The sequence below is a fragment of the Erithacus rubecula genome (genome assembly GCF_903797595.1).
Source record: "Erithacus rubecula genome assembly, chromosome: 1".
NCBI classification, from domain to species: domain Eukaryota; kingdom Metazoa; phylum Chordata; class Aves; order Passeriformes; family Muscicapidae; genus Erithacus; species Erithacus rubecula.
In genome coordinates, this window is record NC_136658.1 from 72,622,977 (window position 1) to 72,755,565 (window position 132,589).

Genomic DNA, 132,589 nt, shown 5'->3' on the forward strand with positions numbered 1-132,589 from the left:
ACATTTCTGTCTCAAAGCAGTTCAAAACCTATCTCCCAGGCTCCTTTTAGTCAGTAAACACTGCATCTGTTTCTAGGAAGTTATAAACACAGTATTTTGCAAAACAACTGTGCAAAATCTCAGGGAAAAAAATGCATAAAGCTTCTGCGCTTAGGCAATACCAATGTGGACTTTAAGTCATTTCTCATAAAATACATGAAAGGGCAAAAGAGCATAAACACTGCAGCTGCTGATCTGCTCAACACATCTAATGCAATATGCAGTCTTTTCCAGAAATGGAAATCAATTATGCCTAGAATTATTAATGCAGAGGCAATATGTAAATATGCAGAACTGCCAGCCCTGAAATGAACAGAATACATGCTTCTCATTGGATTACAGCTGAGACATTTTTACAGCATTGGTTCCTATGGAAGTTTGAGTAAATGTGTTTACATAGTCATTTCAAAATGCAAAAACTATTTTAAGTTACTGCCATAACCAAGATCAATGGTCCAACTTTTAGCAAAGTGTCACACGACCAAAAACATTGCAGTATGTTAGAGGTGGAGCCTGGCACTACTTTGAAAATCCAAACCTTCAATGAGGTTCTAGACAGCCACATCTCTGCTCTTGGTACCTTATAACACATCAATTCCTGCAATACTAATAAGCTTTTCCCTAAATAATGCCAAAGAAATATTGCTATGATTTACAACAGCCCATTGCTATATAAGCAGCGCAATCAGTTAAATTAGAGATGAGTGACTTAGCTTATCATCTTCTGACTGCACTTCAAAATGAGAACAAGCTGCTCAGTGAACCTTGGAGAAGCATTACCAGTGATTCTGACAGTTTTTAAGCGCTTAAATAATTCAGGAGTGTAAGTCTATAAAATTGCAGAAGTCCTACAGTTAGTGATTCAGGCACTCCTGAAAGCTTTCTCCAGGTCCTGGGTCAATCAACTGAAACCTGTCACATCCAACATCAAATTCAGCTTTAACCTATGATTGTTTCTAATAAAATTACAGGATACCATGAATTGGGTTGGTTTCATTTAATCTTCTGGGTTACAAAGATCAAAGCTACCAAATAGCTTCTCTGTTCATCATGATAGCAAGTGGCATAAAGGATCAAATGGGCATGAAAAAAGTTTTGAAAACTGCTGTGGCAACATTTTTGTCATCAGTTATGACCAAGATGACTGTAACAGAATGAAGGCTGCAGGTGACAGATCAAACATGACATTGACAGATCAAAACGTGTGCAGCATTTCAAAATATATGAATTGTGTTGGCACACAGATGACCAATTTCAAACCTGTCAGAGGCTGTGTGCACAGGTATATACAAAGCAACCAAAAGCAAAAAAAAAAAAACCCTCTACACACCATATCTACACATGGTATGGAATTTTACCATTAAATTTTCTACTTCTTTGAACTTCTGAGGATCAAGCCACCAAACTGGAGAAGGCACTGGATTCAAATCAAATAAATCAAATAAAGTTGGTTGAAGAAGAAATTGCCTTCTGCTTTCTGAAGACTCAGCTTATCCTTTTTAAAAATTATTTTAAATTCTCCTGGCTGTGATAAGCATTTGGTTTTGATGAAACCAAAATACTACTGGCACATATGATTTACAGTTATGAGAACTACATACTCCTGGCATGTATAGCAGCAAAGCACCATATCTGTGATTCCAAGCTACAGCAACACAACTGTTGTATCAGCCTGGGCTCTGCAGAATATCTCCAAATCTGTATTATGCATCACAAGTTCAACACTGTGAAGATTGCTTACTGTTGAGGATTAAGTTGCCCCTGGACTGCTTCTCAGTGACAGAAGCTCCTAATTTTGTCCAGGTCCCAGAAAGAAGCAACCAAAACTCTCAGCATTTTCTCAGTCCTCGCAATCCCATGTTTGGGTCAGGCACAGCTCCTCACCATTTTTTCCCAATGTGTACATATATATTTATGTATGTATAGATATACATAAAAACCCCAAACTCACACAGAACATACTAAAAGGAAGACACTCTCTTGCACAGTAGCTCAGGAGACTACTCCATGCTTTTTCAGAATGTTGTTCATCATCTTTCACTGTCATTTTATGTCATTTTAATTAACATTTAGCTGTTCAGCACAGCTGTTGAACACAGGGACAAAACAGCCCCTCTACACTTAAGTTTGTCCATTCCATCTGTGCATTCTATGGGATGACAGAAAACTCTAGGTTCTACCTCTCTTCTGGAAGCCCCCAGCCCAGCAGAGTGCTTAATTCACAGCCACAGTAGATGTTCCAGGTTCATTCCCATGACTTCTAGACACCTCCAAGGGAGGAGGTTCCACCATATTTCTGCTTAAGACCAGTCTCATAATGAAGTATTTTTCATCAAGTGTAGACAGAGTTTCCTTTGCTGCTGTTGCAGCTGCTGCATCCCAGCCTCAACTATGTGTTCAGAGAGCCCCCATGCTTGCTTTCTAACAACCTTCTTTAAACAGTTGAAAGCAACTTTCCTTAGCCATCCTTTCCCAGGCTAAATAAACCTTGCTTCCTCAGTCGTGGGCAAAACAGTCTTGAGTTGGGGAAAATGAACTTAATTTATTGCCAATTAAAATAAATATTTAACTACTGATTTGATTAGTGGGAAAGAGAGGCAAACTTTGAAGCAGCTTTGTTCCCAAGGCTGGCCTCCCTCCAGGCTGCAGTGCACTGGGATGCAGCCAGTCTGCAATGGCTCTGTGTCAGTGACACTCCACCTCCCCCACTTCCCTCTGCTCTGGTGTGGGACTTTTTCTCAGGGCTGCAGAGGAATCCTCTGTCTCCAGCCTTGATCTTCCCTCAGATTTCCTTCTGTCAGGTATTCTCCTCCTTTCTCAAATACACTTTCCCTGAGGAACAATATGCTGGCTGCAGGGCTCAGATGTGCCCTGCCATGCGTGGGTCAGAGGTAACAGGAACCATCTGTGTCCTGCATGGGGCAGCCCCCCACTGCCAGCACCTCACCACAGACACCCAGCAGAGCCATGTAATTAGATGTTCCCTAACTCAATCCTCTTCCACTGCAGATGGAAGGCATCAGCATGATGCTGCCAGGAAAGATTAGGAGAAAGGCACCATTGCACGCCTCAGGCTTTGTTGTGTCCTTCACCGCTATGTTGTCTGCTCCATCAGAGTTTTGACTTCATAAACTATTTATCCTCCTTTACCTTAAATATTTGCTTCTGGTACACTTGGAAAAAAGGAGAGTTAAGAAGTCCAAGCCATGTCTGACCAAGCAACACTGAGGACAGCATTACTAAAAACAAAGTATGGATCAAAATCCATGCTATTACCTCTAAAATTTAAAGAGATGCTGGAAGAGCTTGAAGTCATTATAGACACTGATTTTAGATAAAAACCAGAAGGTGATATTTAATACTAGCATATTAATTACAGTTAGTATACATTAGCAGTGCTTTTCCACATGGAAAACATCTGGCCAAATCTTAATCTACCCAAGCCTAACTGATGGCTTGGGGAGCTTGCCAGGAGGCAGAAAGATTGCCTCTGATTTGTATACACCGGGAAAAAAAAATGGTGAATCAGCTTTCATTACAGGCAGGCTTCAGCTAGAGCCATATCTCCAGCTGTGTGATGCTGCCAGCAGCTACTCTCAGCACTCATTAGGAAATTACTTTCCTGGGGACTGTGGACTTTACAGACCTGCAGTTTACACCTACTGCCTTCACAAGACCATGATAAGAGCTGCATCTGTCCATCCATTCATCCATCCATCCCCCAATGATCATGTTTTCAGAGAATGTTCAGTAACTGGGGAGGACTGCTGCAAACACACGAGAGCTAGAAGCAATTTATTACCATAAAAAGAACCCCAAACAAACCCAAGCACAGAAAACTCAGTCCACTTTACTTATAAGAGGAAAAACCATAGGGTAACTTAATTGCTGTAGTTAAATTTTCACTTGAGAAGAAAATGCAGTCAGTGAAGGGCTCTTTAGCTTAGCTGGTGAAAGGAAAACTGAAGGACTTGAAATTAGAGTCGGATATATAGAAGTTAAAAATAGAAGGGTTCTGGTATCAACAGGGATTTAGCAGCACCCAAACATGGTTAAAGGCATTAGAAAATCTGATAATTGCTTTTGACCTTAAAAAATCAATGCATCTATACAGACAACATCAGCTAAGGCCCCTGTACACTTTGACTCAATATTGAGCAAAAAAAACTCCATCACTTTTTGTTGCCAAAGCCTGAGCTGCAACAAGCCTTCTAATTAACCATCGCCCACAACTATCCTAACACACCACTTATTTCAAATTATACACATAGGTTTCTTCTACAGCTGAAGCTCAATTTGAGACTGTTCATACACAGTAGCCTAAAAGGTTCACTGGTGAAACAAATGAAAAGCAGTCTGCTCAGCAGGATCCTACAAAGCTTTTATTAAAGACAGAACAAATACAAGTGAGACAATGAATTAAGCTAAAGAGTAATCATGTTCTCTGAACAAGAAGCCATGATCCTGTTCAGCCCCTGCACAATGGGATCAGTCACAATAAGACTACCTACTCATTTCAGTCCAAGTGTTTACTGATGAGCAGTGGAGGCTTCATGTGCTTCCTTGGCTTTCTACAGTGGCAATAGATCTTTCCTTAGGAAAAAATAGGAGCCAAACTCTTTATCAAAAGATGGAGGGTTCTAGGCAGAAATTATCATCCCTAAATGCAGAGTATGGCAAAAATACTGTAAAATATGTTCCTATCCTAAAGTCTGATCATGAAATGCAGGCCCCATTTGATGACTGTGTGAGATCCCATGAAGATTTCACTAGTTGAAGATAGGGGCAATCAATAAGGTTAGAGAACAAAAATCTAGTGGTAGCCTTTAATCTCTACCCATTTATAGATCAAGGCCAGACAGATTCATTACATTCAATACTGCAATGAGCTTTTTTCTTTTAATGTTACATTGAATCTTATACCATCACACTTATTGTCACTGTTGAATTTTTAGTTCCTTTAAGATAAGTAACCACAAAGAAATCCCCACGATCTCCTTGAATATCCTTAGAACAATCACTCCTGTCACACCATACCAAGAAAACCAGCAAATGTTCTATTTTTTTTCCCAGACACTTACCAACCAACCTTGTGGAAGATTTTCCCATCCCAAAGCATCCACAAGTTTCTCCAGATGGAGGACACAGCACATTTTGATTAATGTTGTGTTGTGCTAGATACAATTCAGTCCAGTATTGATATAATATTGACAGCATAGTCTTTACAATACTTTGATTAATGAATACAAGTTTTGTAAGTATTGGGTTTCTATACCTGTTTTTGTATTTGTTTCTTTAGCTTTAAAAAAAATTGCTTCTCTCTTTACAATACAGCTATGAAAGGTTGTGGAGGTTTCATCTGAAAATACAATAAAGGATTTTTTTTCCCCAGTTAAGTGCAGTCAGCATTTGCTTTAACACAAGTGGGAGTTACAGAGATCAGCAGTTCCCATATAGTAACCAGAGAATGATATTCAACAGCAGAACCCACTCGCACATCACTAACTTACTGCCCAGCTCAGTGATCTGGGAACATGAGCAGTGGTTATGCTATAAGTGTCATGATGGCCTGAAGTTCATGCACTAAAACAAGAAGACATTTACAGAAAGTTTTGTGAGGCAAAATCTGGCAAACTGCAGCAGAGCTTTCTGCACTGATTACTTGGAGAAAAAATAGAGCCATCAGAGCCTGTTTAGTCCCTGTTGGGCTTGTCTTTCTACCAAGTGATACAGGACAAGTATCCAGCAAAAGATTAAAAGCCAACTTCATGTTTAAGACTGGATGCAGGGAGATAATTTTAAAACTGGGTGTGCTCTGTTCAACACTAGTGTGTCAGCCCTGCCCCATGGGATATTCATTACTTGCTGGCTCTGGGCCAAGAGCCCTGCACAGTGTTATCCTGATGGCAAAGGAGCCTCTGCAGGGCCACATCATCCTTCCACTTCATTTGAAAGTTGTGAACAGTCACCAAATAAGAAAAGAGAGAGAGGAAGGAGTGCAATGTCCAGCTAGCAGTGCACAGGCATATGTGGAACATTGCATTTGTTCACAGGTGATCAAGTGCCTGCTGAAAACATGCCTGTATGATGTGAACACACTCTGTTCTCTCTTTCATTCAGAGACAACACCACCTCCTGAAAGCTGCTACTGTTAGCCAGAAGAAAACATTTGTTTGCCTCTAGCCAACATCCATGGAGTGCCTCAGGCAGCCCACCCCTCTGTGCATGACATGTAGTTCAGCAACTGTCTTAAGATAAATCTGTAAAATACCTGCAAAAGCTCAAAGAGAGTAAGTCACAGCTCAGCAACATAACTACATGGAGAAAACATTTCCCTTTGACTTTAAAAGCTTCACTGACAAGTTTTTTATTGAACTGTTAGACACCACAGCAGCACTCAGATGACTACCCTGGGTAGAAGTTTTCCACTGACTCTAATAGTGCAGCTTCTGCCTCCAATTTAACAGGTTTAGAGATGAGAGAAAATACATTTTAGAAATAGCTGTAGAAAAAGACAAGTATAAATTTGAATGAGTGAGCAGATTGTAAAAGTAAAACAATTCAATTTGGGACAGGACAAGGACAAAATTAAAAATTGACAAATACCTGAACTGGGCAACAATTGTCATACATAAAAATTCCTCATATAATTAGGTTAACTTGAAAAAAAAATCAGCACTCAAATTTTCAATGAGCAAGAGAAACACACTCAAACTTAAATTACAGTTAATTTCCCCTCTCTTTCCTGCATAAACCACACAAGATCTGTAATATTAGAAGTGCTTCATCTGCCCAACCTGCATTATATGGAGGTATACTCCTACATCAGACTTGCTTCCAAGGAACACTTATGTCATCAATATTAGCCATCATATTTTTATCCTCTCCAAATTAAGCTTTCAGTCAACATCAGTTAGTCTGATTTTCTAGCCAGGGAGATTAAAAAAACCAATAAAAGTCTTACAGAAAATGTTTGACAGACTGGTGCAAAGCGTCAAGTTTCACATACAAGACTAGAGAGGTTCTGAAAAGATTATTTATTTTCTTTAAGTATCCCTGGATCACCAGATGTGAGAACTAGGCAGCACAGCTGACAACCTTACATTACACCTTTGCTAAATCCTGGTTATATTCAATGAAAAATTGATTGAACAAAGCTGTGTTGTTGCAGTGATCGTGCATGTTGCTGGTCTACATGTAAATCATACAAAAAAGAGGCCAAATACCTTGTTTGGCTGTGAGCCTTTTGGGGAAGGCTGAGGTTGGCTTTCCCCTCAAGCCCCAGACAAAGGATGCTGGTGCCCTCTTCTGGTCCTGTCCTTCGGAGACCATGAGGATACAGCATCTTCCTGGCTTAACAAAACAAAAGGCTCAAGGTCTTTTCCTGAGCCAGCTGAGCCCAACTGTGCCTCTTCAGAGGTGACAGAACACCACGCACTGGGACAGGTGTGCTGTTTGAAAGCATGTGCTCTGCAAATGTGCTCCAGAGTGAACCTGCTTCTGTCACCTCAATGCCTCACTCCACTGCCACATGGAGGAGGAACAGCACTGCTGTTGCTGCTCATCTGCACTCTGTTTTGACATCCATTTTGGTAATGCTCAGATATTTCTGTTCTCTTTATGAGGGGAAAAAGTACCCAAATGGATTATTCTGTTTGGAGACGCATGTCACTTCAGTATCTGCCTAAACAGGGATGGAGTTTACATTGTTCTTCTGTAAGGAGCTCACGTCATCTGTTGAATGCTGTGGGGTCTAGCGCCCTCTCTTACTTTTTCAAGTTATTTACACATCAAAACACAAACAACAGTAAACAAGCAGAAAAGGCAGCTTGGCTGCAGATGGTGGAGGGAGGAGACTACTTCTTGCCAGAACTCAATGCCTCATCATGAGCCTGGTTTTTCAGCACTTGGCTCCAGTAAGGCTCTTCTGTGTTCAAATAAAGAAGATCTGAAAAACAAGGACCAAGGACTCCCTTATGGTTTAACTAGGTATTTACTGGAATTAATGGCAGGGACACTTGTTCATTCTAGACACATTGCTGATACAAAAGAGGGGCAGACTGCAAACACGAGCTCTGAGCACAGACACCGGCACAGCTTGTTAACTCACACTGAGTATTTTGTCCTGCTCCAAAAGCTCTCTCCAAGACAAATGTACTTAAAAAACTAGCCAGCCCTAAACATCATGGAAACAAGCCAAATGGAGACAGACATTTGGCCAGAAACCAGTCCTTGCTCAGTTCACAATTATTTTCAGCAGCACAGCCTAACTAGGCAAGCACTGTACAAAACTCCAAGACAGAGCCATAATTTTAGTATCTTTAGGGGGATTAGGGCTAGGACTGCCTGCTCTTTCTTGGCCAAGACACAAGTTAATTTGATGCAGGTAGGCATATACTTTAGGATTAACTCTATTATGTGGTCAGTATCCATCTGTAGGCTGTCCTATAAGTTTGTCTGTGCTAATTCTCTTCAATGTTTGCAGGGCTGCCATCTACAGTGACAAGCCAAGGAGTGCACAGAAGAGCTGTGACTGGCTAGATTAGACACTTGTCACACAGGATGCATAAACCACTGCTCCTGTAGATCTCTGCAGTGCACATTCTCAATAAACTTGTTGTCAGGGATGTTCATTATGGGCATCTCATCATGCAAAGCTTTGTCTTTTTTTGCTATTAAGTAGATGAAATATAAACGAGCATCCAAGAGGAAGTCAGAGCTTACCATACAAGAAAATTATGAAACAAATAACAGCTAAAAATAAGTATTAATTTCTTGTCTTATGCAATCAGAAAATATATACATCCACTATAAACACTAGAGGACCCAAGAAACTTCATAACAGTCAGCTTGACAGGGCTCTAGAATATCTGAGTAGTAAGGGATAGGTCTGTACTGCCTCCAGTTCACATCTGCCTAGCACAGTCTGCACAGCTCTTCAGCACAGAAAGATGATCTTGCTCTGGGGAAGCAGGTGCTGAGGAAAATTGCAAGATAAAAAGCTTAAACCCAGGAAGCAATCACTGATGTTGCTGGCTTGTTGTTCATGCTTAAGAGCAGCCACACAAGTGCTTCAAGGTCACCAGCTAAAATAAGTACCCACCTCAGCAATCAGGGTCAATTTGAGTAATTTGCAGAGCTGATGACAAGCAGGTATGCACACAGACTAATCACACAGCCAGATTTCCCAGCAAGGCAGACAACCTTCTGTTGCTTAGTTGTCTGAACACAGTTAAAGTATCCTCTCTAAATACCTAATTACCTCTCAGACATCCTGAATTCACCCAGGGAAGAGGAAAACAAAGGCAGACCATAGATTTTAAACCAGTACCTTCCCATAATGCATCAAGTTGCATTTATCCCTTTTAATCTTACAGGAACAATGGATCCACAACACACCTCCAGCTTTAAGAATAACTTTCTCAAGACACCAGAGATGGCTAAAATATTGATACAAATTATTGGTTCCTTGAAAGTCACAGCATGTTAATATGGAAATTACTAGATTAAGATTAGGGATATTTGTGTTTGTTCTAATACCAATGTTAAAGATCTCTTGAACTGAACATCATGGGTCAAAGATAAAATCCTCAACAACTCTCAGTTTCAACTTACTCCACTAGAACTGAGTGATCCCTCAAAGCTCCCTGGAGTGCTCAGCCTGCTGTTTCACCAGTAGGTTTTGTCCCAGTAACGTCTAGCTGGGGGAAGCTACTGTGACCTGCATGGAAGGCAATATTCAGCCTTTGAAACACACATACTGGCATTCAACAGACTGATTGCCACAGCAGAGATAACTGAGCATGATCAGCCTTGACATTTCCAAAATTGCCACTGTTGAAGTATTCCCTGAACAAAAAAAAAACAAAACCAAAACCCAAAACCACCCAAACAAATGACAACAAAAAAAAGGTTTTATTTGTGGCCATGGTCTAAAAGTCACTAAAGATGATGGTCAAGAATTAAGACTGTCTCAGTTTAGGCTTTAATGCTGATTACCTATTATTTATTTTCCAGGGTGTGGCTGTCTTCAAAGGTCTGGTTCTGTTTCAAGCATCACACAAGGATGTGAGCTTTATGCCTTTTAGTTTTTCCATATAGCATAGGCACTACATCAATGTAAAACTTAAAGCTTCCTCTTGGGTTACTTTCATCTCCCTCTTTATAAATCCATCTTCCTGTATATCTGATTTCTAGTATAACCTTCAGTACTCCTACATGTATTTGCATCTGTGTTCAAGCACTTCATCTATTAAATCAGCATTATTTCACTTTCATTACCACTTTATGCCAAACTGGAGCATCTTTTATGCCTTGATCTCAGGTATCATCTGCAGAGAACAGCCTACAAGGGATAGGCCAGATTTAAGTGTGATGATTCATACTGAAGGAGAGAGGAGATTGCACTCAGCTTTCACCTTGGAAGAGTCAAGGCCCACTCCTATAACAGCAGTAAGTCTTTTTTCCTTGCTCTGAATAAGACAAATTCAACAAAAGGAAGTGAGACTAGAGCAGGAACACTCAAAATGACATTATTACAGATTTCAGATGAGACCACTTCGAGATGAGTTTCTTGTGTCTCACAAATTAAAATTTAATCCATCTTTCCCAAACTCATCATTAGCATTCATACTGCAACATTATGCGATTCTTTGCCTTAACCATTTATTTTCTTTTATATTTCTAGCCTTGGACTCAAATAATATCCAAGTCAAAAACTGATTTAAAAAATAATTACAAAATAAGAAAGCAGATGAAACACAGCCATCACATATTATAGCTTGAAAAAGCCAAAAAGCCCCAGGTACATTTGTACACCAAAGAGCTGAATCTCTGAGAATGTGAAGTGAAACTGCTGCAATTGTCACCCACTTATAAGTTAACTCTAATAAAGTAAAACAGAACAAAAGTGTGACTTTTAGAAAGACTCCAGACATTAAAACTGTTGGTAAATTCAGACTCCTACTTTGTTAGATGCACCAAACCTATTGGCCCAGGAAGATGAGGCATGACTGTGGTTATAGCCTGTAAGAACAAAACTCATCTCTTCCCCATTACTACTGCAGCATGAGCACACTAATCTCCTGTAACACCCAGAAAACATTCCTGCACTTGAGACATCCTTTTCTGCTTTGAAAATACCCAACACTGCAGTTAGCTGCAGTTAAGTGAACACCATTATTTACAAGCAAAGTGTTATTAACATGGGTTTTCAGAATCTTATGTTCAGCCTGAAACACCAAACAAGCTGGTACTCATAAACTGGGTAGACCTAGCAGCACTTGCTCAGGGCACTCACCACTTCCTTGTGAAACCAAGAGCTGCCTGTTGTAGGGAGGTACCATTGGCACAGCTTTGCCCTGGGACACTCTCTTTAAAGAGGCTAACTGCAGGCAGGAGTGAAATTCATAGGATATATGCCCATGAGCCACGAAATTCAGTGGATTGACAAAATCCATGGATTGAGGCCCCCACTACAAAATGAATGCCACAGACATGAATGTGGGATATCTGGTCACTTTTATCATTATCAGTATGTATCAAGACAAATTCACTTATCTGATTAGAAAGTGTTTGAAAAGCAAGAGACCAAAAGCTAGACTGAAACTACAACACAAGGCTGTACAAGACTGAAATGGAATACTCCCCTCCTTTAAAGGATGTTACTTTGAGACAAATGAAGCAGTCATGACTACTATCTCCACTTTGGGGAAATACAAGAATTTTACTAGAAAGAGTCATCAGGCTGCACAGGGAGGAATTAAGGGAAAGGAAGTCTTACATACAGTGAGACAATACCCAAAGCTAAGAGCCTCATTACAGACTTACTGGCACAATCAGGTTTTAAAATTAAAATAAGAGGCTTGTTAGCTGATACTTAATATGTCTGCTGAATTGCATACTGGTGTCAAGTGTTAAACCTATTCTTGCTTGGAAACACATAATGCACGGTACAGATCACTCTCTTAAGAAGCAGTAAGCCCTGGAAATTTTAAACTCTTTCAGTACAAGCACACCTCAGACTTACCATTTAGATGACTGGATTATAGCTCCCTACATGTTAACCAATATGACCAGCTACTTTGGACAGGGGCTGTGTTTGAGAGTACAAGGTTTGTTTGGATGTGTGTTTTTTTCTCAAAGCATTACCTAACAAATAACTGACAGTAGGACACAAGACCAAGCAGCAGCTCAGGCTAAGACAGCTAATAGTTAATTCTGTCCCATCACCCTCCCTTCACACATGATCACCAGTGCTCTAGTGACATGAGAGGTCACTCAGACAGGTTTGTTATAACACCACCATAACAAAACAACAAACAAACCAACAAAAAAAAAAAAAAACCCTGCAAAATTAATTCCACTCACTGTTACTGCAGGTATTAACTGGAGTCAGAAGATTCACAGAAGTAGAGTGTAATAAGACATTTATTAAAAGTGCTGTCAGTTACGTTAAGAGCTATAGTCTAATACCTATTTTTAAAAAAGCATCTCATTAAACAATATTAGCTTAAAAACCATTCTGAACACTATGGTTACAGACACATGACCCACAGTGCTCTATGAAATGTTAGCCCAGCTTTGTTGATTGGGACACAGTTATCTTCAAGTCCAGGATCCACAGTGTCTAGCGTAGAGGAAGAACTGCTGGCAGCTCCAAAAGAGACACCTGCAGGTACCTGGAATAGAAATGCAGGGACTACAGATATTGGCTTCAGATTTGTCAGCTGAACTATCACCTGATTGTGCAACACATTTGAGAAGTTTCATCCTTCAACATTGCAGACAAAGTTGTTATCCAATGCATCTCCATACTCATGTATTAATCACTTTTCTGGTCAGAAAAGTTTTCCCCTCAAGGTGCTGATAGAGGCTTCTGTTTCAGAACTAGAAGCTGACAGCTATGAGAGAGCTACAGCAGTCACAGCCCAAGCTGGAAAACCAGAGTCATCCTGTGCTTACAGCCATCCAAGACACTGGCATACAGGTTTACTTACTTGGGGTGCTTATACTTCTGCTTAATAGCTTGCAGCTGGCAATGGGGAGCATCAAGGCATGCTTTGTGCAGGTCAGTCAGGCAAGGCACTATCTCTCTTAATGAATATCCAGTAAATGCAGCAAGTGTTTCTGGCTGGTCAGATGAGAAAAAACAGTGTTACTCTATTGTAGTCAGCAGTCATCTAGAAGATGGGTTTCATACAGAAGTAGAAACTCTTTTCATTATATCAGAGCTCACTCAGGTTCTTTAAGTATGAAAAATATTCTGTTGTATTGTACCATCAGTTTCACTCTAGGTTTTCCTTAGTGCCAGAAGATCTGACAAGCTCCTCTGCTCTAAGCATGTGCATCCATTGCATCTCTTCTGGATCTTACTCTGTACTAAAGCTATTCCTCCAAAACACAGCTGTAAGGTCTACTAAGGCTTGTGGTAAAGCAGCCACACAGTGAAATCACTCAAGTAGTCACATTCAGTTCCCTCCTTTCTCCCAGAAATACCCTGAATTGTATCTGCGGGTGTAATTTTGGAGATTTGTGAGGCCTTTGGTACAGCCTTGATGTGAGCAAGACAGTAAAACCCCTTCCATTTCAGAGGAGGCATGATATTTCATGTTTACTTAACAGTCATTTACCAGGAAGTCTTATTTACTCAAGAACAGCTACTCATCCTAGGATTCCAGCCTTTAGAACAACAGACTTTGAAGCTACTCCTCCTCCTTCCCAGCTCAGTTCTAACAATAACAAAATGCTTGAGCTATTCATTAACACACTGTTGTTGCTCTTACCCAGAAAGATCTGTTGACTGTATAGTTTGCTAAACAGTAGGCTGCTGCAGCAATTTGTGAAGGAAGGTACTTCAGAAGAGGATCAGCTTGAAGGAGACTCAGCTCTGCAAGATACTGAACAAGAAAACTCAAGTTTTTCAAAAAGAATCAACCTAGCTGGTACAATCAGTCCAACACAGCAAGTATTAAGGCTCAGCAATGGTTTCAGTATGATGCACAAAAGCATAAACTGCATATCTAGTGAGGAGAAATTAGCATTCTAATCCTTACAGATCTTACAAAAGATCCTTTATAATGTTTAAGAAGAGACAGAAAGACCACATTTTGCTAAAGTCTAACCCATCTACTCTAATCTGAAGTTCTGGTTCCATTATCAGATCTGACTCTATTTTATAGGTAGAGACACAGAAAAGACAATTTTCATAAAAATTACAGACACTTCCCATCTCCTAAGGCTCTTGTTTATATAGGTAGACCCCACTTGAACATCAGGGATAAATGGACAGCTCTGAAAAGCACAGTATGGGCTCTGTTGGAGTAGAGTCATTGTACAATCCCACACCCTTTGAGAGAAGCAGGTGATCAGATGTTTTACAGCAATTTTGCTGTTTCTAAGCATGGTTGCCTACTTCAGGCAACTCCCATGCAGCTATGCAGATATATTCTGTGTCATTGTGAAGAAATATGCAGTAGCACCAAACCCAGGACAGATTTGCTACACAGGCACTGTTGAAAAAACCACCAGATTTTTACCACCTAATTGCCTAGTCAGTGAATTATCCCTGACCAAACAAGACAGACTAAACCCAGGATTTCCATGAGCCATCCATCCAGAACTCTCAGCACACAAGCCACTGCTGAACATGCAGTTTTAGGCCTGTTGCAGACAGTTTCATGAAATGCATGTAGTTTTCCTTTAAGGATCACTTCTTCCTCCTCAGTCCCAGAAGGCAGAGTCCATACCCTTGCAAAGTTCTCTGTCCTCATACAGATTCCATGCCTCTGAATATACTGAAGGAGGAACTGGTTGATGGTTGGGGCTGTTAGGTCAAAACCCAGCACTTTGAGAAGCAAGTGTTCCATTCTTAGCAGCTGCTTCTTTGTGTACGTATCATCTGTTATATAGACAAATTCATCCACATCTGGTGGGTAGATCTCTTCGTACTTCCTGAAAAAGAGATATAGAAGCCACATTTGTCAGTTTTGAGGTTATAGTAAAAGAAATCTTTGTGCTGGACCCACACCAGGATGAGAACATGACATTACTAAAAGTTGTGGAAAGCTCTAATTTTACTTGTTCCTCCAGGCTAGCTAGCAATTTAGTTTCAAATTTAGGCAAATATGCTTAGAGGAACTCCGAGTCATCAGTCTAGACAAATAAGACACTCACATTGCTAGCTCTTAACAGCAAGCTTTTAGTGGGGAAGTCTCAGTAACACAGCATACTCCAGACAAACACACATGCACTCCTAAGATGTACAGCTTACCTTGTTCTAGTTAGGCCAGGTTAAAGGCTAACTGTAGATTGCAACTGAGTCTATTATAGCCTTACAGGCTGGCAGTTAAATGCTGTACTTCTTCTGCTATTGTGTTTATGGTTACAAGTATTCCCCACTACAGTTCTTCACATTCAACATTAAATGTTTAACGCCAATAGTACCAAAGGAGGCCAGGTTGCTAATCTTGAGACATCATGAAAAACAACTTACTTATGCAACCTTCCTTCAAATTACACTACATGACTAAGCCCAGAAATCGGCTTCAGATCACCAAGACTTCAGAAGACGAAACACTTACGACGCCAGAAGAATCGCCGCTGTTCCTACAAGCTGTAACTTCCCTCTGAGAACTGACATGCAGGAAAGAAACCTGTCAAGGAAGTTCACTGCCAAGTACAAAGTCTCTGTCCGAAGTTTATACTCTTCCCCTACTTCCACCAGCCAGTCTACCAGAATGGCACGCATTCCTGTTGTGATATCAGGCTGCTTCTTCATGTAGTAGGGCTTGGGCCTAAATCTTACCTGTTTGGAAAGAGTTGAAGGATCAGGATGATCACTTTGAAGAGAACCATGGATGGCTGAGCTGATGAATATTCTTTATACTTACACTAAAAGGAGCAGGGGTTGTCCCACTCTTATTAACTGTAAGTATCAATTACAATTATTGTGCTAGTGGTAATTATTCCCAACTAGTGGCATCTCTAGAGAGTCATATTTCTACACTGAAGAGACAGATTGATGCCACAGTATTGGCAGGAGACTAGTGGAACACTTCCTGGACTCTGGACAACCTTTGCCACCAAATAACTGAGCCATTCAGAAGGACCTGAAAATGACCCAATCAGTATCCCCACTTCTTCCTATCTGGAGACTGTACTTCACTGCTCTGACCTCTGACACAAGGTAGGTAAAACTACTGCTATAGCCAGAGAGATATCAGTGAGATCACATCGAACTGCTTTAGCATTTTTTCAGCATTCTTCTCCTATTTGCAAGAATTCTTCATACCAAACAGTCAAGAGATGCTCTCATCATAGGAAATAACAGGGATGCATTAATCCTGAAAGAATTTACCACTGACTATATGCCTTAAGAAATTTTTTTACTATTTACTTTCTCTTCTTTCTAGTTCAGTGGCAGCCTTGGATCTCTGCAATATTACAGCCTACCACAGATACCTATAAGCTTCTCACAGCAACTTACTTCAGCCTCTCGGAGGTACTGATGAATGTCTTCTGCATACTCTCCCACAGCCAGAGTTACAACATCTTCCATGTGATCCTCTGGCTGGGATTGGAAGGATGTGTCCACTACCATAGGAGAGCCTAACAGGTAATAGGAAGCAGCAAGACATTTGTAGAATTAATCTCTTGACTTTCTCTTGCTAATTTTAGCTCAGAAGTGTTGCCCCTCTTGTAGACACAATCCAAGTTAGCTTGTAGTGTTATTTATTGTAACATAAGCTACTCACTAGCTTACAATTCACAACTCATAACCACCCTACGTGTGGTTGTCCTATGGACACCATCTGAGTAGTAACAGGAGTTACCTGAACTCAGATCCAGCAGCCGGTGAATACTGGATGTCATTGCACTGGTATCCAGTTCACAGTGGCTTAATTCCAGCTCTTCAGACACTTGGCAGCTGTAGTTTTCTTTATCTTCTGGGTCATCTATGTAGATAGCAAAACCTTGCTTTGATGCAGCACTGATCGTGAAATTGGGTACTTCATCTTTTCTAAATGAAGGGATGGTGTTTTCAAAGCCAGAGAAGCGCTTGATAACAGCTGCACCCTGAAGCAGAGCACACAGTAACGCTGTGGGAGAGCAACTCAAGAGGAAAACAGTGTCAGTTGTTTACAAAGAGAAAATTACTTTCCTTGTGTAACAGACACCAGTAACAAAAATTCATAGGAAAAGCCACCAACTACATTTGGTGCACCAACTTGTTGCCACTTGTTGCTATCTTACTGTGACAGACTCCTCACAGAATGAATGAAGAGTAGTAAAAGTCAGGAAACCGGTGGAACAGCATCATATTCAGTGCCTCCCAGCAAGGAGAACGAGGGTGCTGCTCAATTCCAATGGGGCTGGGAAGCGTAGTCTGCTCCACAACCAGTTCTGGCAAGGAGCAGTTGCAAGTGCAGCAAGTTAACAAAAGTGCTCAAGCACTGCAACAGATTTAGGAAGGATTGCACCACCAAAAAAAAACTTCAAGCAGAGTTTAAAAATGAAGTTTGAATTTTCGAGCTTAAGCATTGCAACCCATAGGACTAGATGGGACGAGGCTACAATCCTTCACACCATCTACTGCCAGTAAGCCATAACCTGAGTTAGGGGCTTTACACAGCCAAAACCAAGAAGAGTTTGTGTACACATACCAGCTGCTGTTTAAGGTCAGGACAGTAATATTGTCCCTGCCCCACTAGCAGACTCAGGAGGGCTCAAGGGACAGAAAGGCAGAAAAAAGACATGCCATTAACATGAACTTCTTGACGCTCTGGCACGCCGAACTGGGCATGGCTAGCCACGTAGCAATGAGAGTGGACAACGGACAGCCCTTCCTTAAAGCACCCCTTACCCCGTGGGGAATACGCAGTCGAGTAGTGTCCCTTCCTTCCACCATGAATTATTTACACAGGGTGCTTCCACGGGGAAACACCCATGGGCTAGGACTGAGCGGTTACCAGCAGGGTTTCTCGGGAAACTCACGCTTAAGCGCTGGAGCCCGAGTCACCTTCTGGCCCCGCCGGCAGCCGCGAGGCAGGTGCGCGCACCGTGCAGCCGGCGGGCAGCCCCGCCCGGCCGGGAGCTGAGCCGGGCAGCTCATCCCGGGCAGCCCCGCCCGGCCGGGAGCTGAGCCGGGCAGCTCATCCCGGGCAGCCCCGCCCGGCCGGGAGCTGAGCCGGGCAGCTCATCCCGGGCAGCCCCGCCCGGCCGGGAGCTGAGCCGGGCAGCTCATCCCGGGCAGCCCCGCCCGGCCGGGAGCTGAGCCGGGCAACTCATCCCGGGCAGCCCCGCCCGGCCGGGAGCTGAGCCGGGCAGCTCATCCCGGGCAGCCCCGCCCGGCCGGGAGCTGAGCCCGAGCAGCTCAGCCCGGACTCTGCGGGCAGGGCGGCTGTGCCGCGGGCAGCGGGCTCACCTGGCCGCCGTGCCGCGGCTGCTGCCCGTTCTCCGTCAGCACCCCCAGCACGGCCCGGCCGCTGCTGCTGCGGAGGACAGCGGGGCAGGACTCCCGCCGCCCCGCACGGCTGGTCTCTCCGCTGCGATGCATCGCCCCGACGTCCGTACCTTTCGGAGGAGCGAAAAAACCCACAGAAATAAAACGAAGTCGTGGGTAGGAGGGTGGGGGGGAGGGTTAATTATAATTAAAAAAAAAAAAAAAAAAAATTCCTCCGAACGATCACAGGTGCGCCCCGGGCAACGCGTCCCACCCGCCCGCCCCGCAGGATGAAGAGTGGCCCACCGCGCCCGGCTCCGCTCGCCACCAGCCCACGGAAGGGTCCGAGCACCGCGCACCGCCCGGGCCGCCCGCCGCCCCTATGTAGGCGCGGCCGCTGGAGGCGGCGGCTGTTGGCCGCGGCCGGTTGGGAGCCCGGCGGCTCAACCCCCGGCGCGCCGCCCCGCCGGCCCCGCCAGCCCCGCCGGCCGCGGGTCGCCATGGTGACCCCGGCTGGGCCCGGCCGCGCCGCCTCGGCCCGCCCCGCGCGGCCGGGCCCGTGCGCCAACCCGGCCCGCAGCCAGCGCGGAGAGCGCAGCGGTTCGTTCACTCGAGCCGCCTGTGTGCATAGTGCCACCGGCAGCACGAGTGCCCCGTTTGTGGGAACGCTGTGGCCGCCCTGGGGAACACGATTAGGTTTTTGAAACGATCTTGGCAAACTGGAGAAATATTGGGGAAAATCAGGATGCTCCTGAAGCACTAGTGCAAGACTAGAGCCGGTGGAACAGCCAGGTAGGTTGCAGCTCTGTGAAGAAGAATCAGGAGGTTGCAGTGAACCTCAGCCTGAGCGTGATTCCCCAGGGTCATCCATGGCTGTCCGAGCAGGATCCAGCGGGGGTACAGCCTATGTGGCACATGAGCCCTCTGAAAGTTCATAGTGAAGACAAGAGAGCAAGAACTACAGCAGCCAAAACCACAACATGAGATTTAGCTTAGATACCGGAATTGTGATGACCCAAAAGAGACAGCGTGGGAATTTCAGAATTTCCCTTGTTGCAGATTTTTAAGACCAAATTAAAGAGAATTTTGTCACAACTCTCTGTGCTTTGACAGTGATGATACTTTTTGAGATGCTCTCCAGGGATTGAAATGTAGAAGCTAGGACCCAAAATTTGGATATATCAAGCAGGACCTTATGCCAGAATTGTTTTTTGCCGTTCTTGTGATCCGATCTGCATTATTAGACTGTATTTTTTCTTCACGCTTTTCTCGCATTTATTTTTTTACTGACTCACTCTGAACCCCCAAAAAGCAATTTACCATTAGGAGCAAGTGGTATATCTGAAGGTGAAAATGTTACCATTGGTCATGACACACTATTTTTCCTTTTGGATGGGAGGGGCTCCATGTCCCTGCAGCAACAAGGTTGTAAGCAGGTAGTTGCTACAGTGTCACAACTACACGTGTGGGCAAAGGCAAGTCAGGGGAACAGAAGATTAGCCTGTACATCCATGTTCTCTTTCTTTAATTTCTAACCCCCAGGTCTGCACAAGGAACACTTCACTTGGAGCTAGTTAAAGTTATAAAGTTATATCTAGTTATTTTCATGCCAAGTTTTAATTTCTGAGAAAAACCAGTCTAGTTGCCAGCCTTTGAAATAAAATATTAATCTAAGTGGAACTTTAAACACTCCTTAGCCTTTTGTTATGATGGGATTACCAAATTCATCCTCAGTCAGTGAACATTCTTTATACCCAAGTACCCATCACATCTTTATTGCATTTAGACATACCTTAGGAACCTCAGCTAACAGATGACTTATTAATATTTTTATGTATGAGCAGCATATGGCTATCCTCACTAGTCATATCATGCATTAATGTAACTGAAATGCCTCTCAAGTGCTTTTCATGAGGTTATCTAAGCTCCACTTTCTCAGGAACTCTTTGAAGCAGCCCAGTATGGATTAATACCGGAGGGAGGCCAGTGAGCTTTGCCAGCCACTACTTAATTGTAGCAGCAAATCAAATAAAGCTTTGGGCCATTAGTCATTTACTTCTGAGCTTCCCTGTGTGCTTGAGAGGAAGCTGAAGCCTTCCTGAGTGGACTCTTAGGGCTTCTTGCAGTAATCACTGTCCTACTCATGATTTCTAGGAAGACAGAGAAGCCAGAACAATTCCTGACTTGGCGAGGACTCTTCCTTCCTCTGACTCTGGAAAAGACAGAGTTAAAGCACTCTGTCTCTTCTCTTGTCAGTTTTTCCTAGTTCCTTAGTTATTTCACCTTTTTGCAATCTTTGCTTCAAATGTTGTACAGCTTTGGTTCTTTTTTCAGGTAGAGGGTCTTAGTCTGTGCTGTGGGAACAGGCAATGATTCCTTCTTTTTCTCTGAGAATCATTGTTAATGCCCAGTTTTTATGCAGCAAACTCTGTACAAGCCTCAGTTCACAATCTGGGGGCATGGATCCCTCTGCCCAGAAATCAAACCACTATCAGTTGTCTCCTTCTCTCTTCACCCTTTGAAGTATTTTTGGGTCCCTGGTGTGTCCTCTAATCCCTAGGCTTTCAGCTCGGCCTAAATAGTTATTTGGCCTTCAGTCTGGGAGTAGCATCTTCAATGACAATAAAACAGCCACAGTCTTACAATTAAGTGCAAGTATAAGATGAGAAGCAGTTCATGGAAGACTGCTGCAACTTCCCAGCCTTGCTCCTCTAAGTCTCACTTTGTATTACAACATGATACTCATATAGGAAAACCCATTCAGGCTGGTTAGACACAGTTACAATGACTTTGGCCAGGTTACATTCAATATTTGGTGAGTCTTTCCAGACCAATGCATTGAGCAATCACAGAGCAGGTCCATGTGTGCCACAGATATTCTGAAGTCAGCTTTATGGCAGAGCAACAATGGAAATCCTGCTGAGTAGCAAACTTGATGCACACCCTGGAAAATGTGCTGTGGGAGCAGTCTTAGAGTCAGAAAGTTTCTAAAAAGAATTATGAAGTCTCCTTGACATTGAGTGGTGCCTGGACTCAGTGACTGCAAGGTCCCATCAGGACTTTGTTGTATGGTCTTAAAGTAGCTAAGCAGTGGAGAACATGACTTCTTTCACATGGCTATAATTCTTTGGGTTGTGAATAGTCTCCTGGCTGCAGTGTGTTATAACTATCTTACAAGTAAGAATACTTAAGAATCACTTAAGAATATATAGACTTTATCTTGAGTTTTGTTTTTTTTCTGAACCACCAAAATCAGAAAAATGGTCAAAAAGTAAGGCGTAAGTGCAGGGCTCTGCATACAGACAAGACCAAGACATACTCTTGGTTGAGCCACCAACTCTCCACATACAGGGTGATAGATCACTTTGGACTGTCTGTAGTGGCCATGTAGCACAGGCTCAAACCAGCACTGAAGTCCAAACTTACCTTGTATTCTTCTGCATGAAAGCCCACGGTGAGCACTGAGTTTGGGCAATTCTGCAGCCCAAAAGTTCTGTGCTCCCCAGCACTTAACAGACAGGATCACATATCACTGATAGTCACAGTCACAGACACAATCTGTGTTTCATGGCTTGTGAGAATGCAATAAAGAGGGCCAGAGAATGTACTCTGCCATGCAGTTCAGTCATCTGTCCTGTACAGTTGTTGGTGCAACTCTGACATAGTGCCTGCTCTGCAGCAGGTTGTACTTTTCTACAGTTTATAGGCATAATACAATAATCCAAAGGTTAATATGGCCATTTTTCCTGAGCCTGAATTCTTCAGTGTAGAAGAAATGGTCTGAGAGTAAGAATTGTGTCTGTTCCAGAAGCTCAAAAAAGGCCATAACTGAAAAATATTGTCAAGATTCAATCAAATTAGTAATCTGCCATCTGGTGTCCCCTACTCTCACGTTTCTCCTTTTCCTGTTCTTTAACTTTTCCAAATGTCCATAGCTTTTGTGAAGTCACACTTGCCTTAATGAAAAAGTAGAAGAAAACAGGAGCTATAGTTTATTCTGTTACCTTCACAGGCAAAATGAGGGCACAGATAAAAAGGAAGAAAACTGTGTTTAAATCAGCTTCAAAACACTAAATTGCTTTTCTTAAATATTTTAAGAAAATTTTAGAAAAATAACTGAGTCCTAGAAAATATATTGGGATGTTAATAAATTTTTTTTATTGAACCCTTAATCTAAACTTAACAGTGCAGGTTGAAGTGATTATCTAGTGTTAATTAGTATAGTTTAAATAGGGCTACATGTATGCTTGTCAGCTGAGGTTATGTGTAATATTTACCTTTAATTTACAAGGTGTAAAAGGAAGTAACTTCTTCCAATGGATGTATTTCTTTAAACTATTGCTTATGCACACCTGATATACTTTAACATCTATGTTTTCCCTCTGTGATGCATCTGTGTATAACGTCTACATAAGTTTAATTATAATGCATCAGTATTCTTTACATTTCTTTAGAAAAATACTTTATATTTGCCTTTCAAAATCATTCAGTGATCAAATTTGCTCTTATAAATGCACTAGTGTTTTCTATTAAGCAAGTTACACTAAGTTTCATGCACTAAACTTCTCATTTATGAAAAAAAAACTAATTAAACCACTAAACATACACAAATAATTTTATACTGGGCAAAGTTATTATTTCCCTGTGCATATTGGGCTGTGCTGTCATACAAGTTTTGTATTTTAAATATCCCAACTTCATAAAATGAATTAACTCCAAGATTTAGAGTTAAAGCTATCTTCCTAAACAGTCCTAAATTAATAACCTCTACTCATTATGTGTGTGATGGCATTGTTATCAAATCTGAGAGCTGGAAAGTGAATGGAGTGATATTCCTGATGACAAATCATCAACCAGTGGAAAAGGTTCATATTGCTTGGCTTGCAGGATCAATCAAACTACCTATTTTGTTATATAGAGTGCTCTGAGACAATCCCTGATTCTGGCTAGCCTGCATACCATTATAACACATACATTAAATGTAAGGTGGGCATGAGCGAAGACAATAAATGTAGGATCTTGTTAAGTAGAATATTGAAAATCCGTTCTGCAGAAGAGCCCAGAGACAACCATATGAAGCTGATACAAGAAGAGCTGTGATGATCCCAGAGCTGCTCTCAAAAGCAGATTCCTGTTCCCCAGATGTTGAATGTCTTCAGAGTCACAGTACACAGTCTGTGTTCTTGGCAAATGCAGTGCAAGGTAAGAAGTGAGATTTGCTTGTATTGCACAGTACTTATCCTGCATTGCTGTAGGAAACAGAAATAATCTGTTAAAGTTGCAGGGTGTCTGTGTAAGGAAGGGAAGCAGCAACATATCCCATGTCCCAGACAGAGCCATAAGAATCTTGTTCCCTCTACATCAGGACTCTTCTGTCTTCTGTGCTTGCAGATGTGTTGTACATGGCGCGCTTGATGCTGTGAGAAGTCTGCTGCACTCTGCACCTTTATTATCCCAGTAGGTTGCCTAAGCTAGGAGCACAGCCTGCCTGCAAATCCCATTGCCCTCATGCAAGATAATACAGTGACCCTTCAGAAACAATCCTTTGCTACTCTGTCTCGTGTGATAATAGGCAGACCTCACTTCAGGGAGCAGTGGAACCTACCAGTGTGTCACAGAGCACCAGCTGATGCTCACAGCAGGGAAGCAAAGCCTAAAGCCTTGAACAGCTGCAAGATTTTCTTCTTTGGGGCTGTAACAATCCTAACAACACTATTGTGCATCAGAGAGTTAGTGATCCACAAGGAGTGTCAGCCTGAGCAGGCTGTGCTGCCCTGTGCTGCATGCACAGCTTGTCCTTCAGGATAAACTCAGCATGGTGATGGTAACAGAGAAGCCTACAGGTAGCTCCCACTCTGTGTTTCCAGTTACACCACCTGTGTGGCCTTGGCATTAACTCAAAGAAGAGCAGCAAGTTCTCCTGTAAACATACTGTTGTTTGACAACAGATATGATGGATACATAATTTTTTTGTCTAAGGACATTTTATAAGAGGTCTCATATCCAAAATTTTAGGGAACCTTTCTACAGGATGGGACCAATACCATATGTTCTGAGTAGAGGTCTGTGAGATGCTGCATGGTTCAGGGCTCCCAGCATCTGAAGGAATGTAAAATTACACATATTTTTTTCTGTTTCTTATGTTAGCTCCAGCAAATGGTATTTTTAGCAATAGCTTATGGAGTCTGAGTGCCTTTCTTAGTGGATCATAAGGTACAATGAGGTAGTCTCAGTGCCTTGTACTACAGGTTAGCAGCAGAATAGCCTAAAGTTAGCCCCAAAGATGTTTCTGAATCAAGTGGTGTAAAAGGTGACAAATAAAGCTCCAAAGAGTTCCAGCTTTGGGGTTGCTTCTCCACAGCAGTCTGCTCCTGCTAGCTTTGTGACTATGTAGGTTGCCCAGCACCACTGCAGTTACTCCCATTTCACCTAAAAGTACAAGTAAATTATCTTTTTCAGTATCAAAATAATAAATAGAACATAAACTGTACCCTTTAGTACTGCATGTGAAAACATCAAACTTTAAATGAAACATTTCTGCTAACTGCATTTTATTCATTTACAAGCTTCTCTGTAAAGCAGCTGATAGCAAGCTTTAGCACTGTGCATGTTTTAAATTCATGTCCTTCACAGAACATTAATATCTCAACTCTGTTTTTCATTTCAGAACTACACAGGCAAACACCCATAACTTTGACAGAACCTTGAAACAGTACTGCATAATTCAGAAACAGCCATTTCTGAGTTCTTCAAATCACACTTTTTAATAGCCATCTAGCTCCACTGCCAGGTTCTTCTACCAGGTTTTGCTGAAGTGAATGCTGAAATGCCCTTGTTGTATAATGGTCTTTTCTCAGTCAAGCCCCTAATTTATGGTCCCTGTAATTATGGCATCTGTTACTCAGCTGTTATTGACAGGTACTGCTCATTTCTACTTAGAAGCTGACAGTTGAAACATTTCAAAAGAAATTCATGTTCTGACTTGGTGATCCTGTGAAAGCTGACTCTTGAGGACTGTTTCTCAGGTTACAAATCACAAACAAGTTCTCAGAGTGCAGCATCTGGACAGAGAGCCAACCCTATCCTGGGCTGCATTCAAATTAGGGTGGCCAATAGGGTGAAGGAGGAACTCTGCTCCTCTGCTCTGCTCTGCTCAGACCCCACCTGCAGTGGTGCATGCAGCCCTGGGGTCACCAGCACAGGAAGGACATGGTTTTGTTGGAGTGAGTCAGAAGAGGCCACCAAGTTGATCAGAGGGATGAAACACCTCTCCTGTGAAGAAGGGCTGAGAGAATTGAAATTGTTCAGGCTGGAAAATAGAAGAGGTGATCTAATTGTGACCTTCCAGTACCTGAAGGGAACTTACAGGAAAGATGGAGAGACATTATTTACAAGAGCATGTAGTGACAGGAGAAAGGGGAATGGATTCAAACTGAAAGAGAGTAGGTTTAGACTATGTTTTAGAAAAAAAATTGTTTACTATGAGGGTGGAGAGAGATGGACACAAGTTTCTCAAAGAAGTTGTGAATGCCCCATCACCAGAGGTGTTCAAGGCTAGGTTGGATTGGGCAGCCTGGTCTGGTGGAAGTATCCCTGCCCATGTCAGGGAGATTGGAACTGGATGATTGTCAAGATCCCCTTTCAATCCAAATGGCTCTAAGATTAAAAGAACAATTAATTTGTTGCTATCAGTTCTACTTGTTTGTGTTAGTAATTCAAAGTGGTGTGTATATATAAAGCATATGAGTTTTGTGTGCAGACTAGTTGAAGATAACTAACTGCAAGAAAAATTTTTAGCAATAAAATTTATAATAACAGCATAATCTTGGAAAATAGTTTTTTATATTTGTTGTTTGGAAAAGTAGATGCAATGATCAACTTCTATAGTATTGTGAAAGCAAAGGCTATTCCTAAAGACTTCATCTCGGTACAACAAAATCTTGGAACAAAAACAATGCATGTTTTGGTTTTGGAGGAAACAACTACATTACAACTACATTACAACTACATTAGAATGACTCATGACTAATAACTGTTGCTTTGCATGCAAGACTTGGCATTTATGGAATCTGGCACTGTTTTAACTAAGGTGGTGGAGTGGTTGTCCTCTGAACTCTATGCCTCATGTACATGCCACCATGCATGAGTGAAAGGAGAGATAAAACAGAGGATGGCTTAACAAAGTCATTGCCAGGTGGATTCATGTCCCTGGCACTCTTTCCCCTGCTTCCCCTAGAAGTCAGTGTTTAGACTTATTAAAACTGTTGGAGGGGCTCCAACATGAGACAGCAGACCATCCATGTGGATTCAATAACACATGTGATGTAAATAGGCTGTGCTGTGCTGATCATACTTGGAGAATTGCAGTCTTGCTGTTTTCAAACTAAAGAAAAAGAACAGTGCACTTTGTCACAAACTATATACCAACATTATTAGCCCTATGGCCAGGACAGTGTGTTGAAAGAGGAAACAGAAATAGCCAAACTCTTCCAATACTTGGAAAGATCCCCTGTCTTTTTTCTTTGGTTTAATTGTAATACCTTGTGGTTTCTCTACAGTGTAGTGGAGAAATTTTAGTTGGCTCTTGATTATTGAGTAAATTAGTTAATGATGCTTGCTCACTGCCATTGCAATTATCTGAATTTTGCTGTTTCAAGTTCACCTATTATGTTTCTGTGTTCATAATTACAGCATGCTGTTTGTAGTAGATTTATGGCACAGCCCTGCTTATGTACAAACACAGCAGCTACTGTTTAATGTAGCTGAGCTCCCATTTCTTAGCAGGCTTGCTGCTTGCTTTGCTAGTGATAAATGATAGCCATTTTTCTCTACCACAGTAAGGACAGAGATTAAAACTCTAGACACCAATCTGATCTCACAGGTCACAACTTGTCTGTGTAACCTGTTTCATCTTATAACTGATGGCAGCAAAAGGTCTTTCATCAGCCTTGTTTATTTATGTTTGTGATTCACAGTGATGATGACTTTAAGAACACCTGTAATTTGCAAGTGTATGCCTCTCATAAAAATGCAGTGCAGAGCTGCAAAAAATTCTTGTAGGAGGGAGAGATACTAAAAGTCTAGCATGAATAAAGAAATCCAAACAATAGGATAATCCAACTGCTAAATATAGAGCAAACCTGTATAGAAACAGTGGAGATGGGTAATTAGTAGGGAAAAATAGAGGACTGGAAAATTCAGCCTATCTATTTTACATTGTTTAAAATTTTAAAAGCCTATTCAGGTTTTTGCTCTTTGGCTTGTAACTTTAATCTTGGCTACATCTTGAAAAACTAAGAGGCTCTGAGATCACAGAGTTTGAGTTTCCAAATTCAATCCAGTGGAGAATAACTCCATAATGTAGGAAACACAGTGATTTTAATAGGGAAAAACCACTGCCTGCATGTTAAAAAGGGGTTAAAAATGTAGCAAGGCAGGCAGAACAGGATAAATGCTAGGAAAAAAAAAATGGAGGTTTATGTATAAAAACTCTTAAAGGGCCTTATAGGAAGAGATTTAAATATCTTAACGTCTTACTAAGCAGAAGACAGAAAGATGACAGGATTGCATTAGGATTCCCCTGGGAAGAAGATACCCAGCCTGCAAAGCCCATTTATTCTTGCAGACACTGAGATAATAAGATTCAGTGACAGGTACCTGAAAACAGTCAGATTCCAATTAGACATAAAGCAAATGTTTGTAACGTGACCTATTACAGCAATCCCCCAGGAGAAAGCAGGATGTCTTTCAAGGTTTGCAGTAGGCCTTTAGTTAGGATGTACATTATCCAAAAACATTCCTGGTACCTGACTGTATACTGGAATAACTGGGGAAAAAAAGATTTTGGTGTGCTAATAGGAAGCTCAATGAGATGATCTAACACCTTTGGCCTTCAAGATCAAGACAAGTCTTCTCTGAAAATTAGTTCCTGCAGAGCTGTGTTTGGGCTGTAGTATCACTGACTGACCCCATAAGATTTCACCTGCATGTTTTTCTTTACCTAATTCCTTATGCTGGAAGCAGCTCTTTACTCAGAAAGCATAGTAACAAAGTCTTTCCTTCCTTCTTACTCTGGACAGTCAAGAGTTTGGTGTCTGTTCTGTCCTCCAGTTGCTGCCTTCTCCTTGTTTTCATCCTTCCCTACTTTCTACTCCAGAAGCCAACCCATGTCCTGTTCTCAGGTAGTTAATAGGCATCTATTGGTTGTCTCTATAAAGCCTGGGAAAACTTTACCTCTGATACCCTCCTGAAAAGAGATAGACATTTGAGAGGTGAAAAAACTGTAGCCATTTTAGAATCCTGTAAGGATTCATTTGCTAGCCAGAAAAAAAATAATTTCAGTTTATCTCTAGCTCACAGACTACCACTGGGGTACTGATAAGATAGTGAGAAATAAATGCCTTTCTTGAAAAAGAATATACTATCAGAGACAGTACTTACAAAGCTTTCTTTCATGTCCTGAATTTAGGTTTCCTTTTAGTGTCTAGTATTCAGATTGGGTTTTTAACATTTTTATATGTGCTTAGTGCCAAGACAGTAGAGAGCTTTTATTTTTTAACCAACTTTTCAGGGTTTCAGATCTTATTTTCTGACAGCAATGCATGGTGGCCTCTTTCAGCATTTGGTGCACTGCAGAGAGCTTTATACCTGATTCTTGCAATAATCTCAGCACCAAGGTGAAGGAGACATGGAGTCCCACTGTTTTAGGGTGAATAAGGAAGCCTTGGAGCTAGATACCCCAAAGCAAGACATGAATGTCACTGTTTTCCTCCTCTCCTGTAAGTAGTGTCTCCTTCTTGTTCATGTAATGTCAGTATTCCATTTGGAGCATGGTAATTGTGAAGGGTGCAGTGCCTATCATGGCAGGTCAGCCCCAGCAGCAGGGACAGCTCCTCTGCACAGCTGTGACATTCAAGCACCATGTGGACGTGCCCCTTCAGGGTTCCTCCCCAGCATCTGGTGCCAGTATGGATATTTGGCTGTCCCTGAATATGTTCTTCCCCTAGAGACCCTCTGGACACAGTCCTGGATGCCTTTTTCCTCTAGAATCGTGAAGATGAGTTACTACTTTGTGGTTGTACAGAATACCTTTCCTGGATTCTCTTTGCACTGAAGTTGACCAACTTGAGATACACTATTTATAAAGCTATTTCAGTCAGTAAAAATGTATTAACTCCTTTACTGATTCTAAAAATTAAGTGTTCAATCTATCTTGTAGAACTATTATTTCTTATCTCTTATGAAACATTTAAAAATAATAAATAAAAATGCATAAAAAGAAATAGGAAGGAGTTTTGAAGTTTTCTGAAATGAAAATATTTCAAAATTAAATACGTAGAGAACTGTGTATAAGAATTTTAATTGAAATAATGTGATTTTGTGAGGGAAAAAAGACCCCAACAAATGTGTTTGTGCTAGTTTTAACTAAACTTCTGGAAACTTTATATAAAGACTGAGCAAACAGCTTTCAGCTTGCATTTGCAGGGAACTGTGGCTACAATAAGCTGTTAGCAATGCCAGCATTTTAAAGGGTCATGAATCACAAAGTCACAAAATCACTTAGGTTGGGAGGGAGCTCTTGAGCTTGTCTAGTTCATCCCCCTTGGGTCAAGCACAATCAGCTGCAGTAGGTTGCCTGCCTTCTGCCTGGCTGGGTTTGAATTATCACTGCTGATGGAGACTGCAATTTCTCTTTGCAACGTCTTGCAATGTTTGACCACTTTCACAATATAAAAAAAAAAAAAAAGATCCTTTCTTCTGATTGGGTGGAATTTCCTGTGTTTCAGTTTATGCCTTCTGCCTCTAGTCCTATTATCGGGTAGCATGGAGAAGAGCCTGGTTGCCTCTTCTTTATTCTCTCCCATCACATTTTTATACTCAGGTGAGATTTCCCCAAAGTTTCTCTTCCCAAGGCTGAGCAGCTTGCTCAGCCTTTCTTCATCTGTCAGATGCTCCAGTCTCTTAATCATCTTTGTAGCCCTGTGCTTGACTCACTCCAGAAACCTGTACCTTGCACTGAGGATCCCAGAACTGGTCCAAGTGTGGCATCACCAAAGCAGAGTGAAGAGGACACATCACCTCCCTTAACCTGCTGGCAATGTTCTATCTAATGCAGCCCAAGCAGACAGTGGCCACCCTGGCAGCAAGAGCACATGGCTGCCTTGGGTAATCTTGCTGTCTATCAGGACCCCAAGACTGCTCCCTGTCAGACTGCTTCCCAGTTAGTGAGATCCCAGCATATGCCCATTTCTCCCCACGTGCAGGATTTGGCATTTCCCTGTAGTGAACTTTATGAGGTTTTTGTCAACCCATTTCTTCATCCTGCTAAGGTCCTTCTGAAGGGCAGCACACCAATTCTCTGTATCAGTCACTCCTCCCTATTATGTATTTTGCAAGTGCTATGGGTACACTTTTCCCACCATCTAGGGTTTAAATAAGGATGTTAAAACGGGGTTGGCCTTAGTACTGACTTCTGGTAGTGATTTGCCTCCATCTGGTCTTTGTGACAGTGACTGCAGTCCTTTCGGCCTGCCATTTGAGCCAGTTTTCAACCCACCTCCTTGTCACTTTATACAGCACACACTTTGCATGTGATAGAGTTGCCATTTCTTATATTTCCATGATCCTGAAGGCTGCATGGATATGACACATGAGAACACCCTCTCCCAGGCTCACATTTTAAAATATACCGGTGATTGCTGTCCTAAGGCATTGTAGCAAACTTACTTATTTAGTTTTTGGGTACTAAAGTGATTCTCAGAACCAGCTGGATGTCTTCAAATCAAACTATAAAAAATATTACAGTACAAAGTTCTAAAGGGTTTGTAAGCATTGAGTAGGATACTTCATAGTAGGGAATAGGACGATTCTTGAGAGCCAATAAATATATTTTTCATTCAGTGTCTGCATAAATATAGCTTTTCATCAGAAAGTCAGGTCAAGGTACTATCAAGTGTACTATAAAGCTCTTGCAAGAATATGAAAACAGGTAGGAATAAGATGATATTAATAAGTACATGGCAGTCTTCCTAGCAGATCAGTGGTTCATCTAGTTAAACAGCCTACCTCAGCAAGGACTAATACCTCAGAAAAACAAAAAGTTTCTTTCAAGAGCCTATTGCATGACTACAGAAATTGCTGCATCCTCATTATATTCCTGATATCTGGTCATGATAGTGATCAGTGGCATATAAATCAGAGAAAATGAAAAGTATAGTATGTCTTACTTGAAAAACTATCTTCTCTAAATGACAGGAGAAATTTATGTTCTCTTGCAAGTGAAGGGAAGATCTGATTTTGAACTCGGAGCCTAAAGATTGAAAACCTGAGTCACCCTCAGGAGGTGCCTTTCTCCCTCCTTTGGCTATAGTCTCTCAACAGGTTATGTGAGCTGAATACAGTCTCTTGTGATTATTTTGTATCTAGAAGCATATGAGTATCTAATTTTTTCAAAGTCTAAAACGAAACTCTCAGACTGTGATATCTGATGGCAATAAGTAATATGTATTCAATATTTAGAAATTATGCTGTTATTATTTTGCCATGTGGGAATGATATTTCTGCTTATATTGACATGTCTAGTTTTGTCATTGGCTTCAGCTGGAGTCCATGCAAGCTTTTCAAGCTCTTCATACTTTTTAACAGGTCAAAGACGATTGCTGCTTTCTTCTAAAACAGAAAAAGGACACTAAGAGCTTGCCCTGTGTACCCAGAAAGTCCGGTGTCCCTGGATTTAACACTGTGAAAGATTTGACAGTGTTTGGGCAAACTTCTCCCCCTAACATGTTAATGGAGCCAGGTTGATTGTTACAAATACCACACTGACTTCTTTTAGACATTCACATGTAGCAATCCAAGACTATTGCAACACTCCAAGAAATGTCAGAGTCATGCTGGGGTGCAATTAACTCTTCCTTTTTTTATTATTGCCACTGAAAAGTTGTGCTCAACACGTGCTCCGACAGAAGGGAAAAAACACCCTCTCAAAGCATTAATTGCAGATTTTATTAAAAGCATACAAAAGACTTGAAGTGTAACCAAGCAAACAATCACTGTTCTCTCATCATAGGAAAAGAGAGGAGAAAGAATTCCAGTGGCAAGGAGCTTAGTTGCTTTTGACAAGAAGGGAAACACAGGCCTACTAATTAACAGTGCAGTTAAAGAAGGGTGAGCAGGTTGTTGCCAAATGTAACCCCAGGGAAAACTGTAACTGCTGTAATCAAGGGAGTTATTTACCCAGTCAATAAAAACAGGCTGCAACAAATGACATGATGCCCAGAATAACTGTGGTCTGCGAACAGGGGGTTAACCAAGGAACCTGGTTCTCCCTCAGTCCTGAGGAGCTTGGGGTGATGCAGGTACTAGATTGAGGGTGTGCTGTGCTGCTCAGTGTTGGGCACTGAGCTTGGATCTCATCCCTGTGTGATAAGAGAAACACCAAACTGAATATGTTTACACACTATGAATATCCAAAGGGAAACATGGACCTAAAAAACTCCTGAGGTATTGATCCAAGTCAGTTTTCATGCTACCAGGTGTTGAACTGGGCTGCACCATTTTGGATTTTGCAATGAATCTCAGGAGATTTGTGTCTTCATCTAACCATACCTGGAGAAAAATAAAAACAGGGTTTTCCAGTTATTTTATTTATTTATTTATATTTGACTTATTGAGTTATTTATTGAGTTAGGACTTCAGTAAAAACCTAGTGGGCCTTTTTCACAACATCATTAGCATCTTTCAGAGTGCTGCAAAAAAAGGAAAGAAAATCACTTTCACAAATCTCAATCCAAAAGTGATTTGGCATGCCTTAAAAAGGTACAACTTTACTATCTATGGCTGATATTTAGAAGGATACTGGAAAATACATAAGATTTAGGGCTTGCCTGGCTTACTCTGGGCCACTCAGTGTTGGGTAACTCAATGTCGAGTCCAGTCCTATGTGCACTGTACCGTGAGAGACATTGATAATGGTCAGCTAAATATGGGTTTGCTCTTTGATTCCCCATCCACATTAGATTACCCAGACCATCTGCCATAGCCTCACATTACCATTGGAATGTAGGCTCGTTCCTACGTTCTTGATGTCCTGGTGTCTTGGTATCAGATGGATCAGTGACAAAAGGTGTTTAAAATAAAGCAGTGACTAAATATTTAAAAAATACTGAATACTGTTGGTTGGGGCACCAATTAAAATCTTAGTGCTTATACCAATTTCTTTCTTAGCTTCAGAAACATTATTGTGTTGAACCTTAGAGCCAGCTCCAGGTAATTTTAGATTTTAGATTCTTTGGTACTCCTTCAGATAAAGAGGAGTCTAATAATGAGGAGGTGGTTGTGTGAGTAAGATTACCAGGATCAACAAGGAATTTAAGGACTTGGAGTGACATACCGTAGCATTCCTCTAAAACTGCATTTACATTAGCTTTGATATAGTCTTCTCAAACTGCTATCAAGAAATCCAGCCAGTACTTTTTGTGTGATGGTAACCAAAGTAACAAGTAACATAAAAGTGAATCTAGAATTGAATTTATTTCCTGCTTTTGGTTGTCTGAGTACCTGTGTCCATGCTCAAGTCTTTGTGGACGCACAAGATCAGTTTTCAAGCAGATTCCCCACCATGAAAGACACTTCTGAGATTACATGTGCACACCCACCAGGTGTGAGTCATTGTGTTGAGAGCTACTCTCCCTCTCTTTAGAGGTGAAGCAACTATGTGGTTACACCAATGCAAATGAGTAGAGGATGACACCCAGCAGATGTAACTGACCTAATTTTCTCATCCACACAAATGGAAAGCAACTAGATTTATAGTTGTGGAAAAAAAGCATTGAAGGCAAATGAAAGATCTGACCTAGCTGGAAAATCTGCCTGTAAATCTATCAGCAAACTCTTTGGGGGTTTTGTTTCCCTAGAAAATAACTAGAAGCAAGGTTCCTAGGTACCAGGGGCAATGATAGAGCAATTAAAATGCCAGAAATTTTAACACTGTATAGTGCTTGCCATAAAGGCTGTCCCTGTGAGGCCCAGCTGCTAATAGGTGTTTGGTTATAAGGGATCCACAGTCTCCAGACAGGGCAGTAGCCTTATCATACACCTTTGGCTACTGCCTCATAATAAGATTCACCTCCACATGCCACAGGCACTGCTGCAGCATGGAGAAGACATAGAGATCATAGGGAAATTTGGCAAACATCCAGCATAACACCACAGGATTTATAGCAGCAGCCACAGACAGTTCCAGCTGAGCTGAGTGTTCAGTTACTGTTATTTAGGCTTTCTGTGAAGCAAATACTGGGTAAGAGACACTTTAACATCATATAATCCACACAGTTTTTAATTGGAGCATGGTAGCAATGGCACCTGCTCACAGCACACATCAATCTCATCTATAAGTACTTTCATCATTGCAGAACAGTTACAGCTGTCTCCTAAAAGTATATTGTTTTGTTGAGTGATGAATGGCATTGTGAAATATTACCTATAATCAGCACCCATTATGGCAAAACTCACTGCATTTTTGACAAATCTAGCATTGACAGCACTTTAATTTTGTTTTATTGCCTTCTTTTATCTACACAATTTCTATCTCTGGTTTGCAGTTAATAATGAAAACCACCAGAACTGCACTGTGCTTGAGAATCAGAAAAGTAAGTATTCATCTTTTTTAAAGTCCCTGAATTTAGCCATAGGAACAGTGGGTACTAAGCAATGCACTCATTGAAAAGATGATTAAAATTTAATAAAACTGTCAAGTGAAATAAACCAATCTTCTTGCAAAAAATTCTGTTTGCCAGGTGCCTGGACTTCAGCTGTTAAAAAATTCTCTTTCCACAGTCTGTTTAAATGTGTAGCAGACTAATGTTGTGACTGCCAAGACACAATTCAGTTTTTTTGCATGATCTGTTGAGGCCTGCTAATAAAGACTGCTAAAGCAACATATTCAGAAGCACCTATAACAAGTACTATGTATGATAAATGCATTTTTAATTAATTAATTGCTAAAAACATTCCTATCTCTCACTGTCCAAATTAGATGTTGGAGCCTGGTCTTTCACCCCTGGCTTCATATAAGATGTGATTCTGCCCCCATCCTGTCATCTGCAAATGTCCAAACTATGTTGCTATCTGTCTGACTTGATGGAACTTTGCATCAGTTTTTCCACAGGCATATGATTATACAAAATCCAAGGCAGTAAGAAATCAAACACATACATATGGATATAAAATCTATAGTCCCTAAAATCTGTAGTCCCCACAACCATCTGAAACAACTTCATATCACAAGACTCTATTAAACTTTAGAAATTGTTGATGTTATTAGTGGATTACTAATTAATTGATTTGCTATTCAGTATATGGTGAGGTTTTTTACAAGTTGCATTCTCTGCAGATCTGTGTGTGAGTCAATAGAGAATGATTCATCAATGACATATTCCCGTGATTCTGCCCAATGTGTCAGTGCGTGTGCCGTACATCAGACCTTTCCTCCAGTGGCCCCTCTGATGAAAACAGCTCAAACAACAAACTGAGTTTCTTGAAGGTCAGGATGTTCCTGAGGGATTCACAGTTATGAGAACATCACCGTGGTCTTTAATGAGAACATCACCTTGCCTCTCACAAGGTTTTGCCATGCATCAGCTCCCTGACTCGGGGGCAATGCTGACTGACAGGAGCAAGAGACCTCAAATAATGAGCTAACAGTAACACCCTGGTACTGCCCTGAGTTAGAAAGGCAACCTGGCTCTCAGGAACACAAGCTTTTATAGGGGTAATCTGGAAATAAAATGTGGCCTTGATAGGGGAGAAATGTCCCACTTAACAAATAGGTCTATGGACCTCCCAGCAGAGCAGGCTTTTCTCTGATTTTAGAGGCAGTCAGAAATACCCACCCAGCCGAATGCTCACTATATAGGAAATTAAAAGAAGGACTTCCAACTAAATCTACAGTGACTTCTGTATCTTGGTGCTATCTGAGATATTCTGTCCTCTCTCCACATTCTTCCCAATGATTATTCCTTTTGCTTGCAGCTCACTTTAATTTGTACTGGAAGGTTTTTGGGAAGAAGGTGGATGTCTCTTTGTGTCTTTGTATTAGCTCTTTGTATTTGTATGTCTCTTTGTATTAGCTCAGCTTCACATGTGAATTTTGTGTTCCACAAGCAGGTACTGCTACTAAGGCTAAAACATAGACATATAAAAGAGCTCTCTTAATGGGACAGCATTAACTTCCCCTGCAAAAGTTCAAAACATAGATAGTAAAACATGCAAAATTAAAACACTGTATGAATGTCTTGAATTTTTAATTTCCTCATACTTTCTTTGTGCTTATTACAAGATGGGTGAATTTGCACAAAGCTTTAATTAGAACTAGATGATGAGAACTGGAAACACACCCATTTGCAATTTTATCTGAAGACTCCTAAAGATAATAAGATAAATTTCATGTTTTTTTTCCATTGTGCTTGGCTTTTCAATAATACTACCAACATATATTGTACCATGTACAGCATTATCTGTACGAACCCACCACAAAGTAAGAACATAAGAAGAATAAGATACGCTACGTTTAAGAAAAAATAATTTTGTTCCTTTATGCTTTTGACAATGGTTTAGAAAAGAGTTTGCATAGCTTCTTAGTAAAGAACATGCATGACTTTTTCAGCATACAGAAATCAGGCTTTGTAGCAAGATCCTTATTAACTAATAATGCCTGGCATACCACTGAATGCATTGCCAAAGCATCACAGCTTTGCTAACTGGAGCAGGGCTACAAGTGAGATTAATTCCTCCACTCATACTGATAAACACCCAAGGTTTGCATCTACTGCCTGGTAGTTTAGATCAAGATTGTAGAGTTATCCTTTCTTCTTTTCTGGCTTAACCAAAGAAATCCACCAAAAAGACAAGAAGGGATACTAAGACCAAAAAGACAAAACACGTATTTCCAGGGGGTTTCATTTATTTTGTTGTGTACCAAAGGAATACTTTTTTTTTTTCTGAGGACTTGTTTTAAGACCATTAAGAAGTATGGGAAACAAGAGCTTAGGTGCATAAAATTGTTAGTGCTGGTGGTGACAATGCTGAAGTGATAAGCAGGAGAAGGAACTTAAGTTTATGACTGGGCTACCAAGGGCTCTATGCTCATTTCAATTTCTCTATAGAGAAAGGAGTGGTCACCCTTTAATTCTAGATCTGCACTGTCTCAATGGCCTAGAACAGTCCTCAGGCCCCCATGGAGTCGACAGTGCTAAGGAGATTATTTGAATTCTCCGTGGTGGGAAAAAGCATGTCCTGCTAAGACTGCCATTGCTAACTTGCCCAGTGTGATCTCACCCTGCAAAATGAAGTGCTAGAATGCTGGAAGAGGTGTTACGTACAAATTGGCCCCAAAGCTTACAAAATATTCTGATATGCAGCTTGCAGGGTTGGGATCTTTTGGCTACCCATGTTTTTGAACAATTTGTTACTGCTTTTCTTCCCCCTAGGAGATAGGTGTTTTGGATAGGCATGTATAGAATTGTTGTAGACAATATTTTTCTCCTGCAAATCTTTCACTGATGGATTGTCAGGAGGATGAAACAAACTGCCCTGGCCTCATGTTGGCTCAATACACCTCCTTAATCCACAATCTCACACATATGGCATTCTCTCAGACCACCTTTTGCTGATTTGAAGGAAGATGAAGGATGCCATCTCTCCCTCTTGTGCTTTTATCACTGTTGGAACAAAGAGGTTTACTCTCCTTATCTCCCCCTGGTGAGCAAAAAAAGATAAACCACAGGACTTAGAAACTCAAAAAAGAAACTGAGAAACTAAAAAGAAAAACAAAGAGCTGGCTAATGCAAGGCACTGAAAGAAGGCAAAGCTGGTGGAGTGCCCCATGCACAGCACCCCCTCTGGGCCTAGTGGATGAAGATAATGTGAGAGGAAAGTAGCAAAAAGATGAAAGGAGCGTTTCTCTCCAGTGCCCTTTGGTCTTTGTTTAGCATTTACCACACATCTTCTCTGGTGCTCAATTTGTATCTAGATTTTTAAAAAAATATCTATAGGTTTTTTTTTTTTTGGTTATTATTAAAAAATAATGGATTTGCTCAGTCTATTTCCAAGAAATTGTTACTGCACCTGAGTGTCTGTGTAGATTTTAGCCCTACTGCTTTAAAATCGAAAATAGCTGGTCTTCTAACCTGCAGTGTGTTTTAGTACCAGAGTACAGCAGAGACAGCCACACGTTTCTTCAGTTCCACAGCGAGTTGTAGCACTGCTGATGTTGGCTGCTGACAAGGCTTCCAGCTGATGTGCAATCCTGCTAGTTAGGACTAGTGTACACATCAACTAGACTGCAACTTGAAGAAACTCATACATAAACCAAATACACAGGAGGCCACTTTCTTCCACTGGTAACAGCTTCTCTAAGAATTCTTTCATAAATGACTCTGAAAGCTGCCTCCTCTATGCACCTATTGACATTTGTGTATTGATCAACATAGAATATTTATATGCAGCTTCCAGCTGATACTGGTCTCAGAAGAAAAAAGTCAATAAGTGACAAATATTTTTTTCTTTACTTGCTGTCTCCACGTCATAAACTAAGTGTTTTTCCAGCCTAAACTAGAAAACAGTGAAGTGATATGATTTGTTTCATTTCTGAGAACACAGGACACTATTTCTTAGTATAAATTTAATTTATTAACAGTTTGGTTTTTTGTAAAGGTGATGTACACCAGGAGTATTAAGGTATTACTAATGATTTTCTGGCTTAGAATTTGCTTGAAGGACAGACAAGCAAATTCAAGGTGATGGCTAAGTGTAATTTAAGCTGAAATGCAGTCTCCTAATAGGAGTTTATGTCTACTCTGTGCAATGATGACTGCTGAAACAGACAATACTGACACATCTAGAAAACTAAAGCAATAGAAAAGATGGTATCACTGTATTATTCATTATTTTTATGTCATTTTCCAAAGGAACCAAACTGGGAAAAAGAATATGGAGATAAGCAGGGTTTCAAAATCATTTTGGCAATGATAATAACATACTTATTTAGGACACTTTATTCAAAAAAGTTTTGCACCCAGAGATTTTAATTAACTGCATACACCAGACAAAGGAATCACAGAAACTCCATCATTTCTGATGAAGAGCTCAAGCAATTCTACAGATAAAGGATGAGCTGTGAAAATCTGCTTCTCCAGCTGATAGAGAGGACTAGCTGCCTACATCAAAGCTGTAGGGTCAGTGTAGGCAGCTGCCCCTCCCCAGGGCAGTGGGCTGTACCATGGGGAGAGGCTGGGAAATACAAGAACTCTTTAGCTCTTCAGGTCTTAGCGGGGGTGAAGCAAGGTGTAGTTCATCAGTTTTCAAGCAACTGCTGCTGCAGGAGCTCCCACACTACACACCTGCCTCAGATTTCAGACACAGCCTCATGTGCCATTGCACACCAAGCTGGGCTGGACACTCCCTGTCCCTGTCCCTGTCCCTGTCCCTGTCCCTGTCCGTGGCTCTCCATCTGGGACTCCCTCATGACCCCTCAATGCCATCCAGCACTCTCACAGCTGCCACCACTGCCTGACACCCCAGCTACTCCCAGCACACCTGGCACCCCACATCACCTGGGGCTCATTCTTGCACATTTACAGCTGTTACAGCAGACACACCTTCCCACAGTTTTCCAAATTATTGACCCTGACTGTCACGTGTGCAAGAAATGCAGCTGCTTTGACAAAGAGAGAGCAGTGCTGAAGTGCCTGCCTGAACCTCCCCACCACTCCTGGAGTTTCTCAGGAGTCAGTGTGACAAATACAGCTTGGTGGCCCTGTACACCTTCTTTCTGTCTGGAGACTGAAAGCACTTCAGTTTTCAAGTGTTTCACAGTAAATCAGTATATTGTACCTGTCTCACAGGGAGACACTTCCTGGGCTCTGTAGAAAGTGAATCACAAGATGTGAACAAACCTTTGGACATATATCCTTTTCTTCTTCCAGCTTCAGAGCTCCCAGCCCTCACCAGCTGCAGCCACTGCTACTCCTCAGAAAAGGGCTACTGCAAAAAGTGGATCATTTGCTCTGGCTGGCACTGCCAGCAGTAAGCCCTGCACTCTGCTTCGTGCTCCAAGAACAGATGTGGCAACAGCCTTTACACTAATAAGTGCCTGTAAGGGTGGGAAAGTGATGGATTATCCTGCTGATTCTAAGGATTGTATTCAATTATTTTGCTAGCATGCATTTTATTCATAAAGTTTTATGTCATTTACTCTATATTTTCAAAGTACAATGTTTGTTTCAACAATGTGTCCGCAAAGTAAATCTAGCAATTATAAATTCAGAATTAAACAGTATATCATTGTAAGATGATTAGCTAGGCTTTTCTGCAGAATTTGTTCAAGGAATTGTTGAATCAGAAGTGACAGAATTTGTTTAAGGAATTTCTGAATCAACTTTGGTTTGATGTATTTTGAGCACAATTGCCAAGTTTTATTTAACTATACCACGTGGCTGCCTGAGGTGCTTTAGATTGACCCAGGTTGACAATGAACATTTGTTGGCCCATTGCTCTTAATTATATCAACCTTCCCATTACCTCATCAAGTTTTTCTGCTGTACAGTCAGAAGGAGCACGCAAGCACTAGGCTGGAGTGGGCTCTTCTCCCCTCCAGAGCTCTTACATTAGCACAGGTAGTGCAATGTCCTGTTTATCACTGAACTATTAGTAAAACTTCAGTTTTCCATACCTATATGGTGTTACTTTAGTCATAAATTTTCTTTTGTTTCTTCCTTTTATATGATATTGGTCTGATAGCAGGATCATGTTAACTTCTCTTGGTCCATCAGTCTCTTTTAAAATTTGGTTCAAGACTTTATGGTAGTGTCAGAGTCTTGTTATGTCTCTAATTGAGTGCATTTAACATAGACTAACACCTGGGATCATGCATTGATCTTAACATCAGGTGCTACTAAACAGGGTAGCATAATCAGTGGTGGCTAACAAGTGAATAGAATTATTTTAGTTAAGTAAGGTTGCAAGAGGCAAGTATGATTTTTAGGAGGGAGCAGTCCATGTATGTATTTAGGGAAATGTGGTATTTGCCACACTTGTTGCTTTACATGAGGTTTCTTTTTGTTATTACTCATTTTTAATCTCTGAGATCTTTTTGTCTATAATCTTTTCCAGAAGAGAAAATCAACAGCAGGGCAACAGTTGACTTGTAGAACTGTAAGTGCAAAAGCTGAGACAGAAAGATCTAATAGAAGAAAGTGAGAGTGCTATGTTTCAGAGGATATAAGTCCTCTTTAAGTATTTCAAACTAGACAAAGAGCTAGAAGCCGTCTCACCTCTAATGTGCATAGTCCTGTTAAAATAGAATTGAGTTCAATAAGGATTAACTCAAATTTAGGTTTCAATTGGCTCCTTAATTTCATTCCAAAAGTAATTTTAATCTACCGACTTTTTCATGCCTACCAGAAAAAAAAGTACACAAGAACCTTTCTTTTATTTGTAAAGGCTTTAAACAAATCAAGAAAACTCTATAAATAACAACTACTCATCCTTAAAGTCATGAGAACAATGTTGTTCTCTCGAATATCTTTTTTACTCAGGCAGCTCTTGAAAATACTTAGAAAATATATGTAGTTGACAAGACTAGTGGAACAAGTTCCACTTGAGTAAAGATGTATTGAATTTAAAGCACTTTACAAGTAAGAACAAGTCATAGAGAATGAGTATCTTTGAAAACACATTTTCTTTGGCTTAGAACAAAGCAAGCATTTGAACAGTCCAAGAGGAACATGGCACATTGTAAGGAAAGTTAATTTACCTTTCTTTGTGAGGTGCTGTACTGGTACTGTGCAGAAGTGTTCTTTTCCTGGATGATGCAAGCCACCATCCCCAAACACAGGTGCCTCACTGTGCACAGAGCTTTTCTCACAGCCCCTTAGTTTTGCAGAGAGCCCCATGTCCTTTTGCTTCTTGTTAGCTTATGCTAACAAAAGAAACGAACTAGCTACTGCAAACCACAGAAAGAGGCAGGGCTATATTTTAGATCCTTAGGGTGCTGGTGGTGCTGAATTTTCTCTGGCAGCAAAGCCATTTCAACAAGTTTCTCAGCTCTGGGCTGCAATTTGTCGTCCCATCAAGTCCGCAGATGATGGAAACATACCTTCAATGGCATAAAAGGCATCAAAACAACAGTCAAATCAAAGAAAAAGAAACAGTTCTTCATATGTTGGGAGTTTATTTGGTTGGTTTTTAAACCAGGATGATTTGACTGTTAAGGTCATTATGCCCTTGGCCTTCCTGCATTTCACTAGTATGAAAACTAGCATGAATTCCTAAGTATTCAAAGGGTGAAGTGACTATTGGTTCATTTGGGCTTCAAGAGGCAAAGTGAAAGGATGTTTTGGTCCTACAGATTGACTTCAAGCCAGGTTAATTCCTTAATAACATTTATTGAGATGAAGCACATTAGAAAAACCCTAGTTTTAATTAAGCTGCATATTATGTATTCTTAATTTTTTTATTAAATAAATAATATTTGAGGTAATAAAATAATTATTCTGAAATACAATAATGTCTCAGGAACTGAGGGAATAGAGTATGAAACTCATTAAAATGTAATCATTGAGAGATTACCTTGTAACTTGCATTCAATTCCATGCATATACTTAATCTTGTAGGTTAGAGTTCTCAGTGATAGTTATTGGGACTTGCTTGTTCCACTTTAGTCCCAGAAGGGTTTTCCTTGTAATCCCTTTATAAAAAGGTGGATAATAAAAATTTCAATTACAATAACTATTAAGTTTAATATAAACTCAAGAAAGTTAAAAAATAGAAATTGCATTCCAGGAACATTCAATTTCCACTAAATGTAATGCATGTTTCTTCTTCATTCAAGAAGACTGAATGAAGAAAACAGTAATTTTACTGTAGCTTATTTAGAGAGTGATACAAATTGGCACAATTTTCCTCGTTCCTCCACTCCTCCTTTTCTTCTTTTCTAGTTCCCTCATTTTTTCCTACATTCCTCCTCTTTCTTTCCTTTCTCATTCCCTAGTCCCTTCTCCTCTTCCTTTCTCTCTTGTTCCCTCGTCCCTTCACTCCTCCTCTTCCTTTCTTTCTCATTACCTCATCTTTTCACACCTCCTCTTGTATTATTTCTTGTTCCCCTGCCCCTTCACTCCTCCTCTTACTTTATTTCTTGTTCCCTCATTCCTTTACTCCTCTTCCTTTCTTTCTAGTTCCCTCCTCTCTAAAACCCTCCTCCTACCTTCTTTCTCGTTCCCTCGTCCCTTCACTCCTCCTTGTCTTTTTGTTCCCGTTGCCTCATCCCTTCATTCCTCCTCTTGCTTTCTTTCTCCTTCCCTCATCCCTTAACTTCTCCTCTTCTTTTCTCTCTCGTTCCCTCTTCCCTTTACTCCTCCTCTTCCTCTCTTTCTCGTTCCCTCGTCCCTTTACTCCTCCTCTTCCTCTCTTTCTCGTTCCCTCGTCCCTTCACTCCACCTTTTCCTCTCATTCTCGTTCCCTAGTCCATTTTCTCCTTCTTGTATTTTCTTTCTCATTCCCATGTCCCTTCATTCATCCTCTTGCTTTCTTTCTCATTGCCTCATTCCTTCAATCCTCCTCATCCTTTGTTTCTCCTTCCCTCGTTCTTCACCCCTCCTCTTCCTTTCTTTATGGTTCCCTCGGCCTTACACTCCTCCTCTTCATTTCTTTTACCTTCCCTTGTCCTTTCTCTCCTCCTCTTCCTTTCTTTCTCTTTCCCACACCTCCTCATTCCTCCACTTCTTTTGTTTCTCGTTTCCTCATCCCATCATTCCTCCTCATCCTTTCTCCATCCATCTTCCCTCCACTCCTCCTCTTCCTCGGCAAACGACAAGGAGGAGTGAACGGACAAAGGAAAGAGAAAGAAAGGAACAAGTGGAGAGAAGGGATGGGAGAATGAGAAAGACAGGAAAAAGACGAGTGTAGGGACAAAGAAACAAAAAGGAGATGAAGAGGAGGGAAGAAGGGATGGGGGGATGAGAAAGAAGGGAAGAGGAGGAGTGTTTGATGAGGAAACGAGAAGGAAAAGAAGTAAAGTAGTTAAGGGATGAAGGAACAAGAAAGAAAGGAAAAGGAGGAGTATAATCACAAGGGAACGAGGAAGAGAGGAAAAGCAGAAGTGCAGAAATAAATGAGGGAATGAGAAAGAGAGAAAAGGAGGAGTGCAGGAAAGAATGCAGGAACGAGAAAGGAAAATGATGAGTGCAGGAAAGAACGAGGGAACGAGAAAGGAAAGAAAATGAGGAGTGCAGAAAAGAAAGAGGGTATAAGACAGGGAGGAAAAGGAGGAGTGCAGGTATGAGGGAATGAGAAAGAAAGGAAGAAAAGGAGTGAAGACATGAGGGAAGGAGAAAGAAAGGAAACAAAAAAATGAAAGAATGAAGGAACAAAAAATAAAAAGAAAGAAAGAACAAAAGAGCCAGAATGAAAGAATAAAATGAACAAAAGAATGAGAAAGACAGAAAGAGTGAAAGAACAAGAAAGAAAAAAAAAGAAAAAGAATGAGAAAAAAATAAAATAATGAGAAAAAGAAAGAAAGAGTGAAAGAAAGAAATGAAAAGGAAAAAGAATGAAAAAGAAAGAAAAAAAGAAAAAGAAAGAAAAAGAAAGAAAAAGAAAAGGAAAGAATGAGAAAGAAAGAGAAAATAATGAGAAAGAACCAGAATGAAAAAAAAATGAGAAAGAAAGAGAAAGAATGAGAAAGAACAAGAAAAAAAAAGAAAGAGGAAGAAAGAAAGAGAAAGAAAGAAAAAGAATGAAAGAATGAGAAAGAAAGAAAAAGAAAGAACAAGAAAGAAAGAGAAAGAAACAAAGAATGAACGAATGAAAGTGCAGGAATGAACAAGGGAACGAGAAAGGAAGAAAAAAGATGAGTGAAGGAATGATAAAGGGAACAAAAAAGGGAGGAAAAAGATGAGGGCAGGAATGAACGAGGGAACGAGAAAGGGAGGAAAAGGATGAGTGCAGGAATGAGGGAATGAGAAAGAGAGGAAAAAGAGGAGTGCAGGAATGAATGAGGAAACGAGAAAGAGACAAAAAAGACGAGTGCAGGAATGAACGAGGGAACGAGAAAGAGAGGAAAAAGATGAGTGCGGGAATGAATGAGGGAATGAGAAAGGAGGGAAAATGAGGGATTCAGGAAAGAATGAGGGATTGAGAAGGGGGAAAAGGATGAGTGAAAGAAAGAATGAGAGAATGAGAAAGAGATGAAAAGGAGGAGCGCCGGAAGTGACAAGGGAACGAGAAGGAGAGGAAAATTCGGAGTGTTGGAAGGCACGAAGGAATGAGAAAGAAAGAAAAGTGCTGGTAAGAATGAGGGAACGATAAAACAAATAAAATGAAGAGTGCAGGGATGTGGGAATGAGAAAGACAAGAAGCAGAGTGGTGAGGGTACGAGGGAAGGATAAAAATGTTAGAGGAGAAGAGAAGGGACGAGGAAATTAAAAAAGAAAGCTATGGGGAGGGGAGAAGGAACAAGGAAATGGGAAGGAAACGAAAAGGTGGATAGAAGGGTGGAGGGAAGAAGAAAGAAAGGGAGAGGTGGAGTGTATGGTTGAAAGAATGAGAAAGAATGGAAAAGTAAGACTGAAGGGATGAGGGATCATGAAAGAAAGGAAGAGGAGCAGTATAGGGATGAGGGAATGAGAAAGAGAGGAAATGGAGGAGTGCAGGAAGGGACGAGGGAATGAAAAAGAGAGGAAAAGGAGGAGTGCAGGATTGAACTTGGGAACGTGAAAAAAATGAACAGGAGGTGTGCAGGAAAGATCGAGGAAACGAGAAAGAGATGAAAAGGATAAGTTCAGGAAAAAACGAGAGAAATGAGAAAGAGAGAAAAATAAGAGGGGCAGGAAACAATGAGGGAACCGGAAAGAAAGGAAAAGGAGTGTAGGGACGAGGGAACGTGAAAGAAAGTAAGAGGAGAAAAGATGGGACGAGAGAACATATAAGTAAAGAAGAGGAGGAGAGAAGGGACTAGGGAGTGAAAAAGAAAGGAAGAGGATGAGAGAAGTGAGGAGGGAAGGAGATAGAAAGGAAGAGGAGGAATGAAGGGATGAGGAAACAAGAAGAGAGGAAGAGGACGAGAGAAAGCATGAGGGAACGAGAAAGGAAGGGAGAGGAGGAGTGAAGGGATGATGGAAAGAGAAAGGAAGGAAGAGGAGGAGAGAACAGACAGGGAACAAAAAAGAAAGGAAGAGGAGGGGAGAAGGGAAGAGGGATCAAAAATGAAAGGAAAGGAGGAGAGAATGGACGAGGGAACATAAAAGAAAGGAAGAGGGGGAGTGAAGGGACGAGGAACCGAGAAAGAAAGAACGAGGAAGAGTTAAGGGATGCAGTGAAGGAGGAGGGAAAGGGAAAGAGAGGAAGAGGAGGAGAGTAGGGACGAGGGAACAAGAAAGAAAGGAAGAAAAGGAGTGATGAGAAGACGGAATGAGAAGGAGAGGAAGAGGAAGAGATAAGGGATTAGGGAAGGAGAATAGGAGGAACAGGAGGAGTGAAGGGAGAAGGGAAAGAGAAAGAAAGGATAAGAAGGATTGAATAGGCAGGTGAACGAGAAATAAAAAAAAAGATGAGGACTGAAAAGGTGAGAGAAGGGGAAAGAAGGAAGAGGAGGAGTGACGGGACGAGGAAACGAGAAAGAAAGGAAGAGCTGGAGAGAAGTGTTGAAGGAATGAGAAAGAAAGGAAGAGAAGGAGTGAAGGGTCGAGAGAACGAGAAAGGAAAAGAAGGTGTGTAGGGATGAGAGAACGAGAAAGAAATGAAGAGGAAGAGTGAAGGAACAAGAGAAGGAGAAAGAAAGGACAAGGAGGATTGAAGGAACAAGGGAACAAGAAAGAATGGAAGAGAAGTAGTGAAGGGAGGAGGGAACGAGAAAGAAAGCAAGAGGTGGAATGAAGGGACAAGTGAACAAAAAAGAAAGGACTAGGAGGAATGAAGGGACGAGGCAAGGAGAAAGAAAGGGCAAGAAGGATTGAAGAGACGAGGGAACAAGAAAGAATGGGAAAGGAGGTGTGTAGAGAGCAGGGAAGGAGAAAGAAAGGAAGAGGAAGTGTCCTAGTCCCTTCTCTCCTCCTCTTCCTTTTTTTCTCGTTACCTCCTCCCTACACTCATCTTTTTTACTTCCTCATTCTGTCGTCCCTTCCCTCTGCCTCTTCCTTTCGTTCTTATTCTGTCTTCCCTTCACTCCTCCTCTTCCTTTCTTTCTTGTTCCCTCATCCCTTCACTCCTCCTCTTCCTTTCTTTCTCGTTCCCTCATCCCTTCTTCCCTCCTTTTCCTTTCTTTCTCGTTCCTTCATCCCTACAATCTTCTTCTTCCTCTCTTTTGCATTCGCCTGTCCCTTCTCTCCTCCTCTTCCTTTCTTTCATGCTTTCTCATCCCTTGTTTCCTCCTCTTCCTTTCTCGTTCCCTCATCCCTTCTCTCCTCCTCTTAATTTCATGTTCTGTTGTCCCTTCACTCCTCCTCGTCCTTTCTTTCTCATTCCCTTATCCCTACACTCCTTCTCTTCCTTTCGTTCTCGTTCCCTCTTCCCTACACTCATCCTCTACCTTTCTTTCTCGTTCCCTCATCCCTTCACTCCTCTTTTTCCTTTCATTCTGGTTTTATCATGCCTACACTCCTCCTCTTCCATTCTTTCTCGTTCCCTCATCCCTACACTCTTCTTCTTCCTCTCTTTCTTGTTCCCCTGTGCCTTCTCTCCTCCCCTTCCTTTCTTTCACATTTCCTCATTTCTTCTTTCCTCATCTTCCTTTCTTTCTTGTTCCCTCGTCCCTTCTCTCCTCCTCTTCCTTTCTTTCTCATTCCCTCCTCCCTACTCTCGTCCCTTTCCTTTCTTTCTTGTTCCCTCATCCCTTCTCTCCTCCTCTTCCATTCGTTCTTGTTCCCTCTTCCCTACACTTATCCTCTTCTTTTCTTTCTCATTCCCCTGTTCCATCTTACTGACTCTTCCTTTCTTTCTCATTCCCCCGTCCCTTCACTCTTCCTCGTTCTTTCTTTCTCATTCCCTTGTCCCTCCATTCCTCCTTTTCCTCTTTATCTCGGACCCTCGCACCTTCTCCACTCCTATTTCCTTCTTTTACCTTCCCTTTTCCCTTCTCTCCTCCTCTTCCTTTCTTTCTTGTTCCATCATCCCTTCATTCCTCCTCATCGTTTCTTTCTCGCTCCCTTGTCACTTCACTCTATATTTTCTTCCCTTTCTCGTTTCTCGTTCTTTCCTGCACTCCTCCCTTTCCTCTCTTTCTTGTTCCCTCTTTCTTTTCTGCACTTCTTCTTTTTCTCTATTTCTCTCCCTCATTCTTTCTTGCACTCCTCCTTTTCCTCTCTTTCTCGTTCCCTCCTTCCTACCCTCCACCTTTTCCTCTCTTTCTCGTTTCCTCATTCTTTCCTGCACTCTTCCTTTTTCTTTCTATCTCCTTCTGTCTTTCTTTCCTGCACTCCTCCTTTTCCTGTCTTTCTCATTCCCTCATTCTTTCCTGCACTCCTCCATTAGGCAGTTTACTCAAAGAAGTACATAAAGATAATAATGAAGCTTTTGTTTCAAGTTCAATTTTTATATATTCTTCAGGTACTTATATATTGTAATATCCAAGCTGGAATAACCATGGGATGTGTCTGTGTAAAGGATGGAGCCTCCTAACCTAGAAAAGAGGAATTAGCAGAAACAGAGAACTGAACAGGTCACCAATTCTCTAGGCACTTATACAAAATCCTACAGAAGTAGGTCCATTTACAGCAGGTCAGTGCACTACATTTTAAAAGTACTTAGATGTCTGTGTAATTGTGGTCTCATTTTTCTCTATGTTTGGCAAATTTAAAATAAATTCAATCATACTGCAAGCTAATGTATTACCTAGCATGTTTACCTGTATATCCAAGGTCAAGGCTTCCCATTGAATTTCCTATCTAAGTACTAATAACAGAGCTGTGAACTTTCAGGTGGCTTTTTCATTCAACTTTTACAGATTCTGATGATTAGACTTAATGAACTTTGTTCCATATTATACAGCTTTTCATTATGAGATTTACTGACCTTTACTTTGATATTACCCATGTGAAGAAACTTTGGAGCTTTATGGCAATTTCTGATGGCAGTTTTTGTCAATTAAACCAGCAAATATAAAAACCTTCTCATAAAATAAAAAGCACAGGCATTGGATTTACAGATATCAAGAAAATTCAGGAAGTTTTTAATCTATGGGTTAGCAAGTAATTAGGTCAAACCAAGCCTGTAAATCCAAAATTACTGAATTGAAACCTAATGGTGCATTTTAGCTAATAAAATCATGCTTATGTTTTACATTATGACTTCAAGTAGATATGCCCACAGTACAACCTTCAGTGTTACACAGAAATATTGCAAATAGGTGTAAACATCTCTCTGCTATCCTGTAGTCTGCAGTACAGATTCTGAACAAAGCCTGATTTTTCACTGCAGTATTACTTCATTTCAGGCTCACACCTCTGTACATTACATAGCTATTCTGCTTTCTTTTCTGCAGTTTAGTCCACAAACAAGAGATAAAAATGTACAGAGAGCAGCAGAAAAGGATCTTCCAATCTTCCAACAGTTTCTCCAAGGACGGTTGGCTGAAATACATAAATAATTGAACTGCAGTAGCAGAGATAAAGTCAGTCCTGTTTTATTGCTAAGGCCACAGCAACAGCTTACTAGAAAAGACAATGCCAGGATCTACTTTTTCCTCTGGATCAAGTCAGCGCTATCCTAAAAGTTCCTTCTTAAAACTTGGGATTGTTGTGACCCAAGTGCAGCACCCAGCAGTTTGCCTTGTTGAACCTCACACAATTGACCTCGGCCCTTTGATCCAGCCTGTCCAGATCCCTCTGCAGAGCCTTCCTGCCCTCCTGCAGGTCCACACCCCTGCCTGCTTTTGTCATCTGCAAACTGACTGAGGGGGCACTGGTTCCCCTTGTCTAGATCATTGACAAAGTACTGAGCCCTGGGGAACATCATTAGTGACTGGCTGTTCCATGATACAAAATTTTCACATAAATGTAATATTGTATAAGATAAAGCAAAGCCTGATTTCAGGGGAAACTGGCTAAACATTAGCCTGTTTTAAAAGGTGTGTGCACATAATCAGATTTTTATCCTTTTAGATAAATGGGTAAGCACTACATTTCATACTCATTATCTGTACAGCCAAAGTATAAATCGCCAGTTTAGATACCTAAATGAAGTGGTCAGATTTTCAGATGTGTTAGTTATTCGGACATTCTCAGGCAGCATATTTCAGAATAGGACCATTCCATTTAACTGTAACATAGCAGCCAAATCATACAAATAATGATAGTTTTTCTCAAAACTATGTGAATACTGCCATCTAGCTATACCGTATCAGCATATCTCTAGTCTAGTTCTGCTAGACACAAACCTTTTCAATTTCAGCTTGAAAGAGAGTAGAATAGAGATACAAAATCCCAATTGCCCTTCTGTCAATTAAAAAAGTTGACTGCAGCATTCCTTATTAAAAAGAAATTATAATATTATAAAGTACTGTTTTGATAGCAAACTGAAAGGATAAGAACAGCAAGGTTAAAATTATTGTATCTGATGGTGAACAGACCTTGTGAATGACATATTTTACAAATACAGGATTTTATTTTTCAAAGGTTTATACATGCCTTAAATGGACTCAATGTAGTTTAATACAGTTAAAACCACAGATATGTAAACCAAAGTCTAGATTAATTTCCCAGTTCAAGATTTATTTACCAAAGATCAGTATTTCTACAAAACACATTGTTTAAGAAATATCCGTTTTGTTATGTTTGATCCATAAATTGTTTGGAAGCGTTTATGCAGTGTCAGCTGAACCCTCAGTATTCTCACAGTACTGTTTGAGTTCTGCCATGGGCATATGGAGGCACTTTGGGATGAAGATCATTGCACGCACAAGATGTTGATCCAGCAAGCATCTTTGGGTAATAAAAGGGCCAAGAGAAGAAGGCAAGTGCACAGGACTTGTCCTGATACTAAGAAGGCCATGGGTGGTCTCAGCACCCAGACTTGGGAGCTAGAAGAACTGATTTTCACATCTCATGCAGAGCATTATGTACAGAGTTGGGCAGAGCTAGACTGCTGTTTGAGTTTACTCAGGGGATAATTACAATCACTCTGGTTGAACTCCTGCCCATCAATTTGAGAAGCTTGTATTTGAAAACAAATAGGGATATATGACTCCTTCAATTATTTTTCCTAGGTGGGGAAAACAGATGTAATTACAGAACAGATAAGCCACCTAGTTAAACACACAGTTGCTAAGTACAAAGCTGTTGAGAAAGCTATCCACTTCCCACTTGAGGAAAAAAAAATCTAATCCATCTAGCACAAACATAGTGGGACTCCAAATAGACTGTGAAATTTGTCCAAGGACAGACATACCTTAAACACAAGAGGAGAGAGAATCAACATAAGCAGATGTTTTAAATCTAGTATTTCATATAAAGTTGCCAAAAAGGACACAAAATATGACAAATATCTCTGCAGAGGATCAGTTCATAGCATTCTCTAGTCTAAAAACTGGCCAATACCAGGTTCATCAAAGGAAGATGCAAGAAAACATGCTGTTATTTACAAAATAACAGTCCTCAGACCCATTCTAATTTAAGCAACAGGAGATTTGTCTGAATTTCAAATTGTGAAGAGCTGAGACTAGGTGACCCAGAACTTCAATGGGCAGGGTCACAGGTTGCCTCATCTAAATCATTAGGAAAACAGATGTTTCCCCATATCATTTGTAGCAAAATCTTGATTAAATTTATTTTTAGATGTAGTATATCACAAGGCCCTAATTCTGCTGATATAATTTTGGAATATCCCAGTGTAAAGTTTGGGTTTATGTGCTTTTATGTACATGCACACTCAAATACATAGCGAATTAGAATAACAGCTTCTTATTAAAAGACAAAGAGACTACATGCAATCAAATTACTAACTCTTATCACAAAGGCAGAGCTACTTGGACATGGAATAACATGGAAAAAAACAACACTGGATTTTACTGGTGCTGTACATTAGTTTTCAGTTTGACATATTAGTGCTTGATGGTGGTGTGAGCCACAGAAACCAGAAGATAGGAGTTACCTTTCATGTTCCCAGAGAAAATAATTTATGGGAAAGCGCTATCAATATGCAGACCTCTGTTTCTCCTAAACATCAAGAGTATAAAAAAAAATAAAATTAATTATGGATTAAGTATGAGATGCCCTGCTTTCTAACTCTGTACTTTCACTCTTGCATTTTTAATCTTCTGTGTAGCCTTCCACCCCCTTCAAAAAACCTGTAAAACAACAACCAAGAAACCCAGGATAAAAGTCATAATTCAGAATTATTTATTAGCTGTATACAATTTCACTCCTGCATTTATGAAGTGCAAAGTGCCCCTCAAGAGTCTCTATTTTTTGACAGCAGCATACTTTTGCAACTTTGGTGCTGAAAGAAATATATTTCAACACCTCTGCTTCTTTCTGCAGTCTGGCAGTATGTCAAATCATTCTGGAAAGCATATAGCTGCTATCTACTAAAGTATCCACTATTCCAAGTGCCACAAAGGGGGTATAATGGAATAGTCACTATCAGCATTTGAATTCATTCTTCCTCTGAACTGAACAACCAGGATCTCAGAACTGTATCAACATGTGTAAATAACTTGCTTTTTGTGGCTCCCAGCTTTGGTGCAACACCTACAAATCATCCAAGAGAAGAGCTTTGTTACCACTAGTCTTTAAGAGCCAGATGTTTCCCTGTTATTTCCTCTTCTGACCATTTTTGTAAACTCAGTTTATGTATTGCTGAATAAACAAACTGAACTCCCAGTCAACTTAAACTGGTCCATCATCTGTCTCTCTTGTTCTCTTCTATCCCCATTAGCAGACCAAGAGGACTTTAATCCCTTTCCAGAAACATTTTCCTTAGGCTGAACTTGAGGACCATGCTTGTAGTATCTCTGACAATCGGAAATTTTAAATCTGGGGTCCCATAAAATGTTTTTTTCTGTGCTTGCCCTGTAGGTACAAGACAAGAATACAGCAGACTAGGGAGACAGCATTTAGTGATTACACACATTGAAACAATTGCTCCCAGCAAAAGGCAGGGAAAAACCTTGCACAGGATGGCAGCAGCCTGGCACACGGCCAAATCAGGGCACAGATGCTGTCTGGACCCCGATCTGTTCCTCTGAATTAGAGCCTCCTCCTCCTGGTAATAGCCAGGTTATTCCACCACCCTTTGGGATGGCCATCCCAGATGGAATTGTCTGACTGTATGTGCTTTTCCAGGTGTTTCATACTCGTCTGCTCTAAGTGCACTATCCCTGCTTGTAGCTCAAGGCTGTCAACACTGCAGAAAGATGCTGAAGATGTGTTCTTGCACCTTAATAATGTGCCAGTTCAGTCCAAAGTCAGTGGCTGGACATAATTAAAAAAAGGTGCAATATTACATTTGTCAGACAGCTGTTATTACTGTTTCCTCAGTTGGCCTCAGGATAAATTTTCTGCAAATGATTATGGAGTTTGAAGTCAGGAAAAAGGTAATAATCACAGTGAGATCATCGATTCATCTACCACAAAAGTTTTTACTATTGTTTGGAGCTGTGGAATAATTACATCTTCAGTTGTACCCACACAACAGCATTTTATTGTGCTTCCATCAGTGATACAGGGGCTGCTGTCTAACAGCACTCTGTCTATGCAGCCTGATTCCCATCGGATGTGTAACCAGGTTACAGCTGTACTGGCATTCGGTGTGAGTCAATGAAATTTATTTGCATATGACAAAGCGGTTTGGGAGAATTCTCACATCATTGTTACTCACAGCCTCACTCCACAAGGTTTGTTAGCATTTACAGATCAGTTGGAGATCTCTCAATGATTTTAGTGTTCGTGGCATTTAATAGCTTGGAGATATATATACATGCCTACATACCTTAATACAGATATATTCAGAAATATTGCCTAGCTTGCATAGAACTTTATGTTATTAAAGCATAAAAAGGAGTTATTTTTATGAAAGCGCAGGCAAAAATTAGGCAAGCAAGCCCACAGTGGATGTTAAGATTGAAATCATTAAAGATACAGCTTACCATAGCATTTACAAATGAGGTTGTAGATTTGCAGAAAAAACAAACAGTTTAAAATTTGCAGATTCAGGTGAGGCAAAGCAGTTTATTTCTATAGCTGTAGGAGGGAACATGTCAAGGTAGTGATTCACCCCCCAGTCTAATTCTTACTTAAAGAAAAAGTACTAGGGCTTATGTAAATTCACAGCAGATACAGTGTGCCCTGTGAGGTGGGGAGTGATACAGCAGAGCAGCATCTGGTGGAAGGAAAGGTTGTCAGAGCACATGTGACCATGTGTTCCTCTAACAGCTCAGAGCACAGCCTTGGTGCTCACCTGTCCTGCTCATCCCTCCCTTGCTTCTGACACTGCTGTGCCCCTCATCAACTTCTGGACCTCAGAAGGTCTGCTCCCACAAAACAATTTTGGCAAAGGTACCCCAGCATGGTTAAAAAACTTCAAACCTTCTGTTGCCTTGCAGCCCTGCTTCAAAAGAGAATATGACTTTTTGTTATAAAAATGTTTTTTATATCCTTGTAAGCTTTGCATATATGCACATATCAATCCAATGGCATCTAGTTACCTGAGCACAATCTACCATCTGTTTAAACAAATGTTTAGGGCCCTCTCCACCAGTCCAAACCCCCATCTGTCCATATACTGCTCACATACAAATATAATCCTCACTGTTGTTTGGAAAGAGGAACCCTCCCTGATTTGTGGACAGCTTGTCTCTCATCATCACTGCTGTTCAGAAAGAGGAACTCTCCTTGATTTGTGGACAACTTTCTTTCTTTCAGGTTGCTCTCTGTTTCTTGTCAGTAGGAAAAGGAATGACAAATGGGCAGATGAAAAGTTTGGACACAGAGAATTCCTAGAAAAATGTATGCTAGAAACCACTACGTGTGACAAATTTCCAGAGATACTTTGGAGCTAAATGAAGTTATGATGTAAACCCATGTGCCAAAGGCAGTGCTGGACAGGGCTGCCACTGTCTAAAGTCCATATTTACTACGAATTTCTTATAGTCTGTGGTCCTGAGTGTGTTAAAGGTTGATTCATAGTCAGTATGTACATACAGTACCTGTGAGCCCTAACAGGACTGTAACCCAGCAAGTCTGACTGAGAAAAGGAGTGTTTAAGGCAAGTGCTGGATGTTAAGTACGATCATCTTTCTTTTGTTTTTTCACAGCACCAGTGCACAAATGCAGTTCCCCTCTCCCACAGCCCAGCACTTAGGGCAGCCACCAGCTCCAGCTTGCCCAGGCTGGTAAATAAGTCTTGCCTGGAGACAGATATGTTTAGAAATATAACCTTGATCTGTGCAGCCTGCCTCTTTGGCACAATTAAAGTAAAAATTAAATGTGAAAACATGACATGAAGGGGTCTTATTTTTCCATTTTTTGCATATTCATACCAACTCCATAACTAGAATTTGGGTATATGTGTTTTTGTACACATATACACACATATGCAGCTACATATGTAGCTCCAATTGGAGCTACAGTTCTTATTAAAAGAGTAGGAGATATATAGATTTAAATTATTAACTCAATTCCTTACAAATGGCAAAACTACTTGGCTTCTGAAAAAGAACAGGCAAAAAAGAACTCATGTTATCACCGGGGCCATACATTATGTTTCAGTTTGACATGACGGTGTGAGCCACAGAAACCGCATGACAAAAGAGAAGCGATCTTCCATGTTCCCAGCGAAACTAATTTATACTGAAGTGAAACCAACACGCAGACCTCCGTTCCTCCCAGACAGCAAGAGCGTTAGGGAAAAAAAAAAAAAATTAAAAAAAAAAAGACAAAACTAACAGGAACAAAATAAAAACACGAAAACCAAAACCAAAACAAAAGACCCCAAAAGGCAGGGCAGGCGGCACAGCTCGGCGCTGTTCATTACCTGGCGAGGCCCCGCCCCGGGCTCGGGTGACGCCGGCCCTGCGGCCCGCCCGCTGCCGCCTGACCCGGGCGGGGCGGCGCTGCCCGGGCTGGGCTCGGCTGAACGCGGCTGAGCGCGGCGGAGGCACCGGCTCGGTGAGGCGATCCCGGGGTCGGGCCTGCAGGGGCTCCCTGCGGAGCCGGGGCTCCCTGGTTGTGGCGGGGCGGGCAGGGGGAGGCCGCGGGCGGCAGCGGAGCGGGCCCGGGCGGCGGCGAGCCGGGAGCCCCCGTCAGGCGGCTGGGAGAGAGGGAGGGAGGGCCGTGGTCTGGGCAGGTTGGAGTAACCCCGGTGGTTAATAATGCATTGAATGTCTTGAGAGGTTATTTGTCAGACTGCGTAGGAAAAGTGCTCCTTTTGTTTTGTCTTGTTGTTTTGTTTTTAAAGGATTCGTGTTTGACAGGTTTGAGTTTCTTGAATCTGGTAGAAGGTTGGTAGCGATCACAAACCGGCAAGCAGACGCAGCTAATGAAATGGTATTAAATAGCCGTCTTACATAACGCTGAATTTTCCATGACGATCTTGCAATGTTTTGGAATGCTAGTACAATGTCTTCGTACTTGGGCGCTGCGAAAAGCGCCGGCGCCGGGCAGCAGAGCTGCGAGATGGAGGGCGGTGTGTGCCCGCTGCTTTTCTGCTTCCCCCCTTGGACAAGGGACAAGCGAGCGCTCTGCGGGGACAGCGTGTGGCGGAGGCGCAGGCCAGGCAGTCAAGAAGGAAGCTCTTCTATTTGAACAGAAATTATCCTAAAACAGCAATAGATGAGGAAATTCAACGTGCTGGCTGAGTGAATGTAGGTGCTAGGAGAGCAGCCTGAGAAGAAGATGTAGGTTGAAATGTCAGAGGTTGGCAGTTTACTGAAGTATTTGGTAATTTTGAGAGTAAGAATTACTTTAATATCACTTGTTCTTTCTGTTGTCTAGCCTGTGATATTATCTAGCCTTACAATTTTTTTCGTTGCTTAAAAGCTAGGAGTAGGCCACCACTTCATGAAAAATTTAAAGGCTTCTTTAAACAAATTACGTTTTTATGCTTTTAGCTTATTTAAATTCAATTAATTAGCTAGTACTTGGCTTATATTAGTTTATATTCTAGATACCATTTAATTCTTTAAATTCTTGAAAGTTACTAATACTTTCTTACTTGCTCTTTTCATACAGAAATAAGGTTCAAACAATTGTGTTTGCATGTGTTTACTTCTAAGTCGGTGGCTGACAGAAAAACAGTTGACAAGAATGCTTGGACTAAGGATGTTTTAGCTTGTGTTTTTTAAAGATTTGTTTTGCATTTTCCTTCCCTACTCTCCTTCAGAAATAGTGAGTTGGCAAGTGTGTCCTGCCTGTGTCATGCTGTTTAATCCTCTTAATAAGCCTTAGACTTCATGTTTGCAGTCTAGCAGTAAGATCCACCATTGGACTGTATTTTTGTTAATATACATTATTTTTCAATGAAGTGGGCTTTGCTGTGTCAGAGGAAGGATGGGTGAGATGTTAGTTTACAAGATCAAATTAAACTCAAGTTTCATTGTTGCAGTGTAGGCTCCCTTGGTCAAGGCACTTAAAACCACAGAGTATCTGGACTAATGAAAGAAAAAGAGCTCAAGTGCTGGATTGATATGTGATTCTCTACAGTGCCCTTTAGTTCTTGTCTCAGTGTTGGACTGGCTTTCTCTGAGACAAGTTCCTCTGAGTCTTAATTAAGACTAAATGGTACAGGTTGATCTGAACAGGACTTGGGGTCAAAGATTGGCTTGCAGTGCTCTCAGTATTCAGTAATGCACATTTTTCATTCCTTACAGCTTTAAAGTTGAGGAAATAAAATTCAGCATTGTACAGAAGGGGATTACAGGTAAATATTAAAACATGCAGGACACTTGAGTATTATATTAAGATCGTATACTGAAAATAATAGTGAATAAGGATATTCCTTGGATATTATTAGATTGCTATTTAAATGTTCTCTTTCAGAGAATATTTATTATTGTGTTGTGAGGGAGCAATTAGATAAGCAATTATTTAATACCATCCATTCTTTTGTATTAGTTTTAATCAATTACTAAGAATGAATGAAATTCAGTTCTTTAGAGTTTTAGTTATCGCATGTTTAGCTTGAAATCTACTGTGAAGTCCTTCCTCCATTTCCAAGTTCCTGCCAACTAAATGCATTTTTTGGAAGTAACCACGCTGCACATATACTGCAAACTTGGGGTGTTTCAGACAATCAGAGTTCCTGAGCCAGCTTTTGTAGCTCTGCTGTGCACCAGTGCTGTGTGGACACTGATGGTGCTGACATCTCCATTTCCTTACAGACCTTTTCTAGTGTCAGTAGAGACTGGGCTTTATCAAGAGCAGTGCTGTTGTCAGTGTGAGAGCTATACAGGGAAGAGTAGATCAATTCAATATTAAGTTGAATAGTTAGGATTTTACTTGATGTCTCTTCCTGTTACATGCTAAAAATCACTAGCAAAATGATTATTTGAAATCTGTAAATTATCTTTGCATTAGCCTCACCCAGAAAAAAAAAATAAAATCAATAAACATGGGGCAAAGGGGACTATTGTATTGCAGTTGTGTTCTCACAAATAAATCATTTACTTCAAGCCTCGAGAAAGGACTTCATATGGACTTGGGAATACAGGCACTAAAAATCTCAAACCAGTACATTTTGCTCAATGGAGAAGTAAACAGTGATGATAGATTAAACTTTTCTGTCCTTCTCAGTCTTCTGAACATTTTTTTGTGTTTTAAGAACCTACAATTCTCATATCAGAAGTATTTACTGTTACACTGGTTTTCATCTTCATATCCTACTTAAAAGGAAAAGTGGATTTTTCAATAGTAAATACAAGTATTGGCATACAGTGATGTGGTTTGGCTGTCACTGTTTCTTTGCTGTAAGGATCCAGCTATATTCATGACATTGTAAGAAGTTCTTTCCAACTGCTTTTACTCAAATTGCTTGCTGTTGTGCTGGTCAGGATCATACTTTTAACTTCTAAAGGTGATGTCCTTGGTGGTTAGTAAATATGCACTTATGCTGTGTTGTTCTTTAGCTTAAAGATGCTGAGCCTCTTGGCAACAAGTGCCTCCAGTCAGTCTCCAGCTTAAAATTTGCTACATGATGGGCAGTGAACTTGGTGGCTTGAGTTGCTGCTGACCCACTCCACTGGGCTCCCTTCTCAAACCACCCCTGCTATATTCTGAGCTGTGTATCTGTTACTGTACTGAAACCACACATTTTGAGTTTGATGTGAAATTGGATTCTGTAGCACCATAAGAACAGATGCCTCCCAGATTACATGGCACTTCTGTTGTGTGACTGCAGATGCATCAGTCATCTAAATGCTGTCTGCATTTTGATTATAAAGAGCATGGGGGTAGAACACATCATTCTTTGCCTCTTTAAAATCTTTTCATGTCCTGCACTCTGTTTTTGTTGGAGTAGAAGATGTTTTCCAGATAATTTCTTTAGTTTGTTGATAGTCTAAAATGAGACATTAAGTAAACTGAAATGTAGGTACTATTTCAGGATTTTATTACAAGTTTGGATTTAATTATTTTTTCTTTCCCAATAACTATTTTTTCTTTACTGATTTACTTTCTTTTAATCCATTGTGTTTGTAGAGACTAATCAAATCTCTTAGCATTTGTTATATTGCCTTGGTAAGCCAAACTTACACCTTTCTAGGGAAGAGTGATTGATTCATCAGGAAAAAATCAGTAACCTGCCCACCTCTTCCTCTTCTGGCATAACGTCCTTGAGTGTGGCTCAGTGTGTGAATTCTCACCAGGGCCCTGCATGGTGGTGTTAACGCTTCTGCCCACGTAATGGAAGTATTTTTATTTTTGCACTTTAGATTTTATTTAGCGCTGTGTTTTATGTGGCTTATTAAGAAGTCAGTCATTGTGAATGACAGATGTCTCCTTTCTTTCATCTGCCTTACAGCAGAGAATCATGGTTTTGCTTGAAAATATCTGGTCTTTAATTTAATATAGTATCCCATTTTTATTTTCCACAATCATTATTCTCTTCTAGTATAATTGCCTGATTTTCCTGAATTAACAATGCCTCTCAAGGCTGCTAGGAAATAAAAAAAAAAACCAAACCAAACCCAAATTCGTTGGAATTAATTATTTGTATTTCCTGTGTTTGGCCGAGACCAACAATCTGCGTGCAGTTAAAACAATGAGTTAACACATTTAAGAATTCAAACAAACCTACTGGATTCTTTGCTGCTCTTCTGTTTAAATACATGAGGCAGTTTGAGAAATTCCAAAACAGACGTAGAACCTGCAAACTTTTGCACATATTGGTACGTCCAATTTTTGTCACCAGGGGAGCAAGGAGTATAGAACACCAATTGCCTTTTCTCACTCTATAAATACTGTAAAGGAAATAAGTAATTCCATGTTTTTATTTTGCAAAACACAGCTTTAACTGTTCAAAGTATTTCACAGTTCTCTGTGTTTATGTTAGTTGATGAAGGTCTAAAAATCTGTTGGGTGTTTTCTCTTAAATTATTCAAATGAAAATGCACTGTTTGTAAGTTCAGCCTTTAAACAGACAAAATGGTAACTGAATTTTTTAATACCTTAGAGATGTTTTTGGAAAAGTTAGATTTTTAAAGTTATTTGTTTATTCATCTTGTTTGCTACTGATCTTGAAGATGAAAAATTTAGTATCAGGCATGTCCATATTCTTCTGATGTTTAACTTTGAAGAAATAAATATGTGTGATGTAACTAGATTTGATGGTTATAGATTCCTTGCTGTCTTGGAATCATGTCAGTTGAATATGAATGTTATTAGGAGATAACCATAACATATCAGACACTGTTCCAAGCAACTAGATAGGATAAAATGCCTTCTTAATGATGACCCTACTGCATGTATTAGCAGAAAACTAAGGTAAACATTGTTTGGCTTACTCTCTCTATATTCTTATTGATTTTATTCCAATTTGTAGTAATGGAACAACTGCGGGATCCGGTTACGCAAGAAGATGCAAATATTAAAGCCATTAGTGAGGAGTACAGGAAAGCCTTTATATTTGTCAATAAAGGACTGAATACAGATGAACTGGGTCAGAGGGAAGAAGCAAGAAGTTACTATGAACAAGGGCTTGACCACTTGCTCCGAGGAGTTAGCATTCCATCCGAGGGTCCTGCGTGTGTAGGCTCCCAGTGGGAGTCTGCCAGGCAAATGCAACAGAAGATGAGGGAGACCCTGCAGAATGTTCGTACTCGACTCGGCAGTCTAGAGCAAAACACCCCACCAGTACAAGCATCTCCTGCTATGATGGATACCCATCCTGGGGTGCCCAAGTTATACCCCTCCATTCCTTCCAAAGAAAAGCCAGAGAGACCCCCTCCCCCTAATTCTCTGATGGTACCAAGTCAGCCGCCTGCAGCAGATGGAAGTGTTGCAGCTGTGAGTCAGGGGCAAATTCCAGCTATGAGTCCATCATCTGCAAAACCTCTTTGTCTGCCAAATGAAGCACCTCCTGCCTATACTCCTCAAGCCACCAATGGCCACTTCACTGTATCCTATGGCACAGACTCTGGGGAGTTTTCTTCTGTCAGTGAGGACTACTACAGCAACAAATGCACTCAGCCACCTCCTCTGGAAAACCTGGGAGTGGATGCAGATGAGCTGATCTTAATTCCCCAAGGAGTACAGATATTTTTTGTGACTCCTGATGGGCAGGTTAGTGCTCCTTCGTATCCTGGATATCTGCGCATCGTGAAGTTCTTGGATACAGATAGTGAAGCTGCTCGGAATCGTCCACCAGCATTTCTTCAGGTAAATTTCTTCAGGAAAATAGTTTTCTGCTTTCATTAAAGTTTCAAGAACTGTCATAAAGCTCTAGCAGGCAATCTTCTTAGGTGCTTGCTCTTCTGAGCCTTAATATCCCTGTGATAATACGAAGGATGTTACAGATGTTGCAGAAATGGTTTTCTGCAAGTGCACACTTTTACAACTCTTTCTGTGAAAAGCACCTCTGTTTCTTCCCAGGGTTTTCAAGTGCTCACTGTTCTGGTGAATTCCAGTATGTAAAGGACTTGACTTAACACCATTTCATAAAATTGATTTCTTTCATCACATAGAGAAGACATTTTGATTCACCTGTTGTAACAAATCAGGATAAAATGGAGTTGGGTGCTACCCACTTCATTTTCAATTAGTGATAAGGTATTGCAGTTATGACAGTGGATAATTTGCAATTTGAGGGTCCATGTTAATCCAGACTCAGAACTACAAATACAAAAAGATGCATTATTTGTACTTTTTCAGTCTTTACTTGCATCATGTGGGCATGTTCTGGAATGACCATTGTGTTGCTGGTCTGGATTCTGAGTTTAGATTTCCTTGTTACTGCTGAGATTGGCTGGTTTGGGGGTCTGCTGGATCCTAGTTTGGGGTCTGCTGGTTCAGCTCCACTCATTTTAGCAGTCTTCAACAGCAGGCCAATGACAGCCATACATTTCTGTTTGGCCTGTCATATAAACCTGTCCTGAGATCTCCAGAGGGCACAGGCACTGTGAATCCTGACTTGTTTGGCAGTCCTTTTCATCTGGGCCTCAAGACGAGACCTGTTAAGAGGGTACCAGCCTGAATTCTAGTCCTGTTAAAATTAGTATTTTCTCTATATTAGACTGTCAGACCAATCAAGAGTGATAGTTCAATAATCACATGGAGATTGTTTTTCTTTATTCATTTTTGTTTCAAGATGGTATAAGGCTTTTTGTTTTTCATCACAGAATCATAAAACAGTTTGAGTCGGAAAGGACCATAAAGATAATTTAATTCCAATCCTGCTGCCATCAGTGGGGGACCTTTCAGTAGGAGGTTCCACTTGAAACTTCATGCAAAATCAAGTTTGTGGTGTATATCAGTATGTTTTGCCTGTCTTTCTTTTTAAAAGCATCCTTTGACTCTATGTGCTTGTGTTCCCTAGGTTTGTGACTGGTTGTATCCTCTGATGTGTACCCAGTCTCCTGTTCTGTGCTGCAACACTGGGGTCTACATGTTCCCCGACACCATGTCCCAGATACCAGGGTCCTATGTGGGAGTCGTGCTGTCTTCAGAACTGCCAGCAGCTGACAGAGAGCTCTTTGAGGATCTCTTGAAACAAATGTCTGATCTACGTATCCAGGTAAATTTCTGGGCAGCCTGTTACAAGCCAGTAAGGGAAGGTGTAAATCAATGATATATTCTCACATTTACATTTAGTGTGTAAAAAGACAGATTTTTGTCTTGGATGATAAGCTCATCCATGAGAAATCGATAAAGTAACCATGATAAAGCTTTTTAATGAAACTGTAGGTCCTATGAGATGAGACAACAAAAATTTTAAAATACCAAATTTTAAGCAGAGTGGAATTTGAGACCAGTTTTTATATTTTCTCTATTTTTCCAAAAAAGAACTTAGAACCCAGAATGAAATTTTGTGTTCACCAGAAAGCATGCTTTTCCTTATGTGTGCATGCACACAACTCTTTGTGTAGTTTTGGTTATGCTGTTCTTGGAATATTGTACCCAAATGTTCACATTTGCAGTTGAAAAATCTTAAGCTGCCTCAGACAAGATCTGTGAAAATAGTAAGTGCCTCAAAAATCTGCCTTCCAATGGGGTCTCAAACTAGATAAATCTGATGCCTTATTGCACCAGATATTAAGATGTTGACAGGTAGAGAAAACAAAAAAAACCCCAGTCTAACAAATGTGCAATAAGATTGAGTGATTTGTAGCACAGTGGAAAATATTAGTCTTGAGAGTCCTGGAGCATGATTTCAGGAAGAGTGGTTATCAATAACTACTTCAAAGTTATTACTACTTAGCATGATTAAATCTTTTCATGCAAGAATTTTGTTGAGTCACCAAAATGTGAATGCAGTGTTGATGAAGGGCCAGTTTGGAGCATCCCATGAGGGCAGAGTTCTGTTATGGTGTAAATACTGGTCAGTTCAGCAGGGAATTTCACTAGTACAGGAGGCCATTAATTTTTACTTAAAAGGGAAAAGCATTACAGAATTATGTGATACCAACTCACTGGATAAAATTCTGTCTTTTTTCCTGTGTAGAAGTAGTTCAAATTAGGTATTTTATTAGTTCCTTATTTCCCTAAAACTTTGTGTTTTTGTTAATGTTCCCTGATATGGTGTCGCAGGTGCCAGGATCCCATGAGAGAGTAGGGTTACCTTCAGAGCTCCCAGCAACTAAGAGAGCACATTTTGAAGATAAATTTAAACAGAGGTCTGGCCACAAAGTCCAGGTAAATCCCAGGACATTCCAAAACCCTCTAGTTGAAAAAAAAAAAATTGTCACAGATATGCATGTTAGAACTGCTGATTTGATTGACAGCAGCTGTGTATGCTGTGTCCTGTGGTTATTTTTTTTGTTGGGTGGCTTTTTTGTGTTGTTGTTTGGTTTCTTGTCAAACACCAATTCAGTTACTGCAGGCTGCCACATTTTTCAAATCAGCATATTTCTGAAGTTTTAAAAACTGATATAGCACAAGTATTCCAAAGCCTAGTCTGATGGCCATTTAATGTGTCTGTTTTACATAGTAATCATGAGGATCTAATTGACTAATTATATTTAATATAGTATACTTTAATGAACAGTGCTGAGTCCCCTCTCTTATTAGAGAATCTGTTTTTGCTCCTTAGTGTAGAAGTCTTGTTGACTGGTTTTCTATATAGTGCCCCAACCTGCGGTGTAACAAAATTACATCTGGAACATAGTTTGGGTTTTCAAATAGGTTTTTTTTTGTTTGTTTTTTACCTGTAGCTGTTTATTGAGGTAATTTCTCCTCCCTAGCCCTCAGAGTGTTTTGGTCACGTACTGAAGACATTTCTTGAACTCCAGATTTCACATTGCTATGCAGCAGTAAATGATTATATAGTACATATCAGTGATACATTGTTAACCCTCTAGCTAGCAACCTCTTAGGGTTCAATCTACTCTCTCCTGTTAATGTCGGTTTTACTACAACGTTCGGCTATGTGCAATACCCTGGTTTTATATCCAGTAAATATTTCAGGGGAATTTAAGGATTCTCTATAATAGCAAATACTGTTCTTTATTCTGATCTGCCTGTGGGTTTAATCTTTAATCTATAAATGCTCTCATTTAGATTCTTCTAGACTAAACAAAAACTTTTTTTTTTCCTTTCATTGACTAGCAGTGTTTCCATCTTTGAAATGTTTGGGGAGTTTATTTGCTTTTACGTTAGAAAGGTTATCTTAACAAAAACTTAAACCTACTACAGTTTTTTTAGGTTTCTGTAATTAAAGTTTAATTATACATTGTCTGTGAACTGTAAAGTGATGTTACACATTTTAGAAGCACGAAGCAGCCTGTGGTAGTGGTTGCTGTGTTTGAATGTTTAACATCTACTCCAGAAACTGTAGTTTGATACGAAGTAGCACAGAACCTGTCCACCCAGCCTTAAACAGGGGCCAGTATTGTGCACAGTTTGATGTTTTCCTTGGCTGTGCCAGTCTGAAAAAGCAGCAACAGCACATGGCATGAATAATCTCCTTTGTTTTTGAATTTGGGAGGAAAGGATGAAGAATAAAACAACCCCAACAGCTGCATTCCTTTAGTGCAGCTGGATTCTCTAACCAAAGACTGCAGTTCCCATGCTGAATAACAGCAGAGTTGACTTCTGTCAGAGAAGATAACAATGAGAGATGGACAGTCTCTTATCTGTTCTGCTGGTGAACTAGTACTGTAAATTTTCCCTGCTTAGCTATTTGGCCATATGGCTGCATTGGCAAGCAAATCTTTTCATTGTAGCTGGATGAAAAATGTGTACAAAAAAGCTGACCTGTCTGATAAGCTTTTTGGGATGTCTAGGATTTTAGTGGAAAAAGGAAATTGAGTGTTAAATTTAGCTTGAGTTTCTGTACACTTATCCAAGGCATGCACAACTTTAGTATTATTTGATAATGGATGTGTATGATCTAAACCAGAAATACTGATGATATGTTGCAAAGTAGATGCTCAGATATTTGCTTTGCTTGTCAGCCTTCTGAAGCCTCTAGTGATGCAGTTCACTTGCCTCAGACTGTACATATCCAGCCACAACCTGAAGAAGCAGAAGATCAGAAAGAGTTACCAGAATGGAGTGAGAAAGTTGCCCATGGAATCTTGTCAGGTAATAAGACAGTGTTGAATAGAAACCAATGTGAGTGACATATAAATAGTATTTTCACCTAAATACATGTGTGCTGATAGAAGCTAAGTGATTAGAAGTAGTTGTTCACTAGTTCTAGTGTTGATCCTCTAAAGGATGCCTTGATTAGTTTTATAAAAACCATGCAGACTATAAATCCATTGCCAGCAGTTTGTTCATTGGAGATGAGTTTGGCTCCTCATTTGCCTCTGTTAGAATATCACCTGCTGGGACTCAAGCCACTGTGACAGAACAATTTTACCCCTGTATGAAACACATATTACAGCAGGCATCTGTTGGATTTCTGCAGATAAACATGTGGGTTTTTTCCTCTGAAAATACACTAATGACCCCAGCTGATTGTAATAAATATCAATCTGCAAGGAGGGTTAGAAGCTTGGGTTCCTATGTTTTCCTGAGTATTAATAGCATTGAGATGTGCAGTTTTATCACTTCTGGCTCCGCTGTTGCTTGCATATCCATTAAAAAAACTGAGTATCTGTATTAGGCTGACATTTGGATGTGGGTGGGCTGTATTGAACTTAAATAAAATGAATGTAAAAAGAGGTGGTATAGGTGCAGAAATTACTGCAGGACTTCTCTGCTGGCCCATTAAGGGGAGAAGATAATTGCAGACTGTAATCAGAAATGTTTCTAAACGTTCCTGTTTTGCAGAGGAGGGATAGCTGAAGGAATCACAGTCCATAAAATTGTATGTACTAAGAAACACAGTTTTTGCCTTGAAGGTGCATCTTGGGTAAGCTGGGGCCTAATGAAGGGAGCAGAATACACGGGTAAAGCTATTCACAAAGGAGCTTCCAAACTGCGAGAGCACATTCAACCAGAAGAAAAGCCTGTGGAAGTCAACCCAACTGTAGCAAAGGGACTTCACGTAGCAAAACAGGCTACTGGAGGAGCTGTGAAAGTCAGCCAGTTCTTAGGTAAAAATTTCCATCTCATAGAATATAATATTTTGCCTTAAATAATAACAACTTCGTAAAATGCCAGCTGGTTTCTCTAGCCAGTAAACTAGAGGAGGTACTGACCTGATAAACTACAGAGATCAGCAGTTTGTGCCTAATTATCTCCTATAAGAGATGTGCTTTAAGACTACATATTACTTGGCCTTGAGACATCCTTTTCTTTCCTAAAAGAATAAGTTTGTCATGCTTTTGAAAGTTTTAGACAGTTAATTCAAAATGGTGTCTCTTTCTTAAAGTTGATAACCATGTTTTTTAAAAGCTCTACTCTGACTGGTTGTTAACATACAGTACCACAAGAGAATGTGTGTGTGCATAATTTTAAACACACACACCTGAAACAAGTCTATTGGACTATGTATGAATACCAAAATAGAAACAGCCTGGTATCCAGAGGTGTCTGGTAACCCTAGCAGCTCTCAGTAACTTCATTTTTGTTATTTGCATGTAATACTTATATTTACTGTCTAGTGACTCACCCAAGTTTAAAAGTAAGTGCTGTTCTTATAAAACTACTTTGAAGATCTGGAATGCTTGTAAGAAAGACTTCTACAGAAGAAAAGTCAGGAAAGCAGCAGCTTGTTCTCTATCTACAAGTTAGAGGTAACAAAGCAGTGGAAACAGTTTCTTGAAATTTGAGTGTAAGGTGTGTATGTATGTCTTTTAAGGCACTTTTTAGTCACAAGGCCAACCTGACTTGTTTCTTAGGATTTGGAGCTGTGTAGAACCTGAAAAAGAAGGTTGCTCTGTATCAGTTGGGCACTTACATGTGGATTAGTCTCTGTCTTTCATATGAGCATATTTAAATAGAAGTATCACTTAAGGCTAGAGTGAAGCTTCCTGTTAATTATGAGTAAAGATTTTTAAAGAAGCATGTTCTGCGTTCTCACTAAATAATCTGCATTCTGTTGTTTTATGGTAGTTGAAGGGGTGTGTTCTATAGCAAGCTGTGTTGGAAAGGAGCTGGCTCCACATGTGAAGAAGCATGGCAGCAAATTAGTTCCAGAATCCCTAAAGAAAGATAAGGATGGCAAATCTACTTTTGATGGTGCTCTGGTTGTAGCAGCAAGTGGAGTTCAAGGTAATAAAATTTCCTTGCACTTTTTTTAATGGCATATTTTTAATGGTGTGAACTCAAGTTGCCTGTTTCTACAGGGTTTTCAACAGTGTGGCAAGGTTTAGAAAGTGCAGCGAAGTGCATTGCTAAAAGTGTTTCAACTGAGACTGTAAAAACGGTCAAATACAAGTAAGTTATATTTTTATTATTTTCATCTTCTACAGCACACTGTTATTGCTTCTGAATACTGGCAAAAAAAAAAAAAAAAAGCTTATGAAAGTGCAGGGAAGCTAACTGAAATGCATCCTTTGCTATAATTATGTAGCACATGATATGGTGCTAAGTGCACAGTAATGAGCATCTCCTGTATGGAAAAATCTGAAATGAGTAGATGATTGTAGTAAGTATTTTTTTAGTTCTTTGTAGAAGTATTACAGCTTCAGGCTGTGTTACAGATAATGTTCAGATTTATATCTTTGCTCTACAGTATAATATCATTATGAAAAAAATTACTGGTTAAACCTCTCAACTCTAATCCTGAATTTATGCAAACTTAGCTAAATTTATGAAAAATGAAAGAACCTCATGTATCAGCAAGTTTGGCTAAAGCAAGGCAGTACAAAAGAAGAAATTTTTTTAAGGAAATCGGAGGCATATATAACAATAATAGGCCAGCCTCAGCTTGCAGAATAGAGGTGTTCTTAGAAAAAGATACTGGGGAAGAGGACAATAACATTGGGGATTAAGATGATGTTACTAAGTTGATGGAAAGATGAAAGCTGTATGCATGTACTAGAATATGCTGTGGAGAATAAAGGAATATATTGAAATAACTGAAATGTGAAATGCACCCCTCACAAACAGGGCAGTAGATTTAATAGAAAGTGAAGAGTAAGCACAAGCAAGCAGTGTAAATGGAGTCAGTGATAAGGGTAGCAAAAGAGATATTAAAAGGATTGCTGAAAGTGCATACAGGCTACAAGCCAATGGTAACAAGATAAGCATCAGCATTCAGTATTAAGCAGATTGGCATTCAGTGTTGTGTTATGATGCATTTCAAATAGGAGGACAAATAGCAAAGTTGTAGTCAGTTGTGGTTTATTGCTGATGTTTGTTTGCAGTCGGAATGTCAGGAGAAATTGTACTGGTACTCATTTCACATAAACTCACATTAATGTTTTTGTTTTAGATACAAATATAGGAAATATGGAGATCAGCAGACAACAGACGCTAAGAGTGAAAAACAATAAGTAACTACCTGTTGCAGCTAACTGCAATATGATTTGATATGTAATCTTTAAAATCTATCCTCACTATTATATTAAAATGTTACATAATCTCCCTTTCGTAAGCTGATTTTTATTTCAGTGACAAAGATGTCTGCCACTCAAAATACCAGTGAATAAGCTGAATCCCACTTAATGGAAACAAAGCTAAAGGAGCACCATCAATGTTTCCAAATAAAAAAAAAATGGCTAAATCTTAGCTGCAGCACCCTTGTGGATGGAATTTTAAAGAGATGCTCATCATATTCACGTTGATTGGAATGGGCAGAAAATGTAGCTTCAGAAGTAATATGTCTTCCAAAGTCTCCATGCTACTACCCTTTTTAAAAACTATTTAAATAGATGCAATGTATATATCTGCACAATTTTTAAGAAAGAAGAGTTAAAATTATGCAACTAATGCAGGCAAACTAAAAAAATTAGTTTTTGTTAGGCATTGTTAGTCTTACTGCACTGGATAAGCTATAATCCTGCTTTAAACAAGGTTACTTATTTTGCTGATACTGTACTGGCTTATGATGTTCCTGAGGTGAAAATAATCAAATTGACAAACTAATCAAACTGACAAATACTTTTGCTGTGAGATTTATTATCTGACCTGCAAATCTGATGTTGATGATTCAAGGCTGTTGCTCTATCAGAGAATTAAAGGCAAAACAAAAAAACCCACTAATTCTTTTAATTTGGTCTCATTGTTAGTTCCAGCCACACACTCTGGCTGCTGTATCTGTATTATAGATAATATTAATCTCTATTATGGATTTTTGGATTCTTTGGTATTCTTTGCTTCTCTCTAACCTTATCCTGAGGTTCTCAAAGAATCTCAGGTTGTAACAAGCACAGGGAAAAAGCAACTCTGCTGATTGCTGGAATTCTGATGCTGTCAGGAATATTTCCCTTTGCCCTGGTTTGTCTGACTGCAGTGCTCTCTGGAGACATGTTCTGGCTACCTAGAACAGTTGCAGTTACTGCCCTCACTGTACCTTTGTCCTCTTTCATGGTGCTCTCTGTGCACAGCTGAGTCATTAGTCTGAGACTGCCAACTTTTCCACTAAAGCATAAAGAAGCTGGACTCAGCCCATGGGAGAGACCAAAGCTTTTATTTCTTCATAATTTTCATTGCATCCTCAAGAGAGTTTTGTTGAGCCTTTTGGGGTTTTTTTTATGATGCAGCACTCCAGGTGGGAGTCTCACAAGAGAACAGTAGAGGGGCAGAATCCCCTCCTTGCCCTGCTGGCCGTGCTGCTTTGGATGCAGCCCAGGATAAAGTTGGCTTTCTATACAGAGGTAGGAATTTTACCTAAGAACTAAAGTGAAAAAGAACCTTTAGTTATTGCACAAAACTTCTTTCCCCTCCATTCTTATAATTTTTTACTCTTTAAAATTAAAGGGAGAATGATTAGAAGCATTCTTGAAGAAAAAGACCAGAAGCATATTGATATTTTCAAAGAGCAATTATCTGATAGAGGAGCAGCCTTTACTCAAATGGCTTCATAAATTCTAATTTTATTCTTTAGCTATTTGGGCACTGTGCTTATTATTTTTTCTTGGTAATGCCTGAATTTTGCTCTCAAAAGAATTCCTGTGAAGATTAAAATACTAAGTATACAAATCTACAAAACTGCTCTCTTTCCTTAGGTATGGAGAGGATGCTGGCCATGCTACAGACAATGCTATGAATTCTGCAATCAATGTTGGTGTTACAGCATTTAACATTGAAAATATTGGTATCAAATCTGTTGTAAAGAGAACTGCAAAGGAAACCGGACATGCTGTGCTAGATGAATATAAAGTATTAGATAATGAGAAAAAGGGTAAAAAATGAAAGCAATTAAATACTTCTCAAAGCCTTACATTAGAGATGAAACTTCCTATTTAGAAGTAACTACATTGCTCATATGACATTGAACATAAGTCACACTGTACTTTTCAAGCAACTGTTACTTAATTTGACAGGAAAATGTAAAAGTAGGAAGAGCATTTGTAGGAGGAAAAATGAAAGTTGTCACCTCCTTGTTCTGTACTGAACAAGGGGTTTAAACAACTGGACCAAGCTTTAGGCAACTGGAAGAATATGAGTTTGCAATTCATATACTTGCCTCTTTAAGCACTTTTTCAAAATATTATATATGGAATAATAGAATAATATAGAACTACTGTTGCGAATATTTTTGTAACACTTTATATTTTTGAAGAAGGCGGTGATACAGAAAGAGGAGGATTACTACTTCTGAAACAAGTAAAATTACTAGTTTTGACTTTATAACTATTCTTAAGAATTAGTTTTACTAATCAAGACTTGTCTTATTTAATATGCACTACTAAAAATAAGCATAATGTTTTCATTGTTTTGTAGAGAATTTCTCTTTTCACCTACTAAACAGCTGATCTTATCTGAAGTTCATGTTAGGAGAAATGAAAGATGAACCTCAGGTAATTAGGTAGTCATTCCCTTTCAGTCTTTTTTTTTTTTTTTCTCATCCAGCATATAAGTAAACCAAAGATACCAAGCATTTCTTCTAAAAGAGGGTATTTACAGGTCTAGAAAAATGCATTTTTCAGTTGACTCCATAAGGAATATACAAAGATTCTTTGAAATTCAGGCTTTTATGTAGAGAGGATAAGTATGGTTTTGCATAAATTATTTTTCTGTGAAAATATTAGACTACACTAGGAAATTCTATGCATTCTGTACTTTTCAGCTGATCCAGAAAGATTCAGATTATATATCATGACGTCCTAATGGAAGATTCCTAATGTTTGAACAAATAGTTCTAATGGTCATCATCTTTATTCCATTAAATTCATAAGTTGCACAGTGTGAAGTGTTTAAAAAGACTATGAAGAAAAACTTTTAATGAAGAGCTGTGTAGAATAGATACTACTGTGTAGATTTGTCATCCTGTTTGTAGCACAGTGTAAAATAACTCAAAATATTAAATCCTTGAGATGCTTTGACACTGCTACTTATTTAATACTTTGCTATTGAGTTTTAAAGCTGCTGCACATTCTAATATTGGCTGGACCTGCAACAGACAGAATGCCAACAACTTACAACTTATCTCCATTTCATATAGATACAGAAAATAACTATAAACTGTTGTTGGCAAGTGATAATTGTAGAAGATTGAAAGAATGCAGTTAACAGCTACAGTCTGTTAGAATGGTAATAGATGCATATTTTGGGGTAGCTACTGCAGATGTGTGCTTAGGGTGAGAAATGTGAAAGAAAGGATCTAACCACTTGAAGTGTAACTTTGACTTACAGAAATAAAGATAAAATCTGTGCTCAACTTTTTTATGATATGAAGCTACTATATGGATCCATAAGTGGAAAAACTAGGACTTCTTCAGAAATAATGAAATAACAGTATTGGGGTATATCTACTGTATAAACAAGCTCATCAACTACAGCTTAAATATTTCAACTAAAAGGTTCCATCCAAGGTAGACTGCAACAATTTCTGTCACTATAGTCTGCCATTTGCCAGCTCATGTAACCACTTAAAGGCTGCTAAAGACTTCACACTAGCAAAAACATTTTTGTTGCTATGAGCTGTATTTACAATAGGGATATAGGCATTTGTATCTTCTTTCTCCCTCCCATTTTAAGGTTTTGCATATAGCTCATACCCTTTAGTTTAACCTATAAACCATCAAAATAAAAAGTTGTATTAAAACAACAGTTAAGATCAAGGTGTTACAGTCTTCAAGAAACCACATTGGAGCACACTGAAGAAAAACATTTAAATGGCATCAGTATCAGGCAAGTAGTGGTGTCCTGCTTAACCTGCTGTGTTCTCTTCACGTGTATCCAGTCTTTCAAAATGGATTAAAACTTTTTTGGATGATGCCTACCCTATTTAACAGTTTGTAATGTGATATATCCATGATCTTCCTGTTCACATTGTTCCAAAGTTCAATTTTCCCTGCTGATAATATGATGCTGTTGAAGTTATCTTGCTTCACCTGCCACTTCTTGGGCGCAGGGTAGCAACTCCATAGGCTTCTCCTCCCTTCTTCTACCATATACAACAGCCTTCTCACATTTACTGCCTCATTGATACATTGAGCTCCCCAAACCTCCCATCTTAGGTTGGCTTTCTATTCACAGCTTGGTTTTGTTTCTTTGAATGCTGAACATCTTTTGATACATAGCAGCCCTAGAAGTTTTACTAAGCTATGTAGTGCATGAATTACTACCAGATTTCCTAAGGCATTCTTATTTCCAAATTTATTCAAAGTCTTTTCTGCTACAATATTGGTCTCAGATCTTGTCTTGAGAGGATTACTTTCAATGATCTCTAAGTCACTCTAAGCTACTGACATCTCTGGCATTTTCATCATTGTGTAGATACAAACCACGGTTCTTAACTGAAATCTAAACTCTGTATTTGAATGGATTCCTCTAGATTCCAAGGTTCATTTGATTGGTTTGTACCAACTTAGAATAGCCTATTTTTAATGTTTCCTGAATAAATCCACAATCCTTTAAGAATAATTTGTAAACCTACCTTCCACTACAAAAACCATGCTGATCATCTTACGATAGAATGGTGAGGGTTGGAAGGGACCCCCTGGTCTGTAATCCACCTCCTGCTCAAAACAGGTCCAGCCTGGAGCACAGGACTCTGCCCCAGTTCTGCTCACATTGTGATTATCTCCAAGGATGGAGACTTCACAGACCCTCTGGGCAACCTTTGCCCAACTTCACTCTGTTTAATATTTCCCCTTATACTAAGCCAAATATTTTTATATGCAGATGCATTTTATTGCATATCCTTCCATCATGCACATTGGAGGAAACTTTGGTTTCTCCATCTCATTTAGACTTTCATATTACATAGCTGACTACAGCACTATGCTCTCCTTATGCCTTCTTTTCAGCCTGAACAAAGGTAAGTTCCTGACCTTGGGACAGCCCTTGGGACTTGTTTGGGAGTCAAAAGCTAAGCACTTCAGCATGTGCTGAGCAGAGTGGAAGAAGCATTTCCCTCAGGCTCCTGACTATGCCCTTGCTAGGGCAGCCCAGGAGCCCCTCAGTCTTGTTTGCTGTAAGCTGTTGCTGGCTCATGGCAGCTTCTTCAGCAGGAAGCCTGTGTCTTCTACAACATTGCATTCTAGACACTGCTTCAGCCTGTATAGATCCATGGGATTTACCAGTCCCAGATACTGGGTTTTGCACTTGATTTTTGTTATATTTCATTAGGTTTCTCCAGGCTGTGTACACACTTGTGAATGGTCACCTTTTTCCTCCTGCATCCTCTCAACTCATAATCAAATCACCATCAAATTTGCTGAGCCGGTCAGTCTTTGCTCAGTCTTCCAGACTGTCAATCTGGAATGAAGGATACTGTCTCAGGTATTGATCCCAGAATCAAGCAGTCATACTGTGATCACCACACTTTAAGCCTGATGGGCCAGCCAATTTTCCAGCAGCCTTATGACCCAGTTATCCGATCTAGAACTCACCAATAAAGGTACTAGGGGAGACTACATCAAAGTGCTTGGTCAAGTCAAAATACACAACATCCACAAGTCTCCCCTTACCCACACAGCCATTCATTATACCTTAGTTACTGGTGCTACAGAAATAACTTCTTTGTAAAAATTAGTTTATACCTTCAGCAGCTGGTCTACCTTGCTTTTAAGTAACTAGGTGTTTAATGCCTTCACATATCATAAATACATACTTAAGTATAAGATTCTGTTTTCAAAACACATTGTGCTGTGATCAAGTTTTCTAACTGTTGTTACTAAAATTAACCCATTAAAAGCCTTAAATGATAATGCCTTTAGTGGTATCCATATACACAATTTTAACCAATTTATTTGGAATAAAGAAATAGAGGAAAATTCTTATGTGTTGCAAGTGTCACTGTGTTACTGCTGTGATTGTTAAAAATAATGGTGGTTTGAAGTTTCACACACTCACTCAAGACCTCAGTCTACAAGACATTTTGGCTTTTCTCTCACTCCTGTTCCCAAACCATCAGGCAAAGCAGTCTAACCCAGTTAGACCTGCTGTGCTGCCAACCCAGCCAGTGTGTTCTGAGCTCATCCTTATGTGCACAGTGACCTGGTTCCTGAGAGCTTACCTGGTTAAGATGCCTAGTAATGCCTGGGTGAGGATGGGACCTCAAAGTATCCTGGAGAGGTCAAATTAAAGTCTCCTGGGGCAGAAAGAGTCTGCTGTGGGTGGGAATATAACCCTCAGCTGCCCTGTGTCCTCTGTTCTCAGACTGCTTGTGATTCCAGGGCTCTTTCAGCTTTCTGAATGTGCCCACCCATTGAGAACAATTCATCAGGCTGGTTACATGAATCTTGAAGCAGTTGTTCACAAAAACTGGTAACAAGAAAAATGGTTACTGATTAAAACCTTTGCTGTTAATATTCAGTACACTCTGTGAGTTATGAATGCTAACCCAGGTCTAAGTCATTACTTAAATTACTGGGTTCACTATGAAATGTGTTTTCAATATGAGTCTTAAAAAGGTAGCATTCAGTAAAAGATGAAGGCAAAATGAGCAGCTAAATTTAAATGCAGTTACAGTGCTCTTCTAAATTTGTTTCTTGATTAAATAATACCAGAAAATTCTGAATTCAGCCCACACCAAAGATGATAATTCACTGATTAGCTGATAGCATCAGTTACAACTTGAGTCTTAAAAATAATCTCTTGCTCTAATATATATCAGACAAGTGAAATTAAAATTACTTTTTCTTCTTCCCACTCTCCATCCTACTTTTCTACTCCCAGTCATTAAATCCTGCTGGATTATGCCCAGCATAATGTCCAGCTGTTGCAGTATTGGTGGGGCATTAAATTGAGCAATTCCAACGTGACACACTACCCCTTTAGGATTGCAATTCTCATTTCAGCACTGATTTGTGGATGGCAATACTGGTTTATGCTGTGTTAAAATAATGGTGATGCATAACCCATGTTTTGAACTTTTAAAGCAGTGCCTCTGTTACCCAGCAAGTGGTAGGGCTATGGCATTTGGTTTGCAACTCATTGATACTCATGGAACAAATTATTTGAACTGAGAAAACCATACCCTTTTTCATAATTTATGAGTAAAGGAAAATTAAAGTCTACCCCCTCCCGTCCTGGGAAAGTGATAGTGCCTCTAGTGAGCATGAAGTCTTGTGAAATGGTGAGTTGATTTAAGAGTGCAATAATTATTCCCAGTTTCACCCTGTCCCTTGCATCAAGTCTGGTGCTTTCCTGTGCAGCTGGTAAGCCACTGCAGATCACCAACCAGCAGAAACTGCTAACATTAAACATTTTCTCTTATGTAAGTTTTCAATGTTTCAGGAGCTGTACTGGCTCATTGAAAAGTCACACGAATATCCAAGAAGCACTGGCACTGAAGCAGCCAGAGAAGGTGACAGGGAGAACCTTGCAGAGGTGACACCACTTTTGCAATAATCTGATTAACTCACCCCGTAAAGATTTAGCTTGAGAAACTCATGAACTGATCTGAAATTCCTTGTTTGAAAAATGCAGTATCAAACATTTTTAAGCATCAATCAACACCAATGTAAGATAATAAAATTATTTTCTAGTATACATTGACTAACACCACTGACTTGATCAGTGCACGGACAGCCCGTCCAGCGGGGCCGTCACAGCCGCGGGCGGCTCCTCAGGGCCGGGGCAGGTGCGCCGGGACCGGCCATAGCGGCTGCCGGTGGCGCCCGGCCTCGTCTCCCCTCTCGGCTTTCCCTGGGCAGCGGGAGAGCCGCGGGTCTGCGGAGAACACGGTGCCCGAGCCGGGCGTGGGGTGGCCTCAGCGCGCCGCTCCCTCGGCTCGGCCGGCCGCTCGCTGCCGTCACCCCGCGCAACGCCGGCGACGCGGGGATGCGAGCGGGACGGGCGGCGGCGGCAATGGGGGAAGGCGGCGGCCGGCGGGCGGCAGAGCCGGAGCGCTTGGCGCTGGAGCTGGGGCGGGAGAGGCGGAAGCAGTGAGTCGGGCGGGGGACGCGGCGAGGCCGGGCCGGGCAGCAATGCCGGGCGCAGCGGCGGCCCCGGGAGCGGCCCCGCAGCACCGCCCGTGGGGGGCTCCCGCCGCCTCCCTGCGGCAAAATGGCGGCGGGCACCGCGGGCGGGGGGAGCGGGCTGTGCCCGCGCCGTGCCCGCAGCCCCTCAGGGCTGGGAGCGCCGCTGGCTCGGTGGCACCGGGAAGGGCTGGCACGAGGGATGCGAGTGGCACGGGGAGCCCGGAGGAACGGGATAAATAATGGCAGCCGAAAAGGAAGATGGGGCCGGCTGCTGCGCCACACTGCCGCTCGCTCCCGCTCCTCCCAGTGGGACGGGGGAGAGAAGGAAGGAAGGGTGAAAGAGACAAAATTCGGGGGATTGAGACAAAGCGCGTTTAATAACTAAAATGGAGCAACAACAACAAAAAGGGAACAAACCCCACAAAAGCAAGTGATGCAAAAGCCACCAGCGGAACAATGCCTTTCCCGAGGCAAAGCAGCCCCAGCAAATCCCCAACACCCTTGTTTTTATTTCTGAATATGACATGATATGGTTTGGGATAATTCTTTGGGCAGTGGGATCAGCTGCCCTGGCCGTGTTCCTTCCCAAATCCTTGTGCACCTCCAGCTCTCTCACTCGTGGCGTGAGGAGCAAAAAAGGCCTTGACCCAGTGTAAACAATGCTCGCCATTAACCAAAACATTACTGTGCTATCAACACAGTTTTCAGCAAAAATCTGAAACACAGATACCATACCACCTGCTACGGAGAGAATTAAATGTGTCCAAGGCAAACACAGTAGACTGGGCTGAGAAGCCACTTCAGAGGGAAAAACAGAGAAGACATTTAGATGGGTGCATACCTCACTGGGGCAGGATGAATAAAATGGACAATTTCACTTCATGAACACTGCTTTCCACAATATTGAGAAAAAGTGTAAAGCTGGATTTCGCCCACCTCTAGTGTCAGTAAATATCTCTGAGACCTCTAGGTAAGGCAGGACATCTCTGCATGCAGTTTGCAGGGATGAGGACTTGTTCCTGTTAGCAGTCAGTCCCCTTGCTAAAGCAGCAGTTGTTTCAGTGCTGTGATAATTGTTGGTGCTCATGCCTGGGATTGTTTTTTTCCCCCAGTTTGCTTAGGAAGCTGCACGTTTTTCTCTGTGTTTCCCTGTGCCTTTTGAGTGCTAATAAATGAAAACAAGAAATGTCAGAATCTCCTGTGCTGCCTTAATTCAGACCCTTAATATTTACATTTACATACCATTTTCAAGCATTCTATTCATACTGATTTTTTGCCACAACAATGTTTCTTTCAGTCTCTGACCTGCAGACCTCTTCAAACTAGTCCTGAACTTGTGGATTTTATGAAATGGAAAGGGAAAACACAACATTAACAAAGACAAAATTATACCTTATATATTCAAAATGGCACAAAAAATAGCTTGGACATACTTGCACCAACATGTAAGCTAGTGACCTTTAATAAATCTCCTGACTTAGTAATGTCTCAGGGTAAGTAGATCAGTTATCCTCTGCCTGCAACAATTCTTTTACCTGACACATGATCCTGATACTAATGGCGTTCAGGTAAAAAGTTGAGTTGTGGTGACTTACTTATGGATAAAAGCAAAATATATGACAACCTTTATGGTGATGGCATGACAGTAAAAGACTTTCAGCTCCAGATGGGTTCTATAACTATTTTCTTTGTGTGCAAATAGACAGTATTATTATTGTCAATTTCCTAGGAGTTGCTTATTCATCTTAATTGCCAATGACCAGGCTTGTTAGACATCTCCATCTAAACCAGTGGCATGTATAGTCAATGAATACAGAAAAGCTTTTTGAAGGTGTGATTCATCTGACCTACTTTGCCTGGCTGTTCTAGCATGAGATGACTCACACCCTAGGAGGTGCCAGTTTCTCTCCCTTGGGTAGAAAGCAAGCTGGGGATGAGTAGCTTGCAGATAGATGTCTGCATTCCTTCGCTGCCATCTCACCCTTGTCATCTTTTTAGTGGCATATCTGGTTATTGCACCAATTAGGCAGTTTGCTAACAGCCCACCTACCACTCTAGTTTAGCAGTGATGAAGAAGAGATTTTTACTTCACAGAGTAAATTGGATCCTCCACGTCCATAAGGGGTCTGTTCCTAATGTACCTACTGATTCTCGATGATTGTGGATGTAGTGCTGTGAAATCTTTAATTTTTTTTTCCCCCAGCTGTAGTGAAAGTCAGCTCAAATCTGACTATTGTTGTGATCAAGATTCAGCACACGTTTTGATCAGGAAATGTCATGGCAAATGTTTCTGAGAGGAAGAGAGAAGGTTTATAATACTGCAGTGTACTTCTTATTAGAAAAAGAGATCTTAAAGACATATATTTATGCATGTCAGCTACTTAGTAATGTTGATGGAATTGTATGTTACTTTAGCTTGTGAGATTTCATTTCCTGTGGCTTTCCTTGCCAGGAGAGCTGCAGCATTTTCCCAGCACTCTGCTGACTGCAAGTGTCAGGAGTCCATAGCTTTCAATACTGTGTGTGCTCTTCCATGTGGTGCCCCTGCACTGTGCAATATTGTTTCTGCTTTGTTCATAGATTCTGAAGGAATCTGTGCATTTTATCTTCTACGGGACTCAGTGAAGATCTTCCATATTACAGAGCTGATGCCCTAGAGCTGATGATTTGCCCTGAGCTTCTCCTGACTTCTCTCCTGAATTTCTCTCTTCACTGTAGAAAATTGCTTCAGGCAGCCTTTTGCCTGATATGTCTTCCAGATATCCAGACCTGCAAAACATGCAGGAAAATGGTTTTCATCCTAAGTGGCTGCCATTGTCAAGTAAAATAAAACCTGTAGACAGCCTTAAAAAGAAATCTAGCATTTTTTTCTCTTTTGTAGTTTCAATCAGAGCCTTCTTATCTGAACTACACATTTTTTTTTCTCATTTTCTTCACAAGAGCTATTTTGTTATACTTAGTATGTTAGGATGTGGTTAGGTTCTAATGATTACTTACATGTGAGGTTTCAGGATTTACAGGCTTTCTTATGTGATGACTTTAAATTGTCCATTGACATGGAGAAGATTTATAGGCCTTGAATAATCTAATTATGTTTAACACATGTGAGCTTGCAGGTAAAATGTCCAGTGCAGTCCCTCTAAGCACAGACCAAGTCTCTGATGGGCAGGTAGGCAGCTGTACACAGCTGCATTAAATTCACACTGACAGGTAAATGGCATGACCTTCATCTCCTATCACAATAGGAAATAACTCCAGAAATGCAAAATACTCCAATATGTTAAACTCCAGAAATACTTGCCAAGCCTCTCAAAGTGGTTTATTTCTACATCCCTTCTCTGTCAGGGCACAGATGTATTTTAGTAAGTATACACTGCCTGAAAGAGTGGTTTCACCCTGGATGCATTCTGGGTGCTAGTGGAGTATTATATGTTTAATAACAATTACATTTTTTAAAAAAACTGGTTTCTGTTGCCACATGGAAAGAAGACTTTCTGTCAGTGTAGCAATTACAGTGTGACACCTGACAATTTACCATTTCTGTGCATATATTCATCAGAACAAAATATAATTGGAATTTGGCTTCCAGTTTTGTTAATGGTGCAGAAAGAATAATAAAATCTAATAAATGAAATTTTGTATAGTCTTGAAATGGTAATAGAAATTGAGAACTGGTAACATTAGATTTAAAGAACTCTTTCTTCCAGTGTTTTCCCTCTGCATCTGAGCACTTAGTTAAAATTTCTTTGCAAATGAAAACAATTTCATTTTGATACAGCTTAGCTCTGGTTACAGCTTTGACTGTTTCTAATTTTTAGTATTATTTCCTTTAAAAAAAAATCCCATTTTAGCACTCACTGTCATCATAATTTCCTCTTTTCCAAGCTCTAAGAAGTTGATAGAAATCTGCTCTGCAGAAACCTTATCTATTTGTGTTGCAATGATAGCAGCAATGTAGTAAGATGTTGTCTTTCTTTTTCCTAGCCATCTGCCTCTTTTATTTGGAGTGGGAGAAACCAGGCAGCAGCAATCAGATTTCCTTTGGTTTTCCTACATCTAAAGCTTTTTGAGTCATGTTTCAAGGCTATCTTTGGCTGGGCTTCACCTTATCCTTTTTGTCTCTAGCAAGTTACCAGTACTGTCATTATTTTTTCCAATGTGCCCCCTGTCTAATTTAATATTGGTAAAGGCAAAAAGATGAAGCAAGGAGATCTTGGAAGCTTCACTTCTTCCTTGCCATTTAAGATGTCTGTCCTGCTGTTCCCCAGGGTGTCTCTTTCACCGAAAACAAGCTTGCCTTACCTTAAATTACTCCTTTTTATATTTCTTTGCAATTTCAGTTCTTCAGCCCTCCTTATTCCAAGCTTACCTATTCAACTCCCTGTGAGCAGCTGGTTTGCTTCTGCGGCTTGCAGTTGAAATCTGTTGTTTCAAGCTGTGAAAAAGAAGTGCCACCAACTGAATGTGAGCACGAGGAGTGCAAGAGGTGATGCAATTTCTCAGTAATCAGTCTCTGTCATCAGAGCTTTGATTTCTCAGAGCTTAGATAATTACTTCTTGAAGAGCATTTCTCACGGACATGTTCAGAAAATGAATATCTGTGTTGAAAATTAAAGCTCTCCTTTAAACATTCCCTCCTCCCCACCCATGCCCGCTTCCCAAATATTACAGCCTAATAATTTTGTCTCTTGAATGTTACAGTGAACTAGGCTAAGTTTCAAAGCCACCAGTCATATTGGTATTGTAAAGCATTTCCCAAAGGGCCTTCTTTGTTTGTGTTCTCAGTTCTTCTGGAATATCTCTATTTGGGCTCTGAAAAATTGAGGTGTCCAAGAGCCACTGACTTTTTTTTGAAATATTGGCCTTTCAAACTTATGTTGAAAGGACAAAGCACAAATTGCCTCCACATTTTTGTGCATTGTGCTTCGTGCACCTGTCCTGGTCTGACATCCTGAGACCTCACAGGCAGGAACATTTCTCCATAGACATCTCCTCAAAGAACCAGGCTGTTAGGATGAATATGGGCAATAACTTATCAGTAATGTCCTCTTGATGTGATCAAAATCATAGGTTTCATTGTAAGACACTAAACTACCACCTAGCCACTTTGAAGGATGAGAGTGACCCAGCACTTTGTGTGGAGCATGCCAGGTGGGTTGTGCTACCTTCTGCCTCTGGTCAGACCTTCCAAGGGAGAAAGAGCCTGGTTTCCATGGTACCTTTCAGCTTTCTGGCTGATCGGTATACAGGATTAATCAATGGGCAGAAATATATTTTCCTAAAAAATGGTGGCTTCAACTCCTGTATTTTTTTAAACACTTATCTTACTTTAATTACTCGCTTTCATTTCCGGTAGTCATAAAATATTGTTTGTTTTGATTGGATTTGATATGGGTGCAATCTAGGAAATTGCTATTAATCAATGAGCAGTAAGTCAAAATTAAGAATTAATTCAGAATTTCAAATAACACATCTCTCAGGCATATTCTTGTTTTAAAAAAAGCCATAGTCATTGGACATCTTCTTTTAGATGAAAAATTAGGGTAAATGTCCCCTCTAAATTTTTTTAATTCTGATGATTGGCTAAAAAATTATTGTATTTTAGGCAATATCTATCTTGGGTTTATTGTGAAAGTAATTTTATTCACAAAGTAGAAATGCTTCATTGTTTTAAAGGTACTATATTAACCACGGAGAAAAATACATTTAAGAATGAACAAGATAATGTAACTACATAGGAATGACCAAGAGATATTTCTGAAATTATATTTGATCTATTTTTTTTTTTCTAATTTCAGTAATAGGACTAGTACAAGAGCTATTTGGCTATTGTAGCAATTTATTGTCTTCTTTTAATACCACAGGCAGATGCTTGAAAGCTCAATATTTGAACTGAGAAACACTGTAATAGAACTGGAAAAAAGTCTTAACACTGTTGAAAATGAAGGTAAGGGAATTACAACATTCTTGTAAAATGTTTCAGAAACACACAAAAAATAGGTCTTTTGGGAAGGACCTGCAGGGGTTCAAATTTTTATTTAGAAATTTAAATTTTCACTTTTCAAATGTGACTATTATAACTGTGGTGCTTCACATGTGAAATTAAGAAATACTACATGTAGCCACACTAGCTTTTTTTTTTTTTGTTAATTATTAATGAAACTATGAATAATAAGTTTCATTAATAATAATAATAGAATATGAATTCACAGAGCCGGTTAATATTCTGACCACAGTAAGCCTAGTGAAATTTTTTCCTTGATTTATATTTTCAAGCTCTTTTGTATGCAAAGAAGCTTATTATGAGGATTACTAAGTGAAAACTTTCTCTGTTAGTTAAAAGGAACAGTTTTAAAATTGCTTTTGCTTAAAATTACATGAACTAATCTGGGAAATATAATAATTCTGTATTTTTTTTAAGGTAATGAATGGAAAACCAGATATGAGACACAAGTAGAATTGAACGAACAGCTGGAAAGGCAAATTAATATTCTTCGTGATAAGGTGGAGCTTATTCATGGAAATCCAGCAGGTAGAAATGGATATTCATAACTTTTTCAAGAGAATTAGTGATGATTAGATTTGTTGAAATTGTATCACCAAGTCACAGTTTTCTGTTTATTTGCAGATAAATTGTCCATTGTTCACACCTTTGATAAAATGCCTGTGGTAAGTACTGTGGAATTTAGTTGGCTTAACAACAAATCACAGTCCAGTTGGAAAACTCATATGGTCTCTGTTTTTCATGAGAAAAAATAGCAGCAGCTTGGTCCAGAAGCCCAAACATCAGTACAGCTGATGCTTTTGTTGTTTCATATATGCAATTGCTTAAAAAATATAGAGTAAAATCCTTAAGTAGGAAGTACATAAAACCTGAATGTTGGGAGGAGTTTTGTAGTGGAATTTTTTCCTGGGTGAAGGTTTTATAATTGAATCTGCAGTAAGGTGTGCAAGATGGAATAGCTGGACTAAATTTGTGAATAAATGTGAAAACATTAAACCTTATGGAATCATTTAGTCTTCAACTACTCTCGCAGTAAAAAATGTCTTAAATTGTGACTGAATGGAATTCCAGTCTTCCTGTGCTGTCACACAGGTTGTTGAGAAGAGCCTGGCTCCCTCTTCTTCATTCCTTCCCATCACATATTTTTACACATTGATAAGAACCCCTGAACCTTCTCTTCCCCAGGATGAACAGTTGCAGATCTCTCAGCCTTTCCTCATCTGTCAGGTGCTCTGGTCTCTTAATCATCTTCAAAACCTCGTGTCGGACTTGCTTCAGGAAGCCCATATCATTCTTGTACTGAAGAGTCAAGGACTGGACCAAGAATTGCAGATATCTCTCACAAGTGCTAAGGATAAGGGTTGGATTACCTCCCTTGACCTGCTGGCAACATCTTCCTAATGCAGCCCAGGCAGCTACAGGCCACCCTTGCAGCAAGAGTGCATTGATTTCTAGGGAGCACCTTGCTCACTGGGACCCCAAAGTTATTGTCTCCCAGGCTCCTTCCCAACCAGCCAGCCCCAGGATATACTGATGCCTAGGATTATTTCTCCCCCCAAGGTCAGGACTCCATTTCTACTCCATATAATTCCTCTCTGCCTATTTCTGCAGCTTCTTGAGGCTCCTCTGCATGGCAGCACAAGCCTCTGCTGTATCAGTCAAAAATCCCAGTTTTGTATTAGCTGTGATAAACTAGATGAATAGTTGCAATAACATTTTCCATAATAAAGTCACAGGAAAGCTCCTCATTTTACAGTAAATTTTTACATCAGTTAAGGAAGTATCTGTTTTCATTTTAAAAAATTTATTCCTTAATGCACTCATACTTCATGTCCTTTATTTCAACACAGCATAAAATTGTTTTTTTCTGCAATCTTGAGAAGAAAATGCCAAGGAAATAACACCAGCAACTATTATGGTCATTTTGTCTTCTAAGGTAGTAAATGAAGTAAAAAAATAATTGTAAATTCAGACTTTTTCCTTAGCCTATTATCTGCTGAAATATTTGACAACTTTTCTGCTTCTTACCCACTTTTAGAAATAGGGAAGGTAGATAAAGATGTGACAATACCTTGGAATACAAGCAAGGATAAAGAAGATTATGAAGCAGGCTGTTATGATTTTTATTCCTGTTGCTTATACTTATAGAAGTGTTACCATCTGACTTTTTTTGGTGCTTCAGCTTATAAAAATTAATGGGAGTTTAGTGACCCTAGAGGAGGCTGCATGCTCTTTTAGTGGGAAGGATTGTTATCTGCTGTAAAGAGGGTGTGAATAATTAACTGCTTTTTCTGTTCTGATCCATAGTTTTCAAACAGTCGACATTTTTGCCAGTTTTAGTGTTTTCCTAGAGACCATGGTGTTTTGTAGGTAGGCAAGATTCTTTTCTTTAACAGCCAATTAAAAAGAAAACAAAATCTTCCCCACCCCATTTTCCTGTTTCTGAGTTCATCTGAAAATGCAACTGGGATTATGTTCAAAGAAAAGTCTTGAAGACAGAACACTGATCTAGAAAATTTACAGCAGAGTCTGTTTGAGTGATGTTATTCCAGTCAGCCTGTAAAGCACAGACTGGTGTGCATAGTTACAGTATCACAAGTATTTGTTTCCCTCCAATTGCCAGTACTCTCCTAACCAATCCAATTACACCTTGCCAGGCTCTCCAGGAGGCATTACCAGTGAGATAATCTCCTTTCCCACCAATCCAGTACATTTCTAATCCCTGCTAAATACTGCATTGCCTCCTCACCAATGAGCCATGGTCCTGAGAGGTTTGATTACTGTTCCCATGAAAGGAATAATGCCAGCCCAACTGAAAGGTTCATACTGCCAAAAGGACTCTAGAAGAGAGCTTGATGAGTCCTAGGCTCACTTAGTGAAGCCTGGGAAAATTGAAACCCCATAGCATGTGCTATGGTATGCAGTTTCAAGTCCTTCCTTCATTCTTCATAATAAATCCTCCTGTTTGCTAACCAGAAAGGAAAGTGCTTTAAGGATTTAATGAAATGTTTCATTTTTCCTTGTTTTGACTTTTGGGAGATGGAAAGAGCAGAAAAATTACGAGGACTTTGCTGTTTTTTGGTTTTGTTTTGTTGCATTTTGTTTTTTTAACTGAAGCCACCAGAAAAGTCTGTGTTTATTTACAGATGCTCTTGGAGAATGAAGAGCAGCTTTGCTTTTTATAGAGATAATTTTAAAAGATAAAACATTGGTAAAAATACACAGGTAATTTTTTCTGGTGTTCAAGCATTTAGGTTTGTTAAAATTCTTTTGGGGTTTTTGAGAGTTGTTCGGGGATTAGGGGAGAATATTAGCTTCTTCACAGATGAGAATAGAGAGCAGATGTGAGTGGTAGAAAAACAAAGAGTTTTCAGCCAGTCATCAGTATACATTTGCTCAAACTAAAAATGCTGAGGGGGTATATAAAGAATTGCGTGTGTGTCTGTAAAATCAAAAGTACACTGTGATATTCAGCTTTCAACTTGCCATTGCATATGAATAGGAAATATATTCCCATATGAAAATATACCTCCTAAATGTATTGCACAAGAAAGATTTCTTCACTGAAAGGCTTGTCAAGCACTGGAACAGGCTGCCCAGGGAAGTAGATGAGTCACCATCCCTGCAGGTATTTAAAAGACACATTGGGGTGCTTGGCAACATGGATTAGTGCTGGACTTGGCACTGCTGGGTTAATGGATGGACTTGTTGATTCCAAAAAGGTTGATTCTGTGATTGTGTGAAGCTCTGTGGAAAAGATTGAAAAGTGGTTCTTTCAGCAAGATGATGCAATTTCTAGAACGTGGAAGCAGTAGACTTGGTTTGAGCAACGTATTTAGAAAACTAAATATTATTTTCTGTGTTCCAAATAAACTTAGAATTATAATTAGGGTTCTTAGAAGGACCTCTAACAATTCTTAATTTACTAAACAATTTTCAGTTATCTCAAAGATATTAAAGAGATTTAGCTCCCTCAAACTAGTCATTTAAGGTCCTACTATAGAGAAAAGAGGGAGGAAAGCATGTCTGTAGGGTAATTCAACCTATTTAGACATAGGTAGCATAAAATATTTTCTTGATATCAAGCACTACAGGGAAAATTTTAGGAAAAGAGATTAGTCATCAGGGACCCTGGCAGTCAGCAAGCTATAAAAACCTGAATGAAAGAGAAGAATACAAATGCAAATTCTGGAGTGATGAACAAGGAAGCACAGAGAATTTTCTGTGTTGAAAAATCGCAGTAATTGTTGCAGATGGCTAGCACTACTTTTGCTTTGGAATTAGAATTGTGCTGATGAATAATTTGTTTCTATTAAAAACACCCCTAGTCCATTTATACATACAGTTATCTTTCTGAAGTCCTTATACTAATATGAGATAATACTTTTTTTTTTTTTTTGATTCAGAAAAATCATGTAGATGTAGCATAGCAATAAATGCAGAACCAACACCTTGAACACAAAAATTCCTAGTGCCAGGGTTTAGAAAATAATTTTTGTGTACTGAGGGCAGATTTAAAATAACAGTGACAAGCACAAGGGAGTTCCAACAGTGAAAACTGTTTAGTCAGTAATTTCCTTTATGTCCCAATGAATAATACAAATGTCATACAGTATTTCAGAAATAATTACAGAAGGAAAGCATTCTCTCTAAAGTATAATAAGATGTGAATTTTACTTGCTTCTTTTAAACATGCTGCTTTCGTGTGCTAGCATTTTTTCATAAAATGAATTTTGGTAAAATACATGTTCTCTGCTAAGCATAATTTCCCATATAAACAGAAATAAAACTATTCCTTTCTCTCTCACCATTTCTGCAAGAACGAGTCCCTAGATAGCAGCTTTAGTATGCAAATACTGAAAAGCGTGCTGCAAAATCAGAAGAGCACACTCCTGATAGCATTGCCTTAGCAACGCTCTAGTTAAGATTAGCCCAGGAACCAGGGCTTCTGTGATAAATCACAATTTTTTCACAATGTCCAGCACCACAGAGGAGAAAATTCTGACATTAAGGGCCAGATATTTGCTTTGCAAAGCTGCCTTTCTATAAGGACAGTGACCACAGAACTGATAGCCTCACACAACCATGTCAGGGTTTTTGTGTCAGTTTTAAACTATAAGCAGAATGTGTGTCAGTGTCTCTCTGGAGACATACGTGTTTGCAATATGATAGGAAGGGAATCTTGGATTTGTGAAAACATGCAGTGCACACTTTGTATTTCAGTAGGCGTTGATAACTGCCTATAGGGACATCAGCACTTATAATCACATAGGAAATGGTTACAATTCTCCTAGCAAGTGACTCTTAAATGAACCTTGTTGCTCTTCCTGGGTTAAGCCATCTATGGAAAGAAGAAATCTGGTATCCTAGCTTTTCATGACACTTGGAAATATTTTGGAGAAAGTTCTCCAAAGTTTTCTGGTCTGGCTGCCCTAAGCTGTTATCTTGCCTCCTCACAGACTTCCCCTTCCTGCTCCTTTCATTTGACCTTAAATAAATTCTTTGAATACTTCCAAAAAACCTTTTTTCTTTTCCTTGTCAAGTTGACATTAGTTGTTCCTCCTGGTGGCCTTGCTCAAACCAGGAGACTGTTTTACTCAAATCTCTCTCTGATGTGCCCAGAGGCAGAACACACTTTGTGTTTCAAAGAAAAGAACTGGAGAAAAATCTTGGAATCAAGTGGCATTCCTATCTGTCTGTTCTCAAGAATTCCTTAGCAATTGATGGGATTCCGGGATGTCTTCCAGAGAAATGTGTAAGGAATCCAGCCTTTTTCAGGCCTAATGGGAGAAGATGCTAAGTGAGATATTTCTGAATCAGCAATGCCTTGTTCTGTCAATCTGAACCACAGCGCTGGAAGTCTCTGTTCTAACTTCCCCTGGCAAGTCAGTGCATGACCCCTGTGAGCATTGTGTGGAGACCACTGAGATAAGGATTTAGGGAGTGAGCATCCCACCCCGATTACAGTGCACTGGAGCAGTTCCACTCCGGGTCTGGATTGGCATCTAAGGATGATGCTGACCACAAGGGGGCACTTGGCATTTAGGCAAGTGCAGGGAACCTTTCCTCGCCTGCTCTGATGCTCTTACGGGATCCAAGTGAATGTTGCATGGAGAAATAGGCTATGCTAAATGATTTTAAGTATAATTCTTTAAGCTATGTATGACTCGTGAACTTACTGATACCAGTCTAAAACCAATTTCCATTTCAGTAAAACTGAAGATGTCTTATTTGGTTTTGCTACTGATGAGTTTAAAATTATGTTAAAGGATTCACTTAAGTCACCTGATGAATGTCACCTCCTCATGTTGAAGTAAAGGGAGCTTATTTTCTAAACAAAACTTAATTAAATTAAAAATGTCAAGAAGAATGGGTCGCAAAAGGCTTTTTGTGTTGTTTTTTTTTTTTTTTTTCCCCAACACTACTGACAGATATATTGCTTCTGTTCTAAATCATGGACAAAAATTCAAGAGGCAGCAAATTGGCATAAGAATCATTAATATACATGAGTAGGGTTCTGAAGAAAACAAGTTTGAGCTGCTTGGTGATGCCATGGATTTGTCACCTTGTCTGTTGTGAAATGATTGTTAGAAATTGTCACCTCTGTTGCCACTGAGAGCAGGGCAAGGAAAAATCCAGAACGAGAGCAACTTGTGTGGGTGGCCTTAACATTCACACACAGTATCTTTCTATATTTTCATTTTCTTGCAATATTAAGGCAAATGTGTAACTTGAGTCAAGTGAAAAGAAAATGTTGAGAAAAAAGGAACTGGAGAATTGTTGTTCCCTTCGTGAAACTCTGGCCTTTGTCATTGCTGGACACAAGATTAATGTGTCTTTCCTCTGAGAGTGAATCATGCTAAGCACTGCAAAATTCTTTTATATAAAGGAAGTATTCATTTAAAATCTCTGTATGTTATAGCTTTTTACCAGCTTGCTCAGAGTGGTTTGACATGGATGATGTATTGAAAACTAAGGATCTTAAATTCAGGTTAAATGCCTTAGTCAGCTTATGTCTTTTTTTCAGGCACACAATGGCCTGCTATTCAAGGCTTAGTAGAAGAACTTGTAATGAATCTATCTAAAAAAAAAAAAAAAAAAAAAAAAAAAAAAAAAAAAAAAAAAAAAAAAAGGATTTGGTTAAATTATTTTTAAAAAGCTTTCCCAGAACTTATAGTAGTGGTTTATCCTGGAGTTTTGTTGACAGTTTTTCATTCTGGGGCAAATCTACATAGCTGGGAAGCTCTTTCTGGTTCTCTTGAGCTCTCATTGGTCCTTGCTTTGTTTTCAGGTTTGTTGTGTTGTAAGAACTCTGCTACAAGTCAATGTCAATGAATGCTATAAGTTCTGTTTTCTGTGAACTTTTGTGTTGTTTTACAGTATGAAGCACTGTTTTGGTGAGGTTTCTTTCTGCATGTTTCCCACAGAATTCAGGAAAGGCAAATCCAGCTCCTAATGATTTAGCTGAGTTGATATGCTGTTGTTTCTCATTTGATTTGTGTTGATGTACAGCAGCTAAAGCCTTCATATATGCAAGGACTCTGCAAGTTCCTCAATAATTGCTTTAAAAGTAGGAGTGAGAGATAACTTACAACCAGTCCTGGCTAAAGTAGACCTCTAGGACCTCTCTGAAGTTTTTTTCCTTTAAAGTTTCTTAGTGTCTGGTTTTGAAATTGCATTCTATAGTGTTTGGGGACTTGGAGAGGTCTTTCGGTTGAGTAGAAGCATCTGTGTCATGAGATTTCCACAAGAACTTCAGTACTGCCATACTGAGCTGTGTGTCATCAATTAGGCTCATGGATGCAGGAATAGAACTTCTCAAGCTGGGTTAACTAAGTTTCCTAGGTATTAGCTGTGAGAAAGGCAGCTAGACTGGGATTCAAACATATTGCATATCAGAGATGGAAAACCAATAGCAAGTTGGTAAGAAAAACCCAAGAATTGAGCCTGAAATCCTGCCTTCACTCCAGAAATAGACATGAACTTTCAGCCTTTCTCACTTTTTCCATCTCCCTCCTTGCAAATATTTGTATTTCTGACTCATTGACAGCCTGGCTTCAAAAATTGTCCCAGCAATTGGTGGCAAGGGCATTCTTAGGCTATTAGATATGAGAATGCAAGGTCTTTAGGAAGCAGAGGACTAAAATGTAACTCAAGCAGTTTATTTCTGGGTTAAATTTTAGGCTGTTAGATGGAAAAGGCTTTCTTGCCTAGGTTATATGAGTAGAGCATTCTTGCCATGTTGAGCCCTGTTAGAGAGATGACCACTGGGAAGGTTTGTGTTGAGACTCCATGAGGCTTTCAGCAGCACACCAGGCAGCTCGAGGCAGCTTGGTCTTATGGGCAATCACAACAGCAACAGCTCAGATGCCTCCCTGTTATTTGACAAAAGCAGTTTTGAAGAATGTAAGACATTGCATAAACTGCTTTATTAGCACTAAGATGTTAAATTCTTCCTGAAGTACAATTGCAACTCCAGTCCTACTTTGATTTTGGGCTTCGCTTCCCAATCTGTAAATTTTGAGTATTTTAGAGGTTTCTTATTTCATAAGAGATTTGTAATCATGGCTTTATTACAATTTATGAGGTAGGTTTATTACAATTTGCGAGGTAACTGTATACTTTTAGACACATTGTCAACCCATTTCCGTCTGCTTGCTCATCAAAAGCGGCGTAGTGCACGGTTTGTTTGCTTGCATTTGGATGGCATCCTTGCTCCAGAGCTGAATGAATGCCCAGGCATCTGCAATGGACCAGCTGCATTGGCAGCAAAAAATAGACAGTGCTTCTGAAAGGACTAATGAAAAAACATCTAAAAGTAGTTTACTTTTTAAATGAAAGAACTCAAAGAAATTAGATGAGTACCATCACCAAATTGCTCTGTTTTAAGTAACAGCTGCAACAGCAAGTCTTGCTGTCTTATATAACACTGATGGACAATCTAGTAAAAAAATAAATACTGTGTTGTGGATTTATATAGAGCAAATCTGGGGAGCAGCATGAACTTTTGTATGTACTGTATTTGAGCTTACTGTGGTGATACAAAATATGTAGTAGGTGGTACAAAAGATGTACAAATTATGCTGTCACATGGTTAGAATCTTTAGCGTGCAGTGAAGTCAAGGAGCCAAAAAAGTTTCGTTTTGTATTCAACAGTGCTGAGGTCTTCTCTGTCTTGTTTAATTCTGTAGAGACACTGACGTTGAAATGAAATAGCACATGACCCTAGTGAATTAAGCCAAATCTTCTCTTTAATCTGCAGCTTACTTTTTCTCCTTGAATTGGCCAACATTGCCTGAAATGACTGTAGGAACCTTCTGTATTTGGACAAAGATTTCATCTGCATCCAAGGTACTTCTGCTTTAATTAGGAAAAAAACCTGCAACTACTCCTCAATTCTTTTCATGTCTCCAGTATGCCAGTTGTAACAAATTAAAGTTAATGTCAGTTCAATCAGGGGCAAAATACTCTTCAAAGATACAGCTCTTCTGTATCTCTTTTTTTCCCCTTTTGAACGGTGGGAAGGGTTATGCAACATGTTTTAAAAGTATTGTGCCTTTTGCCATGCTCCTGCAAAATCTTGATTTTAACAGAAATTGTTCCTAGGGAAATCTTCATGAAACACAATATTTTAAAAATTAAGAATAAAATTTGGAGCCAAATAAGTAACATGTTATGCAGAAAATTATGCAAAAGAATAAAAGTTGTAATAATCTGCAGTTGCTACAAAAGAATGGAGACTTAAAACAGGCATATGCCATTTTTTTACCAGCAGCAAGCATTCATAAACTCTCTGAGAAATAAACCATATATGGATACTGGCCTTATGGGTCTGAGACTAGCATGATAAATTGGAAAAAAAAATTCCCATTGAAAAGGAAGGGGAAATATTTGGAGAATTGTTATCTTGTTTCAGTGTTTACTAAGAAAATCTGGTAAACAAAAGCCTAGCATTAAATCATGAGAAAAAAATTGATTATTAAGGGAATAGTCAAGTAATCAGTATAGAAAGAAAAGGATTAATCTATTTTGACTAAGCAGGTGTTTGCGTTAGAAATAAAAAGAAAAAAATTCTGGAACAGATACTTATTTTAGCCAAGGGATCTGAGCAAACAAATGGAAGAACCTGACTGACCAGGAATGTAATAGCATTGATGCAAAAACATGAAGAGATAACAAGTATTAAAGGTACACACTTGCCAGGAAAGAACAAAACAGAGATAGATGTGGTATGTAGCAGGTGTGAGAGACTTTGACAATGTTGTTGATTCTTTCTTCATCAGCTGTTTTGATTAATTCATCTTGAGAACGGATTGGAAAACAAAGTTTAGTCGGAATAATACTGGTAAATAATATTGAAATGTACATTGAAACAAAATGACTTTCTTAAATATTAGGACACAAATATTTACTTTTCAATATGTAGCTGTTTACCTCCTTGCTAGGTCTTTTATTTCCTACTATAGGCAGTTACAGTCAGCTGAGTACAGAGATTTGTATCTAGATTTATTTGGTTGGCATCTTCAGTGAATAACTGTGTAAGCAAAGAGTCTTGAAAATGTTTCAGTTCAAAGTAACCCATTACTGCTCTAGAAGGACATGTCTTGTGTAACCCATGTGTCATATCTGCCACACATGAATGTGTCTTGTACTCTTTAATGCAACTCAGATGCAACTGAGTTGAGCTCTTTAGCTGCTTAGCTGAATAAATCACTGCACATCGTGGATTGTCTTCACTGTGACTCTTAGTAGGAGTTCAGTTCACTTTTGGACACTCAAATGTCGATATCCTCACCTCAGACTGAATCCCATCCAGTCAAATATACGTGTAAATATAATATCTGGATGATGAATTTGGATATAATATTATTAGACTACTGAAAGAAATTGTAATGTATGTTAGACTTGTAAATAAAGACTAAAAACCAAGTGCTAATAATGATGAGGCACAAAACTCAATGGATAATTAACACATTTTATCAGAAAATAATAGATGAGAGGGACACAATACTATATTGTATTTTTGAAATGTACAAGAGCATTGCAAAAAAGCCAATCAAAAAACCTGTCAGATTGAATGATCATGAATTTATTCACTTTAAATTAAACATGTATATATTGCCTGTGGTTTAAGTAAAGGCACAAACGATAAAATGCAGGACGAAGGAAAAAATAGCTAATGTCAGCAAGTACTTGGAAAAAGAAATGACAACCAAATCCTAAGGAAAACTCAAGGAGCTGGATATGTTTAAATGAGGGAAATGTGTAATCCATATCTTAGGATTCTGAAAGAACTGACTTGTCACATCACTGATCTGATAACCAGTGGTTCTAATAAACATGTGCACATTGTGTGCACTGGAGAAAAGCACTTTGTTTCCCAATTTTAAGATAAAAAGAGGAATAGTTGTTGCAAAATGAAATTCAAATATGGATGTATTAAAAGGGGCTCATGGCTAGCAAACCTGTTGACATTCTGTAGTACAACAAGAGATTTGTTGTCACAAGAATATAGTAATCTTGTTCACTGTGACCTCCGATAAAGATATCATGTCACATGGGAAGTAACTGATTAATTTTGAGAAAATGAAAATGAGTAGATTTGTTAAATGAGTAAAGAGCTGGCAAATGGAACATGATAGCGGTGATTAGTGAAGGAGTCTGCTGGGAGAGTACAAGCAGAGGTCTTCCAGGACCAGGTTTAGGATGAATCTTAATATTTCATGCATGACCTTGATACACAAAGTTGAATTAGATTGTGATATCTCTCTCCTGAAACCAATTATATAATATAATTGGGATCTGGATGTGATTTAGAAAGACAGTGAAGACTAGATTATTAAAAATGTGAGTAAAATTTAATAGTGTATACCAAAGGATTTAAAAAATAATAAAGAAATTATGTTATTAACTGTGAATTGATACGACTGCAGAGGAGCATCTGGGTATTCTAGCTGATGCCTTGTTGATTTGTGCAACTGTGCAAAAGGAAAATGCAATCCTAAAATGTATATAGGTAGAGAAGTAGAATCAGTGACATTGTTCAAGGCAGTGAGATGGCTTTTGGAATATGGCCTGCTGTAGGCCAGTTCTGTTCTCCAGCCATAAGAAGGCTGAGCTCCAGCCTGCTGTATGAAGGGGTTGATTAGATGAAGGATGATTAGATGAAAGGACAGCCTGCTGTGTCAAAGATCATTTTTCCAAGTTCAGCTTAATCATCTTAGTGAAATGAATGTGGAAAAAACATGCTCATGTCTTCTGTTTATACGTGCTGGGGACAAACACCAGGGAGGAAGGAGAGCAATTATCTTAAAATACATTTAAGTACAAGAACGAACAGGTGTAAACTGACCTTGAATAATCTTAGAATCATAAAATGATCTGGATTGGAAGGGACCTTGAAGACCATTTATTTCCAACCCCCCTGCCATGGTCAGGGGCAGCTTACACTAGATTGTTTTGCTCAGAGTTTCATCCAACCTTGAAGACTTCCAGGGATGGGGCATACACAACTTCTCTGGGCACTCTGTACCTGTGCCTCATCACCCTCACAGTAAAAAAAATTTCTTCCTAGTATATAATCTAAACTTGTCCTCTTCCAGTTTAAAGTCAGTACTACTTATCCTGTCACTACTAGTCCTTCTCCAGCTCTCTTGTAGGCCCTCTCCAGGTACTAGAGGGTGCTAAAAGGTGTCTGCAGAGCCTTCCCTTGTCTGAAGAATCCCAAATGTCTCAGTCTGTCTTCAAAGGAGAGGTGCTCCAGCCCTGTGATTTTATGGTCCTTCCCTGGTCCTTCTTCTGCCGCAATAGGTCCACATCCTTATCTTGGGAGCCCCAGAGTTGAATGCAGTATTTCAGGTGGGGTCTTGAGAGAGCAGAGCAGTGGATGGCAATCACCTCCCTAGACCTGTTGGCCACACTTCTTATGATGCAGCCCAGGATACAGCTGGCTTTCTGGACTGCAAGCCATATTGTCAGATCATGCCAAGGTTTTCATCTACCAACTTCCCCAAATCCTCCTTCTAAAGAGTCTTCTCAATCTATTCTCTGGAAAGGAGACACATTCTCCCTAGACTTCCTATTATCACTAATGTATCTATAGAAGCTTTTTTTGTTGCACTTGACATCCCTGGCTGTGTTTAATTCTATCAGGGCTGTAGCTTTCCTAAACTGATCCCTGACTGTTTAAACAATCCTTGTACTCCTCCCGGGCTACCCTCTCTTACCCTCTCTAGGCTTCCTTCTTGTGTTTGAATTTGTTTGGGAACTACTTGCTCATCTACACAGGCCTCCTGGCATGTTTGCCCAAATTCCTCTTTGTTGTAATGCAGTGTTCCTGAACTTGGAGGGTGAAGCTGTATGTTAGAGACTTCTGTGATAATGTCTCTACTGGATAGAATGGAACAAATTAGGAATGGGATTATGAAAAGCAATTTCCTATGTTGGAAGTAGAGGAACTCCTGCTTGGGTGTATGTTTTACTTCCATTACATAGCAAGCAAAGATTTGGCTAGTGCCAGTAACCAAAATGGACTCTACTGCTGTTACTCATTCCAACTGTAGAGAAGGAGATGGCTGCACACCCAAGACAGTCTCCCCACAAAGTACTACTTTCTAGCAAAATTAGTATGAGTTACCTTTGATGTCCCATGTGGCTCTTCAACCAGCCCAGCAGCTCTCTCAGCAAGTGGTTTCAAAATGGATGTGCTGGTAAGATGTGAAATCTTTCTACTGCAAAAAGAGCCATCATGGGGAATTTTGTTTAGAACAAAAGAGCAATTCTGACTGGTCACCACAAGGTGACTTTGCCAAGGAGCAGCAGTGTGGAAAACTGTACCTGCATCATTTTAATGCAGTGGAAATGTGTAATGCATAGCTGATAATTGTAACATATAGTTAATTTGTCTCTGAATTGTGCCAGCCAGAACCATGAAAAAAAAATGCACAGGAACCAAAGAGAATGGCAAACATCATTATGGTTGAAGAATAAGGACTATGGTGATGAGATCTTTATAGAGAATGGAAACAGTTGTAAATACTGCTTTATTTACCATAACCATAGGGTTCCTTAAAGAGGACTCTTAAACAGCTAGAAGAAGAGAAGAAAAGTCTCCAGAATCAGCTAAAGGACTACCAACTTAGACTGGAACAAGAAGCAAAGGTTTGTAATCACTCTATCCCTCTAGACTGCAAAAGCTGTAATGTTGTGTGACAAACAGATGTGTGTGGAACACGCAATGGAATAATTGCAAAAAGTGTGTCACTGGAAGAAGGCTCTGCCATATATCTGAATCTTCTGCATCATTCAGCTTTTAGAATTTGTGCATAATGGTAGCCTGTATCTTGTTTTGACTGTAGGCCTACCACAAAGTTAATGATGAGCGGCGCATGTACCTCTCAGAGATCTTACAGGTAAGAAACGTGCGACTCAGTAGCTTTTAATGCTTTCTTAATGTAACACCAGCATCTGTTAATGCCATTAGATCAGGGTGCTTTATAACTTCATTTGTATACCAAATATCTTACAAAAGCTGCTTTTTAAAAATGTTAAGAGCTATAAATTGAAAGATCGTACAGTTTCTTTATATTAAATTCTTTTCTTGCTTTTGTATCGATTGGAGTTTCAGTGTTCCCTAGCATAGTAGAGTGCCCATAACTGAAAACTAAATTAAAAAAACTAAAGCAGTTTTCTGATGTTTGGTCATCCATCAGTCACAAGACTGCTATGCAGTTGAATAGAACAGAAGCAAATTATCAGCAGTAGAGACATCCACCTTAAGTAGTAATTACCTCTTTTCATATGTGTCCCTTTTTCTTTTAAAGAAAAACTATCTGACCAGTTCAGAATGAAATACAACACATATTTCTGTTAAGTTTATAAAACAGGGATAAGACATCTTGTTTTAGTGAAATCATAGGTTAAATTTTATTGCTGCAACTTATGTAATACTTGAAGTTTTATATTACAAACTGGAGGAACCTGTAAAGGAATCTGTGAAGATTCATAGTACTTCTTATTCTATAAAAGCTCTAAATTCCTAAATAATGTAAAAGTAATAAATTACTTTTAGTAATGCGTAGTGTGATATTCAAGAATTGCTGCCACTGAGTCCCCTTCATAGCAAACTGGGGTAAAAGCCTGCAATTAGCACTGTTTCCATGTGTTTGCACAGTGGGCAACTGATTCTCTTACATGGTTCATTGCTACTTTGGGAAATCTAAAAGAATTGCTTAAATGAACTTTCCAGCATGAAACCAGGAAAAAGCCTGGGAGATGCTCTTGATAACTGTTAATATCTTTATATTAGCAGTAAAACTGAGAACTTCTGGAAGAAGAAAGGGAATAAAAGCAGATTTTATTACTGAACATGCTGGCAAGAGGAGTGCCTATGTTCAGCACCCTATAAAAACAATTAAATATGTGTGAAACACCATTTGAAGTGAGGCATAGGCACTGGCATGTTGCATAGTGAGGCACTGGGGTCTAAGATTTTTCAAGGTAGTATTATTAGTGCATTATATTTTCAGGAATTTATTATTTATTGTCATGATTTCAGAATCATATGAGTGCGAAATAGTCATCTTCAGGTTAATATCCCTATCTCCAGTTCTCAAAGCATCAAATAGCCATTCTAAAGTAGTTGGAGAGGAATCCTCTGTAATCTATGAAGAAAGAGTTGTGTCTAAGGTGCAAAGTATCACATTTGTTTTAGGTCAAGATAAAATTAATTTCCCCAGGAACTTTTCTGTCCCTCCTCCTGAGCTGTAAGCAGAGCCTAAGTGAGTAGTTTAGATTAAATATGTATCTTGTACATTGCTGATCTGAACAGGGCAGTCACTCCCATATCTCAGCTACTGTGTGCAGTTTTGAGCACCTCAGTCTAAGAAGGGCATCAAACTACTCGAGTGTGTCCCAGGGAGGGTGAACAGTGTGGTTGGCCTCAAGGGCAAGATTTATGAGAGCAGCTGAGGTCATTTAGTTGGTTCAGCTGGGATGACAGAAGGCTGAGGGGTGACCACATTGCTGAGCAGTGACGTCAGCCCACACTACACCTTCCTCCAGGGGCACAGAGGAGGGGAAAAGTGCTGATCTCCTCTCCGTGGTGACCAGAGACAGCACATGAGGAAAGGGAATGAAGCTGCATCAGGGGAAGTGCAGACTGAACATTACGAAAAGGGTCTTCATTGAAAGGATGGTCAATCACTGGATCATGATCCCCAGAGAATTAGTTGTAGCGCCAAACCTGTCAGATTTCAAGGAGCAACTGGATGACATTCTTTAATTTTAGGTAGTCCTGCAAGGAACAGGAAGTTGAAATTGATGGTCCTTATGGGTCACTTCCAACTTGAGATATTCTATGATTCTGTTGATTTCTAAAGGATCAGTGGTGTATCTGTTCCCGTCAGATCTTCTTCTGCCATGACTTTGATTTGACTTTTATATTATTTTAAAATCTGCATATCCTTTGCTTTTAACTGTTCACTTTAATAGAGGCAGAAGTAGACGTATATTCAGTGCAGACCCATTCAACTGTATTAAAATATCAGTGTTTTGCACACTGATATTGGCTGCTGTTGAATTAGATGGATTTAGCTATAGGCTACCAATTTCCATACCTTGCACAGTAAATATACCACAGGGTATTGCTATCCTGTGACAACAATGTATCCTAGTGACACTCTCTAATTTGCAGAGAATGGATATAGTCGTTTTTAAGCCTTTGTTTTCTCTCATTATGTTTGTAATTTTTTCATAGCTGACAGTAAGGAAAAAAATATCATAGAATGGACATTTTTAAATGGTAGGTATTAAAAGAAGACCAGCTGTTTTAGGTGTTTCCTGCTTTGTTTTGGCTCCCTCCTGAAGCCTGCAGCAGAAGCAGAAGGCAAAGATGCTTCTGCGCAGCCATTTATTTTATTAACCTTTTTATTACTGAGTGTTTTTCTGCTTTTTTATGTTTAAAAAATATATTTATCTTCTGAGTGCTTTTGATGTTTGTCTTGTCTGGTCCATAAGGATGTAGTCAGTTTTAAATGATAGCTTTAAAATAAATTTAAAAATTCACAATCTTGAGAATTCATGCTAGAGGCACCAGTGGTTTTTTTATGTATTCTTGTTTGCTTTTTTTTGCATTTTTTTTCAATCTGGAGAAGCATTGGTTTGGGATTTGGAGTCCACAGATCTTAAAGACACTCTCTGGTGGTGTTCAGAAATCAATTTGAGAGCCAATAAAGAAGAGCTATAGCAGTTCTTTTAAAAGGCCATTGTTTCAGGCCAGATTTTTGCCACAAGCTGTTGCTTGCATACTGGAATCTGACTTGCAACTGGGATTTCTTTGCAGAAAAGATCCACGGTTATAGATTGCTACAGATGGAAAGCTGCTTGTGCAACAATGGCTGATTCTTGTTGGGATAGGCCTGGAGTAAACTGTACTAGCAAAAAGTGCTATGGATAATAATCATATATAACAGCACTCTATATTCATATAAATTACCAAAACAGTGATGACAACTGTGGCATTGCTCTTGCCTCATATGTCACAGAATCACATCTCAGATATGATAAGGTGATAAATTATACTAGCTGTTATCTTTAATACTGAAGTTCCTCAAGTACAAAAATTTCTTGCCTTCAATAAAGTAAATTTGTGCAAATCCTATTTACTTCTGTATCTGTGATTGTGATTAGGATTCAACTTGTTTTCTAAAAATTTGGCTTTTGCAGACCTCAGCTAAACTTAAAATTGTTGAAAGGCAAAAAACAGATGCTCTGACTGGCAAAGGAGAAAAACAGATACTGAGGTAAATTTGCTTTATATTCCCTGTTTTCTGGTTTATTATTTCTTGCTAAGTGCCATGTTTTGAATATTGCAACTTTCTGTTCATGATAAATATCACAGCATAATCCCACTGACAAAATATTACTCAACATAATTTTTGATATTGTTTTTCAATCAGTTTTATTTAATGCAAATGTTGAAAATACATGTGTTTAAATAGCTGTTTAACAGACTTCTCTTTATGCTTTAGAAATATAAATTGGTATTGTGTAGACATACTAGCCTTTTCCTTTCCATCTGTGTAAGCACAGGATCACAGGATTTCATAAATTGGAACAGAAGATCTTCATGTTCCAGGAGAGGATATTAGTAGAATATGAATTAATGCAGTACAATATGAATTCAGTTCTATAACTGAAGTTTCTCAATATATAAAAAGCAGTGTGTGGGTTTGAAGTGCCCCATATGCCACTGTATCACTTCTGGCCCCAGTGATATTTAACATGGTTCATACGGAGAAGGTCAGAAAGCTAGAACCAGGCAGTGAGATTAAATATCATCAGCCAGATACTGAGGTTTGCTGTGGGTTAGCACTGATCTATGATTATGGTGGGGCTTTTTATGAGCTATTTTAGTAGACCATTACATACCCTGAAATTATATGACAGTGTGTTTCTATATATTTTTTTTTTATATCAAACAAAAGAAAATAAAGTGTAAAAGGAAATGAAGTAGCCTGCAACTGCTGGTCTCAGAAGATGTGTGATATAACAAAATATCCCCTTTCAATCCATATTCCCTATGAGGATTTTTTTAACTTTTCCATGTTCTTCAAACACATGAAGATGATTTTTCATCATTTAAATTGTCCTTAGGATAAAAGGACTTAGTTTTCAAATGATTGATTTTTATAACTTAGAAATTTCAGGACAAACTTGGATGTAAGAATGGGGATTTGGCATAGTTTGTATTTTAACAAAATACTAAAATATAAGTATGCACCTCGTGAACATCACAAGGTATCTACAGCCATTGTTGTATTATTCCTTTTTAATTATGTTTTGATTTATAGCCTGGGGATTGTTTGTTCAAGCTGACATTAATGAGAAATAATTTCATTGAAATAAGAGAAGACACACATGTTCTTGAGAATAATTTGAAAATTTTCTGTGTAGAGTTCTTATCTCACCTCTGTTGCCCTTTTACAAAATACCCACATTGGAATTCAAATTATACTAACAAACTGCTTAATGCTTGTTTTACCTATAGGAACAGGTACAGAATGCCCAACCTGTGTATTAAACCAACACTGAAATATTTTTGGGTAGTAGTTGTCAACACTAATTGTTGATGCATTCAGTTTCCTGGCCATCAAAACAGAATCAATTTTAGCAGAAGTCCTTTTTGTGCTTATTGAAGGACAAGAGGACAGGCTAGCTGACAGTTAGGAAGAGCATGGATATTTTGATGGTTCATATCTCTGATGCAATATGAGCATCCACTTTGTTGTCATTCTGACCCTTGCTGTTACACTAAGGCTTATGTGGGACTTGTTACCTCAGTTTCAACACTGCACTGCTGCAATTACCTGGCTTCTAAGTCTGTAAGTTCAGCTGCTTTTAAGTGGAAGACGCTTTGCTGGCTGCAGAATTCCACACAGGCATTTTCTCTCTGCTTTGTCCAGCTGAACAGTGATCTACAGTTTGATCAATTGGTTTTGAGTAATCACTTGATTTGTATTTGAATAACTGATTGTCAAACACACTGGGGCCTTTGATAGTGATCTTCGAACTCTGAGTAGGAGTAGCTCCATATCTGTATGGGCACAGTTCTCCCTTCAAGATCAAGACTGCTTGTAAGAGCTGCAACAAAGGATGTGTCAGTCCCAAGAACACTAGTGAACACTAGGTTTGGCTTCATTGATTCTTTCCCCACAAATTCGTAACTTGCGCAGATGCCATCATCATAGCTTCTGTCACATATCTGGGTATCATGACAAATATAATGATGTGATGTTGTGATATATTTTCCTTCAAAATGCCTTTGCTTGAGTAAGACAATGAAGCTCTGCATATTGTTGTTACAGCATATAAAGTGCTGTCTTTCCTCTGCAGTAATGAACAGGAAGAGAAACAAAGGGACATTGATTAGGAGCAGAGAGAATGACCCTCCAGCCTGGGGAAGCACCATTCTTTCCCTAGAGATTTTTTTTACACTCACACTGATTTCTTAGAAGATCAAGATGAAGCTCTAGCTGCTTTCATGTAGATGGTGTATGTATCCATGATGAGTACCACTTCAAAAATCTGCCGGCAGCATCTCCTGCAGTCATTTCTGGAGATCATGGACTCAAGAGCCTGGCTCTCCAGAGTGGAATACCTGCAAAGAGCTGTAGCTAAATCTACATGAAGTGTTTTCCCCTTTTCTGATGGGAGTTCTTTAACTGATGAAAATGTCTCTGTAACCAGTTATCATTCTCTTAGTGCCAATGTTTAGTATTCTGTTCATGTTCTGCAAATGACATCACTTAGGCAACAGGAATCATGAGATGAAAATTGAGTTTGCAGAATAATTAGATGCTCTGCTGACCTGCGAACCTAGAAATATACTTGTTTTCTTCCTTTCTCAGGTTTATTAATTCACAGTAGTAATCAGATATGCAAATATAGAAAGCATGCACATTTTTAGCAGTTAAAACTTACAGGCAATGTGACATTTGCTGACTAACTTCACCCATTTTATTTCAGAGGAAGACACAGTGTTCCAGAAAACCTGAAGATGGTGAACCCTCAAAAACGATCAATTAAAAGGACTGTAGGAGTGAACCAGCTTCCACAACTAAAGCACTGATTTGATATTAATGCCAAGAACTTCCAGTCACTTTTAAAAAATTTAATTTGACTGAAAGTTTCTAAATTGAAAATGAAAGTATTTGTCTTATTGCAATGCCAGACACAGATTGGAATGTCTTCTTGGCTGCCTTAGTGTAAGTGTTCCTCTGCCTAATGGAATTGCTCTTCTAGTTGCCATCTTTGTACTGGTGATCTCTGACCCTTCCATTCTGCTTCACGTCAGTGATTCTGAGTGTGAGGGTGTTGGAGAATATTTAATGTCTTTATACACTGTGTAGGTCCTTGAACTATGCAGCCATGGAAAACAAACAAACCTCTAGCATTTTTGACCTTTCAACCAAGAAGAAAAAAGCAGACTGATATAACCTGAAGTATTGTCTAAATATAACTTTTTTTAAAAGCTGGCTTGCCACAGATCCTGTGTTAACTACTGCTTTCTGTCTGTAAGGTTTAGAAGCACAACACCATTTCCAGCTGCTTTAGGCACTAGCAATGGATAGAAATGACAGAGAGATTGAGCACTTTTTATTAAGGAATCTTTAGAGCCTCTCTTATGGAATGGTTGTTTCTTGTGAATACTATATATGTGCTATAAAGAAAAACATATCTTCATATTGGTATGTTGATCTTTGGAATTTGAACTCTCAGATGACCCTTGTATCAACAGTCTTGGGGTCATAAAAGTCTGTCTTCTTCAGTGGCATTGATCCTTGTACTTTAAGGATCCAAAATAGTGTCAGTCCTAAAGTCATCTCTTCAGTGAAAATAGAACTACTTTTTCTTTTCATTCTTAAGCATGCAATTATTGTTGCAGTTTTTATTACCTACATTTTAGTCATTAAATTCAAGAAAACTTTTTCAAGTGGAAACAGGAAAACTGTTTTGGTAATGAAGCTTCAGTCCTCTGGGTTACATCTTAAAAGCTCTTGGCAAGCAAATGTGATTGCTTGAACTGCCCTTTATTATTTTAAGAGCATTCCTAACTCTTTGCAATTAAGTTTTTTTGCCTCTTTAAGCACAGTACTAATAGTTCCTTATTACTGGAAGCATTAAAGTGACACTGTAATTAAACCCACAGTAGAAGACAAACCAGTGGTGTCATTCTAAAATGCAAAGAGTAAAGACCTGCAGCATTGTACAGCATATTCAGTATGGAAATCCCGTTTTTTCCTCTTACATGGTAAGAATTTCATTACAGATATCTATCATGTTACCATGATGTAGATGGTATCATTCTTACATAAGCAAGGTGGTCTGCCTGGGAAGTCTTTTCCTCAGAGTATAGCACAGCTGGTTAGGTTAGCACTCTTCTGCTTGTGTTTCTCGTGTGAAAAATTTCCAAATGTTCATTGTGCTGACATTTGTCAATGTGGTGAAGGATAGGGGGAAAATCACCATAATGGTTCTATTGGCATAAAAGACTAGGAACATTTGCAGTAGTCAGGAAGATCCAGTTTCTGGATTCATGCAGCAAACATTTCCTGCTGTCTCTTAATCAAATCTTTGTGCAGTCGAGTCTGGTCCATGTAGCACCTCAGAATTACTGGAAACATGGCACAATCATGACAGAGCATTTTTTCACAACAGGAGACTTGGATGCTTCCCTCAAGGATAGTCCTCACTGGGGACTTAAAAAGAGACTTTTTTTTAAGCCTTAAAAGAGACATTTATTGGTGCAGGAATGACCTGAGAAAAGAGCAGACTGTGTCCTATTTAGTCCCTGTTTCACCTTGCCAGGCCAAATTTGATTTGATCTGGGATTCGAAATGCAGTAGTATGATAATTAATTGCTAAAACTTGTGGTGTTTAACCACGTTCTAATTATATGTCCAGCTGTAATTTTTGTTGTGCAAAATTGTTATAGTTCTGTAGTAATACTTTTTGAATTACTTGGCATTTCATTTTCTTTTCTGAAAATAAGGACAAACCTGATAATTATATTTGATTAGTCCAATTTCTTTGCAACAGCAAAAAGAGAGTTTTTAGTTTCAAAAGTGTACTGTCTCTTTGGATCTAAATAAAACTTTTACACTCCCAGCTTTCCCAAAACATGTAAGAATTTTTTGTTTGATTTGGTGGGTTTGCATGAATGAGTGTTTTGAAATTCCTGGATTTATCTTGTGTGGGCTTTTCTTATTTTTGTCTTGTGAAATGCACTTTGTTGACATTTGTGGTAATAAACAGTTAGATGGCTTTATATAATATCTTCTCTATGACTATTTCAGCTCATTTAGGATTAATTAATCCTTCAAAGCATAGTATGCAGTATTATTTTAGGCCTAGAAGACAAAATTGAGCTAGGTTTATTTAAGGGGGATATGGGAGTGTCGTGATCTCTGTTTTTCCTCTGATTTCACAACAGGGTGATCTTTTGTAGTGCTGCCAACCAAGATAAAGTCTGCCTGCTCTTAAGTCTCTGTGCATCATACATGACACTGAAAGAATCTGAAACCAAAAATGGGAAACTGAATAGGTGTTAGTTGTGGTCAGTGATTGAATGGAGCTAAACATCAGAGGAAGGCATGATCAGGGGTGAAGGTTTGAGTCTGGCCAAACTTCTTTCAGTATAGAATGTACTTGGGATTCCAGATATACTGATTGTAGTGTGTAAGTGCCTTCAACTGGTGGACTGGGAATTTTGATATCCTAACTTGGCACTTGAGAGTATGCTTCCTTTACATGCTTACTCATGTAATGCCACTAATTTCAGATGAGTCATGATTTTGAGGTAACTAAGGCATTTTAAGTATTTACCCTTAGTGTTTCTGGGAAATAAAATTTTAAAATCTCAAATGCTGGTAAGCACACATTTCTTATTAAAAAAAAACAAAACAAAACAAGACCCATTCTTTTTCTTCTCTTTTAAAGTCTCATGATTAAAGATGGTATTGAGTAATGATATTTGTTTTTTAAATAATCAGTTTAGCATCAGTGTGCTCTTCTATGATCTAATAAAATTAAAATGTTTATTGGACAGGCATTGACTGTGTGGCTGATTATTGTATAATTATTCAGCATAACCATAGGCTGCAGAGAACTGGGGTGATGAGCTTCCTCATGTTCCTCATATCATTAATCATAAGCAAGGTATTTTGTTGCTTAAATACTTTGTTTAATGGGTTCTCTGTATTTAAACAGACAAGGTGGTAAAGCTGACAGTTTCCCTGATTCCTATGATATTCCATCTCCACTGGTAAAGATGAAGTGGATAATTTAGTCTTAATACATTTCCAATAAGGAGGATGCTATTGAGCCCCTTTTACAGATGTTATGCAGACAGAATAGCAAGAATTAATTAATAAATAAGCAAGCAAACCTCTTGTGTTATTAAACTTCTGCTGTTTTTGCCAGGCTGGTGTCAAACATAAACTGTATTTTGAACTAGCTCTAGTTGGAAGCAGATGTAATGTGCGTGGACTAAAATTATTGCTAATTGCCACAGTTTTATCTCTTTACACACAGGCGTCACACTAATGGCAGACAGCTCCAGACTGGATAATGAGGCTTTTCAAAGGTGGCAGTACCTTATTTACTTGGCAGATGAGTTTAACCCTCTCTTCCAAAAATATAAACATTGGATTTAGTTCTTTATAGGTTACATCTTAGAATCCAGTTTTCCTGCACTTCACTAATCTGTGCCATAAGCTACCAATTAAGAACCACGTAGAGATCAAATGAGGCTCTCATGTCTGCAGGAGTAGCATGCAGGTGGGGCAGGCTTTGCCCGTGGTTCTGGGCACAACTCAATGCACCCCCCAGAGAAAGGCCTCTCACAGGCTCCATTTCTAGGCTGTGAAGGTCCTCTGCTCTGGTTCCCATGTAACTTCTCACCCCTCCCTTTGTTGCCTGGGAGAAGATGAATTCTGCTTCTGAAGCCCATCTGTAATTTGGGGAGAACAGTATGCTTCTGGTGCTGAGAAGTGACACAAAAATAAATATACCAGTGCTGGAGGGAAGCCAGCTGGTAAAACCAAAACGTGTCTGAGTAAGTCTGACCTAAATCGAATGGGTTTTCTATTGTCTTACAATGAAGATGGATAATATTGGTGCTCTGTTGGTGCAGAAACAGCTGTGGCTGCTGCATCTTTCCAAAGAGATTTACCAGTAAAGACTGATGTCAGGGTATTTCCTGATGAACACAACCCAGTGTGACACAGCAGTGACACCAATTGCTGTGCTTGTCTTGTCACAGGGGAAAATGTCAGCTCTGAGAAGAGAAGGACCCCATCTGAGATCCAGGACAGGCCTTATTCCCACACCACCCTACAACAGGTGCTTGCTCCTGCATCTGTCTGATCCCTTCACACAACAAGCAAGTGTCCTGTGGGGAATCTGCTCAGGAATGATGTGGTATAACAGAGCAATGCAGACTGCAGACCAGAAAAATTAGGCACAGCTGAAGGGTTATTTTGGAGGAAGGATGAACCTACAAGGCTGTCCACTCTTGACTTGTCCTCTGCTGATTAGGAATAGGATACTGAGAAATCTTAAAAAAAAAAGATTAAAAGAATGAAAATTAACCTGGGAATAATCTGTCCTGATTTGCAGCTTAGAAGTTGTACATCTAAGTCTGAACTAATCACTGTTTACTCAATGAGTAGTCAATGGGAAAAAAAACCAGACACCTTCAGCTTCTCTCATTCTAACAGAGATGCTTAAAATGGATCAGATGACACATCAGCTGGATTTTTTTCCCCTGACTAGAAAGAGAATATAGAATGACAAATTCAGAATAACCTGTCCAGCATGTAGAGAGGTAAGCTGAACCCCGTTCTTGTAAATTTCTTTAGTTTTCTTGATCTAGCCAGGGACAGTGACACCAAGATGAGTAGAGGGTCTCAGCCAAGAAGTAATACTGAGCTGCAATTTGACTCTCCTTTGGGCTGATCTTTTTCTCTCGCAGTAGCCCAGCACTCAACAGAGGACTTGTTCTCTAGGCATTGAATTTACAAGGCCACAGATCTATTCTCATGTTGCATCAGTACTTACAAGGAAAAATTACCTTTCTTTTTTTCTTCCCTTTGAGTACACTTGGCAAGCTCCATGTTCTTTTGAAATCCAACCAACGAGCTGCTGCATTATGCTAAGAAACCCTCCCTAAAGCCTGTAGACCTCCAATATACAGGTAGGAAAATACAGCCCATAGATCAATCTGCTACACACTTTAGAAGAAAAATTGATGCAATTGGGATAGGAATCAATAGACCAGAGATCAATCCCTTTTTGTGTGTTCCTGTCTCTTGAAAAGCTGAGATAAGATTTTACTGATGACAAGTCAAATTATTGCCTGGGCAAATGTGTTCTTGGAGGATTAAAATAGTTTGCAATTCCTGTCAGGCCTGCAATGGCTGACAGCATAATTTCATTAGTATAATATATTCCTGGGGCAAGAATAATTTGTCCAAATACACTTAAAATATTTGGATGAAATCATCTACCTTGCCTTAGGCTGCCCATCAGAAAGCACTTATCAGGCCAGACTTTCAGTCTCATTGACACCTGTGCAGTGAGGATGGACACTGCTCCTGTGCCATGGCTCAGAGAGGGGTGAGAGCTCTGTGTCCTTCATGGAGAGGAGAGGAGAGGAGAGGAGAGGAGAGGAGAGGAGAGGAGAGGAGAGGAGAGGAGAGGAGAGGAGAGGAGAGGAGAGGAGAGGAGAGGAGAGGAGAGGAGAGGAGGAGGAGAGGAGAGGAGAGGAGAGGAGAGGAGAGGAGAGGAGAGGAGAGGAGAGGAGAGGAGAGGAGAGGAGAGGAGAGGAGAGGAGAGGAGAGGAGAGGAGAGGAGAGGAGAGGAGAGGAGAGGAGAGGAGAGGAGAGGAGAGGAGAGGAGAGGAGAGGAGAGGAGAGGAGAGGAGAGGAGAGGAGAGGAGAGGAGAGGAGAGGAGAGGAGCACCACATGTTTGTCTGTGCTGAGCTTTCTACTCCAGACATCTGGATCAAAGTGCCAATTCTGGAAACATACTGTGTTCTGCTGTGCTCATTCTGCTTTGGCCAATAATGTAACAATACCTCCAGTGGCTGGTGTTTCTGGGTGTACCTACAGACATGATGAACTGGAAAAATAATAGGAATTCCTCACAAAAAAAGCTTGAAGAGATGGAGGAAATCTCTTGTTCCAGCCTAATCAAAATTAGAAAACAACAAACTTGATATTATAAAACCACACTCAGTTTCTTGGCTCTGTGTTGATGCTTCAGTCATTGCAGGCAGGTGTCCTGCCCCAGCCTGGGCTGTCCCTGTCCCCAGGGAGATGCTCCTGGTGCTCCATCCCCAGTTTGTACTGCTCCTGGTGAGGGCAGTGAGATGGTCCCTGCCCTGCCCTGCCCAGGAATCCCATGCAGCTCCCAGTCCCCAGTTTCAGGGGTCACTGGCTGCCGCCCATCCTGTCAGATTTGCACTCTTGGGTGGTGCTGACATAAATAACAATTCGCTGACTGCAGGAGTGATTTACTTTAAGCACTTTAGCACCTGCTGTTGCTCATTATGGGATTATCATGCCCCAGATTGTTCCTGGCAGTCTGGGGTTTACAATGTTAGCACATGGCACGTGTGTAAGAGTTACCTTACAGGGGTGGTGGGTTCATGCACTTGCTCTGTCCTCTCCATGACCTTGCTTCATGCTAAGATCTCTTGTGTATCTGGGAGCCACATGTTTTAGACATGTGACAATCAGAAAAAAAAAAAAAAAAATCAACAATTAAATCAACATGAAGGCTTTTAATGGTAGATATCAGCATTTGACAGCATCTCATGGTTCAGGATAGCAGCACATTCTCCTCCATTGACTCATTTTGTCACTATGTGGATATCATTGCAATTAGACTTTCCTGAGAAGGATAAGAAGGATACAAAGATGGAGCTTGTGCTAGGGGCTCTGCAGACATCACACTGTTCCCCTGGGCTGGCATTCAGTGGGGGAAGTTATAGTTTTTAGGGCACATATTCCAAAAGTCTTGGCAAAAATAGCTGTCTCACTCCTCCTGGTAATCTCCCCTGCCTACTTAATTGCTTAAACTGCTGGTTCTTCTGTTTTCTGATGTCTGCAGCACATTCCTTCTCACTGCAGCATTTCATAGGGCTGCAGACTTAAAGCTTAAACTTGTTTTGTTAAAGTTGGTCACCTGCAGCCTGAGTTATAGAAAAGTTCAATTACTATTTTATGGCCTGATAGCCATCTGTTTACTAGTGCCAGCACCAGCCACAGTAATGCCTGCAATGTCCTCTCTGAAATGTCTTTCCTGTCTCCTCTCACCAGCAAAACTTTCACTGAAAATTACTTGAATTGTACTTGAATTGCTTAGGATGGCTCTATGGACAACTATCTCTTAGGAGCAGTGCCCATGGAATTTTTAAGTAGGAAAGATGTGCAAAAAGTCTATGCCCAAAGATAGAGAAAATGGGAAAAAGAACATGGTAACGCTACAGAGAGCAAAGCACTCTGCAGCTTTCTCAGCCAGTGCTCTGATGAGGTGCAACAACAAAAGAACCCCACCAACACAAAAAAATCCCCAAAATGACCCCCTCCTAAAATCTAAATAACAGGTTTATGCAGTGAAAGACAGAACTGGTTCATACAAGTTTTGAGTTGTTTTGAGGAAAAGTTCATCATAACTATAAAAACATTGTAGAATCAAAATTCATATAAACTTCAAATTTAAATAAACATTGGTACAAAGCAGGGAAGAGGAGGAAAGTTACCCTATAAGCCTTTGAAAGGTTTATTTAAGAAATAATTTTGAGGAACTATTTTAAACCTAAAATAGTATTCAGAGGCAAGGAAGACACTTCTGCTACAGAACAAAAGTTTGCTGAGGCCATAATTTCTATACTTGTAAAGATAAAGTTTAACAAGTTTAATGGACTGCTAATATTCCTGTATAAAGAAAAGAGATATTCTAAAGTAAATTTGCATGCTTTTGGCATTCTTTTGAGCTGTGGAGTGTAAGCATAGCTGAGTTACTTGCCTGGTGTGAAAATGGCCTAAGAGCATCTAGTGGATTTCTGGACCCTAAAAAGAAATGGTCTAGATAATATGAAATTAATTTCATTCTAAGAGTCGGATTTTTCAAAGGCCTTTACAGAGGAAAATCAAGGAGGGCCTGAATTATATAGGACTGACAAGTTATTTTGCAGAAGGGGAATGTGCTGCTGACGCTCTGTATGTTGCAAGGGACAAGTTAAAAATTGTAGGATGAGATTTTCAGTACTCAGATGCTGAATGGGGGGAAGCCTAAGCCAGCCAGCCAGTAGCCCAGGATGATGATCAGGAATGGTGGAGAGCTCCTGTCAACTCTGCTTTGTCTTATCCAGCCCAAGTGGGGAGAGCTTCCATTTAAATTACTGGCCACTTCATGATGAAATGCAACTTAACCAGAAAATTCTGCACTGTGCTCGATTTCAGGATGCTCAAATGTCCTTGGAACAGCTTAGCCTTTGAAGGATTTCTTGTTACTGGAGTTTCCTACAGAGCAGAAATTAATTCATCACTAGTGTCATTCCATGTACATTGCAGCACACATGCTTTTCTCAGTCATTCAGAATTCTCTGGTGTTTGACAAACAGAAAACACTCTGCTGAAATGGTTAAATAGAATAGGTTATTCCTTGCCTTATTTTTTTTAAATACCATTTCACATTTTGAAATGTATGCCTATAAAAACATTGAGAGTAATCTTAATCAAGGGAAAGAAAAAGGTTTCCTTAATAAGGAATGCTGAAGAGATTTTGTGTAACCTTTTCACCCACTCAAATCAACAGGCAAATCAACATTTCGATTATGCACATCTCTGAGAGCAATGCTCTTCCCAGTTTAGTTATTTCTCTTTGCCATTGCCCAATCATTATTTTAAATATAATAGGTCAGTCTCCCGCTTCTATTTCTTCACTGACCTTAAATACAACTGATATTTAAGAGCCTGAAGTTTTTGATTTTGACAATTTTAACAAAGCAGTGATATCAAAAGCCTTTTGTCTATGTGATGATTAGTCAGGCTGGTGACTCTTGATAAGTTCAGGCTTTTTCAGTGTGCATAGAAATGCCAGAAGATTGTCTCTCCAGGTATGACACTTATCAAATAAACATTTTCTATTTATATACATCTTATCCTGCATTTTTAAACCAAGGCTGTGCTGGAAGCATTAAAGGTAACAATATCTAATGTTATTTTATGGCAACTGACTCTTAACTGGGTGGTGGAAATAGAAACAGGGAAATGCAAATAGTTTTCAAGAAAAACTACTTGATTTTTCTGGTAGAAAAAGTAGGAAATTGAAGTCATTCTAGACAACATGTGCATGCAGCTTTTCTGGAAAAAAAGACATTATTTTATATTATTTTATATCAGAAAAAAAAAGAAATTTAAAAAATACACTACTAGATGTTGATGCTTATTTTTCTAAAACATGTATTTCATTTTCTACTAAGATTCATATTTATGAGTATTGGTTTTGTCTTTGAATTTTCAGGTAGAAGGCACCATTTCAGCTGCTAGAAGCAGTGGTTTTGGCATGGAGGAATCCAGGTTTTGCTTTCTGGGATTACCTATTGCCATCACTGTAACCAGTGGAATCATGCTCTGTAGGGAGTGAATGTACAACCTGTCTGCCCACTTGAAGGAGATGTGCATCCCATGAGACAACTTGAAGCTAGTGTAAGACAAACCACAAAAATCTGCAATACCTGTAGTCTTGTTCTCAGGTAACAGTTACCTAAGTGGAAGAGGATTTTCTTGGGTTTATAAAGGAGGGGTTTCATTCTTGCTTCTGTATTGTTCCTTTAACTATTAGGTACCTTCTCCAGGCTGGTGGGTGGAAACTGCAGGCAATCTGCACAGCTCTGTGGATGACATCCCATTCATCTGGGCTGGGCTCTTAGGAAAACATTTTTAAAAAGAGAAGTGGTTGAACTAAAAATAGATGATTACTTCTAAATTTGCTTTCTAAGGGCCATTAAGTAATCAAATGAGCTCCTTTGATTGTGAGGAGAGCTCAGTAAACTAACACAGTGCTGGGTCAGCATGGTACTAGTGAGCACACAGGAGGGAGCTTTGCATGGCTGGGTGGAAAGCTCCCAGTGATGGCCATGACCTGTGCTCTTCAGGATAAAGCATTTCACTAGGTGAATATTGAACAGCCCTTACTTTGGTCTACACCACCTCCCAAGGTGACCCTGCAGGTCCTGACCCAGCCTAGGTGTCTGTAATTCAGATGTGAGACAGCAAGACAATGCAGGATGTGGAGGCACTTGCCTTTAAGGCTTCATTTTATTTAGACAGTTCTGAATGTGGAATGGTGTTATAATTAGGACGCTCGGCTGGGCTGTAGGAGATGATGATGATACAGTGACTCAATTTCTCACTTGTCTGTGGGATAACAACTGTTTCCTGTGGGCGTTGTAGGCACTATAATTCTGTCATGTTCGAGAGGTGTTTCCAGCTCAACATGACAGGCATTACCAGTTAAATCCTGCAAGAATCCTCTAACTCAGAAAAATGAAACAAGAAAATTGAATGAATGGTGGAAATTGTGCTTGCTTATATTTTTCATATACCAAAAAATGGGATTATTTGGGTTTATTGGCTGGCCATACAGAAAGATGTAGTGCCCAGATTTCTGCAGTGCCTAGTTTCCTGCAGGCTGCTCAGGTCATGGTCTGCTTCTGCAGCACAGCAGAGCCCTGATCCTGATTCTTTGTGACAGCTACTTCTACCAGTCTAGACCTAGTGAATGTGAGAAATCATAGCAAGTTAATAATGTTTTTCATCCTCCCTTCCTGAAGGCTAAATGTCTTCTCCATAAGGACAAGGATCCTCCAAAGGGCAAAACAGAGCAGTCTAAATTTGCAGGCAAAAGGACAGCCACAAGTAGAAATCCATAGTCTCTTTGCAGAGTGCCATGGGCATTGCTTTGAATTTATGGTTTCAAAATCTGTCACATTCTCCTTCAGAAACTGATGCAGGAAAGGGTCCTTTAATCTTCCTTTCTTTACTGGCATGAGAACTGGACAAAATCTGATATTTTGTCCTAGCTGAGATTGGTACAGAACATCCCTTATGTCTGAATCATTGCCAAACACCCTTGGTTTAGAGACATGAGCCTGAATGAAAACCTCAGCTGTACTGGGAATATTTTCAGTTCCCTCCTCATCTCTGGCTCCCTTGCTCTGACATTCACCACATATTTTCAAGGAAAGAGATAGGATATTTGGCTCAGATTTTGGATTTTGTCCAGATAGATGTAGTGATGGAAACCTCTTCTTGCTGCCCAAAGTGAGAGAAATGCACACAAAAAATATGGAGAACATTTGTATGTTAAAACTGATTGGGAGCAAATGGAAAATGGTAATAATAATAATAATAATAATATGTAAATTGACTTCAGTCTTTTTCTTCACTTCAATAACTTTCAAAGTGTGAGTTTATGGCTTATAACTTAGCTGTAGCTGATTTCAGTTTGAATTCTTCAGGCTTTTCAATCTAAGCTCAGAGATCCACCCACAAGAAACAGCTTGCAGACTCAGACCTTTAGCTGGAAGAGTTGGCTGACTTATGTCAATCAGCTTGTCAGTATATTCTCTCCCTACTCTCTTCTTAAAATAGCAGTAACTAGTTGAAAATTTGTTTTTGTAGGGGTGAAGAGGTGAGAGGTATAATAAAATGAATTCATAAGCCTGGCTGTGCATCATGAAATATACCTATTGATTACTACATATATTAGCCATTTAGATGTGGTTTATGGCTCCAGAGTTCACAGTAATGCCATACAAAGGATTTTGACATTTAAAGGTCAAGTAGTACCTCATTTCATTGGGAGAGCATAATCCAACAAAAAAAGAAAAAAATTGAAGTGAGCCTCAGAAGGAAGAATTAAAAGAACAATAGTGCCATAGCTTGCCATTTTGCTTGCAAGTGGTTTTGAAGATGAGTCAGTAGTTTCCCTTGCCATTCACTGTGAAATATAGTTCTGAAAGGGGTATGTGAAGACAAGCCTCTGGCATAAAAATGGCTACAGTGCCTCTCTGCTAGAGATCAAATATCCAAGGTGCTTTGAAAAGCAGAGGAAATAACAAAAAATTGTATGACAAAGTTCTGCTTTCTGCCTTCTGCTTCTTTCTTCAAAGAGCTGGAAACTGAACTAGCCTTGCCTGTGGTCCATGCTTTGCTCCCTTTTGTTGCTTCTTTTTTTCTTTTTTTATCTTTGAAACTTTTTATCACCAGAAAAAAATTGGTAGGTTTAGGAAAATGTAGTTATTAAGGAAGGAGAACCAACTGAGTTGTAAAGGCCCTCTTATTTATCTTAAAAGTCACTGAGTCGTGCTGGCAGAGGGCATACAGTGCTGCTATTTGCACAACCTAAGGGCAAGAGATTTTTTTTTTTTTTTTTAAGGTCTTGTTGTTACAACACTTTTATAATAGGCACTGTCAGAGCAAAAACCTTCAGGAAAAAATGTAAACATTTTTATAAATTTGTTCTGTTGCATAAGAACTGAAAGGTGAAACCAACATTTTCCCCATTCCAAAGCAAAAATAAACCAGAAGAACAAAGAGTGTATTAAACTCTCAACTTTCCTTGAACTCCCATTAAGATTAACACAGAAATTTGATTTTGGACTTGGACACTCTCCATGTCTGTAAATCAGTGTTTGTTGTCTACTTTTCCACACCATCCAGCTCACCTGAGAATCTGCCTTTGATGTATGCTGCTGTAATGAGCCTTTAAGCCAGACTTTTAAAAGGCTGACATTCAGCTAGATGGGAAATAAATACCACATGACTGTAATGATAGCACACACTCTTTCTCCCCCAACTTTGGAAGGATGAAAGCACAGGCCTCTCTTCTTTCAAGGCATTTTCAAACTTCCAGTAATGAGTTAGCAGGAATTTTTTGTTGGAAACTAAACACCATGACTGCCACTGCAGAGTTCCCTTCAGAACTGCCATGCACATCAGCCTGGCTGGTTCGAAACTACCACATGTTGGCAGAGAAAAGATGCAACACAATTAAATCACTTCCAATATTCAGGATTTCTGGAAAAAAACCCAAAACCAACGCAGTGAAAGGTCTCCCTTTATCAGATTATGATTTGTTGCTGCCATATGGAGCACTTAAAATGAAGGTTAAAGAATTTTCGAACTTTTGATTTATTGGGCTGTTCTTTTTACCAAATTTCTGAATGCTGGTTTTACAATCTCACAATTTAATAATGAAAAGAGTAAAGAGCAAACACTATATATGGGTGTCTGTAAAGGACATGGAAAACTAAGCAATATATTTAAGTTGATTTAACTGGAAAAAAATTAACTGGATCATGGTGATATGTTGTAATGTACAACTTCTATGAACATTCATTTTCAAGAGTTTTGCCTCTGAGCTCCTCCACTGTGGTACAAAACAAGGACACATGTAGTGAAATGGGATTATTTTCCTTGGAAAGAACTTGAACTGCATTCTCCCTGCCAGAAGAAGCCAAGATGATCAGTGTTGTTAATTCATTAAGCAGCTACTGCCACACAGCTTGCTTTCAAGGAGAATATAAAATCTTCTGATTATTTAAACTATAAATAAATAAAGTTATTAGTATTCCAACTCTGATCAAATGAAAGTATTACTATGAAGTTATTACTTTGTTCTCCTGAAGCAAATGAAGGGAGGGGAAATGATGTTTTAGTAATTCTTCAAGTATTATCTGATTATACAAAGTATATCCAAAATAGAATTTTTTCACGCACTCAGAACTCATTCTAGATATTTTGCAGTATTGTACACCCTGCCTAGAAGTATTTCCCTTTATAGTCATTTATATATATATATATTCATATAAGAAGACAGTCTAAGAGAGAGAGCTGGGGTTGTTCAGCCTGGGAAGGAGAAGTCTCTGGGGAGACCTTATAGCAGCCTTCCAGAACATAAAACTGCAAGAGAGCAGGTGAGGGACTTTTCACAAGTGAATGTAGTGATAGAAAAGGAGATGTTTTAATATGTCAGAGAGTAGATTTAGGCATTAGGAGGAAATTTTTTACTTGGAGGGTGGTGAGACAGTGGCATTGGTTGCACATAGAAGCTGTGGGTGCCCCATCCCGGAGGTCTTCAGCCCAGGTTGGGTGGGGCTTGATCAATCTGGTCTAGAGAAGCTGTCCCTGCCTGTGGCAGGGGCATTGGAATGAGATGATCTTTAAGATCCCTTCCAACCCAAGCCACTCTAGGATTCTATGATTCCATCATCTTGGCAGGTGTATAGCTTGCCTCTCATCAGGGGTGTTTTTTCTTAATCTTATGACAGCCTGGGTCATTGTTCTTCTGAGTGCTGTTTGTGTGGCTGTTCGAGTCATGGCAATGGCACCAAGTTTATGTGGACCTGTCATAGATGCTGCCTGGGACCAAGTGCCTTGGCACCTGCTGTGAGCTACCTGGAAGCATTCCCACAAGAAGCTCTGACAGTTTTATATTTATGTTGTGCAGTGCTTTGGTCTCCAGAAAGCAGGGCCAGACTTCTGTCCCAGGATTATGTATCACCTTCTCTAATGAGCTGGAAAACACACCAGAATACAGCACACAGAAACTCAGTAGGAATGACCAACAACAGCCACTGAGGGAGAATTTTCACTCCTCACAGCTGCCAAAGGGGCTTTCTGCCAACAAGAGAAGCAATGCAAGACTGCAGCAAGCCACTAGCAATATCCTTGTCAAAGAAATGTTGATAGCTTGCTCTGCTACTTCACCAGTCTCAAGCCAGATTTGTTTTAAGCGACCTTTAGGTTTCCATTCACAAACAAAAAGAAAAAAATAAAATTTAAAGATGCTTTGAGCATGGGTTTGGCTTTCAGTTGTCCTGAGGATCTTGAAGACCTTGGCTGGGCTGGCTTACAGACAGTATGTGACTGTAATTTTTTTTTTTACACAGTTGCCCATCTTCCCCTTCCCATCAGGTCAGCCAGTCTGCAGCTGAGCTCCATGGAGATACAGAAAAAGAAGAGTTGCAGTTAAAAAGACCATAAATTACTCCTTTCTCTGATGGTGGGTGAGTGCAATTGCACTAGTTCTTCATGCCAGCATCCCACTTTCCTTAGTGACTGTCTTAACTTCAGCCCTCACCACTGTCTTTCAGAGAGTTTTTAAAGCATGCAGAAGTACCAGGCAGAACCTTGTCATTTTCCCATATTTGCAAGTTGGGCTTTGCTAAGACAGGTTTTCATTAGTGAAATCACTTTGTGCATGCAGGAGGATACAGTTGTCAGGGATGACAAAATCTGACTGATCAGGACTCTTTTTTATTTTTTTTAATGCTGTTACATGAAATCATGTTCTTAGCATTACTTCAGTGAGCTTCAGCAATCTTAGAAAGACTTTGACAATCTGTTGGGGGGTGTTTAGTGCATTGGGTTTTTTTTTTTTTCCTCGTTATCCAATTTTATTTTCCTCGTTATCCAATTATAAGCCTATAGGAGTCATGACCTCTCCTTAAATTGGGAAAATGTTCTTAAGATCCCCTCTCAAGACCAAGAAAGCAAGAGAAATACTCCTAGAAAATGATGCCATTTTTGAGACAAGTGCATTTTAACTGACATTTCCCTCTCACCTTTGAGAAAACTCAGCCGGGTGCCTGAAATTAAGAGTCATGAATGCGTGGAAGGATGTGTGGAATGAAAAATTATATGGAAGGTAAATGACTCAGGGAAAGTGAAGGCCATTTAGCTAACTGAAATGGAAAGGCAATTGTCCATTAGATCCAGCTTCCATCTATCAATCACAGCCCAGATGTCCACACTCAGGACAACCACAGCAATGGACTCCTACAACGCAGGGGTTCTTTGGGGAAGGTGGGATGATGTTCTGTATAGGTTAGATCATCCCCAACAGAGTTCCTTCCTTGCTGTGGTATGCACAGGATGGATCACAGCATTATTTCTAGAGTAGTGTGTATAGTTTACTGTGGTTTACTTAACAACAGGAAATCAGTAAAAGTGAAATAATAAACAAAACCTAACCAAAGCATGCAGTCTCTGTCCTGAGGCTTGATTTAGGCACACATATGTAAGCATTAATAAAAGGTTACAAGATCACTTATTTCTGCTTGTTCTGGTGCTGCCAACAGTTCTTGTCATTTGAAAATGCCTCAGCAGTGTCTTTCAGGGACCTTCCTCCCCCTTTGCTCTCCTCAGGGAATTTGTCTATCACTAGCCTTTTAAAGGAATATATAGAGATATAAAGTTATATATGAAGATACTTTAAAATAAACCTTTTTATTTTCCCAGTTAGTGTTCAAAAGCACTGCAGAACAGTTTGAAATATGCATTGGTATGTAGACAGAGTTTATCAGGGTAAAGCAAATTTTGAAATTTGTGACATTAAATTCCTAACACATCATATAAATACATTATGTTAAATGTCTGGTTATCTTGTCAGGGTAAAACGTGACTTTTTTTTAAACTCAGTTTATATCTGGCCAATAAAATTATAAGTAATATAAATATAAACTGAGAGTTAGATTAAAAAATGCCTACTATGTGTCTAATTTAAACTTAAGTGTAAATTACTATTCAGGTGTCTTTTTTTTCAATTGAAGTTTATCTGATTTAAGGAGCTCAGGACTTGCTTATTTACATCTTTCAATATATTGAGTGAGATTCAAGTGTGTGGGTTTCCATCACCTTGATTACCCTTGCCATCAGCAGGAGAAACTGTGCTGCAAGTAATAATAGCAGTAATAAGACAATTTCCTTTTATTTTTTTTTTTATTCCAGGCAGAAGAGTGTCATTTTCCAGAGAAGCATAATTCTTGCAAATAAGAAGATTAAAGTCTGTTAAGACTACCATCATTTGTAGTCCATGGGAACCTAAAAACAAAATATGTTACCAGTAATACCTGCATAATCATGATAAAGATGCCAGTAACTTTTTTTCCTGAAATGGTTATAGCTGCCCATGCCTACAGGCTGTAAATAAAGCTGTCTCATAAGGAAGAGATATCAGGCTCATAAGTAAGAATGTCTGCTTTCAGTATGAAAATGTTTGATCTAAGAAGCGTGAAGCTTGAAAAAAGAATTGAGAAGATTTGTTCAGCCTTACATTTCGTCCTATTTAAATGTAATACACTGCTGCTCTGTCAAAGCAAAATGGTGGGTCTGAGGATGAACCAAAGTATTGTGTGAGTTACTGACCTTCTGTTTCTTGAAAATAATTCTCTAACCAAGGGTTATTTGTAAGAATCAGCAGTTGCATTCAGACATTCCTCTGCAGTTAGCAGAATGCAGCCTTGCAGGTTTGCAGTGCCTCCAAGAACCATGGAACCATAGAATGATGCAACTTTTTAGGTTGGATAAGATCTTTGTTAACCCAGCACTGCCAAGACTATCACTAAACTATGTCCCTCAGTTTCACATCTTCATGTCTTTTAAATACCTGCAGGGATGGTGGGTCAACCACTTCCATGGGCAGCCTGTCCCTGTGCTTCACAAGCCTTTCAGTGAAAAATTTTTTTCCATCTGAAGGAAAATATCTTTTAATTGCTTTTATTTTTAGCTTATTTTTTAATCTATAAAAAGTTCAGTTAGTTTAGGGTTGAATATATGTTGACTTATGGATTTTTAAGAGCCTCAAAACCAGCAAAAATTAAAAAACAAAAAACAAAACAAAACAAAACAAACAAACAAAACAAAACAAAAAAAAAAAACACAAAAAAACCAACCCAAAACAAAACCAAAAAACCCCAAACAAAATAAATTCAAACTTGAACTTCTAGAATAGAAAATCTCCAGGCAACAACATAGGCTGGGGACCAACAGCTGGAAAAGAAGCTTTCCAGAGAAGGATGTGGTGACTTTAGTAGACAAGATGATCAAAAGCCAAGAGTACACCCCTGTGTCAAAGAAGGCCAGCTCTAACTGTCCCATTTCTTTGACTAACTTCTGTTCTGGACTTGCTCTTCAACTTCTTTAAATTAGTAGTGGGATAGTACCATTTGTGTGATTACAGTGCAGGCAGACTATCCTGGCTTTTTTCTTCCCTTTTCCTTTGAATGCTGAAGACTTTCACACACCAGTTACTTGTGTGAAGATTCTGACATTTCTGTGAGCTGATCAGAATATGCATAAGAAGACTCAGAGGATTTTCTTCACTTTACAAAAGTTTAAGTGACACAGTCACATTGGGGCGTTTTATTCTAGGGAAGAGAAGAGAGTACCCAAAGAAGTAGTTTATTGCTCATACTCTGAATATTGTTGCAATTACTTTCTGTTTGAAAATAATCAGATGAATGCTTGCTGTTGTTAGGTGATGCTAGTCATTAATTATCTACATCTTCTCCTTTTCCTCAGTTATTCTTTCTACATAATTAAAAATTCTTCCCCATCCAAAGGAAAGTCTGCATTCCAGCTGAGTCTGAATCTCCTAGAGGGAAACTTTTTTCTCTTATTCCTGGTTTTTAGTCATCCCCTGCTGATATCCTGTCGTCCAGTCAAAACAGAAAGAATCTGCAAGAGGCATTCAGCAACATAAAAGTCCTTGAAGCTTTGCTGTAAAATAATACATGCAATGTACTTGAAAACAATTGAGCTCACAGTGCTGGAATATAAAATCGTAGTAACAACCACTAATCTGTTTGACACACCAAGCTCAATAACAATTTGAAACAAATTCATGTAGTTCTTGGGCATTGCCAAAATGGGAAGTGGATGTAATAAAGACACTAAAAAACTAATTTATAAAAGTGTATTGAGTGAAGCAAATAATCACACAGAAGATTTTACTGATAAATATGAGGTCAGATTTCATCTCACAGTGCTGAAAACCTTGTCTGCTTTGTCTGAGAATATTGTGACATGCCTGAGAGCAATGAGGCATGATGCCTAAGAGCATCCAAAGTGACTTAGTATCCAAATGAAGAATTTAAAAATACCCCAAACATTTCCTAATTAATTCAGCTCACTAGATTGCCTGTGGACTGTCAGTGCTGATGTGAGGAATTGGCAGATTCATGCACAGTTGGAGACAGAATCTTCTAGAAGCCACCAAAATGGAATCTGAAGATAGTCTACAAATACACACAGTGTTGTCACTATGGAATCCTGTGGGAATCATCATGTACATCAGAAGAGCACAGCAGACAATCTAGATTCTGTCTGGAATACAGGATGGAAAGCTAATCTGAGCATTATCTGTGCTTTAAAATCAGTTTAATTAAATTCATGAGCCCAGTTGAACCGACACATTTTTTAATTTTATTTTTTTTTAGTCTATCAATAAGGCATTTCTCATACTTTCTTTAAAGATTTGTGTGAAGCAAATAAGACATAGAATCACTGTTGTGCTGAAATAATTATCAAAATATTAGGATTTTTGTAATTTATGGCCAATTTAGACAATCAACCTGTTGCACTAAACATGAAATTTAAATTGTTGGAATTTGGAAAGCACAAATGCTCTCCAAATATTGATTAGTTATCTAGATATTTTTCTGAGCCTGTTACACTATGAACAAGAATGTGCAGAGCCCAACATGTACAGGTTATTAGACAAAAGCAATGGGCCAAATTCAGGCTGGTGAAGCTCAGCCAGGTTGTTGTGTATGATTCAGTAAACTTTTACTGTGTCATACTTAAATCATGCAACAGTGCTTTGCTACTCATTGTTTACAGATCTTCCTTCATAAAGTTGAAATTGTTCTTTCTTCCCTGAGGGTCACATCATCACAGTTCAGAGTTCCTGAGAACAAAGCTGATCTCTTGCTAAAGAGCACTGCAGTGGAGAAACACGAGAAATGCAGGGGTTCTGCTAATCTAAAGTACAGTCTTATCTGTTATCCAAGCCTGGTATCAGTCACCTGAGAAGTATCTTGAGCCATCTAATTCACTCTGCCTTTGCAATTCCAGATTAATCTGGAATACAGGTATTTTGCTGGTGTCACACCAAGTCACAAGTTTGGAGGTTGAACACTATCATATGCCATGTAACTCCTTATTACCCCATTTTGTTCCTCACCCATTCTTGATTTTGGGACTGCAAAAGCCCCTGAATATGTTGCATAACTCAGTAGAGATTTTATTTTTCCTATGGTGATCTGACATGAGCAACCAACTCTTTAAATTATTTTCAAAGTTGTTCAAGAGTAGCTTCATTTATCTGAGACTTAATTGATGGAAAGCACAATTTTCAAAAAGTGCTTAACAGCATGGAGGTTCCCAAGGTGCTGTCTAATATGTAATGGTTTTTGCCATGAAACTGATTCCTGTTGATGCTGTTTTCTATAAATACTGCTTGATCTAATGGAACTTATTTTAGTGCTCTACTGAAACAAATCAATTACCTCTTGAAACTTTTCCCAGTATCATTTAGCTTTCTAATCCCACACATTTTAATTCCTAAATGTGATAATTTTATATAGTGCTCTGCTAGTTTTTGATGATTTCTGGAGTAACTACAGTAGTACTTGCCTTTATAAAACAAACGATTGGTCTGCTAAGAAATCAATTTTATAATAAGAGCTTTCATTAGGAAATAAATTTTAAGTAACTCTGAAATATGTGACTTGAATTTCTTCTTCATTCACAAAACCTAATTTATAAAAGATGTAGTTTTAATAAGATTACAGTTCTACAGGAAATATTAATATTTAAATTCTCCTGAGCCTGAAGACTTGTTAATTTCATTTTTTATATAATGGTGAAATAGATTATCAAAGAATACAGCACTTCTGCACTTGTGTTATGCAGTTAAAGGCATCTTAATGCATTTTATTTTGTAGTGTGCCTGGTAGATTGAAATTTGCTGTATGCTGCTGCAATCTGCTGCTCATGTTCTCACAGATAACAATGATTTTTTTACTCAATTTTCTCCTCTCATTCAACATATGGAGGACTGCAAGAAAGGATTATGCCATCAACTCCCTATACAGCTCTCTACTAAGGACTGGGTCACCTGAAGTTGACTGATACCCTTTCTTTTTGGCATGCAGTGCTTTCTGTGCATATTCATAACACCCTGTGTCATTGCACATCCAGCATCATCAGTCTTCATAGGTGTAGCACTCCACAGCCCTCACCCCTAAAACCTACTGAGATCTAGAAACTTGGGATAGCATTCATTTTACCCAGCTTTGGAGCCTGTTTTGATATTCCTTGTTCCCCATGTGTGCTTCATGGGAAGCACAGGCCCATGTGAATGGGTTCAGATGCCCAGAGCACAAACAACTTCTTTAAACTTCACCTTCTTATGACTCTTTGGCTCTTCTTGGGTCTCTTACAGCTTTGAATTAAGTTAAGTTTGGATCTTTTAGTGCCCAGATCTCTCACACCTTTCTGTGCTCCTCATATGTATTTTATTATTTGCTTCTCAAAACAGGAGATAAAACACTGCCTTTCATAATTACAGAAGTGGTGAAGCTGAAACCTGTAACCCACATGCCATTTAGTGGTTGATTCCAGTGATATGAGCGGTGCAAAAGGAAAGTTGCAAACAATGGTAATTAATTTAGAGCAAGACAGATTAGATTTAGTTAGAGTTAGATTTCTTTGAAATTGCACTTCTTGTTAAAAGTCAGTCTGAGCCTGTAATAAGAGGTGATGGCAAAATAATTTTGAAATGCATTTGTTTTTAATACTAGAGGGATACTGTAAGAGAAAGATTGTCAAACAAAAACCATTTTATATGGTGGCAGTTGAATGAGAAAAAGCAATAAGATACATATTGTCATTTTTCACAGGTGACTTGTTTCTATTTTTTTCAGAGAGCTATTAGGCTCCCTGAATGGTTAATGGGGAGTTGTGTATTCATAACATTTCCTCAAGGGGTACCTCAGAACTATCAAATATCTCACTCACTGTTGTCTTCTGGGTCTTGGCTCCCTGATCATCTATATTGTATACACTGGCTCAGGGTAAGCACTCCTTTGAACTGAAACATTTAGTTCCCCACAAAATAAAATCTAGGTGCAGGTCTGGGGATAATTCAGTCCAAAAAGTATTCTCCAAAGATGATATGACCCTACACAAGCTGTCAACTCCTGCATTACATCCTTGCAACCACTCTCAGTGGGCTTTGCAGCCTCAAGCAGCCTTATATGTCTCCCCAAAATTGGTAATAAATTCTGTTTCATGGTATAAAAATATGAATCCTGATAGCCTGAAACACTTTTTTTTTTTTTTTTCAATTTGTACTAGAATATGTAAGATATTAAAAACCAATTATGTTTCTCAGCAACCAGGGCACCATGTAGGTCCTTGAGGAGAAAGCCCAGGGCTCCTCTGGATGCAGCCAGCCTTGTTCAGGCAGGGGAAGTCCCAGTGTGGACAGGAGCCATCCTGAATCTGGTAGTGCAGGGTTGTCCCTGAAGAAAATGCATTTAGCAATGCAAGTACAGCCAAAGACACTAATCTTTACCACTTATTCAGGCAACTGATGGCAGAGTGACAATTGTGTTATTGGCAGCAAACTAGCAACAGAACTTCCCCTCCACTGCTCCACCCTACTGCAGTAAATATGTGTGCTTTGGTCTCACAGAGCCTGTTTCATAGGTTTTGTACATTGATGAGGTGCCCACAAACTTTAATGGGTATCATTCCACAGAAAGTATTTGTCTTTGGCCTACACTTCTGCAATAATATTATTTTACTAATACAAATGGCTTGCTTGGGTCTCAGTGATTAGTTGTGTACTCTGAGTTTTTTTTGCACTGAGTCCAAAACTGTGTTCAGAGTAAAAGTGATATAGGTTTTTTCCACCACAATCTCTAAATAAAAACATCTGCAATCCAGTGACTTCAAAGTCCCCTGGTTCATAATACTTACCTGTAACAAAATGGATGCTTTTTTGATCTGGGGAAACAGTGTCCAGTTAAACTACATTTTGTTATATCCATCCCCAGCTTCCATTCCTATGCCAAAAGTCTACTGCTCCTGAAACCCTTGATATTGTATTAAGAATTTTACTACTGTTAGCAATGTGCTGAATCAGGGTGGGATTTTCTTTAATATAAATGTGCAAACCTTAGATGAGCAGCTCAACACAGTTTTCAGCTCTGCAAACTTGACTATACTTTAGAGAAGCTGAGTTCATTCATCAGAGCTGTTCTCACACTTTTGAGCAGCACATATAATCTCTCCTTATGTAATTACCCTTTTTTTTTTCAATCCCTAGCACTTTCTAAAAGCTACTAGGCATACATGCTATTTTATTTCTAAACAAAGCAAAATTCAGTGTACAGTTTAATTAAAGACAAATATTTAAGTAGAGTAATTAGGTTTACTGATTTCTAGCAGGCTTAAACATGTACTTCAATCAGCATATAGGTAAATGTTCTGCTAAGTAAATTCTGGTTTGTATTTTAGTAATTGCATTATTTTTCCTGTATTAGACAGGACACTATCTCACCCATGCACTGCTCTACTTTTTTATGTCTTCTTCATCTTATCCTTCTAATATTTATTCTGTTTGTCTTTTTCATTATTTAGAAACTACTTCTTTGCTTATGTTTAGAAAACAAACCTTTTTGTTTTACAGATTCCCCACCTAAGCAGTCTTTCTATCTTGCTAAACATCAAAGTTCAGTATCTGTAATTGCTGAGGAAGATGCTTCGAATCTAAGGAGAATTGACTTGGTTTTATTTTGCAATTACAATAAAATCAGCAGAAATATTACTTTCTAAACATCTTCAGTCAGATGATGCCTTTTTGCTGCTGCAGTCAAGATAAAACATGAAACACACAAAAAAAAAAATGTATCTTCTCTCCTCTTTTTCAAATCTAATCTTAGAAAGAAAACAAAGATCTTCTGAAGACACTTCACAGAAATCTGGATGCAATTGCAGACACACACCTCCAGCCCTTGAAATTTCATAACCAAGGACTGTAAGAACAACCCGTAGGAGAGGAGTGGAAACTTTCATTTCCTATTTAGTTTTCATTTGCCCCTTTGGGGAAAGTAAGACAATCTTCAGAGGCTATCATGACAGTTCTTCATTTTTTTGTATTTTATCCAAATTTATGTCTGCAAAGAAAGTGGCAGAGATTCTGAGCCTGCCAACAAGGATACATAGGAATACTTCCTGAATATATTCTACCAGGATAATAGAAGCAAAAGAGAAAATTAGCCTGTATCTGATGACCACAGAGGCACACCAGGGTGAAGGACAAGCTTTAGGATTAAAGTTTTAGGAGGATCTAGGGTAGAAACTAAGCTGAGAAGATGCTGTCTGTCATTGCATGAGGCAAACCTGGTATAGTCACTGTGTACAGAGCCCTTCAGCTCAGAGCTGTGTGTCCAGAAGGGTGAGGGGTTGGCCTTCTGCTGGTCATGGCACACACAGCCACGTTCCCTCTGCTAGAGCCTGGGCATTCTGTGACAGTAGGCATTCCAGAGTGCTCAGGAGAGAGAGCAGAGATCAATGTGCACACACAGCCCTTCTCCCATTATCACACTGTTCTCATTTCCACAGGCTGCTGGTCTGATTAACAACTAATGCCAGTTGCCAAGTGTTGGTATAATAGAACTGTTAATTTTATAAATGCCTTAGCACTCGACACATAACCTAATACTTGAGAGAATAAGAACTCCCTGAATACCACATAAACTGGGAGCAAGAAGATAAAAGAATATCTTATACCAGAGGTCCATTACAACCCCCCTCTGCTTTTAGGGGTTACTTATATGCCATCTGTATTACAGTCACATGCAAAGAGCCCCCACTGCAATATACTGAATCATAAAATAAATGGCAGTATTTTCTTTAGCACTGTTAGTATAGGAAGCATATGCTTGAAAGTAGTGCACAAATCACACCATGGCAAACATTTTCAAATGAAAGGCTGGGAAGCCAATGGGCTGTACCTTTCGAACAGCAGGTATGTTACATATATTAGACATGTTATAGGTTTGACCCTGGCTCTCTGAGGGGTAGATTTATGGTTGCTTGGGATAGACTGAATTAATTTTAAGTCTGGTGTATTGTATTTCATTTTAAAAATGAAAAAAAACCCTAAAACTCAAAACAGGGCAATTTACTTTCCTTTGAATTTTAGCTCATTCTCACATCCAAGGGAAAAAAATATACATATAAGTGTTGTAATCCATTATATAAGAAGCCTACAATCAAAAGGATGGAGAGGTTAGGATGTGCAACATAAGAGTATCTGTACAAATACTAAACAGTTAACCATTCTTGCCTTATTTTGCATTGTGTCTGATGTGTGTACAGGGGCGTACACATATATCCTTTCCTTTTCCTGTTTCTGTCTCATTATCACTGATTCTTCCCAAAGTACATCTTCTTATATCAAGTTTGTAGGCAGTACCTTGTCTTTCATCTTTATATAACCACTCTCCCCCTCAGTTTTTAACACAGCAGCCTGTTTCTTCCTGTCAGCCTCCACATGGCAATCACCCCCTCTTTGCCATATAGCTATGCAGTCCCTCAGGTCTCAGCACATACACACACCTAAATTTTCATAAATTCAGGAATATACCTGTTCTGCTTTTGTGTGCTAGATCCTATTTGCGGGAAAACAGGCCAGGACTCCTTATGTACCTAAGGGAGAGTATTTTAATCTATAGTATCTTGTAACAAAACCAATCATGTACCTGATTCATTCAGAATATCATCTAATAAACTCGCTTTACTCAAGTTTGGTAGACACACTGCATCTCTTTGTTTTAAGTTGGCACACTGAAATATAGATGGGGCTGGGTCAAAACGGGCAGAAATTAGTGCTCTTTAAAACCTGTACTCACAATTTTCACTTTAACTTGCATCTCTGAGAGAGCATGATATTAGATACACATAAGAGCACACATGCCTACTGATTAGACCAGTGGCTTTTTACAGGCATATTATCATCACACACAGTTATAATACTGAAACATGCAGCATATATTTTAAAGCCTGTCTTTACTTTGTTTCCTCTTTTTTCTTCATCCAACTTTGTGCTTGTTTTATCCTTTTTCAACCTGAAGCTTTGTGTTTCCTCTCTAGCTGGAGAATGAAAAAGTATGAATACCAAAAACTCTGCAGGGAGTTCAGGAAAATCGCTATTACAATATTTCTTTCTGTAGTTTTCATGGCTTCTTGCACAGACAGAATGTCAGAAAAGGTGCAGAATCTAGGACAATTCTTCCAGCTTTGCACTATACAGTATGTGGCTGTGGGGAAACTGAAGGACTCACTGTGTATACCCAGTGACAATAAAGCAATCCCTGTCTAACGAGAAAGGAGGAAAAAGCATTTTTCAAACCAGATATTCAGGAATTCATCTTAATATAGAGTTCAGCCTTAGTTCGTATAGGGTCACTTCAGCTCCCTTACAAAATAAAACTATCAACTTCTAACAATATTATTTTTGTCTCATAAACCTGAAAAATGCACAGCTTTTGCTATAGGCGCATTTTCCAAAACTATTCACACAACTGAAAAGTAATTATTATTCTGGTTTTTTTCCTTCTAATTCACCTTTTCCCTTTGCTTCTTTCTTCCTCTTGCTGCCTATTTTTGTTTGCCAATGGAAAGGAAGAAAACAGAAAGCAACATAAGTAATCCTGGGTTCAGATACCCACTTTTTGCTGGACTATTTCTGTATCCAGCATCACCAGGGATTAGATAAAAGATGGGATCCTGGAAACACAGCCCAGGAATTACATGTCTGAGTAATTAGGCAGTATGGTTATGTTCCTACATGTTATCTGTGTGCAAATGTAACATAAGTGAGCCAGCGGGGAGCGTTGATTATTCTGTAGCCCTATTTTCATTCTGGAATATGAAGCAGCATAGGAAGACAATTTTCTTACTGAGATTATGGATGTTTGGGGAATATGATTAGTTGCCCAAGGAACATGCAGGGATTGCATAAATGGATCTGTCTGGAAAACATTTGCTGAGACAGAGATTTTCTGTAGTGGTTTAGCTAACGATATGAAAGGCATAAAATTCAGTGATCTCAATTAAAAATTAGCTTCCTCTAAAGTAAGGAGCAAACACTGTCAAACTGAGCACCTACCTGAACTTTTAGCATATCTTTGGCAGTGGTAAGGTGTGAACCATCCATTCTCCCACTGAGACTCTTCACACTTCTGGAGGATCACTGCCAGCTGGCTGCCCTTGTTGAGCCAGTCATATCCACCATATCCACCATATCCTGATCATCTGCAGGCGCTGAAAACTGCAATCAAATCGGAGACAAGGAGAGAGCTAAATTTGAATTTTGAATTCCTGAAAATGTTATAGAATAAGACACCTGACTAAAGAGAAAGGGTATTTGTGTCTGTGCTGAGGAAAAGATTAATAAACTCTCTCACCATTGGATAACCAAGAAACAATATAGGCAAGGTGTGCAGCTGGCTGGACTCCATTTGCTCTGAGAACAATTATTTCAGCATCTGTCTTAAGAGTGAGGGAACTTTCTGCACCTGATGGTAAATTGTGTTTAATAACTTTTACATTATTGGTGACTCTCATCTAGCTAAATGATTATCATAATATTGTGCAATGGATTTATCACTTCTGGAGCTATTCCATTTTGCAGGTTTAATACAGTGTTTTACTAGGATAAGCCCAGGTTCTTTACTAAGAGTGAAAATTTAAACAATTTCAGGCTTTTATTTTGCTTTTAAGTCATATTTTTTGCATCTTTTGTTCCTCAAAACATTTAAGTAGCTCAACTAACACAGGAAACAGGTAAAAATGTTGGAATTCTTTTATTGCATCTATCTACCAACTTTTGTTGTGTACCAACTTATATAATGCTCAAATCTGTGCTGAAACTGTAACTACTACTTCTTGCAACATATGTAAGGTATTTAAATTATTAAGAATATTATATATATTTAAGTACTTAATAATAAAGGAATGTGCATTTTCTGAAAGCTTAGCTGTCAAACTTTACATTGCTTCAGTCACTGTCAGACAGCAGGAGAGAACTATGCTGACATTA

General features: G+C 39.5%; 3 protein-coding genes across 7 annotated transcripts; 2 read left to right on the plus strand and 1 right to left on the minus strand.

Moving 5' to 3' along the window:
* Positions 1-12,450: 12,450 nt before the first annotated feature.
* On the minus strand, positions 12,451-18,863 carry CCNA1 (cyclin A1). Its single transcript, XM_079317787.1, has 8 exons — positions 18,464-18,863; positions 16,872-17,115; positions 16,526-16,647; positions 15,621-15,844; positions 14,787-14,991; positions 13,824-13,937; positions 13,038-13,171; positions 12,451-12,719 (listed from the first exon to the last, which is right to left on the minus strand). The coding sequence occupies exons 1-8, from the start codon at positions 18,593-18,595 to the stop codon at positions 12,668-12,670; spliced, it is 1,227 nt and encodes a 408-aa protein (XP_079173913.1). The 5' UTR covers positions 18,596-18,863; the 3' UTR covers positions 12,451-12,667.
* A 37,970-nt stretch (positions 18,864-56,833) lies between these two features.
* Positions 56,834-73,344, plus strand: SPART (spartin). Of its 4 annotated transcripts, XM_079301313.1 has the most exons (10): positions 56,834-56,966; positions 61,502-62,337; positions 63,494-63,691; positions 64,705-64,809; positions 66,570-66,699; positions 67,464-67,658; positions 68,620-68,778; positions 68,853-68,943; positions 69,944-70,004; positions 71,679-73,344. In XM_079301313.1, exons 2-9 carry the CDS (start codon positions 61,504-61,506, stop codon positions 70,002-70,004), a joined length of 1,773 nt encoding a protein of 590 aa, XP_079157439.1. In that variant the 5' UTR covers positions 56,834-56,966; positions 61,502-61,503; the 3' UTR covers positions 71,679-73,344. The 4 variants fall into 4 exon arrangements, with proteins under 4 accessions (XP_079157439.1, XP_079157437.1, XP_079157440.1 ...); XM_079301311.1 differs by lacking the exon at positions 69,944-70,004 and having other exon boundaries at positions 56,836-56,966; XM_079301314.1 differs by lacking the exon at positions 64,705-64,809 and having other exon boundaries at positions 56,836-56,966; positions 71,679-71,817.
* Positions 73,345-77,716: 4,372 nt separating this feature from the next.
* On the plus strand, positions 77,717-107,661 carry LOC306805943 (coiled-coil domain-containing protein 169-like). Of its 2 annotated transcripts, XM_079314263.1 has the most exons (9): positions 77,881-78,011; positions 82,388-82,533; positions 83,912-83,994; positions 84,469-84,579; positions 84,676-84,716; positions 98,113-98,211; positions 98,409-98,462; positions 101,776-101,852; positions 104,578-107,661. In XM_079314263.1, the coding sequence occupies exons 3-9, from the start codon at positions 83,916-83,918 to the stop codon at positions 104,678-104,680; spliced, it is 564 nt and encodes a 187-aa protein (XP_079170389.1). In that variant the 5' UTR covers positions 77,881-78,011; positions 82,388-82,533; positions 83,912-83,915; the 3' UTR covers positions 104,681-107,661. The 2 variants fall into 2 exon arrangements, with proteins under 2 accessions (XP_079170388.1, XP_079170389.1); XM_079314262.1 differs by lacking the exon at positions 82,388-82,533 and having other exon boundaries at positions 77,717-78,011.
* The last annotated feature ends 24,928 nt before the right edge of the window (positions 107,662-132,589 follow it).

Coding starts and splice junctions, on each gene's coding strand:
- CCNA1 (XM_079317787.1), bottom strand. CDS start 18,595: ATGCATCGCAGCGGAGAGACCAGCCGTGCGGGGCGGCGGGAGTCCTGC. Junction 13,172..13,823: donor CAGTCAACAGATCTTTCTGG/GTAAGAGCAACA, acceptor TCATCTGACCAG/CCAGAAACACTTGCTGCATT. Junction 12,720..13,037: donor CAGAAGTATAAGCACCCCAA/GTAAGTAAACCT, acceptor TTTCTATTCCAG/GTACCTGCAGGTGTCTCTTT.
- SPART (XM_079301311.1), top strand. CDS start 61,504: ATGGAACAACTGCGGGATCCGGTTACGCAAGAAGATGCAAATATTAAA. Junction 63,692..64,704: donor TGTCTGATCTACGTATCCAG/GTAAATTTCTGG, acceptor ATGGTGTCGCAG/GTGCCAGGATCCCATGAGAG. Junction 66,700..67,463: donor TGCCCATGGAATCTTGTCAG/GTAATAAGACAG, acceptor TTTGCCTTGAAG/GTGCATCTTGGGTAAGCTGG.
- LOC306805943 (XM_079314262.1), top strand. CDS start 77,908: ATGCGAGCGGGACGGGCGGCGGCGGCAATGGGGGAAGGCGGCGGCCGG. Junction 78,012..83,911: donor GGGCGGGAGAGGCGGAAGCA/GTGAGTCGGGCG, acceptor TTAATACCACAG/GCAGATGCTTGAAAGCTCAA. Junction 98,463..101,775: donor ACCTCTCAGAGATCTTACAG/GTAAGAAACGTG, acceptor TGGCTTTTGCAG/ACCTCAGCTAAACTTAAAAT.